The 121896-nt window shown below is 38.5% G+C and overlaps 10 protein-coding genes and 1 long non-coding RNA gene across 14 annotated transcripts; 10 read left to right on the forward strand and 1 right to left on the reverse strand.

Moving 5' to 3' along the window:
* The first annotated feature begins 3315 nt into the window (after positions 1–3315).
* LOC145553656 (polymeric immunoglobulin receptor-like) lies at positions 3316–14005 on the forward strand. The gene is made up of 8 exons (XM_081612460.1): positions 3316–3355; positions 3560–3877; positions 8918–9238; positions 9370–9663; positions 9877–9939; positions 10968–12121; positions 12202–12272; positions 12745–14005. The coding sequence occupies exons 1-6, from the start codon at positions 3316–3318 to the stop codon at positions 11108–11110; spliced, it is 1179 nt and encodes a 392-aa protein (XP_081468586.1). The 3' UTR covers positions 11111–12121; positions 12202–12272; positions 12745–14005.
* Positions 14006–24874: 10869 nt separating this feature from the next.
* On the forward strand, positions 24875–27956 carry LOC145553660 (polymeric immunoglobulin receptor-like). Its single transcript, XM_081612465.1, has 8 exons — positions 24875–25040; positions 25370–25693; positions 26141–26461; positions 26585–26863; positions 26961–27023; positions 27547–27648; positions 27723–27790; positions 27867–27956. The coding sequence occupies exons 1-8, from the start codon at positions 25004–25006 to the stop codon at positions 27954–27956; spliced, it is 1284 nt and encodes a 427-aa protein (XP_081468591.1). The 5' UTR covers positions 24875–25003.
* On the forward strand, positions 27873–34937 carry LOC145551307 (polymeric immunoglobulin receptor-like). Its single transcript, XM_081605809.1, has 8 exons — positions 27873–29741; positions 30440–30769; positions 31137–31457; positions 31588–31875; positions 31976–32056; positions 33201–33300; positions 33390–33448; positions 34407–34937. The coding sequence occupies exons 1-7, from the start codon at positions 29711–29713 to the stop codon at positions 33418–33420; spliced, it is 1182 nt and encodes a 393-aa protein (XP_081461935.1). The 5' UTR covers positions 27873–29710; the 3' UTR covers positions 33421–33448; positions 34407–34937.
* A 310-nt stretch (positions 34938–35247) lies between these two features.
* LOC145551315 (CMRF35-like molecule 5) lies at positions 35248–44056 on the forward strand. The gene is made up of 8 exons (XM_081605810.1): positions 35248–35384; positions 35722–36045; positions 36482–36802; positions 37160–37437; positions 37536–37598; positions 38760–38858; positions 38946–39004; positions 43949–44056. The coding sequence occupies exons 1-4, from the start codon at positions 35348–35350 to the stop codon at positions 37345–37347; spliced, it is 870 nt and encodes a 289-aa protein (XP_081461936.1). The 5' UTR covers positions 35248–35347; the 3' UTR covers positions 37348–37437; positions 37536–37598; positions 38760–38858; positions 38946–39004; positions 43949–44056.
* Positions 44057–46452: 2396 nt separating this feature from the next.
* On the forward strand, positions 46453–47641 carry LOC145551323 (uncharacterized). The gene is made up of 4 exons (XR_014087137.1): positions 46453–46719; positions 46817–46879; positions 47403–47504; positions 47577–47641. It is a non-coding gene; the product is annotated as an uncharacterized LOC145551323 (long non-coding RNA).
* A 1281-nt stretch (positions 47642–48922) lies between these two features.
* LOC145553665 (polymeric immunoglobulin receptor-like) lies at positions 48923–64097 on the forward strand. Its single transcript, XM_081612473.1, has 7 exons — positions 48923–48967; positions 50924–51260; positions 51391–51678; positions 51779–51859; positions 58397–58495; positions 58583–58641; positions 63627–64097. The coding sequence occupies exons 1-7, from the start codon at positions 48923–48925 to the stop codon at positions 63684–63686; spliced, it is 969 nt and encodes a 322-aa protein (XP_081468599.1). The 3' UTR covers positions 63687–64097.
* Positions 64098–65540: 1443 nt separating this feature from the next.
* On the forward strand, positions 65541–68802 carry LOC145551349 (polymeric immunoglobulin receptor-like). 2 transcript variants are annotated; one of them, XR_014087153.1, is made up of 7 exons: positions 65541–66005; positions 66144–66422; positions 66497–66559; positions 67084–67185; positions 67260–67327; positions 67404–67575; positions 68616–68802. XR_014087153.1 is itself a non-coding variant. In XM_081605847.1 (6 exons), the coding sequence occupies exons 1-6, from the start codon at positions 65615–65617 to the stop codon at positions 67497–67499; spliced, it is 999 nt and encodes a 332-aa protein (XP_081461973.1). In that variant the 5' UTR covers positions 65541–65614; the 3' UTR covers positions 67500–68491. The 2 variants fall into 2 exon arrangements, 1 of the variants encoding a protein (XP_081461973.1); XM_081605847.1 differs by lacking the exon at positions 68616–68802 and having other exon boundaries at positions 67404–68491.
* Positions 68803–69040: 238 nt separating this feature from the next.
* LOC108166258 (polymeric immunoglobulin receptor-like) lies at positions 69041–74087 on the forward strand. Of its 2 annotated transcripts, none has more exons than XM_081605829.1 (8): positions 69041–69294; positions 69980–70309; positions 70676–70996; positions 71127–71414; positions 71514–71621; positions 72808–72909; positions 72984–73051; positions 73128–74087. In XM_081605829.1, exons 1-8 carry the CDS (start codon positions 69264–69266, stop codon positions 73221–73223), a joined length of 1344 nt encoding a protein of 447 aa, XP_081461955.1. In that variant the 5' UTR covers positions 69041–69263; the 3' UTR covers positions 73224–74087. The 2 variants fall into 2 exon arrangements, with proteins under 2 accessions (XP_081461955.1, XP_081461960.1); XM_081605834.1 differs by having other exon boundaries at positions 69983–70309.
* Positions 74088–74304: 217 nt separating this feature from the next.
* Positions 74305–78137, reverse strand: LOC103464020 (uncharacterized). Of its 2 annotated transcripts, XM_081605821.1 has the most exons (4): positions 77727–77866; positions 77571–77659; positions 76427–76521; positions 74305–76296 (listed from the first exon to the last, which is right to left on the reverse strand). In XM_081605821.1, the coding sequence occupies exons 2-4, from the start codon at positions 77611–77613 to the stop codon at positions 75190–75192; spliced, it is 1245 nt and encodes a 414-aa protein (XP_081461947.1). In that variant the 5' UTR covers positions 77614–77659; positions 77727–77866; the 3' UTR covers positions 74305–75189. The 2 variants fall into 2 exon arrangements, with proteins under 2 accessions (XP_081461947.1, XP_081461944.1); XM_081605818.1 differs by lacking the exon at positions 77571–77659 and having other exon boundaries at positions 77727–78137.
* A 126-nt stretch (positions 78138–78263) lies between these two features.
* On the forward strand, positions 78264–81700 carry tekt4 (tektin 4). The gene is made up of 7 exons (XM_008406202.2): positions 78264–79098; positions 79933–80003; positions 80114–80257; positions 80332–80418; positions 80504–80639; positions 80712–80866; positions 80940–81700. The coding sequence occupies exons 1-7, from the start codon at positions 78571–78573 to the stop codon at positions 81151–81153; spliced, it is 1335 nt and encodes a 444-aa protein (XP_008404424.2). The 5' UTR covers positions 78264–78570; the 3' UTR covers positions 81154–81700.
* Positions 81701–84169: 2469 nt separating this feature from the next.
* Positions 84170–115955, forward strand: LOC103462103 (lysyl oxidase homolog 4-like). Its single transcript, XM_008405026.3, has 15 exons — positions 84170–84274; positions 84987–85259; positions 86937–87601; positions 88256–88467; positions 98292–98330; positions 98444–98651; positions 99916–100096; positions 105119–105273; positions 105368–105535; positions 106091–106253; positions 108284–108527; positions 109955–110070; positions 111451–111587; positions 114795–114906; positions 115020–115955. The coding sequence occupies exons 2-15, from the start codon at positions 84992–84994 to the stop codon at positions 115088–115090; spliced, it is 2739 nt and encodes a 912-aa protein (XP_008403248.1). The 5' UTR covers positions 84170–84274; positions 84987–84991; the 3' UTR covers positions 115091–115955.
* Positions 115956–121896: the final 5941 nt, after the last annotated feature.

A 121896-nucleotide genomic window follows, 5' to 3' on the forward strand; every position in this document is an offset into this window, starting at 1 on the left:
GATTGCATTTTCTCATAGCCACAGGCCGGCTTGGATCACATTTTTTCTTTAATTAAATTAAATCTTCACAATAAAAACTAATTTTCTATGTACTAAATTTTGTCCTTTATAATAAACTGGGTTTTCTGGGTTTTCTCCTCAGTTTTATGTCAAGCCAGAAGACTCTGTGTACGAGAACTCAAGTCACTTTGATAAAGCAGAAGATATCCAAGAACAACTTTATGAAAACCTCAAAGCAACAACAGACGCCTACTCTGTCTACATGTAAAATGGAGAACCCCACAGTTAATCGTCGCCTAATTTTTAACATTTTTATTTCTTACTGAATCTTTTTGCAACAGTATCCAGATCATCTTCTATTCTCAACTAAGCAATGCATATTTAACTCAGGTAAATGTTGTATAAATAGTACACATTATTGTAATTGTTCTCCAACAGTTTAAAGTTTATACTCTCAGATCAAAACATAAACACATGAGAGAACTTTATTAACAGTCTTGGAGGTTTACAAAAAGTGATGACACAAATACCAGTGTGACTCCAGAAACAGTAGATCAGTAGCAACAAATAATGCTACTATTGCAACTGAAAACATTGTTTGTACAGTCAGGAAGTAGTTGTGTTTCAGTTCAGCTGTTTAATCCATCTACCAGGGGAAGTGTAGACTACTGAACTAGAACTAAACTTACTCAAGGTTCTGGTTGTTGTCCATAGATTCGCCAAGTCAACAAGCCAATATGCTCCAGCACTCTTCCACCCCCAAAGAAATTGTTCACCCCATGATCCTTCCAGCAATAGCCACAAATAAATGTGGAATATGGAACATAACAGATTAGGGCCCTGGACACTTTGCTGTGACAAGTAAGAGCGATGCAACTACAGTCCAAATGATGTGTCAGGACAAAAAAGGGGGGAAAAAAAATGTTTTCCCTATTTGTGGGTAGAGTGATGTTTTCACAGTAAAAATTGTGAACAAATACAGAGAAATATAGTAATACAGTAGCAGTTAAAAAGTTAATTAATAACAATCTGAAGTTAAGAATGTGAGACTTATTGTAAGATAGCAAGATTCAAAAGGCTGGAGGATGAGTATGTATGTGTGTTATTGTTAAGGTGAACTGCTTCAGAGAATGATTCACTGTAGACCAGTGGTTCCCAAACTTTTTCTCCTGCACCCCCCCCCCAGTGGTTTAGAAACATTTTCTGGGCCCCCCCTATGGATTACAAATGGCTGTCTGGTTGAACGACGTGTGGGAGGGGGTGGGAGGGAGGAGAGAGGATTCTTAGAGACTCCCTGCCCCTGCCCCTGGAGGGTGGGGGGGATATTGACTTTGTTGGGAGCAAAATTAATGTACGTAGCTGAACATAGACAACAACATCGGTAGCCTACAGGCTACTTGTTAAGCTTAAGGTGCTGTATTGATATTAGCTAGTCATCCTTTAGCTAACTTTACCTGCATCCAGCAACTTTACTCAACTCAGTCGGTTAGTTTGGAGGGAAAACTGTGAAAAGTTCTTTGCGTTTTGCTGGTTTGCTGCCATTATTCTAACACACCTGCTCTCCACAGCAGCAGCAGGTCTCCTTCGCTAACGCACAGGTCTAAACCCAGCGCGTGTTGTAGTGTTCATGTTGCCCCCCCGGCCCCCTGCAATGGCACGCGCCCCAAAGTTTGGGAACCTCTCCTGTAGACCATTCTGTGTTGATAAAAAAAATAAAGTAGTGCTTTACTCGTGACACCACTAGGTGGTGGTCTTGTTGCTTCGATAACTTTCTCTGCATTCTGTAAATGTCTCTCATTGGTGACAAGTTTCATTGATAGTAGATTAAGGAAGATAGAGCACATCACCCATCTTCTAAAATCCTTACATTAGCTCCTGGTACTTCAGAGAGAAGACTTTAAAATACTTCTGTTAGTTTATAAATCACCGAATGCCTTAGAATTAAAACATATTTTTAATGCTCAAGACCCAAAAGTGAAATTAATATGAAGTAAATCTATTATAATTTAAGCTCTGACAGTATGACCCATGTTCTGGGAATCATTTTGTTAGAGGTCAAGCTGTTGTGTGTTGTCAGGATGATTTATCTTTAGTGTTTTTCATCAATTTAAATAATAATAAAAAAATAACAAGGGACCACCTGTAGCTTGAAGGGTATTGTACATATAATTTCAGTACATTTTAGTTAGTTTTATAAATGCATGATACAGTTTCAGTTAGTTATTAGCTTCTAGTGATGTCATGTTAGCAAAATTCTTAGATTTTTCTTAGAGGTAAGACAATTTTAAGAATCTAGATTTTTCTTAGATTCTTAGAAAAATCAAAGACTCTAGATTTTCTTCACTGTATTTATATTCTAAAATATGTATTCATACAGTAAAATTCATACAGTAAAATTCTCGAAACCACAACTGCCGGTATTTTTTATAAATTGGAGACTATTTTTTTTAAGTGTAGATAAGACACTTAAAAAAGAACAAAAGAGGAAGTAATGTGTTTTACAGGCTCACTTGAGGAACAGGCTGGGTCCTTTGAATGCTCATTGCGGTGCTGAGGTGTGAGGGCCATGCATCGCTCCTCTGTGAAAAGACTAATGAACTTTGATGTTGACAGATAACTGCAAGAAAAAGAACAAATGACAAGCGCTCAAAGCTTCTGACACAAGCATCTGTGAGGGTTATCACAACACAGTTTCTCAGCCGAGAATGCACCACATTGATGTTATGAAGCTTACCAAAAATGGCAACATTGAGATTACAGCTCAATGTTGCTGCAGTGTTGGGATTGGTGCTTTTTCGTAGTTATACGTGTGTTATTAGATTAAATAATTCTGGCAAACAAGCGTTTCTAATCGAGTTTTTACATTATTTCATAAAAAACAAAACTGGTAAACTACATACAGTCGAGTTATTCTACAAACCAAATTAAAATAGGTGATACACGGTCTGGTATATTTTAGAAGTAAGTTTTGTCAGTGTGTATTCTTCCTTTGCAGAGATCCTTTGTTTTTGTTTCAATGAGAACCACAATTTGATATTGTTTGTATAAATTTAATGTATAATGCTGCATGTATGAAAAAAGAAACATTTCAGAAAAGCTAGTTTCCGATTATAGTCGTGCTAATTTTCTCACAATGCGGCACATTGCCCAGACTTACCATTGCTGTAATGCTCAAAGTCAATGTAGCAGCTATACCATGTTTGACCGCAAACATGAACTCAGCAGCACTGTGGTGGAAACATAAACTCACTGGTTTCCTCTAAAGGCTTCCAAGAGCAGATTAACTTTACTTCTGCTTTAGTTGCCTTGAGGAGCATGAAGATGTGGAGCCTTTACAACTTGCTCCTCATGTGCAGTAAGTTAAATTATTTGATCTTGAATATTTAGCTTTTCTGTAGTAAGTTAATTTGTTGCCATAACAATGAAAAACACTGAGCATCTGAGCTAATAGTTAATGACATGCAGACTTTAGCAGCAAATATTTCAAGAAAATTAAAATAACTCCTTTTCAGCAGTTTAAACATGAAAAAACTAAATTAATACTATCTTCTCATTTTAGCTGCTGTGAGTTGTGTCACCTGTGATGTAATCCCTGTATTTGGATATGAGAGAGGTGATGCAAGGGTTTCCTGTCCATATCCTTCAGGATATGAGGATTATGAAAAGTACCTGTGTAAGAACGACTGCAACGACGATGACGTTCTTATTAAATCAAAAGGAAATAGCAACAAATATTCCATCTATGATGACCAAGAAGCACTAACCTTCACAGTGACCATCTCTCACCTTCAATTCGATGATGCTGGAAAATACTGGTGTGGAGTGACCAGAACAGGAAACGATATCTACACTGAAGTAAAGCTGGAAGTTAGAAATGGTAAATAACAAATATACATTTTATTTCATTAGGTTTTTTTTAGTCTGTTATGAATCAAATACAAATGTTCTTCACCTGAAAGATGTATGCTTTCATTTTAGTACTAATTAAGTTGTTGCTGTAATGATCACAGAGTTTCATTCAGTCATTAGAAACTATAGTATCAAGGTTTGACAAATGCAGAATCTGTCAGATCTGTTACTTAAAAACTTGTCGATGTGGGCCGTACGATAATAAATTATATTGTTGGTAATGAATTTAAATATAAAACTAGTGTAATTACACAAAGACAGCATAACAAAGGAAATTATTTAGGTATGACGAGAAGAAACTAATATTAAAGAGACAATGGGAAGAAAAATTAAAAATTTTCAGGAATGATCATGTCATGGTTTGATCAAAGAACAGATAATTCTAGGACTATGTTCACACTCCAACTCTTATCAATTATAATACTAATTTCTGATTTAAGCCTATGTTGCTCACTGATCCAGCATTTCATAAGCATGTAATACAGCAAATACTTTAATTTTTGAGACCAGTGCTAATAGACAGATAAATTATGCAACACTGTGGGAAACCTTTAGTGTGTACAACAAAGGTTAAATTACAAGACAAGGCAAAACAAACCAACAAGGCCGATTAGAGAAAATTGAAGAGGAACTAAAGTTTTCTGACCAAATTTATGAAAGCCCTCAGCTGCAGTTTGATTATATTCTCAGACTACAATATAAATACAACTCTATGCCGGCAGCATGCCTTGGCAAAAATAATTTAAAAATTAAAACAAACATTTCAAAATTAGCGAAAATTATGAGGTTTCCTTTAATTTGGCAAGACAATTAAAGGAAGAACAGAAAAGGAGAGAGAATGTGAAGCATTTAAGTGAAGAGTAAGACAGGAATGGATTTGCATAGCAAATATGGAAGTGTTCCATCAACTCCTAGAGTTAAATTCAACACTTTGAAAGTGTCTATATTGGTCCACTCTGGGTGGTGTAGAAGTTACTTTTGAAAGTGTTATTTGTGATAAGAGCTGAATCAACACTCACAGTAGTTGAAATCAAACACACTTCAGTGTTAATCTACCCAACACTAGTGTATATTGTCAAAAGTTAACACTATGAACGTGTTAATGTAACACAGAAGGGTAAAGGATATATTAACATAGAAATCTGAGTTTTAAAATACTACTGGCAGGGTGTGCTGTGGTGGCACAGGGGTTAAGCACAACCCACATATGGAGGCTCTAGTTTTCAAAGTGGCTGTCGTGGGCTTGCTTCCCAGTCTTCCCCTTCTCTCATTACTCACTTTTTTGTCAATTGACTACCAAATAAAAGCCACTAGAGCAATTAAAACCTTTTTTCCCCCAGAAACTATTGTCCATCAATAATCCCCAAATTAATTTTAAAAGACATTAGATGCTACAAAAACAGCACCAGTTGCAGTATGTAATCTACTTTTATTTCAAAACAACATCAAACAGCACTGGCACCAATATACAACAAAGGTCATTCATTCATGGTACTTTGCACTGAAGGTGAAGTCTGCTTTGAAAGTTCGTTGGAAGCGGCCATGGACGGTCTTGTGATCACTGATGGTGAAATGTCTTTGGTGCTGCTCTTGTTTTCGCCAACATGAAGGACTTCCAGTCTGGAAGGAAAAACAAGAAATGTAGCAGAAACATTAGGATGATAAATATTTTAAAAAGTAGTGTGAGCAAAACTAATCAGACTCACCTGTGTGTGTCATAGTCATATTCAAATTACTCTGCCCACCCGGTTTACAAGATAAAGCATAAAAAAAAGTCAGAAATAATTACTAAAGAAATTAGTCAGCTTATAGAAAAAATTTTGGACAGCATTAAAAGTTGTGCCAACCACTCTGAAGAAATGTGTTGGAGTCTTCATAACAGGTTTCAGTCAACAACATGACACACTAACAAAGAAAAAACATTTTGGCAGTTTTTAGATGTGCCAAAGGTACAAAACACCAGTCAAATGGCTCAACTGCCTCCTCACTGCGCAGATATGTTCTCCAGAGTCCTGCTAATCACCTAATTATTGTATTCAGGTGTGGCGCTGAATACAATCAGCGCCACACAATACTAATCAAGAAAATGGTTGACAAGTTTGATCGGACATTTGAAATACAAGAACCAGTAAAATGTGGTAATCACATTTTGCTGGTTACCACAAAAAAAAAACACCTTTTTCTTTTTTTTACTTTGGACTTCATTGCATTTTTTCGTACATCTAAATGTTGCAGGACAGAGGGCCTCCAGAACTGGAGTTTGACACCTGTGGCATAGATCAAGCCAATGGTCCAGCGCAGCCACTCACCCATTTTGCAGTCTACAGCCAAAATACAAAGAAAACCTCCGCAGCTAAATAATGTTAACTCACAGGGCCTCCAGATTTTCCTGACAGTTTCAATGTTCGGTTAAGATAAATAGTCGTATATACCGTGATATCCAAACAAATAAACCTACGTTAAGCAAACTATGTATGTGAATCGATACTCTTGTGTAAACGGAAAAATAATGCCTCCATAAAAAAAATAGTCAAAAACGTGATAATTTTAACATGGAACTTACCTTGTTATAATAAGCTCCAGACAATATGCCATACTGCTGCCTTCGCTCCTCAGGCAAACATGTGACGCAGTAGCGGAACAAGACGGCATCGGCCGGGGGGCGGGGCCAATGACCGGGGCCAAATAATAAAGCTCATGATAATTTAACTTTACAACATAGACATGCCCGCAACAGCGGAGCTAACAAGTTTCTTCACCAGAGAGAGCGACTATGTCATTTTGAAGTCCATCTGACATGAAGTACAACAAACCAAGAGAACAACAGAAACATCAGGCTACTGGTTACTAACGATGAAACAACACAAATTCAAAACATGTTAACGTAATCCCTAGAAATGCTCTAGCTAGTTTGCCATTTGTTGCCAAGTGACTCATAGACATTATATAAGAGTAGACCTCGCATTGGCTACTCCGGCGCAGGAAATACGGCGGCCATCTTGGAGCGGTAGTCCCTCCTATTTTGCTCAATCAAAACAGCAGAAGATGCCTCAGCACTGAGGGATATTGTTCGGATCTATGGATTATTGATGTGAGGGCTCCACAAACAACATTTCACAAGTAAGATGGACATATTATTGTGTATATATTGTCATTATAATATTACTTTATTGTATTTATGTCCACCGGCGAGAAACCAGCTAATATTAGCTACAGTGCTTGGTGTAATACGGGTTCAGCCCCGCTATGAAGGCTAACTGAGATTCTGTAAATCTAAAAAAATTAATTATTCTCTAACATTGACTTAGATTATCTGACACAAGAGCCTACATTAGAAATGAAACAATGTAACACATATTATAAAAATTTTATTATGTGTTATAACATTCACCAGCAAAGTTTCACAGGTAAAGACTATTATTTAAATGTAATTCTTTCACTAGTAAGATACATCCCAAATCTTCCGTTTTTGTTTTGAAAGTTTCATAAAGACACAATGTGAGGAAGAAGAGGGAGATATCAATAAAAAGAGACAGTTTCACTGCAGCACGGATGAATCTCACATAGGATTTTGGACTCAATCTGCTGCTGAATCTCTCTGAAGCTAGAACTCGTCGGCTGAAAAACATATCTATATACGTACTTACACAATGTACATACGTACGTGTACATACGTACACAATGTATGTATGTATGTATGTATGTATGTATGTATGTATGTATGTATGTATGTATGTATGTATGTATGTATGTATGTATGTATGTATGTATGTATGTATGTATGTATGTACAATATATATTATTCAGTATTAATCATTATTTATTTGTGTCTGTACAGTTATATAAATATATTGATATTACTAAATAATTTATTGAATAAATTATGAATGGCTGTGGGCTTAGTAATATGCTCATCATACATCGATATCAGAATATTCCATTCCTATTCTATTGTTATAGCCACTAAACATATTTAAATATGCTGAACTATGTATTAAAAACATACTTAAATAATACAACTGTTTATAAATGTAGCTTTGACATATGTTTGAATATGGTTTTCAGTAACAAAAAAGCGTGTTTTGATCGATTAAACGCGCTGATATGTCATTGTTCCTGCTAAACACATAAGGCTGAGTGGAGTGGTCTACCGCTCCAAGATGGCCGCCTAAATCTCGTCAGCGACAATAGGCGAGAGCGGTCCATGAGGCCTCTATCCTTATATTATGTCTATGAAGTGACTGATGATGACGTTGGTGCCAAGCTTTACCCAGAATGCACCTGGAGACAATAAGGACAATTAATTTGTAATTTTGTGTGTCATAAAGTTAAATATAAGAGTGAACATAAAGCCAGTCATGTGGCACAACATTTTATTCAATATTTTACACCCACTATGTCACTAAAATCAGTCAGTCTGGGAAGGTTTTTAGCAACCATGAGTCAACAATGGGGCACCCTACTATATAACCTATTGGGGTATCGTATACATTTTACACCAGGAAATGGGTCATATTTATACTTCTCATCAGATGTTATAAAGAAAATTTGGATCCCTGTAGGTATCTTTCTCCTCCCACGTGAGCCCCCTGTTGGTTCAAGCTGGGGGCCTGCTGCAACCCCCACCCTATCTGCTGCTCCTTCCCTGATGTGATGTCAGAAATATGTTACAATTGTGGGAGGAACTGTCTGTTGTTGATTTCTAAATCAACACCAGACTGAATGATGTACAAAAAAACCTTCCATTTTCCCTGCAGGGTGAAAACGGCCTTAATTAAGCAAAATATGAAATAGCCCAAGAACGTCTGTAAGGCAAAAATGGAAATTAATATAAAGAAACCAAACAAAAATACTGGAAAACCATTTTTTCATATATTAATAGGAAACCGTACGCCACAGCTCACTGAAGATATGATGCTCGGAAATATTGGACAGAATAGAAAAAAACTGAACTGTGAACTGAACATCTGAAAATGTGATTTTACAGTGTTGTTTATCTTACCCACAGACATATGGGGCGGAACGCCAACTAAAATCCAAGGTAATGAGGAAGGTTCGGTGTCCATCGACTGTCTTTATGAAACCGATGATGTCAACAACCTGAAGTACGTCTGCACAGGAAACCGGCGCTCTGTATGTTTACAGCAAGCAATAATCACCTCTAATAAAAGACAAAATGGACGATTCACACTCACTGATGACAAGAATGCGAGAATTTTCAGAGTCACCATTTCCAGGCTGAGCCTGAGGGATTCTGGGTCGTATCTTTTTGGTGTCCAGAGAAACGCAGGATGGGATGGTTTCTGTACTTTTGCCCTGGTGGTCAAAGGTGAGACGTTCAAACTTTACATCAACTCTATGAATTTATGAAGGGAAACAGCTTTTATGTTTATTTTCTGTGTTGAAAACATCTAAAATAAAAAAGACATACCTCAATGATTCTTCTTTTTTATAAATTAGACTGGTGCTGTGTGACATCCAAGAACATGAAAGGCATCGAGGGACGTCAGATAACATGGCAGTGTCCTTATCCACGTGAACATCGTAATAACAGGATGTTTATCTGCAAAGGAAACCAACGCAGTGACTGTACAGACATGATGGGTCAAACGAGGTTCGCAGTGCACAGCGTTTCTTCCAGCTCTTTCTCTGTTACCATCACTAACTTGGAAGCAAGGGATGCTGGGACGTACTGGTGTCGATCAAACTCAGAGTGGAGTGTTGGAAGCTACACTAAGGTTCATCTATCTGTAGGTAAGAGGAGCACAATGACACATTAATGAAATATTGAATAAAAATAGTTTTTAATTGTCAACTGTGTAGGGTAAGGAACTTGAAAACTAGTCGGTAGGATATCATGGTGGTAGACTGTTTAAAGTTCATGTGTTCAATGCTAACTGGTCTTGTACAATCTTGTCTCTGGAAAAATCTTATATTTATTTAAACTTGTTTCCTTATTTGTTGCAGAAAAAGAACAAATTACTGAAAATAAAGTGCTGAAGAATCTGCCAAAACAAAAACAGACGGAAGGTGAGACCTTAAATGACAGGAACATACCAAAGGCTAAAATGAGAAAACAAATCGTAAAACACCAACATTATTTTCTGTACATGCCATTTACTGCATGTTGGACACATGCAGCATTGATCTAATTTGAATAGCTGCTCCTCAGTGGAGATTTTATCACTCACAAGCCAGCTGTACCATGTGACTAATCAAGAAAATGGTTGACAAGTTTGATCGGACATTTGAAATAGAAGAAGTTCTTTAAGTGGCCTAAAAAACATCTATTTTTAATTTTTTTTACTTTGGACTTCATTGCATTTTTTTGTACAAACATCCAAAAGAAAGAAGACTTGCCTTTTTCAGGGAAACAATCTCATCTGACCTCTAACAATAAGTGAAACAGATAGTAGCGATATAATAATTAATTCATCAGAAAAAATTAGACTGTAGATACGGCAGGCAGGGGAACTGATAGGATTTAAACAACTGGGAGAGTTTCATCAGTCGGGGATTTGCAATGCAGCTGAAAGAAGCAGTTTTGGAAATAAGTGGAGAAGACAGAAAAGACAAGCAAAGATTTGACAGGGACTGACTTGACTGATGAATGTAAATTAAGAGGAAGTAATTAAATAGAATAAAAAAAGGAGAAGAGCTTGAATGTTGAGAAACAACTGAGGAGATAAAGACTGAGTGATGTGGAGAAGAGAGACTCATCACTGACTCCAAGTAAACAAAGGGATAAAGAATAAGTACATAAATAACCAGCACTGTTTGCTTATCTAACCTCTTGTGTGGCTCTAACAAAACGCAGTAGGCCACTTAAAGAACTGTGTTTCTACTTTCTTACAACTAAACTCGGCTGCAGTGAGGTGGCTGTGAGGAAGCAAACAGACGACCTACTCAAAAAACGAAGTGAAGCAAAAAGAGGATGTGACATTTCACATAGTGTCATACAATTAGAAATCCTGTGTGATCAAAAAATTTAAATCTTCTACTTCACAGTAAAAATAAAAGCAAGATGAAGTGAACTAATAGTATCTTTTCCGTTACAGCGTATCGGCTCCAGACCAGCACAGTCACTGCAAAGGTCACTACAGCTTCACCACAGACAACAACTAGCATCCCTGACGAATCTGATCAAGGTAGAGTGGAGAGACGGAGTCTGTCTATTAGATTATTTCTGTTTTACTCATAAACTACAACTTCAATCAAATTCAGGATGACCAAACAAAAACTTGACATTGAAAACAAGACTTCTAGTTTTCAATGTCTGTCTGGTGACAGGTTGCCCCTCTGGGGTGATGTTAGGAGTATATGGGGAGAGAGTGGTGTCCATTTTTGTGTTTTTTTACATGAGGTGAGTTGATGTGTGTGAGCAAGGACGAGGAAATGAGTGATTGTGTGTGTGTTGCTATTTATCTGTCAAGTTGACGTTTGGGCTGCCCCCTTGACTAGATCATCTTTGGCTCTCCACTAAATGTGGGGTCTGCTTCCCCCCATCACACTCCTCAACCCTGGTCACTGCTTTGTGGGGTCTGAGCGCCACCCTAAGCTGGGGCGTGTTGGGCCCTCAGTGGGTAGTTAAAACACCTGAACCCTCTGGACTCTGGTTCTTGTCTCCATGACCAGAAATGCAACCCTGGTGTCTGCAGCTCCTGCCTTCCTTGTGTTGTCCTCATGTCCTGGGGGACAACACAGGGTACAAAATGTTCACTATTGAACATTTTTGTGGAGAAACCTTACAGACACAAACACTCTCATGCACACATACACACAGGTCTTAATTCAGGTGTTCGTTAGAAACATTCATTTGGGCTGCGTTTGCCGCAAAATACATCATGTATTTACTTGTACCCAGTGCTTTCAGTGATGTTATAATTGTTATTATATATGTTTTTTGTTGTTGTGGTTGTCGGTATGTTTTTTCTCTTTCTGCAGGTTTAGAGACAGACTTCTAGGGTGTTGACTTCTGCTCTCTCTCTATGCTTGTAATCCAATATTGTTTCCCTTAAGCCTTTTCCTGCCTTTCTTCATTTCTTTTCTCATTTCTTTTTTTTGTCTCTGTGCTCATTACAATCTGTTTTCATCTTTATATGCACCGTAGGTGGAGCTCTCTATGGGCTTTTTGTTGCACCCTCTGTCCTACTAATGATAGTGATTATTATCATCCTGGTTGTGTGCAAGAAAAAATGTCACAAAGTAAAAGGTGAGTTGAGTTTTTCCACTGCCAACAACAGCAAACACTTCTGACAACTGATTTTGTTTTATTGTGCTTTTCTTCATCAGAAGCAGAAGTTGCTACAAACAGATGCCAACATGTGGCAGCAGACACAGAGGAAGTGACTGGAGGAGCAGATGTAAGAAAATGTAATGTTTACTTATGTGATGAAAGGAATAGTGTTGGTTTAGATAGATTTTAGTTTTATGCTTCAGTTTTAAGCTACAACTAGATAAAAATGTTACTGCTGCTCACTTACCTGCTTAAACATTGGATTTGATCTGGAAAATAATAATCTTGACTTTATAGGAGGGAAAATCAGTTATTTGATCTATAAATGCTTTTACATTTGGATAGAAAATTCCTTATGATTGCACTTATGATTCTCATTCTAGAACTTTATGCATGTTCCTACATTGTAAACACTCTTAAAGGGCTGAAAATGCTGTCGAGAGTGCATGTCAGCATGTAACTCAAGATACTTTCTCACCTAAAGTGGGCTCAGCTAAAATATCAGGCCGATGAAATTAATCAAAATGAAACATAATGTAATCTCAGCAGGGCCTTTCTTCCTGCATGGATTGATCTGTGATCTCTTCCTTCTTTTATAGTTTTATGAAAATCATGATGGTCTTGCATTGCGCTCACAGCAGAGGGCCTGCACCAGTTCCAGCTTTGAGGACCCGGATTATGAAGATGAAGCTCAATATGGAAACATTTCAAATCCTGAGGATATTTACTGTAATGAGTTCTTTTATAAAACACAGAAAAGATGAAGAGTGTGCCAAATATTGGGTCTTACATTATGTACGGACAATTGTATTTGTGTGAGGCGGAAATGCTTCATTGATTTCCTAAAAGCTTTTTCTTGCTAAATAATTATCATCTTAATGCTTCTGATAAACTACTTTCATGAGCTTTACAATTATGCTTTCACATTGCAATTTTTTACATTTATATCTATTAAGTTTTATATTAAGGCAAAAGAAATAAACTGTTATTGTCATGGTTTTGGAGTGTCGGTTCTCTGAGTTTATGTCTTTTTTCATGGAGCTGGGTGCCAAGTCAAGACCTTGAGAGCCACCATGCTGCAACTTTTAGATGTGTGCCTCCAGATCCAGATGTATCATCTGGTCAGAGCATGAAAAGGCAGATGCAGGCAGTGTGTTTTGGGCCTAAGAAATGGTTGCACGTTAAAATCCCAGTAGATTGGCGGTTTCTGAAATTTTGAGCTGATTGTCTACCACAAACAACCAGTTCAAAGTCTATTAAATACCTGTTTTTTCCCCCAATTCTGACGCTTGATTTAAACTCCAACAAGTTGTTTTTATGACATGTAGATGCATCAATGCATTCAGTAGCTGCCATTTGATTGTTTGCTTCACTACTTGTGTCAGCAGCAGTCGAACAGGTATAACTAATGACCAAGTGTATTTGTGTTCAAATGTAATGGGAGAAGAAACTGGCAGAGGAGGACATGGAACCATGGAGCCTCGTAGCAGAGTTGTAGTCTAGACCACCGAACCCAAGACCAAATCAAAACCAGCACCCCATGCTACATGACAATAACATTAAGTGCACCTATCAAAATTGCTTCTCAAATTGATCTGAAAGATTCACTTTCCCATAAAAACATCTAGATATTAAACACTTAGAGATTAAATAAATTTAACCAGTATCAATTCAAACTCTTCTTCATTCTGTTTTGCTTTCATCTCTGTGCCACAATACACAGAGGTCTCCTGCCATCCCTAAAAAAAATAACACCCTGGGCGGTTGCCCATATTGCCAATGTCAGAAATAATAATTGTCTGCATCATTAAACATAGCAATTAACAACGCTCAACTATGAATACTGTCCAAGGCCCAATAAGCAAGAAGTAACCAAGCAGGAGGAGCACCGTGACTGTTCTCATCCTCCCTCCTGCTGCAACGTCTGCCACCATGACAGGTGACGAAAACAAAGAGCAATGAGCATGCTCTGTGTTCTTACGTTCTTGTTTTATTTATTCGCCAATTAAATATAAAGATATTTTAATGAAATAAAATAGCTACTGCAGTGTACGCAGAGCATTACAAGAACAAAGAACGGCTCTCAGTGAGGCTTCAGCACTATAGGACTTAGTCAAGATCCGTCCAGAAGAATCGGATCGTCCAGGAATGTCATATTACTATATTGCACTTTGGTCACAGCGTTGTCCCATATATGCAACACCTCACTCAACACCTCCACACAGTAATTCAGCGCATGAGTGACAACTTTTTTTCATAGCAGATGCAACATGTGTTTCAGTCAATACAGCTAGCTTTGCTAGCATCACGTCCACGGAGCTTACCTTTCTTTAAGCTTTCCTTCCAAGTGACGTTAAAAATTGGACGAAGTCCCACTGTCTGTGAAAGCGAAGCGCTGCTGATTTTACATGTCGCCATATCTTATGATTTATGCAGCGCTGTTATATTACTGACGCTCAGAGGAAACCACTGCGCATGTCTTGGAGCTCCGCGTGCGAGTAAAGGTGGAGCCAATGGGTGACAACAGACACCAAGTCACGTTATTGCTTGCCACCGGCGCCACCAGGGACTTAAGGCGCCACCTTAAGTCCCTGAACTTCACATTTTAACGGAAAAAAAGAGCAACCCGACTTGGATGTAACGAGTAACGCGACAGTTTTGTAGAAATGTAGTGAAGTAGAAAGTACAGATACTTACTGTAAAATGTAGTGGAGTAAAAGTAGAAAGTATCCATTATTAAATCTACTTAAGTACAGATACACGAAAATTGTACTTAAGTACAGTAACGTTACTTCCCACCACTGCCTATTTTCATGGAGCTGGGTGCCAAGTCAAGACCTTGAGAGCCACCATGCTGCATCTTTTAGATGTGTGCCTCCAGATCCAGATGTATCATCTGGTCAGAGCATGAAAAGGCAGATGCAGGCAGTGTGTTTCAGGCCTAAGAAATGGTTACACATTAAAATCACAGTAGTTTGGCAGTTTCTGAAATTCTGAGCTCTGATTGTCTACCACAAACAACCAGTTCAAAGTCTATTAAATACCTGTTTTTTTTCCCTATTCTGACGCTTGATTTAAACTCCAAAGAGTTGTTTTTATGACATGTTGATGCATAAATGCATTCAGTAGCTGCCATTTGATTGTTTGCTTCACTACTTGTGTCAGCAGCAGTCGAACAGGTATAACTAACGACTAAGTGTATTTGTGTTAAAATGTAATGGGAGAAGAAAACTGCAGCAGTTTGAAAATGGAGTCCAACAGAACCTCCTTTGACAAAGAAATTAGTTTCTAAAAACACAACAGAAATGTATCTATATTTAGGTTTTTAATTGGAATAAAGTAGATTTAATGAAACACTCTTTATATATACTTTGCATAGTGTTTTGATATTAATAGAAAACGTCCAGATAACTCCACATGTACTTCTACGGCGGATACAATTAAATTCTCACCAGATGATCAGTTTTAGGGTCACATTATGCTGATCAGCTCACATGATGCCTGACTTTTTTCTATGTGAAACAAATGTCATATAGTATGGAATCATTTTATCTGATGATTAGACAGACAAGGTTGTCAGCTCCTCATTTTCAAAATGTTTTTTGATCCTTATTTCTGCTCCATTTATCAGTGACTTATAAAAAATTTATTTTAACATTGACAAAAAATCTCTAATTGAAACCTTTACATTAATTCACCACTTGGTGGCACCAAATGCTTGGTCATTACATTTCAAAAATGCTAAAAGCAGCAGCTACAAATAATATGACTCAGTGTTCAGACAGATAGGTGACTAGATAAAATCAGTAATAGTGGTGGAACAACAAAGATGACAGTTTCCTTAGTGATATAATCTTAAACTACATTAAACAAATATTTTACATGCAACCAAGAATTGAAAAAGCACATATACTTTCTCGTTGAGTGATGTGTAACTTTTCAGAACTTCATATTTGTTCACCTCATTTATTTGGATGAAATAGACAAAAGAGTTTTAGTTCTAAAAAAAAATACATATTCAGATTTAATCCAAGCTTTCATTTGATGGATTTCATGAATGGATGAATTTCTGCTGCCAACAAAAACCACTGCAGGAAGATGGTGCTGTTCTATGGTTACAGATGTTGCTGAGGAGATGCTTATCAGACAGATGCTGCGACACGGTGAATCAAACCCAAAGTACTGAGGAAGGTTCAGTGACCATCAGCTGTCTGTACGACTCTCAGTCTGTCGACAAGCTGAAGTTCTTCTGCAGAGGAAACCGGCCCTCCACATGTCTACAGCAGGCAGTGATCACCTCTAGCAACACACAAGATGGACGATTCAGACTCTCTGTTGACAGGAAGTCAGGAATATTCACAGTGACCATTTCCAGTCTGACCCTGTAGCTTCCAGTAACTCTGCAGTGTCCTAATTCAGGATAACAGGAAGTTCCTCTGTAAAGGAGACCAACACAACAACTGCACAGACATGATGGAGAACCAAACAAAGTTCAAGCTGCTCAATGTCTCCTCCTGCTGTTTCTCTGTGATCATCACGGAACTGGAAGCAGCTGATGCAGGAACATACTACTGTGGTTCAGACTCTCAGCTGAGATTCATAAAGATACAGCTGGCAGTCGGTGAAGAGAGAGATAAAACAGCAACCACCACCAACCAAGAAGTTAGACCAGCCAGAGTTATTAAAAAACAAATACCGCCATTAAGCTCATAACCATTTGTGGATCTCTGTTGATCCAGATGTGGCACCCGAGTGGTGTACCAAATAAATAACTGCAGGGGTTGTGGACAGTTTCACAACGAACCCATAAAAGTTACAATAATTTATTTAGAAGACAAATAATCATAAGAGAAGAAGGTGCAGGCAGTTCTTGACAAGTCAATAAGCAAGTCTGTAATTGTCTTAGCTGGGCAAGGAAGAAAGGGTGCGGTCCTCCACCACTCTCAACCCCTTCTTCGCTCAATCCGGTTAAATCTTCCAGTTCCTGGCGAACCTCGTCAATGATCCAGCCGCCCGCTCCTCAAAGGCGACCAGTCCCCTCGTCTAGTCCACCGGTCCGCATACACCGTCCTTCAGCTCCAACAACGCGCTCACCCCACGTCCGTCTGCTCCTTTTCTAGCCGCGTATTGCCTTCTTCTGTCCTTCCCAGTCTCCATGCTAGTTAAACAGATTCATAGCACCTGCGCCGGTGCAGTGGGCCTCTCCAGGTATCCGGGCACGTGACCTCAAAAATAACCAATCAGGAAAAAAAACGAATAAAACGTTCTAATCTCTTTTGTTAAAAACTATACAGTATAAATATTCCAAAATGTCATCAGTACCAGGTAAAATTGTTCTCCATCTTCAGCTAAAGGACTTTTAAAAAGCTAGAATCACGGCAATCAGATCCAGGAAGAGGAACACCTCTTCGTCTCAATATTGGCTCCGCCATGTCTTAAACCTACGGCTATCCACACCATGCGCCTCGCTCACACTTGGGCTCCGCTTTGCTGGAGCCATGCAAACACAGATAACCGCCGACCACAAAGCGTTGCACGTAAAACAACCAATCTCCTCTGGGACCCTCTCAAAGAGGCTGCCCCAACAGATGTCAATAGAAAACGATACTCTCTTACGATGGCAGGGTCTTTCCTTTCACCACATCTGGCTACAATGTGCTCCCTCGGTCTTCTGCAATCTGAGGCCCCCACCTTTCAGGTGTTATGCTAGCTTCTCTGGCAGGTCTGTAAAGACTGATGATAGGCACACCCACCACTACACAGCAGCTGACCAGTATCAACTACTTTGTCCTTCACAAAAAGTTAACAGTGGATCAAAACAATAACATGCAGCGACAGAATCAATACAAAATTCATGCACAAAATTAAACTACTTACAAAAATCACGCTTTAAAAATAAGAGCAAATTTCCACTGTGTGACAAGATTATGAACATTCATCCAGATAAGTTGGTCTGCTCAGTAATATAACTCTCATTTATCTGAATATTATAAATGATCATTTTTCAGACTTGTGAAAATCCAGAAGACAGCTCAACCTTCACATCAGAGAACCAATGAAGCTGCTGATTCTCAACATGTGAACCAAAGTCTCACCACAAATGAAGATCTCTATTCTGATTGTTGGAAAGCAAAATGATAAGATGCACTGCAAAGGAAATTATTATAAACATTTCAAACTAGTTTAAAGATTTCGTGATAATTGTTAAATGTTTAAATCAGTGGTGCCCAAAGTCGGTCCACAAAAGCCGGCATCCTGCATGTTTTAGTTCTCTCCCTGGTTTAATCGGGATTATTGGAACCCAATTACTGTATCCAATAATCGCTCATTAAAAGGCCTAAGAAGCAGGAGCAGCGATGAAGCTGCTGATTCTCAACAACATTCTGATTGTTGGAAAGAAAAGGGATGAAATGCTTTCAAACTAATTTTAAGATTTTATGCTGTTAAAGGTTTTAATGTATTAATGATGTAATTTGTTTTATATTATTAACTTTTGCCACACCATAATAAAGAAGACGTTTTTATTAAAACAGCCTTTGTTTCTTTTTAAATTAAGACTAAATCATGAAGGTGATCAGGTTTTCTGTAGAGGAAAACACTTGTTATATCTGCAATATTTTCATCCTCTTAAATTGTTCTGGTAATCTTTTTATGTTTCTATGATGTTTATCATTTGTCATTTTGACTTTAAAAGTAAATTTTTACTTTACCCTCATTTTGTGACAACTTATTTCTTTATGCTCATTTTATTCTCTGGATTCTGTTACTATAAACAGCTTTTGCAATGAGAAAAAGAACCTGGAGAACATTGATGAAAACAAATAAGCAAACTATAGACATAAAGTTCTGCTTTACTTTTATTTAAACAGGAAATATGTTTGAGATGATACAGCGCTAACCACTGCACCTCAGCCCTCCCACATTTCCTATGACCTTTTCCTCCAACTTTCTAAATACTTATTTTTATCTTACTAATTATAATCACGTCTTCTTAGTTTCCTGGTCGGTTTGACAGAGCTCAGTTTCAGCATTTGAAAAATAGAGAGATACATCATTTCACACCCCATTAATGAGGCTTGTTTTGTGCAGAGGGCTGAACTTAGCAGACCGATGTGGTTTCCTTAAAACACTTCATGCTTCACTTCAACATTATTTCTGGTTTAGTTTGTCGTTTTCAGTAATGCAAAGATGTGGAGCTTCCAGGTCATGTTGTTCATCTTGTCTGGTAAGTTTTAATATTCAAATATAAATCCAACATTTTCCAGTGGCTTAAAAAAGCAGGAGTAGATTTTGTCATCTTAACATTATAAAAAAAAAAAATCAAAAGACAAGATGGTGCCTTGTAACTGTCATACTACTTTGTTTTTCGAGTTGTTTTTAAATACATACATTTACAAGCTATCTGTTGTCTTTTATATATGGCCTTATCTTTTTATATATTTACTGAGGACTCAGGCTAAAAATTTTATGATATTTTTGTTCAAATGACAGTAATTGTGAATTAAAGTTAATTGCATTGAATTAAATGTTTATTCTCTCCTGCCTCCAGCTGCTGTGTGTTGTGTGAGCCGTGCTGCAGGTTTGATCCAAGTGTTTGGATACGAAGGAAGAGATGTGAATGTTTCTTGTCCATATGATGAAGGTTATGAAAGTTATGAGAAATATCTGTGTAACGACCCATGCAGAAACAGTGATGTTTTCACAAGATCACAAAATAATCAGAACAAATATTCCACCTATGATGACAAAACATCAAGAATCTTCACTGTGACCATCTATGATCTTCATTTGGATGATGCTGGAAAATACAAATGTGGAGTGAACAGAAAAGGACTAATAGATCTCTTCACTGAAGTAAAGCTGGAAGTAAGAAAAGGTAAATAGTTTTAACTAGAAGATTAAACATTTGAGTTAGTAAAATAGATTGAACTTTACAGACGACACCCAGAATAATGAATTGGCAGAAATGTTTCCGGCGTTAATCGACTCTGAGATGCAACACTTTGAACTTCCCTCTTTCTGTCTTAGTGCAATCAGACGATCAGAGCTAATTTATACTGACAGTAAATGTTGAACTACAGTGAGACTCTGAGGCCTTAGAGAGGCAAGAAAGAGAATTAAAACTGAGTGAGCACAGAATCATTACAGTTAAATTTGACTTGGTTTTAATTAATTATCACACTTCTATGTTAAAATCTCAAAATTAAATGATCATAAATATAACACTGAAATATTGTAAATGTGGACATAAATATATTTAGATGAGGATTTGTCCCTTAAAGTGGTCCCCAACCCCCGGTCCGTGGACCAATTGGTACCGGGCCACGCAAGAAATAGTGAAATATTTCCGTTTTATGTATTATTTGAGTCTGGTGGATCTTTTATTTTGAAAATCCTTTAACCGGATTCTCTCGGTTACTTGCGCGCCAACACTGAGGCCACAAAGCAGCAAAATGAGTAAGAAACAGATTATATGTCTTTGGAAAGTTTTTTTGCGAAGGGGAAAAGGCCCAGAGAAGAGACAGGAGCATGGATTTATCCCGGACCGGTAGGTGAGTCCCACATTACAATCCCGCTCTGCGTAACATGCGGCGACCGGCTGCTAATGAGGCAAGAAGCTTCAAGCTGCTTCGCACGTACAGACCGAGCAGGCTGTGGATATAAGCACCACCTCTGGGTGTCATTGTCTCTCATCACTCCCAGATGGGACCGTCTCGTTGCAGAGAAACAAGCTCAGGGCTCCGTTAGTCATTATCGTGAGTTAAAATTTTTATGAAAGTAAAATGTTCATTTTTGTGACGCTTCTGTATCTTATTTTGAAGGGATGTATAAACGTTACCATAGCGACCAGAGTCAGAGCGTTTGGGCTGCGGTCGTGAGTCTTAAGTCTGGTTTAGACGGAAAGATTTAGGAATTGTCGGCCGATTCTCCAAACCTCTGTGATCACAGAGCTGATAAAAGTCCAACAGGTTCGATCGGTTCGTGTGTCCAAGGCGGGAGCAACACGAACCGATTCCAGTCACGAACATCCCGATTCCAGAGGATAATCCAGTAAAACCCCCAACATAGCGGGAATTTAGAATAACCAAACACGGATGACAATGTAGAAGCCTGTGCTACCTGGATTTCTTGTGTTCTGTCAATAAAACTAAGGGATTAATATAAATGTGTATTCTTTACTAATTTAATATTGAATCTTACTAAGTGTACAAATGCAACAGTTATTAATATTTCCTTCTCTGGCAGAATTGTTCTGTCTGGAGTCGTACAACTTCAGTGGCATCGAGGGACGTCCAGTAACTCTGCAGTGTCCTAATTCAGGACAACAACATGATAACAGGAAGTTCCTCTGTAAAGGAGACCAACACAACAACTGCACAGACATGATGGAGAACCAAACAAAGTTCAAGCTGCTCAATGTCTCCTCCAGCTGTTTCTTTGTGATCATCACTGAACTGGAAGCAGCTGATGCAGGAACATACTACTGTGGTTCAGACTCTCAGCTGAGATTCATAAAGATACAGCTGGCAGTCGGTGAGATCAGCACAGAGAGAGAAAAAAAACAAAAAGCAACAAAAAAAATCCAGATTGAGTTTGGTTTTCACTACATTATGTTTCGTATTTCCTCTGACAGTCTCTCTTCATCAAACCAGCTCTTCTGAACAGGTTACATCACAGCCACCATCACATAAACCTGGTAAACTATTTACATTTTCTTTCTTTGTGCTTCCCCTGATATTCCTTCACTTGTTTTTCCACAAACAGCAGATATTCAAATACTCAAATATATTAATGGAGAATTAGAGAAGGTTGCTTTGTTGGCTTCTCCCCTCAGCCAAATGGACGCGCTGCAGATGTCCACCGTCTTCCAATAACAAAGTTCCTCTATGAAATGGTGTTCAACCCATTTCATATGATGTTAAACAGTCAATAGAATGTGACTCTTCAACGTGAGAGATAGAATAACAAAGCAACATAAAATCCAGGTTAAGTCAGTGAAAAATTTACATGAAAAGTTTGTGTATATTTCGAGACACAACAGGAGAAATCTTGCTTCTTTCAGGCACATTGTGGTTTCGTTCTCTGCAGAATATTTTATCAACTTGGCTTGGAGCTGAAGCGATCTGGTTGAGGGCCAGCTTCTTTACTATTTTTAATATTGAAATTATGTCAACCATCAAACCAAATACATTTTTTATATAGCACATTTCAGTTAGAACGTATAGTGAGTTTTTAGTCCAGATTTAAAGGAACTCAGTATTTTAGCTGTTGTGCAGTTTTCTGGAAGTTTGTTCCAGATCTGTGGGGCATAGAAGCTGAATGCTGCTTCTCCATGTTTGGTTCTGGAGATGCAGAACCAGAACGAGAAGCAGAAGACCTGAGAGGTCTGTAAGGTTGATACATTAGCAGCAGATCTTTAATGCATTGTGGTGCTAAACTGTTCAGTGATTTATAAACTAGCAGTAGCAGCTTGTTCTCTTTCTAGAAGTTTTATCATAGTGTGTCTAATCTCCCTTTAGAGCCAATTGAACCAACGCAGGTCAATCCTGGACCTACCAGCCCTTCCTGTTGCTTGTCCTTCATAAATGAAGTCTGAATGTTTTGTGTTGATTCTTCTAAACAAAGTTTCAAATTATTAATACCTGCTTTCATTCTCTGTGTCTGTTTCCAGGAAACTTTCTGTCCAGGCCTGTTAAATACTCAGTTCTCTTCTTTTCAGTCCTGACCTTATTTTACACCCTGCGTGTCGTCCTATTTCTGCTGTGGATCCTGCTTTTTGTCCTTCTGATGAAAAGAAAATTAAAGCAACAAGGTGAATTTACCCAGAACATCAACACACAATACTAAAAAACAAGAAAAAACCCAGAACAAACAGAGACCATGTTTTTTGTTGCTGTAGAAATCCAGATGAATGTACTGAACACTGCTGATGCTATTGAGGACCAGAGGATCAATGATGTAAGTCCACAAAGCTTCAGCTCTGAAAGATTTCTTCTTGTGAGGACATTATGTTTCCATTAACTATAAAATAAATTTGCTTCAAAGAAACACAACAATTTTGAACAAACGTAGAGTTTTCAAAAAAAAGTTGTTGCACTAGGATGAGGTGGTTCTTCAGTCTTATGGAAATAGATATATTTCACAAACTGCAATGGAAACATTTTCTTCACATCCCATAAGTCAAAGATCAACAGCCGGATGTTACTACTGGTGAAACGGTTGAATAAGGCGGTTAGAAGCAGTAGCAGGACGATGGTTTATTTGGGGGTTTAGTTACCCCCAAATAAACCACCATGGGTGGTTTGTTAATCTGCAGCTGGCTCCACCAGAGCTCTCACAGCATCACACAGTTCATAAAAAGCTCAGTGTCAATCAAATGTGTTTAATCTGCAGCTCTTCTGTGAAATCATGATTGCACTTTCCACAAAACACTGCAGACATAGCATCTCCTAAGTATGATGAGTTTATTGCTCCAAATCCTGAGGAAGACGCTAATGTCTCCTCAGATGGCTGATAGATGATGAATGCTGGAGCCAACGTTAGATTATGAATGTAACTCAATGTCAATGTTACTGTTTCTGCTCAGTTTCTGCACGTCTCTGTTGCATCTCAAAAGATGCTTAGGCAAAATATTAACAGATGGATTTAAGAAGTTTGTTTGTAAATGCAATCAAACTTCTATATATATAAATCACGCCAGTCAAAAAGGATTCTGTAATTTCTGTATACATTTCTCCTATATTAATATTTTTTCTTCCAGATTGGTTTTGTGCACAGTTGAATCTGACTTTTTCTTTGTATCCAGATCCTTCAGGTTTTGTCCTGTCAGATTATGAACATCCATCCAGATAAATTGGTCTGCTCAGGAATATAACTCATTTATCTGAATATCATAAATGATCATTTTTCAGGTTTGTGAAAATCCAGAAGACAGCTCAACCTTCACATCAGAGAACCAGGAGCAACGATGAAGCTGCTGATTCTCAACAACATGTGAACAAAGTTTCGCCACAAATTAAGATCTTTATTCTGATTGTCGGAAAGCAAAATGATGAAATGCTCTGCAAAGGAAATTATTATATACATTCCAAACTTGTTTTAAGATTTCATGCTAATTGCTAAATGTTTTAATGATGTAACTTGTTTTATTACATTAACTTTTGCCACACCATAATAAATAAGAGTTTTTATTAAACCAGCCTTTGTTTCTTTTTAAATTAAGACTAAATCATGAAGGTGATCAGGTTTTCTGTAGAGGAAAACACTTGTTATATCTGCAATATTTCCATCCTCTTAAATTGTTTTGGTAATCTTTTTATGTTTCTATGATGTTTATCATTTGTCATTTTGACTTTAAAAATAAATTTTAATTTTACCTTCAATTTGTGACAACTTATTTCTTTATGCTCATTTTATTCTCTGGATTCTGTTACTATAAACAGCTTTTGCAATGAGAAAAAGAACCTGGAGAACATCGATGAAAACAAATAAGCAAACTATAGACATAAAGTTCTGCTTTACTTTTATTTAAACAGGAAATATGTTTGATGAGATGATACAGCGCTAACCACTGCACCTCAGCCCTCCCACATTTCCTATGACCTTTTCCTCCAACTTTCTAAATACTTATTTTTATCTTTCTAATTATAATCACATCTTCTTAGTTTCCTGGTCGTTTTGACAGAGCTCAGTTTCAGCATTTGAAAAATAGAGAGATGCATCATTTCACACCCCATTTCTGAGGCTTGTTTTGTGCAGAGGGCTGAACTTAGCAGACCGATGTGGTTTCCTTAAAACACTTCATGCTTTACTTCAACATTATTTCTGGTTTAGTTTGTCGTTTTCAGTAATGCAAAGATGTGGAGCTTCCAGGTCGTGTTGTTCATCTTGTCTGGTAAGTTTTAATATCCAAATATAAATCCAACATTTTCCAGTGGCTTTTTAAAGCAGGAGTAGATTTTGTCATCTTAACATTATAAAAAAAAAATCAAAAAACAATATTGTGCCTCGTAACTGTCATACTACTTTGTTTTTCGAGTTGTTTTTAAATATGTACATTTACAAGCTATCTGTTGTCTTTTATATATGGCCTTATCTTTTTATATATTTACTATTTGCTGAGGATTCAGACTAAGAATTTTATGATATTTTTGTTCAAATGACAATAATTGTGAATTAAAGTTAATTGCATTGAATTAAATGTTTATTCTCTCCTGCCTCCAGCTGCTGTGTGTTGTGTGAGCCGTGCTGCAGGTTTGATCCAAGTGTTTGGATACGAAGGAAGAGATGTGAATGTTTCTTGTCCATATGATGAAGGTTATGAAAGTTATGAGAAATATCTGTGTAACGACCCATGCAGAAACAGTGATGTTTTCACAAGATCACAAAAACATCAGAACAAATATTCCACCTATGATGACAAAACATCAAGAATCTTCACTGTGACCATCTCTGATCTTCATTTGGATGATGCCCGAAATTACAAATGTGGAGTGTCCAAAATACTAAGAGATCTCTACACTGAAGTAAAGCTGGAAGTAAGAAAAGGTAAATAGTTTTAACTGGAAGATTAAACATTTGAGTTAGCAAAATATACGAAACTTTACAGATGATACAGAGAATAATGAATTGGCAGAAATGTTTCCGGCGTTAATCGACTCTGAGATGCAACACTTTGAGTTTCCCTCTTTCTGTCTTAGTGCAATCAGACGATCAGAGCTAATTTATACTGACAGTAAATGTTGAACTACAGTGAGACTCTGAGGCCTTAGAGAGGCAAGAAAGAGAATTAAAACTGAGGGAACACAGAACCATTACAGTTAAAATTAGCTTGGTTTTAATCAATTGACGTCAGTACTGTGTCATCTGAAACCCAGGAATTAGCAGATCGTGATCAACGTTTTATATTCTAATTTACTTAATTCATGTGTTTCTGGTTAACTGTACAGATATATATCTTTTACTATCTGACAGACTTTCTTATCTTCCTATCAGACAGATGCTGCGACACGGTGAATAAAACCCAAAGTACTGAGGAAGGTTCAGTGACCATCAGCTGTCCGTACGACTCTCAGTCTGTCCACAAGCTGAAGTTCTTCTGCAGAGGAAACCGGCCCTCCACATGTCTACAGCAGGCAGTGATCACCTCTAGCAACACACAAGATGGACGATTCAGACTCTCTGATGACAGGAAGTCAGGAATATTCACAGTGACCATTTCCAGTCTGACCCTGAAGGATTCTGGGTCGTATCTTTGTGGAGTCCAGAGAAACTCAGGATTTGATGCTTTCTCTGCTGTTGAGCTGGAGGTCAAAGGTCCTTCATATTCCCCCTGTTACCTCCATTCTTTAATCAGTAAAAGAGCACGTGTTTTATAAATTGATGCACATTTTATCAATAAATCTTATATAGTTTAATGTATTATAAAATCTCTGACAGAACTGGAGTTGTACAACATCAGTGGCATCGAGGGACGTCCAGTAACTCTGCAGTGTCCTAATTCAGGACAACAACATGATAACAGGAAGTTCCTCTGTAAAGGAGACCAACACAACAACTGCACAGACATGATGGAGAACCAAACAAAGTTCAAGCTGCTCAATGTCTCCTCCAGCTGTTTCTCTGTGATCATCACTGAACTGGAAGCAGCTGATGCAGGAACATACTACTGTGGTTCAGACTCTCAGCTGAGATTCATAAAGATACAGCTGGCAGTCGGTGAGATCAGCACAGAGAGAGATAGGATAATAAAATGCAACAAAAATTCCAGGTTAATGTTTTTTTACCACATTATATTATGTATTTTCTCTGACAGGCTCTCCACATGAAACCAGCTCTGCTGAACAGGTTACATCACAGCCACCATCACATAATCCTGGTAAGCTCTCTAGATTTGTTTCTACATCTATTTCTCTTGTTGTTTCTTCACTCTTCTCATTCCAGTTCAAATCTTCAGATGTTCAGATATTTTACCTGCTTCATAACATAAACTGGATTTTTTAACTGAATTTTCATGGATTTACACAACAATCCACACCTGACCATCCACACTCACAAAGCTTTCACATATTCAGACACTTCTTAGCAACCAACACTTCAGGGCACAAAGTAAAACAAAGTGTTGCTATGCATCCATTTTTGAAATAAGCCAGTCAAGTTTCTCTTTATAAAGAGTCATACCACTGAAGTTTTAACTTGAAGTGGGAGATATAATGACTTACCATACCTGACTTAAATGTATTAACAATAAAGAAAACCATCTAAATTTGGCGGAGACAGAACGAGAAAACAGGAACATGGCTATCAAGTCTGACTACAACAAGTAACTCATGTTGTCATTCTGTGGTGTTTCTGTGGAGGGCTCTGTGAACCAGCTAACTTCTCCATTTCCTTGTTTTCAGATGTTTCTTTATTCTACGTTCTGCCTGCGGTCTTCGCTCTGCTTCTGATCCTGACATTTGTCCTTTTGCTGGTTTTAAAGTACAAATCAAGAATCAAGCGAGGTACATTTATACAGATTATACACTAACACAGAAATCCCTCACAGAATCACATCATGTTTACTTTGTGTTTTCAGTGGATGGAATCAATGTGAATGTGTTGAACTCTGCTAACAGTAATAATGTAGAGATGAGAATCAATGATGTGAGTAAACAAAACTTCAACTATAAAATATTTTTTTCTGCCTGCAAGTAAAATATTATTTCTTTTATTTCTTTAGATCTACGAGTTACAAGAAGATGTTGCTTTCATGAACTCTTCCACTCCAAACACGTTGAGCCATGACAATGATCTCTACAACATCCTTTAAAGGAGACCTGCAGAAGTTAGGAAACATGTAACCAGTGTTTGTGACAGTAAAAGCTCAGTAAAGGAACCAAATGCTGGTGTGTTTTTATTTAGACATGTTTTTAATATTTAATAGTTTTTATGTGAAAATGTTATTGAAGTGTGTTAAAACTATATGTAGATAGAACAAGTCAATTTGACCTTCATTTTGACGTCAGCATGTGTGAAGGTCAGGCGATCTGTTCACTGTTTCACAATATGAGTCTTTTGTTCTTGTTGTGTTTCTGAAACCAAGAAGGAATTTCAAAAGAAGTGTCAAAGAATCTACACAAAGACAAAATTTATTCACACGTATGGCAGATTTAGAAGTAGAGTCCTATTTTAATTTCAGGATTTTCCTTTGCATCAAAGTAATCTTAACATTACAGAAGTTTCCCAATCTGAGTCCCAACCTAGGCCAGAGAGGGAGCCAAAGATTAGTCTGATGTTACGGCGCCTTCATACATTAAACACTTGCAGTAGATGAAGCATCTTCATAGAGCAGACATGCAAAAGTCAGAAGATTGTGATTGTTGCAATGTAAATAAAGATATTTAAGTTCTTTGTTGAGAAGGTTGTAAATAATTTTCACAATACAGTTTGAAAATGTAAATAAAATCAGATCAGTCAATATTTTTCCAACTGAAAATTCTTATCCAAAAGAAGAATCCAAAATAATATTTTTAGAAATATCTGCCTCACATCATGTTAAAACAAAACCTCTTACTTGTTTGAAAATAATTACAAATCTTAATCTGCTAGGGATGTGAATAATTTCAGACGTCACTAGCAGATTTTACAAAAAGTGTTTTTTTTCTAGACAGATTCTCAACAGGTCTATAATGAAATCAATTACCATCCAACATACTCACTAAATTATTATTATATATATATGCAAGGATAGCAGTTTCTTTACATTCCTTGAAAATACCAGCAAGTTCTTGAAATGCAGGCTATAAGACTCCTGGTAGGATATAAGTTATTAATGTTATTTTGCTTAAATAAAGTAGTTCAGTTTATTTTAGGTAAACATGAGGCTCATGGATGATCTACACCACTAACTGATATAAAATTTTCTTTGAACAAACAGAAACATTCAATGGAAAATGCAGATAAACCACCTGGAGCAGGCGGTGAAAGACAGGAAGCTGGTGCCGTCTCCATGGTTACAGGTGTTACTGATGCTCCAACTTAACATGCTGTAAACTTCCCTGTTAAACCAGAAGTTATATGCACATGAACAAATGAAAAAGAACCAATCAAGTTGGTTTTCCCTGAAAAATTATGTAATCTTGTTTTATTATTCTAAATCTTTTTTTAATAGCAAAAGCTAAAAAGAGCCTTTACGTTGGCTCATTTCTTGATGTGAAAACAAATCAAGTTCCTGAAGAAAACATTTAAGGAAAAGAACATCTTAAGTCCAAACATGAAGATCTACAAAGCTGAAATTAAAACCAGAACTCAAGAGTCTCTCAAAGCTCCACCCTCACTTTGATGTGGCAAAAAAAATCTATTTCCTGGTTTTGTGAGTAAAGCTTGTGAGCACCTCGGCTGCAGAGTTATCATTTGACCAATGCAGAAACAAGATGTTTCACACTTGTGAGTTTAGTCGACACGTTCAAAGGGTGTTAAAGCGTCTGAGTGTCAGGATCCTTAATAGATCTGATGGTTCCTCTAAATGTCTCAGTTTAAAATAACTTCTGCCTCAGTTCAGCTCTGGTCTCAAAGAACAGAGAGATGTGGAGCCATCGACACATCATCATCTGCAGTAAGATATAATATATGATCTACAACAGAAATTTCTACAGCAGTTTGCTTTAATGTTATGATGAAATGTATTTAATTAAAATAAAATGTGTTTTTAAAGTATATAACAATTACTTAAAGACTCAGTAGCACTTCCTGTTTGTGTTGACTGAAATGTGTTAGTCTTATTTATCTCATCTGATACAAACTGATTGTGCTTTTTATTTGAAAAAGTAGTTTTACAAAACTTGTAAAAAATATTGTATAGTTCATGTTACACGTCTCAGCTGGGTCAAAACAATTGCAACAATTGATGTTTATTGATGTCTTTGTTTCTCCTTTCGTCTGAGTTGAAAGCCTGTAAACATGAATAGCTTCAGTGAATGAAGGAACGACCGCCATCTTCTTCCCCATACTCTGTCTCTTTATTACAAATTCTTGAAATCATGACATCACTTTAGGGGCTCCTCACTTTAGGCATCCTAGTGAAACGCTGTCTGCATTTTGGTTCATTTTTTTTCCTTTTTGATTTAACATGGTATTTCGGTCAATTTCAGTCTAAAAAACACATATAATACACTGGAATGCTAATAATTTATGTGGTGGCTTATACTCTTAAGCAGATTTTCTTGACTATATAAACAAGTGATGACTAAAATCTTCCACTGCATTCACATGTTGAATCATAAAAACTAAACTGATGTTGTTTTCTGTCTGCAGCAGCTCTGAGTTTTGTGATCAGTGCTAAAGGTTTGATCCATGTGTTTGGATACGAGCGCAGAGATGTAACATTTTCCTGCTCATATGGGTGGAACTATGAGGAAAATGAAAAGTACTTTTGTAAGAATGACTGTGGCTCCAGTGATGTTCTCATTACAACAAAACAGAAAAATAAGGACAAATATTCCATCACTGATGATAAGAAGAACAGAGTCGTCACAGTGACCATCTCTGATCTTCGATCACATGATGCTGGGAAATACTGGTGTGGAGTCAGTAGGCAGTGGTATAAAGATCTCTACACTGAAGTAAAACTGCACATAAAAAAAGGTAAATAATAAGTTAATGTTTTTATATTTCACTAGAGATTCCACAGCAAATTAAAATGAATTAAATGAAGCATCAACATCTAACCATGTTGATATACAATTTTAGTCAATGTGTAGTCTTAAATTTAGCTATTATTAGAAGCAAAATGCATTTTCTAATTTTGATTTATCATGTATCTGCAAATCTGAATTAGCTTCAATGTGGAAAATAAATATGTTTACACATCGATGCAGACATATTAATACAAAAACACAACTTTACTGGTTTATGTTGAATATAAATCTCTATCAAAAAAGTATAACTTTGTTTTATGTGAACATTTTGTCTAGTATTTTTTGTTGGTTTATATAGATTATCTTCCTATCAGACAGATGCTGCGACACGGTGAGTAAAACCCAAAGTACTGAGGAAGGTTCAGTGACCATCAGCTGTCCGTACGACTCTCAGTCTGTCCACAAGCTGAAGTTCTTCTGCAGAGGAAACCGGCCCTCCACATGTCTACAGCAGGCAGTGATCACCTCTAGCAACACACAAGATGGACGATTCAGACTCTCTGATGACAGGAAGTCAGGAATATTCACAGTGACCATTTCCAGTCTGACCCTGAAGGATTCTGGGTCGTATCTTTGTGGAGTCCAGAGAAACTCAGGATTTGATGCTTTCACTGCTGTTGAGCTGGAGGTCAAAGGTGAGAGGTCAGTCTGCCTTATTAAGAAAAAACTAAGGGGTTAATATAAATGTGTATTCTTTATTAATTTAATATTGAATCTTACTAAGTGTACAAATGCAACAGTTATTAATATTTCCTTCTCTGGCAGAATTGTTCTGTCTGGAGTCGTACAACATCAGTGGCATCGAGGGACGTCCAGTAACTCTGCAGTGTCCTAATTCAGGACAACAACATGATAACAGGAAGTTCCTCTGTAAAGGAGACCAACACAACAACTGCACAGACATGATGGAGAACCAAACAAAGTTCAAGCTGCTCAATGTCTACTCCTGCTGTTTCTCTGTGATCATCACTGAACTGGAAGCAGCTGATGCAGGAACATACTACTGTGGTTCAGACTCTCAGCTGAGATTCATAAAGATACAGCTGGCAGTCGGTGAGATCAGCACAGAGAGAGAAAAAAAACAAAAAGCAACAAAAAAAATCCAGATTGAGTTTGGTTTTCACTACATTATGTTTCGTATTTCCTCTGACAGTCTCTCTTCATCAAACCAGCTCTGTGGCTCCAACCAGCTCTTCTGAACAGGTTACATTACAGCCACCATCACATAAACCTGGTAAACTATTTACATTTTCTTTCTCTGTGCTTCCCCTGATATTCCTTCACTTGTTTTTCCACAAACAGCAGATATTCAAATACTCAAATATATTAATGGAGAATTAGAGAAGGTTGCTTTGTTGGCTTCTCCCCTCAGCCAAATGGACGTGCTGCAGATGTCCACCGTCTTCCAATCCAAAGGTGTTCAACCCATTTCATATGATGTTAAACAGTCAATAGAATGTGATTCTTCCACGTGAGAGATAGAATAACAAAGCAACATAAAATGCAGGTTAAGTCAGTGAAAAATTTACATGAAAAGTTTGTGTATATTTCGAGACACAACAGGAGAAATCTTGCATCTTTCAGGCATATTGTGTGGTTTCTTTCTCTGCAGAATATTTTATCAACAGTCCAGACTGCAGGCAGCTAGTTTAGGATCCAGAGTCACTTGGCTTGGAGCTGAAGCGATCTGGTTGAGGGCCAGCTTCTTTACTATTTTTAATATTGAAATTAAGTCAACCATCAAACCAAATACATTTTTTTATATAGCACATTTCAGTTAGAAGGTATTTCTTAGAGCTTTACATCATTAAAAAAAACAAAAAAATATAAAGTCAACAATTGAAATGTTACATTCAGTCAAGTGTTGTTAAATTTCTAAACAAGTGAGTTTTTAGTCCAGATTTAAAGGAAATCAGTATTTTAGCTGTTGTGCAGTTTTCTGGAAGTTTGTTCCAGATCTGTGGGGCATAGAAGCTGAATGCTGCTTCTCCATGTTTGGTTCTGGAGATGCAGAACCAGAACGAGAAGCAGAAGACCTGAAATGTCTGTAAGGTTGATACATTAGCAGCAGATCTTTAATGCATTGTGGTGCTAAACTGTTCAGTGATTTATAAACTAGCAGTAGCAGCTTGTTCTCTTTCTAGAAGTTTTATCATAGTGTGTCTAATCTCCCTTTAGAGCCAATTGAACCAACGCAGGTCAATCCTGGACCTACCAGCCCTTCCTGTTGCTTGTCCTTCATAAATGAAGTCTGAATGTTTTGTGTTGATTCTTCTAAACAAAGTTTCAAATTATTAATACCTGCTTTCATTCTCTGTGTCTGTTTCCAGGAAACTTTCTGTCCAGGCCTGTTAAATACTCAGTTCTCTTCTTTTCAGACCTGACCTTATTTTACATCCTGCGTGTCGTCCTGTTTCTGCTGTGGATCCTGCCTTTTGTCCTTCTGATGATTCCTAAAAAGAAAATTAAAGCAACAAGGTGAATTTACCCAGAACATCAACACACAATACTAAAAAACAAGAAAAAAATCCCAGAACAAACAGAGATCATGTTTTTTGTTGCTGTAGAAATCCAGATGAATGTACTGAACACTGCTGATGCTATTGAGGACCAGAGGATCAATGATGTAAGTCCACAAAGCTTCAGCTCTGAAAGATTTCTTCTTGTGAGGACATTATGTTTCCATTAACTATAAAATAAATTTGCTTCATAGAAACACAACAATTTTGAACAAACGTAGAGTTTTCAAAAAAAAAGTTGTTGCACAAGGATGAGGTGGTTCTTCAGTCGTATGGAAATAGATATATTTCACAAACTGCAATGGAAACATTTTCTTCACATCCCATAAGTCAGAGATCAACAGCCGGATGTTACTACTGGTGAAACGGTTGAATAAGGCGGTTAGAAGCAGTAGCAGGACGATGGTTTATTTGGGGGTTTATTTACCCCCAAATAAACCACCATGGGTGGTTTGTTAATCTGCAGCTGGCTCCACCAGAGCTCTCACAGCATCACACAGTTCATAAAAAGCTCAGTGTCAATCAAATGTGTTTAATCTGCAGCTCTTCTGTGAAATCATGATTGCACTTTCCACAAAACACTGCAGACATAGCATCTCCTAAGTATGATGAGTTTATTGCTCCAAATCCTGAGGAAGACGCTAATGTCTCCTCAGATGGCTGATAGATGATGAATGCTGGAGCCAACGTTAGATTATGAATGTAACTCAATGTCAATGTTACTGTTTCTGCTCAGTTTCTGCACGTCTCTGTTGCATCTCAAAAGATGCTTAGGCAAAATATTAACAGATGGATTTAAGAAGTTTGTTTGTAAATGCAATCAAACTTCTATATATATATATAAATCACGCCAGTCAAAAAGGATTCTGTAATTTCTGTATACATTTCTCCTATATTAATATTTTTTCTTCCAGATTGGTTTTGTGCACAGTTGAATCTGACTTTTTCTTTGTATCCAGATCCTTCAGGTTTTGTCCTGTCAGATTATGAACATCCATCCAGATAAATTGGTCTGCTCAGGAATATAACTCATTTATCTGAATATCATAAATGATCATTTTTCAGGTTTGTGAAAATCCAGAAGACAGCTCAACCTTCACATCAGAGAACCAGGAGCAACGATGAAGCTGCTGATTCTCAACAACATGTGAACAAAGTTTCGCCACAAATGAAGATTTTTATTCTGATTGTCGGAAAGCAAAATGGTGAAATGCTCTGCAAAGGAAATTATTATATACATTTCAAACTAGTTTTAAGATTTCATGCTAATTGCTAAATGTTTTAATGATGTAACTTGTTTTATTACATTAACTTTTGCCACACCATAATAAATAAGAGTTTTTATTAAAACAGCCTTTGTTTCTTTTTAAATTAAGACTAAATTATGAAGGTGATCAGGTTTTCTGTAGAGGAAAACACTTGTTATATCTGCAATATTTCCATCCTCTTAAATTGTTTTGGTAATCTTTTTATGTTTCTATGATGTTTATCATTTGTCATTTTGACTTTAAAAATACATTTTAATTTTACCTTCAATTTGTGACAACTTATTTCTTTATGCTCATTTTATTCTCTGGATTCTGTCACTATAAACAGCTTTTGCAATGAGAAAAAGAACCTGGAGAACATCGATGAAAACAAATAAGCAAACTATAGACAAAGTTCTGCTTTACTTTTATTTAAACAGGAAATATGTTTGAGATGATACAGCGCTAACCACTGCACCTCAGCCCTCCCACATTTCCTATGACCTTTTCCTCCAACTTTCTAAATACTTATTTTTATCTTTCTAATTATAATCACGTCTTCTTAGTTTCCTGGTCGTTTTGACAGAGCTCAGTTTCAGCATTTGAAAAATAGAGAGATGCATCATTTCACACCCCATTTCTGAGGCTTGTTTTGTGCAGAGGGCTGAACTTAGCAGACCGATGTGGTTTCCTTAAAACACTTCATGCTTTACTTCAACATTATTTCTGGTTTAGTTTGTCGTTTTCAGTAATGCAAAGATGTGGAGCTTCCAGGTCGTGTTGTTCATCTTGTCTGGTAAGTTTTAATATCCAAATATAAATCCAACATTTTCCAGTGGCTTTTTAAAGCAGGAGTAGATTTTGTCATCTTAACATCATAAAAATTTAGAATAAAATCAAAAAACAAGATGGTGCCTCGTAACTGTCATACTACTTTTGTTTGTCTATTTGTTTTTAAATATGTACATTTACAAGCTATCTGTTGTCTTTTATATATGGCCTTATCTTTTTATATATTTACTATTTGCTGAGGATTCAGACTAAGAATTTTATGATATTTTTGTTCAAATGACAATAATTGTGAATTAAAGTTAATTGCATTGAATTAAATGTTTATTCTCTCCTGCCTCCAGCTGCTGTGTGTTGTGTGAGCCGTGCTGCAGGTTTGATCCAAGTGTTTGGATACGAAGGAAGAGATGTGAATGTTTCTTGTCCATATGATGAAGGTTATGAAAGTTATGAGAAATATCTGTGTAACGACCCATGCAGAAACAGTGATGTTTTCACAAGATCACAAAAACATCAGAACAAATATTCCACCTATGATGACAAAACATCAAGAATCTTCACTGTGACCATCTCTGATCTTCATTTGGATGATGCCCGAAATTACAAATGTGGAGTGTCCAAAATACTAAGAGATCTCTACACTGAAGTAAAGCTGGAAGTAAGAAAAGGTAAATAGTTTTAACTGGAAGATTAGCAAAATATACAAAACTTTACAGAGGATACAGAAAATAATGAATTGGCAGAAATGTTTCCGGCGTTAATCGACTCTGAGATGCAACACTTTGAACTTCCCTCTTTCTGTCTTAGTGCAATCAGACGGTCAGAACTAATTTATACTGACAGTAAATGTTGAACTACAGTGAGAGACTTTTGAGGGCTTAGAGAGGCAAGAAAGAGAATTAAAACTGAGGGAACACAGAACCATTACAGTTAAATTAGCTTGGTTTTAATCAATTGACGTCAGTACTGTGTCATCTGAAACCCAGGAATTAGCAGATCGTGATCAACGTTTTATATTCTAATTTACTTAATTCATGTGTTTCTGGTTAACTGTACAGATATATATCTTTTACTATCTGACAGACTTTCTTATCTTCCTATCAGACAGATGCTGCGACACGGTGAATAAAACCCAAAGTACTGAGGAAGGTTCAGTGACCATCAGCTGTCCGTACGACTCTCAGTCTGTCCACAAGCTGAAGTTCTTCTGCAGAGGAAACCGGCCCTCCACATGTCTACAGCAGGCAGTGATCACCTCTAGCAACACACAAGATGGACGATTCAGACTCTCTGATGACAGGAAGTCAGGAATATTCACAGTGACCATTTCCAGTCTGACCCTGAAGGATTCTGGGTCGTATCTTTGTGGAGTCCAGAGAAACTCAGAATTTGATGCTTTCACTGCTGTTGAGCTGGAGGTCAAAGGTGAGAGATCATTCTGCCTTATTAAGAAAAAACTAAGGGATCAATATAAATGTTTATTCTTTACTAATTTAATATATAATCTTACTAAGTGTACAAATACAACAGTTATTAATATTTCTTTCTCTGGCAGAATTGTTCTGCTTGGAGTCGTACAACATCAGTGGCATCGAGGGACATCCAGTAACTCTGCAGTGTCCTAATTCAGGACAACAACATGATAATAGAGATCATAGCATTTCTTCATTTTTTCCCCCATTTTTTAATCAGTAAAAGAGCACAGGTTTTATAAATTGATGCACAGATATTTTATCAGTAAATCTTATATACATTTATGTATGAATATAATCTCTCTGACAGAACTCGAGTTGTACAACATCAGTGGCATCGAGGGACGTCCAGTAACTCTGCAGTGTCCTAATTCAGGACAACAACATGATAACAGGAAGTTCCTCTGTAAAGGAGACCAACACAACAACTGCACAGACATGATGGAGAACCAACAAAGTTCAAGCTGCTCAATGTCTCCTCCTGCTGTTTCTCTGTGATCATCACTGAACTGGAAGCAGCTGATGCAGGAACATACTACTGTGGTTCAGACTCTCAGCTGAGATTCATAAAGATACAGCTGGCAGTCGGTGAGATCAGCACAGTGAGAGAAAAAAAACAAAAAGCAACAAAAAATCCAGATTGAGTTTTGTTTTCACTACATTATGTTTCATATTTCCTCTGACAGTCTCTCTACATCAAACCAGCTCGGCTGAACAGGTTACATCACAGCCACCATCACATAAACCTGGTAAAATCTTTACATTTTCTGTTTCTGTGTGCCACTTCTGATATTCCTTCACTTGTTTTTCCACAAACAGCAGATATTCAAATACTCAAATATATTAATGGAGAATTAGAGAAGGTTGTTTTGTTGGCTTCTCCCCTCAGCCAAATGGACGCGCTGCAGATGTCCACCGTCTTCCAATAACAAAGTTCCTCTATGAAATGGTGTTCAACCCATTTCATATGATGTTAAACAGTCAATAGAATGTGACTCTTCAACGTGAGAGATAGAATAACAAAGCAACATAAAATCCAGGTTAAGTCAGTGAAAAATTCAAATGAAAAGTTTGTGTATATTTCGAGACACAACAGGAGAAATCTTGCATCTTTCAGGCATATTGTGTGGTTTCTTTCTCTGCAGAATATTTGATCAACAGTCCAGACTGCAGGCAGCTAGTTTAGGATCCAGAGTCACTTGGCTTGGAGCTGAAGCGATCTGGTTGTGGGCCAGCTTCTTTACTATTTTTAATATTGAAATTAAATCAACCATCAAATCAAATGAAATATTTTATATAGCACATTTCAGTTAGAACGTATTTCTTAGAGCTTTACATCATTTAAAAAACTAAAATATATAAAGTCAACAATTGAAATGTTACATTCAGTCAAGTTTTGTTAAATTTCTAAATAAGTGAGTTTTTAGTCCAGATTTAAAGGAACTCAGTGTTTCAGCTGTTGTGCAGTTTTCTGGAAGTTTGTTCCAGATCTGTGGGGCATAGAAGCTGAATGCTGCTTCTCCATGTTTGATTCTGGAGATGCAGAAGCAGAAGCAGAAGCAGAAGACCTGAGAGGTCTGTAAGGTTGATACAACAGCAGCAGATCTTTAATGCATTGTGGCGCTAAACTGTTCAGTGATTTATAAACCAGCAATAGCAGCTTGTTCTCTTTCTAGAAGTTTTATCATAGTGTGTCTAATCTCCCTTTAGAGCCAATTGAACCAACGCAGGTCAATCCTGGACCTACCAGCCCTTCCTGTTGCTTGTCCTTCATAAATGAAGTCTGAATGTTTAGTGTTGATTCTTCTGAACAAAGTTTCAAATTATTAATACCTGCTTTCATTCTCTGTGTCTGTTTCCAGGAAACTTTCTGACCAGGCCTGTTAAATACTCAGTTCTCTTCTTTTCAGATCTGACCTTATTTCACATCCTGCGTGTCGTCCTGTTTCTGCTGTGGATCCTGCCTTTTGTCCTTCTGATGATTCCTAAAAGAAAATTAAAGCAACAAGGTGAATTTACCCAGAACATCAACACACAATACTAAAAAACAAGAAAAAACCCAGAACAAACAGAGACCATGTTTTTTGTTGCTGTAGAAATCCAGATGAATGTACTGAACACTGCTGATGCTATTGAGGACCAGAGGATCAATGATGTAAGTCCACAAAGCTTCAGCTCTGAAAGATTTCTTCTTGTGAGGACATTATGTTTCCATTAACTATAAAATAAATTTGCTTCATAGAAACACAACAATTTTGAAAAAACGTAGAGTTTTCAATAAAAAGTTGTTGCACTAGGATGAGGTGGTTCTTCAGTCGTATGGAAATAGATATATTTCACAAACTGCAATGGAAACATTTTCTTCATGTAGCAGGAAGAAGCCTGCCCCAATATTCAAAACACCTGGCCCCTAATCACCTCATGAGGGTGGAGAGTATAAAGGCAGACTCTCACCTGGTTGCTTATGAGGCGTGTTCACTGTCAACAAGAGACCCACCGGAGACCAGGTGAATACGAGCTGGGAGCTAGCGGTCGAAGAGGTGCTGACGCTCAGGGTCTTAGCCACGACATACGGGTTGCCGACCACGCTGAGAAACGGCAAGACGAGAGTCGTCTGGTGATAAATGCGATTTAAATTGGAACGTGACAACGTTGGATTTAGAAAGAAGTGACTGTAATAGTATGGGGTGTAGTGAAGAGGAAGGAAGGAGTGGGCAGAATGAAGATAAAGAGTGGTACTTGGTGGGAAAGGGTGGAAAGAAGCAGCTTGCTGCCGAAAGAGGAAATGAGGAAAGCACTGAAGACGCCGATAATGACGGTATTGAGGAAGGAAAAGAAGCACCAAAAAGATAAAACCTGAACATTATAATAAGATTTGATGAAGGAGAAGGAGTCAAGAAGATTGATCCAATTAAACTAACAAAAGCACTAAAAACACATGTTGGGGAAATTAAACATGCTAAAATACTGGATGTAATTCGGAAGGGCAAGTTGAAAAGGCAAAAAAGCTTGGATGGGTGTGTAAAGTTAAAGTCAGAGCAGTTGTTAAAGTGGGTGAAAAAAGAAATGATGAAAGCAAAGAATTATCACAGGAGTGCCGTTGAGTGTTAACATGAAGGACTTAGTTGAGAATTTGAAAGAAAGAAACAAGGAAATAAAGGGAGCTCGGAGAATGACAAGGGGTACAGAAAAGGTTGAAACAGAAACTGTGTTGTTGGAGTTTGAAACAGAAGAAATGCCAAAGGAGGTTTCCTTTGGTTTGATAAGATTTAGTGTCAGGGAATACGTGCCCAAACCAGTGAGGTGCTTCAACTGTCAGGAATTTGGCCATGTTGCAAAAATGTGTAAAGGGAAAAGGAGATGTGCCCGATGTTCTGGAGACCATGAATATGGTAAATGTGGAGTTGGAGTTAAACCAAAGTGCTGTAGTTGTGGAGGAGAGCATAGTGTTGCTTTTTGGGGATGCGAAGTAATGAAACGACAACTATACAGAAAACGAAAGTTACGCAGAAAGTAGCATATGCAGAAGCGTGTAAAGTAGTTGAGAAAGAGAAACAAAATGGGAAATCTCTAACAGGTGAAAGCAAATAATCTAAAAATTATGGAAATGATTGAAAAGAAAATAGAAGAGGAAAAAAGAAAATGGTGGCTTTTATTGCAGGAGTTATAAATGCAACATCGGACGTGAAATCAAAACGGAAAAGATTCAGATTATTGTGAAGGCAGCATGCCATAGCTTAGACTTAAAGAATATTCGGTGGGAAGACGTAAGGGGAGAGCTGTGTAGTCAAGGATAGTCTCAATCTTACAATGGAATGCGAGGAGTCTTTTGTCAAATGGGCAAGATTTTAAACAGTTTATTTATGAATTAAAAGAAACCTGATATAATTTGTATACAGGAAACTTGGTTGAGGCTTTGTTTGGATTTTAAAATAATGGATATATTGCAGTTGGATATGATAGAGAAGAAGGAAATGGGGGAGGATGTCTTTCTTTGATTAAGGAAGGTATTCCATATAAAATTATTGGAAGGAAAAGAGACTTGGAGTATGTTGCAATTGAAATATGGGTGGAAGAGAAGGTAATGTTGATTTTAAATTTTTACAATCCTTGTAAAAAGCTTGAGTTAAGCAAACTTGAAGAGATGGATATGAAAGGAAATGTTATTTGGTGTGGAGACTTTAATGCACATCATTCATTATGGGGTAGTGGAAAAGTAGATTATAATGGGGAAATTTTAGAAGAATTTCTAGATAGTAATCTGGTTTCCTTGAATAATGGTAAGAAGACAAGAATTGATATAAATTCAGGTAAGGAATCTGTATTAGATTTGACATTTGTTTCTAGCTGTTTAGCTCCATTATGTGTGTGGCAAGTTAAAAATAAGACATTTGGTAGTGATCACTACATTATAATCAGCAAAATAAGGTGCATAGACCTGAAATGATAGGAGGAAAGTGGATATTTGAGAAAGCAAATTGGGAGGAATTTTATAACTTATGCGATAGGAAAATTTTAAATATTAAAAATGATCACAGTATTGAAAGTATGAACCAAGAGATTAGTCAGAGTATTTTAACTGCTGCTGAGGAGTCTATTCCAAAAACATCAGGGAAAAATAGGAGAAAGTTAGTTCCATGATGGAATGAAGAGTGTAGAAAAGCAGTTAGAGAAAGAAATAAAGCATTTAAATTGGTTAAAAGGTCTCATAATTTTCAACATTTAATTGAATATAAAAGTCACAAGCAAAAGTAAGGAGAACAATAAGAAGGACAAAAAGAGAATTCTGGAGAGGTTTCTGTGACACAATTGGCAGTAGTACAAAACTAGGGAATGTTTGGGGATGATCAAAAAATGGGAGGAGATGGAAGGGAATGGAGTTATCCTATACTAAATAAAAATGATGTAGTTGCTGTAACTGACAAGGAAAGGCTGATATGTTAGTGAGAGCATTTGTAGAGATTCATAGTGGGAAAATTGATCAGTTAATGAAATAGAGGGAAGGGAGAAAACTAGAAAGGAAATGATGGAATCTTAAGAAGAAAGAGTAATAATGATCTGATGAATTATCCTTTCTCTATTGGAGAGCTGAAAAGAGCTTTGGATAGAACTAGGAATAGTGCTCCAGGTAAAGATGAAGTGTGTTATATTATGTTAAGACATGTAAGTGAGGAAGTTTTAAATAAATTAATTTTATACAATAAGATTTGGAAGGAGGGGAGACTGCCTTGGAAGTGGAAAGAAGCTATTGTTATTCCATTGAAGAACCTGGGAAAGATCATAGTAACCCTGGAAATTACAGACCAGTAGCTTTAACATCTAATTTGTGTAACTGATGAAAAGGATGGTGAATGAGAGATTGACACAATATTTGGAGTCAAAACATTTAATTGCTCCTTATCAGAGTGGCTTTCGTAGAGGAAGAGGAACAATAGATCCTATTTTGTTTAGAGGATGATATTAGAAAAGCTCAAATTAATAAGGAAACTGTTGTTGCTGTGTTTTTTGATGTGGAAAAGCATACGATATGCTATGGAGGGAAGGGTTAATGATTAAATTACATCAGATAAGTATAGGAGGTAATATGTTTAATTGGATATGGATTTTTTACGGGATAGAAATATTCAAGTTAAAATGAGATCTTGTTTCATTGGTTGATGTTGTTTCATTTTTGCAACTGCTTTGTTTAATCTGTTTTTTCGTTAAGTTTCTTTAGTTTTGGGTTTCCTTTGGTTTGAATTTGTTACTTTGGAACATTCTATTGTTTTGTGTAGCCTCAAACCTCACTGCAGGTAGCAGCCATGGATTGTTTTAGAATATTCTATTAAAGCATTGATGATTTTAATTGGTTATGTTGGAAGTAACCTCATTTTAGTCTTTGGCCAAGTTTAAATTGTAGTAATTGTGTTTGTTTTTGTATTTGCTTGTTTTACCCACCCTCTTGTCTCCAGGCTGAGAGCTGACGGGTCTCCTGGGAGACTGGAACTGTGTGTTGTGCGAGTGGCCGTGTTTCTTCACGATTGAATGCTTGTTCACAAGTGTTTGGGGTGATTTATTTTGGATTTATACATTTATTTTAGGAACCAGTTCCCATTTGGACTTCCCTCCCCCTGCTGGTAGGCCTCAGTACTGTACAATACCTTCCTATTGTGTTCCTTATGTTTGTCTATTTTTTTAACATGAAACAATAAATGTAATCCCTTTTTTTTTTGGAAAAGTCTTGTTCTCTCTGGTCACGAACCTCGAGCCTACTGGCAGTGTACTTCCTTGGGTGCAATTCCCAAGGTGGCGTTGTTGACAACTTCTGGTACCCTGCTGTGAGGAGCAGAGTACCAGACTCCTATCTTAGTGTTGCCACAATCACATCACATAAGTCAGAGATCAACAGCCAGATGTTACTTCTGGTGAAACGGTTGAATAAGGCGGTTAGAAGCAGTAGCAGGACGATGGTTTATTTGGGGGTTTATTACCCCAAATAAACCACCATGGGTGGTTTGTTAATCTGCAGCTGGCTCCACCAGAGCTCTCACAGCATCACACAGTTCATAAAAAGCTCAGTGTCAATCAAATGTGTTTAATCTGCAGCTCTTCTGTGAAATCATGATTGCACTTTTCACAAAACACTGCAGACATAGCAGCTCCTAAGTATGATGAGTTTATTGTTCCAATCCTGAAGAAGACGCTAATGTCTCCTCAGATGGCTGATAGATGATGAATGCTGGAGCCAACGTTAGATTATGAATGTAACTCAATGTCAATGTTACTGTTTCTGCTCAGTTTCTGCACGTCTCTGTTGCATCTCAAAAGATGCTTAGGCAAATATTAACAGATGGATTTAAGAAGTTGTTTGTAAATGCAATCAACTTCTATATATATATATATCACGCCAGTCAAAAAGGATTCTGTAATTTCTGTATACATTTCTCCTATATTAATATTTTCTTCCAGAATGGTTTTGTGCACAGTTGAATCTGACTTTTTCTTTGTATCCAGATCCTTCAGGTTTTGTCCTGTCAGATTATGAACATCCATCCAGATAAGTTGGTCTGCTCAGGAATATAACTCATTTATCTGAATATCATAAATGATCATTTTTCAGGTTTGTGAAAATCCAGAAGACAGCTCAACCTTCACATCAGAGAACCAGGAGCAACGATGAAGCTGCTGATTCTCAACAACATGTGAACAAAGTTTCGCCACAAATGAAGATCTTTATTCTGATGTCGGAAAGCAAAATGTGAAATGCTCTGCAAAGGAAATTATTATATACATTTCAAACTAGTTTTAAGATTTCATGCTAATTGCTAAATGTTTTAATGATGCAACTTGTTTTATTACATTAACTTTTGCCACACAATAATAAAAGTTTTTATTAAACCAGCCTTTGTTTCTTTTTAAGACTAAATCATGAGTGATCAGATTTTCTGTAGAGGAAAACACTTGTTATATCTAATATTTCCATCCTCTTAAATTGTTCTGGTAATCTTTTTATGTTTCTATGATGTTTATCATTGTCATTTTGACTTTAAAATAATTTTAATTTACCTTCAATTTGTGACAACTTATTTCTTTATGCTCATTTTATTCTCTGGATTCTGTTACTATAAACAGCTTTTGCAATGAGAAAAAGAACCTGGAGAATATCGATGAAACAAATAAGCAAACTATAGACATAAAGTTCTGTTTTACTTTTATTTAAACAGGAAATATGTTTGAGATGATACAGCGCTAACCACTGCACCTCAGCCCTCCCACATTTCCTATGACCATTTTCTCCAACTTTCTAAATACTTATTTTATCTTTCTAATTATAATCACTCTTCTTAGTTTCCTGGTCGTTTGACAGAGCTCAGTTTCAACATTTGAAAAATAGAGAGATACATCATTTCACACCCCATTAATGAGGCTTGTTTTGTGCAGAGGGCTGAACTTAGCAGACCGATGTGGTTTCCTTAAAACACTTCATGCTTTACTTCAACATTATTTCTGGTTTAGTTTGTCGTATTCAGTAATGCAAAGATGTGGAGCTTCCAGGTCGTGTTGTTCATCTTGTCTGGTAAGTTTTAATATTCATTCAAATATAAATCCAACATTTCCAGTGGCTTTAAAAAGCAGGAGTAGATTTTGTCATCTTAACATTATAAAAAAAAAATCAAAAGACAAGATGGTGCCTTGTAACTGTCATACTACTTTGTTTTTCGAGTTGTTTTTAAATATGTACATTTACAAGCTATCTGTTGTCTTTTATATATGGCCTTATCTTTTGATATATTACTATTTGCTGAGGATCAGACTAAGAATTTTATGATATTTTTGTTCAAATGACAGTAATTGTGAATTAAAGTTAATTGCATTGAATTAAATGTTTATTCTCTCCTGCCTCCAGCTGCTGTGTGTTGTGTGAGCCTGCTGCAGGTTTGATCCAAGTGTTTGGATACGAAGGAAGAGATGTGAATGTTTCTTGTCCATATGATAAAGGTTATGAAAGTTATGAGAAATATCTGTGTAACGACCCATGCAGAAACAGTGATGTTTTCACAAGATCACAAAATAATCAGAACAAATATTCCACCTATGATGACAAAACATCAAGAATCTTCACTGTGACCATCTCTGATCTTCGTTTGGATGATGCTGGAAAATACAAATGTGGAGTGTCCAAAATACTAATAGATCTCTACACTGAAGTAAAGCTGGAAGTAAGAAAAGGTAAATAGTTTTAACTAGAAGATTAAACTTAGCAAAAATATACGAAACTTTACAGATTACAGAGAATAATGAATTGGCAGGAAATGTTTCCGCCGTTAATCGACTCTAGATGCAACACTTTGAACTTCCCTCTTTCTGTCTTAGTGCCAATCAGACGATCAGAGCTAATTTATACTGACAGTAAATGTTGAACTACACTGAGACTTTGAGGCCTTAGAGAGGCAAGAAAGAGAATTAAAACTGAGGGAACACAGAACCATTACAGTTAAAATTAGCTTGGTTTTAATCAATTGACGTCAGTACTGTGTCATCTGAAACCCAGGAATTAGCAGATCGTGATCAACGTTTTATATTCTAATTTACTTAATTCATGTGTTTCTGGTTAACTGTACAGATATATATCTTTTACTATCTGACAGACTTTCTTATCTTCCTATCAGACAGATGCTGCGACACGGTGAATAAAACCCAAAGTACTGAGGAAGGTTCAGTGACCATCAGCTGTCCGTACGACTCTCAGTCTGTCCACAAGCTGAAGTTCTTCTGCAGAGGAAACCGGCCCTCCACATGTCTACAGCAGGCAGTGATCACCTCTAGCAACACACAAGATGGACGATTCAGACTCTCTGATGACAGGAAGTCAGGAATATTCACAGTGACCATTTCCAGTCTGACCCTGAAGGATTCTGGGTCGTATCTTTGTGGAGTCCAGAGAAACTCAGGATTTGATGATTTCTCTGCTGTTGAGCTGGAGGTCAAAGGTCCTTCATATTCCCCTGTTACCTCCATTCTTTAATCAGTAAAAAGCACGTGTTTTATAAATTGATGCACATTTTATTAATAAATCTTATATAGTTTAATGTATTATAAAATCTCTGACAGAACTGGAGTTGTACAACATCAGTGGCATCGAGGGACGTCCAGTAACTCTGCAGTGTCCTAATTCAGGACAACAACATGATAACAGGAAGTTCCTCTGTTAAGGAGACCAACACAACAACTGCACAGACATGATGGAGAACCAAACAAAGTTCAAGCTGCTCAATGTCTCCTCCAGCTGTTTCTCTGTGATCATCACTGAACTGGAAGCAGCTGATGCAGGAACATACTACTGTGGTTCAGACTCTCAGCTGAGATTCATAAAGATACAGCTGGCAGTCGGTGAGATCAGCACAGAGAGAGATAGGATAATAAAATGCAACAAAAATTCCAGGTTAATGTTTTTTTACCACATTATATTATGTATTTTCTCTGACAGGCTCTCCACATGAAACCAGCTCTGCTGAACAGGTTACATCACAGCCACCATCACATAATCCTGGTAAGCTCTCTAGATTTGTTTCTACATCTATTTCTCTTGTTGTTTCTTCACTCTTCTCATTCCAGTTCAAATCTTCAGATGTTCAGATATTTTACCTGCTTCATAACATAAACTGGATTTTTTAACTGAATTTTCATGGATTTACACAACAATCCACACCTGACCATCCACACTCACAAAGCTTTCACATATTCAGACACTTCTTAGCAACCAACACTTCAGGGCACAAAGTAAAACAAAGTGTTGCTATGCATCCATTTTTGAAATAAGCCAGTCAAGTTTCTCTTTATAAAGAGTCATACCACTGAAGTTTTAACTTGAAGTGGGAGATATAATGACTTACCATACCTGACTTAAATGTATTAACAATAAAGAAAACCATCTAAATTTGGCGGAGACAGAACGAGAAAACAGGAACATGGCTACCAAGTCTGACTACAATAAGTAACTCATGCTGTCATTCTGTGGTGTTTCTGTGGAGGGCTCTGTGAACCAGCTAACTTCTCCATTTCCCTGTTTTCAGATGTTTCTTTATTCTACGTTCTGCCTGCGGTCTTCGCTCTGCTTCTGATCCTGACATTTGTCCTTTTGCTGGTTTTAAAGTACAAATCAAGGATCAAGCGAGGTACATTTATACAGATTATACACTAAACAGAATCCCTCACAGAATCACATCATGTTTACTTTGTGTTTTCAGTGGATGGAATCAATGTGAATGTGTTGAACTCTGCTAACAGTAATAATGTGGAGATGAGAATCAATGATGTGAGTATATAGAACTTCAGCTCTAAAATATTTTTTTATGCCTGCAAATAAAATGTTATTTCTTTATTTCTTTAGATTATGAGTTACAAGAAGATGTTGCTTCATGAACTCTTCCACTCCAAACACGTTGAGTCATGATGACAATGATCTCTACAACATCCTTAAAGGAGACCTGCAGAAGTTAGGAAACACGTGACCAGTGTTTGTGACAGTAAAGCTCAGTAAAGAACCAAATGCTGGTGTGTTTTTTTTGTACATGTTTTTAATATTTAATAGTTTTTATGTGAAATATTATTGAAGTGTGTTAAAACTATATGTAGATAGAACAAGTTAAATTAACCTTCATTTTGACGTCAGCCTGTGTGAAGGTCAGGCGATTTGTTCTGTGTCACAATATGAGTCTTTTGTTCCTGCTGTGCTTCTGAAACTAAGAAGGAATTTCAAAAGAAGTTTCAAAGAATCTACACAAAGACAAAATTTATTCACACCTATGGCAGATTTAGGAGTAGAGTCCTATTTTAATTTCAGGATTTCCTTTGCATCAAAGTAATCTTAACATTACAGAAGTTTCCCAATCTGAGTCCCAACCTAGGCCAGAGAGGGAGCCAAAGATTAGTCTGATGTTAGGGCGCCTTCATACATAAAACACTTGGAGCTCAAAGCAGCAGAAGAAGCATCTCAATAGAGCAGACATGCAAAAGTCAGAAGATTGTGATTGTTGCAATGTAATAAAGATATTAAGTTCTTTGTTGAGAAGGTTGTAAATAATTTTCACAATACAGTTTGAAAATGTAAATAAAATCAATCAGTCAATATTTTTCCAACTGAAATTCTTATCCAAAAGAGAATCCAAAATATATTTTTAGAAATATCTGCCTCACATCATGTTAAACAAAACCTCTTACTTGTTTGAAAATAATTACAAATCTTAATCTTCTAGGGATGTGAATAATTTCAGACGTCACTTAGCAGATTTTACAAAAGTGGTTTTTTTCTAGACAGATTCTCAACAGGTCTATAATGAAATCAATTACCATCCAACATACTCACTAATTATTATTATATATATGCAAGGATAGCAGTTTCTTTACATTCCTTGAAATACCAGCAAGTTCTTGAAATGCAGGTTATAGACTCCTGTAGGATATAAGTTATTAATGTTATTTTGCTTAAATAAAGTAGTTCAGTTTATTTTAGGTAAACATGAGGCTCATTGATGATCTACACCACTAACTGATATAAAATTTTCTTTGAACAAACAGAAACATTCAATGGAAAATGCAGATAAACCACCTGGAGCAGGCAGTGAAAGACATGAAGCTGGTGCCGTTTCCATGGTTACAGGTGTTACTGATGCTCCAACTTAACATGCTGTAAACTTCCTGTTAAACCAGAAGTTATATGCACATGAACAGAATGGAAAAGAACCAATCAATTGGTTTTCCCTGAAAAATGATGTAATCTTGTTTTATTATTCTAAATCTTTTTTTAATAGCAAAGCTAAAAGAGCCTTTATATTGGCTCATTTCTTGATGTGAAAACAAATCAGTTCCAGAAGAAACATTTAAGGAAAAGAACATCATAAGTCCAACATGAAGATCTACAAAGCTGAAATTAAAACCAGAACTCAAGAGTCTCTCAATGCTCCACCCTCACTTTGATGTGGCAAAAAAAATCTATTTCCTGGTTTTGTGAGTAAGCTTGTGAGCACCTCGGCTGCAGAGTTATCATTTGACCAATGCGAAACAAGATGTTTCACACTTGTGAGTTTAGTCGACACGTTCAAAGGGTGTTAAAGCGTCTGAGTGTCAGGATCCTTAATAGATCTGATGGTTCCTCTAAAGGTCTCAGTTTAAAATAACTTCTGCCTCAGTTCAGCTCTGGTCTCAAAGAACAGAGAGATGTGGAGCCATCGACACATCATCATCTGCAGTAAGATATAATATATGATCTACAACAGAAATTTCTACAGCAGTTTGCTTTAATGTTATGATGAAATGTATTTAATTAAAATAAAATGTGTTTTTAAAGTATATAACAATTACTTAAAGACTCAGTAGCACTTCCTGTTTGTGTTGACTGAAATGTGTTAGTCTTATTTATCTCATCTGATACAAACTGATTGTGCTTTTATTTGAAAAAGTAGTTTTACAAAACTTGTAAAAAATATTGTATAGTTCATGTTACACGTCTCAGCTGGGTCAAAATATTTGCAACAATTGATGTTTATTGATGTCTTTGTTTCTCCTTTCGTCTGAGTTGAAAGCCTGTAAACATGAATAGCTTCAGTGAATGAAGGAACGACCGCCATCTTCTTCCCCATACTCTGTCTCTTTATTACAAATTCTTGAAATCATGACATCACTTTAGGGGCTCCTCACTTTAGGCATCCTAGTGAAACGCTGTCTGCATTTTGGTTCATTTTTTTTCCTTTTTGATTTAACATGGTATTTCGGTCAATTTCAGTCTAAAAACACATATAATACACTGGAATGCTAATAATTTATGTGGTGGCTTATACTCTTAAGCAGATTTTCTTGACTATATAAACAAGTGATGATTAAGATCTTCCACTGCATTCACATGTTGAATCATAAAAACTAAACTGATGTTGTTTTCTGTCTGCAGCAGCTCTGAGTTTTGTGATCAGTGCTAAAGGTTTGATCCATGTGTTTGGATACGAGGGCAGAAGTGTAAATGTTTCCTGCTCATATGATAGGAGCTATAAGGAAAATGAAAAGTACTTTTGCAAGAATGACTGTGGCTCCAGTGATGTTCAACAACAGAAAAATAGGGACAAATATTACATCACTGATGATAAGAAGAACAGAGTTGTCAAAGTGACCATCTCTGGTTTTCGATCACATGATGCTGGGAAATACTGTGTGGAGTCAGTAGGTGGAGAAATGATCTCTACACTGAAGTAAAACTGCACATAAAAAAGGTAAATAATAAGTTAATGTTTTTATATTTCACTAGAGATTCCACAGCAAATTAAATGAATTAAATGAAGCATCAACATCTAACCATGTTGATATACAATTTTAGTCAATGTGTAGCTATTATTAGAAGCAAAATGCATTTTCTAATTTGATTTATCATGTATCTGCAAATCTGAATTAGCTTCAATGTGGAAAATAAATATGTTTACACATCGATGCAGACATATTAATACAAAAATACAACTTTACTGGTTTACGTTGAATATAAATCTCTATCAAAAAAGTATAACTTTGTTTTATGTGAACATTTTGTCTAGTTTTTTGTTGGTTTATATAGATTATTTTCCTATCAGACAGATGCTGCGACACGGTGAAACAAACCCAAAGTACTGAGGAAGGTTCAGTGACCATCAGCTGTCCGTACGACTCTCAGTCTGTCGACAAGCTGAAGTTCTTCTGCAGAGGAAACCGGCCCTCCACATGTCTACAGCAGGCAGTGATCACCTCTAGCAACACACAAGATGGACGATTCAGACTCTCTGATGACAGGAAGTCAGGAATATTCACAGTGACCATTTCCAGTCTGACCCTGAAGGATTCTGGGTCGTATCTTTGTGGAGTCCAGAGAAACTCAGGATTTGATGCTTTCACTGCTGTTGAGCTGGAGGTCAAAGGTGAGAGGTCAGTCTGCCTTATTAAGAAAAAACTAAGGGGTTAATATAAATGTGTATTCTTTACTAATTTAATATTGAATCTTACTAAGTGTACAAATGCAACAGTTATTAATATTTCCTTCTCTGGCAGAATTGTTCTGTCTGGAGTCGTACAACTTCAGTGGCATCGAGGGACGTCCAGTAACTCTGCAGTGTCCTAATTCAGGACAACAACATGATAACAGGAAGTTCCTCTGTAAAGGAGACCAACACAACAACTGCACAGACATGATGGAGAACCAAACAAAGTTCAAGCTGCTCAATGTCTACTCCTGCTGTTTCTCTGTGATCATCACTGAACTGGAAGCAGCTGATGCAGGAACATACTACTGTGGTTCAGACTCTCAGCTGAGATTCATAAAGATACAGCTGGCAGTCGGTGAGATCAGCACAGAGAGAGAAAAAAAACAAAAAGCAACAAAAAAAATCCAGATTGAGTTTTGTTTTCAGTACATTATGTTTCGTATTTCCTCTGACAGTCTCTCTTCATCAAACCAGCTCTGTGGCTCCAACCAGCTCTTCTGAACAGGTTACATCACAGCCACCATCACATAAACCTGGTAAACTATTTACATTTTCTTTCTTTGTGCTTCCCCTGATATTCCTTCACTTGTTTTCCACAAACAGCAGATATTCAAATACTCAAATATATTAATGGAGAATTAGAGAAGGTTGCTTTGTTGGCTTCTCCCCTCAGCCAAATGGACGTGCTGCAGATGTCCACCGTCTTCCAATCCAAAGGTGTTCAACCCATTTCATATGATGTTAAACAGTCAATAGAATGTGATTCTTCCACGTGAGAGAATAACAAAGCAACATAAAATGCAGGTTAAGTCAGTGAAAAATTTACATGAAAAGTTTGTGTATATTTCGAGACACAACAGGAGAAATCTTGCATCTTTCAGGCATATTGTGTGGTTTCTTTCTCTGCAGAATATTTTATCAACAGTCCAGACTGCAGGCAGCTAGTTTGGGATCCAGAGTCACTTGGCTTGGAGCTGAAGCGATCTGGTTGAGGGCCAGCTTCTTTACTATTTTTAATATTGAAATTATGTCAACCATCAAACCAAATACATTTTTTATATAGCACATTTCAGTTAGAACGTATTTCTTAGAGCTTTACATCATTTAAAAAACTAAAATATATAAAGTCAACAATTGAAATGTTACATTCAGTCAAGTGTTGTTAAATTTCTAAACAAGTGAGTTTTTAGTCCAGATTTAAAGGAACTCAGTGTTTCAGCTGTTGTGCAGTTTTCTGGAAGTTTGATTCTCTGAATGCTGCTTCTCCATGTTTGGTTCTGGAGATGCAGAACCAGAACGAGAAGCAGAAGACCTGAGAGGTCTGTAAGGTTGATACAACAGCAGCAGATCTTTAATGCATTGTGGTGCTAAACTGTTCAGTGATTTATAAACTAGCAGTAGCAGCTTGTTTCTTTCTAGAAGTTTTATCATAGTGTGTCTAATCTCCCTTTAGAGCCAATTGAACCAACGCAGGTCAATCCTGGACCTACCAGCCCTTCCTGTTGCTTGTCCTTCATAAATGAAGTCTGAATGTTTTGTGTTGATTCTTCTAAACAAAGTTTCAAATTATTAATACCTGCTTTCATTCTCTGTGTCTTTTTCCAGGAAACTTTCTGTCCAGGCCTGTTAATACCAGTTCTCTTCTTTTCAGATCTGACCTTATTTACATCTGCGTGTCGTCCTGTTTCTGCTGTGGATCCTGCCTTTGTCCTTCTGATGATTCCTAAAAAGAAATTAAAGCAACAAGGTGAATTTACCCAGACATCAACCACATACAAAAACAAGAAAATCCCAGAACAACAGAGTCATGTTTTTTGTTGCTGTAGAAATCCAGATGAATGTACTGAACACTGCTGATGCTACTGAGGACCAGAGGATCAATGATGTAAGTCCACAAGCTCAGCTCTGAAAGATTTCTTCTTGTGAGGACATTATGTTCCATTACTATAAAATAAATTTGCTTCAAAGAACACAACAATTTTGAACAACGTAGAGTTTTCAAAAAAAAGTTGTTGCACTAGGATGAGGTGGTTCTTCAGTCTTATGGAAATAGATATATTTCACAAACTGCAATGGAACATTTCTTTCACATCCATAAGTCAAAGATCACAGCCGGATGTTTACTGGTGAAACGGTTGATAAGGCGGTTAGAGCAGTAGCAGGACGATGGTTTATTTGGGGTTATTTACCCCAAATAAACACCATGGGTGTTTGTTAATCTCAGCTGGCTCCACCAGAGCTCTCACAGCATCACACAGTTCATAAAGCTGAGTGTCATCAATGTGTTTAATCTGCAGCTCTTCTGTGAATCATGATTGCACTTTCCACAAAACACTGCAGACATAGCATCTCCTAAGTATGATGAGTTTATTGCTCCAAATCCTGAGGAAGACGCTAATGTCTCCTCAGATGGCTGATAGATGATGAATGCTGGAGCCAACGTTAGATTATGAATGTAACTCAATGTCAATGTTACTGTTTCTGCTCAGTTTCTGCACGTCTCTGTTGCATCTCAAAGATGCTTGGCAAAATATTAACAGATGGATTTAAGAAGTTGTTTGTAATGCATCAAACTTCTTATATATATATTATTCACGCCAGTCAAAGGATTCTGTAATTTCTGTATACATTCTCCTATATTATATTTTTCTCCAGAATGGTTTTGTGCACAGTTGAATCTGATTTTTCTTTGTATCCAGATCCTTCAGGTTTTGTCCTGTCAATATGAAATTCATCCAGATAAGTTGGTCTGCTCAGGAATATAACCATTATCTGAATATCATAATGATCATTTCAGGTTTGTGAAAATCCAGAAGACAGCTCAACCTTCACATCAGAGAACCAGGAGCAACGATGAGCTGCTGATCTCACAACATGTGAACAAGTTTCGCCCAAATGAAGATCTTTATTTTGATTGTCAGAAAGCAAATGGTGAAATGCTCTGCAAAGGAATTATTATATACATTTCAAACTAGTTTAAGATTCATGCTAATTGCTAATGTTTAATGATGTAACTTGTTTTTAATTAACTTTTGCAACACCATAAAATAAGAGTTTTTATTAAACAGCCTTTGTTTCTTTTAATTAAGACTAAATCATGAAGTTGATCAGGTTTTCTGTAGAGGAAAACACTTGTTATATCTGCATATTTCCATCCTCTTAAATTGTTCTGGTAATCTTTTATGTTCTATGATGTTTATCATTTGTCATTTTGACTTTAAAAATACATTTAATTTACCTTCAATTTGTGACACTTATTTCTTTATGCTCATTTTATTCACTGGATTCTGTACTATAACAGCTTTTGCAATGAGAAAAAGAACTGGAGAATATCGATGAAACAAATAAGCAACTATAGACAAGTTCTGCTTTACTTTTATTTAACAGGAAATGTTTGAGATGATACAGCGCTAACCACTGCACCTCAGCCCTCCCACATTTCCTATGACCTTTTCCTCCATCTTTCTAAATACTTATTTATCTTCTAATTAATCACGTCTTCTTAGTTTCCTGGTCGTTTTGACAGAGCTCGTTTCAGCATTGAAAAATAGAGAGATACATCATTTCACACCCATTCTGAGGCTGTTTTTGCAGAGGGCTGAACTTAGCAGACCGATGTGGTTCCTTAAAACACTTCATGCTTTACTTCAACATTATTCTGTTAGTTGTCGTTTCAGTAATGCAAGATGTGGAGCTTCCAGGTCGTGTTGTTCATCTTGTCTGGTAATTTTAATATTCAAATATAATCCAACATTTTCCAGTGGCTTTAAAAAGCAGGAGTAGATTTTGTCATCTAACATTATAAAAAAAAATCAAAGACAAGATATGGTGCCTCGAACTGTCATACTACTTTTGTTTGTCTATTTGTTTTTAATATGTACATTTACAAGCTATCTGTTGTCTTTTATATATGCCTTATCTTTTTATATATTTACTATTTGCTGAGGATTCAGACTAAGAATTTTATGATATTTTTGTTCAAATGACAATAATTGTGAATTAAGTTAATTTGCATTGAATTAAATGTTTATTCTCTCTGCCTCCAGCTGCTGTGGTTGTGTGAGCCGTGCTGCAGGTTTGATCCAAGTGTTTGGATACGAAGGAAGAGATGTGAATGTTTCTTGTCCATATGATGAAGGTTATGAAAGTTATGAGAAATATCTGTGTAACGACCCATGCAGAAACAGTGATGTTTTCACAGGATCACAAAACATCAGAACAAATATTCCACCTATGATGACAAAACATCAAGAATCTTCACTGTGACCATCTATGATCTTCATTTGGATGATGCTGGAAAATACAAATGTGGAGTGTCCAAAATACTAAGAGATCTCTCCACTGAAGTAAAGCTGGAAGTAAGAAAGGTAGATAGTTTTAACTGGAAGATAGCAAATATACAAACTTTACAGAGGATACAGAAAATAATGAATTGGCAGAAATGTTTCCGGCGTTAATCGACTCTGAGATGCAACACTTTGAACTTCCCTCTTCTGTCTTAGTGCAATCAGACGGTCAGAACTAATTTATACTGACAGTAATGTTGAACTACAGTGAGAGACTTTTGAGGGCTTAGAGAGGCAAGAAAGAGAATTAAAACTGAGGGAACACAGAACCAATACAGTTAAAATTAGCTTGGTTTTAATCAATTGACGTCAGTACTGTGTCATCTGAAACCCAGGAATTAGCAGATCGTGATCAACGTTTTATATTCTAATTTACTTAATTCATGTGTTTCTGGTTAACTGTACAGATATATATCTTTTACTATCTGACAGACTCTTATCTTCCTATCAGACAGATGCTGCGACACGGTGAATAAAACCCAAAGTACTGAGGAAGGTTCAGTGACCATCAGCTGTCCGTACGACTCTCAGTCTGTCCACAAGCTGAAGTTCTTCTGCAGAGGAAACCGGCCCTCCACATGTCTACAACAGGCAGTGATCACCTCTAGCAACACACAAGATGGACGATTCAGACTCTCTGATGACAGGAAGTCAGGAATATTCACAGTGACCATTTCCAGTCTGACCCTGAAGGATTCTGGGTCGTATCTTTGTGGAGTCCAGAGAAACTCAGAATTTGATGCTTTCACTGCTGTTGAGCTGGAGGTCAAAGGTGAGAGATCATTCTGCCTTATTAAGAAAAAACTAAGGGATCAATATAAATGTTTATTCTTTACTAATTTAATATAGATTCTTACTAAGTGTACAATACAACAGTTATTAATATTTCTTTCTCTGGCAGAATTGTTCTGTCTGGACTCGTACAACCTCAGTGGCATCGAGGGACATCCAGTAACTCTGCAGTGTCCTAATTCAGGACAACAACATGATAATAGAGATCATAGCATTTCTTCATTTTTCCCCCATTTTTTAATCAGTAAAAGAGCACAGGTTTTATAAATTGATGCACAGATATTTTATCAGTAAATCTTATATACATTTATGTATGAATAAAATCTCTCTGACAGAACTCGAGTTGTACAACATCAGTGGCATCGAGGGACGTCCAGTAACTCTGCAGTGTCCTAATTCAGGACAACAACATGATAACAGGAAGTTCCTCTGTAAAGGAGACCAACACAACAACTGCACAGACATGATGGAGAACCAAACAAAGTTCAAGCTGCTCAATGTCTCCTCCTGCTGTTTCTCTGTGATCATCACTGAACTGGAAGCAGCTGATGCAGGAACATACTACTGTGGTTCAGACTCTCAGCTGAGATTCATAAAGATACAGCTGGAAGTCGGTGAGATCAGCACAGAGAGAGAAAAAAAACAAAAAGCAACAAAAAAAATCCAGATTGAGTTTTGTTTTCAGTACATTATGTTTCGTATTTCCTCTGACAGTCTCTCTACATCAAACCAGCTCGGCTGAACAGGTTACATCACAGCCACCATCACATAAACCTGGTAAAATCTTTACATTTTCTGTTTCTGTGTGCCACTTCTGATATTCCTTCACTTGTTTTTCCACAAACAGCAGATATTCAAATAATCAAATATATTAATGGAGAATTAGAGAAGGTTGTTTTGTTGGCTTCTCCCCTCAGCCAAATGGACGCGCTGCAGATGTCCACCGTCTTCCAATAACAAAGTTCCTCTATGAAATGGTGTTCAACCCATTTCATATTATGTTAAACAGTCAATAGAATGTGACTCTTCAACGTGAGAGATAGAATAACAAAGCAACATAAAATCCAGGTTAAGTCAGTAAAAAATTTACATGAAAGTTTGTGTATATTTCGAGACACAACAGGAGAAATCTTGCATCTTTCAGGCACATTGTGTGGTTTCTTTCTCTGCAGAATATTTTATCAACAGTCCAGACTGCAGGCAGCTAGTTTGGGATCCAGAGTCACTTGGCTTGGAGCTGAAGTGATCTGGTTGAGGGCCAGCTTCTTTACTATTTTTAATATTGAAATTATGTCAACCATCAAACCAAATAATTTTTTTATATAGCACATTTCAGTTAGAACGTATTTCTTAGAGCTTTACATCATTAAAAAAACTAAAAATATAAAGTCAACAATTGAAATGTTACATTCAGTCAAGTGTTGTTAAATTTCTAAACAAGTGAGTTTTTAGTCCAGATTTAAAGGAACTCAGTGTTTCAGCTGTTGTGCAGTTTTCTGGAAGTTTGTTCCAGATCTGTGGGGCATAGAAGCTGAATGCTGCTTCTCCATGTTTGATTCTGGAGATGCAGAAGCAGAAGCAGAAGCAGAAGACCTGAGAGGTCTGTAAGGTTGATACAACAGCAGCAGATCTTTAATGCATTGTGGCGCTAAACTGTTCAGTGATTTATAAACCAGCAATAGCAGCTTGTTCTCTTTCTAGAAGTTTTATCATAGTGTGTCTAATCTCCCTTTAGAGCCAATTGAACCAACGCAGGTCAATCCTGGACCTACCAGCCCTTCCTGTTGCTTGTCCTTCATAAATGAAGTCTGAATGTTTAGTGTTGATTCTTCTGAACAAAGTTTCAAATTATTAATACCTGCTTTCATTCTCTGTGTCTGTTTCCAGGAAACTTTCTGACCAGGCCTGTTAAATACTCAGTTCTCTTCTTTTCAGATCTGACCTTATTTCACATCCTGCGTGTCGTCCTGTTTCTGCTGTGGATCCTGCCTTTTGTCCTTCTGATGATTCCTAAAAGAAAATTAAAGCAACAAGGTGAATTTACCCAGAACATCAACACACAATACTAAAAACTATAAAAAAACACAGACCAAAAAGAGACCATGTTTTTTGTTGCTGTAGAAATCCAGATGAATGTACTGAACACTGCTGATGCTACTGAGGACCAGAGGATCAATGATGTAAGTCCACAAAGCTTCAGCTCTGAAAGATGTCTTCTTGTGAGGACATTATGTTTCCATTAACTATAAAATAAATTTGCTTCATAGAAACACAACAATTTTGAAAAAACGTAGAGTTTTCAATAAAAAGTTGTTGCACTAGGATGAGGTGGTTCTTCAGTCGTATGGAAATAGATATATTTCACAAACTGCAATGGAAACATTTTCTTCATGTAGCAGGAAGAAGCCTGCCCCAATATTCAAAACACCTGGCCCCTAATCACCTCATGAGGGGTGGAGAGTATAAAGGCAGACTCTCACCTGGTTGCTTATGAGGCGTGTTCACTGTCAACAAGAGACCCACCGGAGACCAGGTGAATACGAGCTGGGAGCTAGCGGTCGAAGAGGTGCTGACGCTCAGGGTCTTAGCCACGACATACGGGTTGCCGACCACGCTGAGAAACGGCAAGACGAGAGTCGTCTGGTGATAAATGCGATTTAAATTGGAACGTGACAACGTTGGATTTAGAAAGAAGTGACTGTAATAGTATGGGGTGTAGTGAAGAGGAAGGAAGGAGTGGGCAGAATGAAGATAAAGAGTGGTACTTGGTGGGAAAGGGTGGAAAGAAGCAGCTTGCTGCCGAAAGAGGAAATGAGGAAAGCACTGAAGACGCCGATAATGACGGTATTGAGGAAGGAAAAGAAGCACCAAAAAGATAAAACCTGAACATTATAATAAGATTTGATGAAGGAGAAGGAGTCAAGAAGATTGATCCAATTAAACTAACAAAAGCACTAAAAACACATGTTGGGGAAATTAAACATGCTAAAATACTGGATGTAATTCGGAAGGGCAAGTTGAAAAGGCAAAAAAGCTTGGATGGGTGTGTAAAGTTAAAGTCAGAGCAGTTGTTAAAGTGGGTGAAAAAAGAAATGATGAAAGCAAAAGAATTATCACAGGAGTGCCGTTGAGTGTTAACATGAAGGACTTAGTTGAGAATTTGAAAGAAAGAAACAAGGAAATAAAGGGAGCTCGGAGAATGACAAGGGGTACAGAAAAGGTTGAAACAGAAACTGTGTTGTTGGAGTTTGAAACAAAATAAATGCCAAAGGAGGTTTTCTTTGGTTTGATAAGATTTAGTGTCAGGGAATACGTGCCCAAACCAGTGAGGTGCTTCAACTGTCAGGAATTTGGCCATGTTGCAAAAATGTGTAAAGGAAAAAGGAGATGTGCCCGATGTTCTGGAGACCATGAATATGGTAAATGTGGAGTTGGAGTTAAACCTAAGTGCTGTAGTTGTGGAGGAGAGCATAGTGTTGCTTTTTGGGGATGCGAAGTAATGAAACGACAACTATACAGAAAACGAAAGTTACGCAGAAAGTAGCATATGCAGAAGCGTGTAAAGTAGTTAAGAGAAACAAAATGGGAAATCTCTAACAGGTGAAAAGCAAATAATCTCAAAAATTCTGGAAATGATTGAAAAGAAGACAGAAGAGGAAAAAAAGAAAATGGTGACTTTATTGCAGGAGTTATAAATGCAACATCGGACGTGAAATCAAAAACGGAAAGGATTCAGATTATTGTGAAGGCAGCATGCCTTAGCTTAGACTTAAAGAATATTCAGTGGGAAGAAATAAGGGGAGAGCTATGTAGTCAAGAAGGATAGTCTCAATCTTACAATGGAATGCGAGGATGCTTTTGTCAATTCGGCAAGATTTTAAAGAGTTTATTTATGAATTAAAAGAAACCTGATATAATTTGTATACAGGAAACTTGGTTGAGGCTTTGTTTGGATTTTAAAATAATGGATATATTGCAGTTGGATATGATAGAGAAGAAGGAAATGGGGGAGGATGTCTTTCTTTGATTAAGGAAGGTATTCCATATAAAATTATTGGAAGGAAAAGAGACTTGGAGTATGTTGCAATTAAAATATGGGTGGAAGAGAAGGTAATGTTGTTTTTAAATTTTACAATCCTTGTAAAAAGCTTGAGTTAAGCAAACTTGAAGAGATGGATATGAAAGGAAATGTTATTTGGTGTGGAGACTTTAATGCACATCATTCATTATGGGGTAGTGGAAAAGTAGATTATAATGGGAAAATTTAGAGGAATTTCTAGATAGTAATAATCTGGTTTACTTGAATAATGGTAAGAAGACAAGAATTGATATAAATTCAGGTAAGGAATCTGTATTAGATTTGACATTTGTTTCTAGCTGTTTAGCTCCATTATGTGATTGGCAAGTTAAAAATAAGACATTTGGTAGTGATCACTACATTATAATCAGCAAAATAAGGATGGGCCAGGTGCATAGACCTGAAATGATAGGAGGAAAGTGGATATTTGAGAAAGCAAATTGGGAGGAATTTTATAACTTATGCGATAGGAAAATTTTAAATATTAAAAATGATCACAGTATTGAAAGTATGAACCAAGAGATTAGTCAGAGTATTTTAACTGCTGCTGAGGAGTCTATTCCAAAAACATCAGGGAAAAATAGGAGAAAGTTAGTTCCATGATGGAATGAAGAGTGTAGAAAAGCAGTTAGAGAAAGAAATAAAGCATTTAAATTGGTTAAAAGGTCTCATAATTTTCAACATTTAATTGAATATAAAAAGTCACAAGCAAAAGTAAGGAGAACAATAAGAAGGACAAAAAGAGAATTCTGGAGAGGTTTCTGTGACACAATTGGCAGTAGTACAAAACTAGGGAATGTTTGGGGATGATCAAAAAAATGGGAGGAGATGGAAGGGAATGGAGTTATCCTATACTAAATAAAAATGATGTAGTTGCTGTAACTGACAAGGAAAAGGCTGATATGTTAGTGAGAGCATTTGTAGAGATTCATAGTGGGAAAAATTGATCAGTTAATGAAATAGAGGGAAGGGAGAAAACTAGAAAGGAAAATGATGGAATCTTAAGAAGAAAGAGTAATAATGATCTGATGAATTATCCTTTCTCTATTGGAGAGCTGAAAAGAGCTTTGGATAGAACTAGGAATAGTGCTCCAGGTAAAGATGAAGTGTGTTATATTATGTTAAGACATGTAAGTGAGGAAGTTTTAAATAAATTAATTTTATACAATAAGATTTGGAAGGAGGGGAGACTGCCTTGGAAGTGGAAAGAAGCTATTGTTATTCCATTGAAGAAACCTGGGAAAGATCATAGTAACCCTGGAAATTACAGACCAGTAGCTTTAACATCTAATTTGTGTAAACTGATGAAAAGGATGGTGAATGAGAGATTGACACAATATTTGGAGTCAAAACATTTAATTGCTCCTTATCAGAGTGGCTTTCGTAGAGGAAGAGGAACAATAGATCCTATTTTGTTTAGAGGATGATATTAGAAAAGCTCAAATTAATAAGGAAACTATTGTTGCTTTGTTTTTTGATGTAAAAAAAAAAAAGCATACGATATGCTATGGAGAGAAGAGTTAATGACTAAATTACACCATGTAAGTATAGGAGGAAATATGTTTAATTGGTTATGGGACTTTTTATGTGATAGAACTATTCAAGTTAAAATGAGATCTTGTTTCATTGGTTGATGTTGTTTCATTTTTGCAACTGCCTTGTTTAATCTGTTTTGTTCGTTAAGTTTCTTTAGTTTTGGGTTTTCTTTGGTTTGAATTTGTTACTTTGGAACATTCTATTGTTTTGTGTAGCCTCCAACCTCACTGCAGGTAGCAGCCATGGATTGTTTTAGACTATTCTATTAAAGCATTGATGATTTTAATTGGTTATGTTGGAGATAACCTCATTTTAGTCTTTGGCCAAGTTTAAATTGTAGTAATTGTGTTTGTTTTTGTATTTGCTTGTTTTACCCCACCCTCTTGTCTCCAGGCTGAGAGCTGACGGGTCTCCTGGGAGACTGGAACTGTGTGTTGTGCGAGTGGCCGGTGTTTCTTCACGATTGAATGCTTGTTCACAAGTGTTTGGGGTGATTTATTTTGGATTTATACATTTATTTTAGGAACCAGTTCCCATTTGGACTTCCCTCCCCCTGCTGGTAGGCCTCAGTACTGTACAATACCTTCCTATTGTGTTCCTTATGTTTGTCTATTTTTTTAACATGAAACAATAAATGTAATCCCATTTTTTTTTTTGGAAAAGTCTTGTTCTCTCTGGTCACGAACCTCGAGCCTACTGGCAGTGTACTTCCTTGGGTGCAATTCCCAAGGTGGCGTTGTTGACAACTTCTGGTAACCCTGCTGTGAGGAGCAGAGTACCAGACTCCTATCTTAGTGTTGCCACAATCACATCACCTAAGTCAGTGATCAACAGCCGGATGTTACTACTGGTGAAACGGTTGAATAAGGCGGTTAGAAGCAGTAGCAGGACGATGGTTTATTTGGGGGTTTATTTACCCCCAAATAAACCACCATGGGTGGTTTGTTAATCTGCAGCTGGCTTCACCAGAGCTCTCACAGCATCACACAGTTCATAAAAAGCTCAGTGTCAATCAAATGTGTTTAATCTGCAGCTCTTCTGTGAAATCATGATTGCACTTTTCACAAAACACTGCAGACATAGCAGCTCCTAAGTATGATGAGTTTATTGTTCCAAATCCTGAGCAAGACGCTAATGTCTCCTCAGATGGCTGATAGATGATGAATGCTGGAGCCAACGTTAGATTATGAATGTAACTCAATGTCAATGTTACTGTTTCTGCTCAGTTTCTGCACGTCTCTGTTGCATCTCAAAAGATGCTTAGGCAAAATATTAACAGATGGATTTAAGAAGTTTGTTTGTAAATGCAATCAAACTTCTATATATATATATCACGCCAGTCAAAAAGGATTCTGTAATTTCTGTATACATTTCTCCTATATTAATATTTTTTCTTCCAGATTGGTTTTGTGCACAGTTGAATCTGACTTTTTCTTTGTATCTAGATCCTTCAGGTTTTGTCCTGTCAGATTATGAACATCCATCCAGATAAATTGGTCTGCTCAGGAATATAACTCATTTATCTGAATATCATAAATGATCATTTTTCAGGTTTGTGAAAATCCAGAAGACAGCTCAACCTTCACATCAGAGAACCAGGAGCAACGATGAAGCTGCTGATTCTCAACAACATGTGAACAAAGTTTCGCCACAAATGAAGATCTTTATTCTGATTGTCGGAAAGCAAAATGGTGAAATGCTCTGCAAAGGAAATTATTATATACATTTCAAACTTGTTTTAAGATTTCATGCTAATTGCTAAATGTTTTAATGATGTAACTTGTTTTATTACATTAACTTTTGCCACACAATAATAAATAAGAGTTTTTATTAAAACAGCCTTTGTTTCTTTTTAAATTAAGACTAAATCATGAAGGTGATCAGGTTTTCTGTAGAGGAAAACACTTGTTATATCTGCAATATTTCCATCCTCTTAAATTGTTTTGGTAATCTTTTTATGTTTCTATGATGTTTATCATTTGTCATTTTGACTTTAAAAATAAATTTTCATTTTACCTTCAATTTGTGACAACTTATTTCTTTATGCTCATTTTATTCTCCGGATTCTGTTAAACAGCTTTTGCAATGAGAAAAAGAACCTGGAGAATATCGATGAAAACAAATAAGCAAACTATAGACATAAAGTTCTGCTTTACTTTTATTTAAACAGGAAATATGTTTGAGATGATACAGCGCTAACCACTGCACCTCAGCCCTCCCACATTTCCTATGACCTTTTCCTCCAACTTTCTAAATACTTATTTTTATCTTTCTAATTATAATCACATCTTCTTAGTTTCCTGGTCGTTTTGACAGAGCTCAGTTTCAGCATTTGAAAAATAGAGAGATACATCATTTCACACCCCATTAATGAGGCTTGTTTTGTGCAGAGGGCTGAACTTAGCAGACCGATGTGGTTTCCTTAAAACACTTCATGCTTTACTTCAACATTATTTCTGGTTTAGTTTGTCGTTTTCAGTAATGCAAAGATGTGGAGCTTCCAGGTCGTGTTGTTCATCTTGTCTGGTAAGTTTTAATATTCAAATATAAATCCAATAGTTTCCAGAGGCTTTAAAAAGCAGGAGTAGATTTTGTCATCTTAACATTATAAAAAAAAAATCAAAAGACAAGATATGGTGCCTCGTAACTGTCATACTACTTTGTTTTTCGAGTTGTTTTTAAATACATACATTTACAAGCTATCTGTTGTCTTTTATATATGGCCTTATCTTTTGATATATTTACTGAGAACTCAGACTAAAAATTTTATGATATTTTTGTTCAAATGACAATAATTGTGAATTAAAGTTAATTTGCATTGAATTAAATGTTTATTCTCTCCTGCCTCCAGCTGCTGTGTGTTGTGTGAGCCGTGCTGCAGGTTTGATCCAAGTGTTTGGATGCGAAGGAAGAGATGTGAATGTTTCTTGTCCATATGATGAAGGTTATGAAAGTTATGAGAAATATCTGTGTAACGACCCATGCAGAAACAGTGATGTTCTCACAAGATCACAAAATAATCAGAACAAATATTCCACCTATGATGACAAAACATCAAGAATCTTCACTGTGACCATCTCTGATCTTCATTTGGATGATGCTGGAAAATACAAATGTGGAGTGTCCAAAATACTAAGAGATCTCTCCACTGAAGTAAAGCTGGATGTAAGAAAAGGTAGATAGTTTTAACTGGAAGATTAGCAAAATATACGAAACTTTTCAGACGGTACAGAGAATAATGAATTGGCAGAAATGTTTCCGGCGTTAATCGACTCTGAGATGCAACACTTTGAACTTCCCTCTTTCTGTCTTAGTGCAATCAGACGGTCAGAACTAATTTATACTGACAGTAAATGTTGAACTACAGTGAGACTCTGAGGCCTTAGAGAGGCAAGAAAGAGAATTAAAACTGAGGGAACACAGAACCATTACAGTTAAAATTAGCTTGGTTTTAATCAATTGACGTCAGTACTGTGTCATCTGAAACCCAGGAATTAGCAGATCGTGATCAACGTTTTATATTCTAATTTACTTAATTCATGTGTTTCTGGTTAACTGTACAGATATATATCTTTTACTATCTGACAGACTTTCTTATCTTCCCATCAGACAGATGCTGCGACACGGTGAATAAAACCCAAAGTACTGAGGAAGGTTCAGTGACCATCAGCTGTCCGTACGACTCTCAGTCTGTCCACAAGCTGAAGTTCTTCTGCAGAGGAAACCGGCCCTCCACATGTCTACAGCAGGCAGTGATCACCTCTAGCAACACACAAGATGGACGATTCAGACTCTCTGATGACAGGAAGTCAGGAATATTCACAGTGACCATTTCCAGTCTGACCCTGAAGGATTCTGGGTCGTATCTTTGTGGAGTCCAGAGAAACTCAGGATTTGATGTTTTCACTGCTGTTGAGCTGCAGGTCAAAGGTGAGAGATCATAGCATTTCTTCATTTTTTCCCCCATTTTTTAATCAGTAAAAGAGCACAGGTTTTATAAATTGATGCACAGATATTTTATCAGTAAATCTTATACAGATTTATGTATGAATAAAATCTCTCTGACAGAATTGGAGTCGTACAACATCAGTGGCATCGAGGGACGTCCAGTAACTCTGCAGTGTCCTAATTCAGGACAACAACATGATAACAGGAAGTTCCTCTGTAAAGGAGACCAACACAACAACTGCACAGACATGATGGAGAACCAAACAAAGTTCAAGCTGCTCAATGTCTCCTCCTGCTGTTTCTCTGTGATCATCACTGAACTGGAAGCAGCTGATGCAGGAACATACTACTGTGGTTCAGACTCTCAGCTGAGATTCATAAAGATACAGCTGGAAGTCGGTGAGATCAGCACAGAGAGAGACAGAATAATAAAATGCAACAAAAATTCCAGGTTAATGTATTTTCTCTGACAGGCTCTCCACATGAAACCAGCTCTGCTGAACAGGTTACATCACAGCCACCATCACATAATCCTGGTAAGCTCTCTAGATTTGTTTCTACATCTATTACTCCTGTTGTTTCTTCACTCTTCTCATTCCAGTTGTTCCAAATCTTCAGATGTTCAGATATTTGACCTGCTTCATAACATAAACTGGATTTTTTAACTGAATTTTCATGGATTTACACAACAATCCACACCTGACCATCCACACCCACAAAGCTTTCACATATTCAGACACTTCTTAACAACCAACACTTCAGGGCACAAAGTAAAACAAAGTGTTGCTATGCATCCATTTTTGAAATAAGCCAGTTAAGTTCCTCTTTTTAAAGAGCCAAGCCACTGAGATTTGGACTTGAAGTGGGAGATATAATTACTCACCATAATTGACTTAAATATATTAACAAGTTAAGAAAAACATCTAAATGTGGAGATAGAACAAGAAAACAGGAACATGGCTATCAGTGTGACTACAATAAGTAACTCATGTTGTCATTCTGTGGTGTTTCTGTGGAGGGCTCTGTGAACCAGCTAACTTCTCCATTTCCTTCTTTTCAGATGTTTCTTTATTCTACGTTCTGCCTGCGGTCTTCGCTCTGCTTCTGATCCTGACATTTGTCCTTTTGCTGGTTTTAAAGTACAAATCAAGAATCAAGCAAGGTACATTTATACAGATTATACACTAACACAGAAATCCCTCACAGAATCACATCATGTTTACTTTGTGTTTTCAGTGGATGGAATCAACGTGAATGTGTTGAACTCTGCTGATCGTAATAATGTGGAGATGAGAATCAATGATGTGAGTAAATGGAACTTCAGCTATAAAATATTTTTTTATGCCTGCAAATAAAATGTTATTTCTTTTATTTCTTTAGATCTATGAGTTACAAGAAGATGTTGCTTTCATGAACTCTTCCACTTCAAACACGTTGAGTCATGATGACAATGATCTCTACAACAACATCCTTTAAAGGAGACCTGCAGAAGTTAGGAAACACGTGACCAGTGTTTGTGACAGTAAAAGCTCAGTAAAGGAACCAAATGCTGGTGTGTTTTTATTTAGACATGTTTTTAATATTTAATAGTTTTTATGTGAAAATGTTATTGAAGTGTGTTAAAACTATATGTAGATAGAACAAGTCAATTTGACCTTCATTTTGACGTCAGCATGTGTGAAGGTCAGGCGATCTGTTCACTGTTTCACAATATGAGTCTTTTGTTCTTGTTGTGTTTCTGAAACTAAGAAGGAATTTCAAAAGAAGTGTCAAAGAATCTACACAAAGACAAAATTTATTCACACGTATGGCAGATTTAGAAGTAGAGTCCTATTTTAATTTCAGGATTTTCCTTTGCATCAAAGTAATCTTAACATTACAGAAGTTTCCCAATCTGAGTCCCAACTTGGACCAGTAGAGGGAGCTAAAGATTAGTCTGATGTTAGGGCGCCTTCATACATTAAACACTTGGAGCTCAAAGCAGAGGAAGAAGCATCTTCATAGAGCAGACATGCAAAAGTCAGAAGATCGTGATTGTTGCAATGTAAATAAAGATATTTAAGTTCTTTGTTGAGAAGATTGTAAATAATTTTCACAATACAGTTTGAAAATGTAAATAAAATCAGATCAGTCAATATTTTTCCAACTGAAAATTCTTATCCAAAAGAAGAATCCAAAATAATATTTTTAGAAATATCTGCCTCACATCATGTTAAAACAAAACCTCTTACTTGTTTGAAAATAATTACAAATCTTAATCTGCTAGGGATATGAATAATTTCAGACGTCACTAGCAGATTTTACAAAAAGTGTTTTTTTTCTAGACAGATTCTCAACAGGTCTATAATGAAATCAATTACCATCCAACATACTCACTAAATTATTATTATATATATGCAAGGATAGCAGTTTGTTTACATTTCTTGAAAATACCAGCAAGTTCTTGAAATGCAGGCTATAAGACTCCTGGTAGGATATAAGTTATTAATGTTATTTTTGCTTAAATAATGTAGCTCAGTTATTTTAGGTAAACATGAGGCTCATGGATGATCTACACCACTAACTGATATAAAACTTTCTTTGAACAAACAGACACATTCAATGGAAAATGCAGATAAACCACCTGGAGCAGGCGGTGAAAGACATGAAGCTGGTGTCGTTTCCATGGTTACAGGTGTTACTGATGCTCCAACTTAACATGCTGTAAACTTCCCTGTTAGACCAGAAGTTATATGCACATGAACAGAATGGAAAAGAACCAATCAAGTTGGTTTTCCCTGAAAAATGATGTAATCTTGTTTTATTATTCTAAATCTCTTCTTATTAACAAAAGCTAAAAAGAGCTTTTACGTTGGCTCGTTTCTTGATGTGAAAACAAATCAAGTTCCTGAAGAAAACATTTAAGGAAAAGAACATCTCAAGTCCAAACATGAAGATCTACAAAGCTGAGATTAAAACCAGAACCCAAGTGTTTCTCAATGCTCCACCCTCACTTTGATGTGGCAAAAAAAATCTATTTCCTGGTTTTGTGAGTAAAGCTTGTGAGCACCTCGGCTGCAGAGTTATCATTTGACCAATGCAGAAACAAGATGTTTCACACTTGTGAGTTTAGTCGACACGTTCAAAGGGTGTTAAAGCGTCTGAGTGTCAGGATCCTTAATAGATCTGATGGTTCCTCTAAATGTCTCAGTTTAAAATAACTTCTGCCTCAGTTCAGCTCTGATCTCAAAGAACAGAGAGATGTGGAGCCATCGACACATCATCATCTGCAGTAAGATATAATATATGATCTACAACAGAAATTTCTACAGCAGTCTGCTTTAATGTTATGATGAAATGTATTTAATTAAAATAAAATGTGTTTTTAAATTATATAACATCAGTAGCACTTCCTGTTTGTGTTGACTGAAATGTGTTAGTCTTATTTATCTCATCTGATACAAACTGATTGTGCTTTTTATTTGAAAAAGTAGTTTTACAAAACTTGTAAAAAATATTGTATAGTTCATGTTACACGTCTCAGCTGGGTCAAAACAATTGCAACAATTGATGTTTATTGATGTCTTTGTTTCTCCTTTCGTCTGAGTTGAAAGCCTGTAAACATGAATAGCGTCAGTGAATGAAGGAACAACCGCCATCTTCTTCCCCATACTCTGTCTCTTTATTACAAATTCTTGAAATCATGAAATCACTTTAGGGGCTCCTCACTTTAGGCATCCTAGTGAAACGCTGTCTGCATTTTGGTTCATTTTTTTTCCTTTTTGATTTAACATGGTATTTCGGTCAATTTCAGTCTAAAAAACACATATAATACACTGGAATGCTAATAATTTATGTGGTGGCTTATACTCTTAAGCAGATTTTCTTGACTATATAAACAAGTGATGACTAAAATCTTCCACTGCATTCACATGTTGAATCATAAAAACTAAACTGATGTTGTTTTCTGTCTGCAGCAGCTCTGAGTTTTGTGATCAGTGCTAAAGGTTTGATCCATGTGTTTGGATACGACGGCAGAAGTGTGAAGATTTCCTGCTCATATGATAGGAGCTATAAGGAAAATGAAAAGTACTTTTGCAAGAATGACTGTGGCTCCAGTGATGTTCTCATTACAACAAAACAGAAAAATAAGGACAAATATTCCATCACTGATGATAAGAAGAACAGAGTCGTCACAGTGACCATCTCTGATCTTCGATCACATGATGCTGGGAAATACTGGTGTGGAGTCAGTAGGCAGTGGTATAAAGATCTCTACACTGAAGTAAAACTGCACATAAAAAAAGGTAAATAATAAGTTAATGTTTTTATATTTCACTAGAGATTCCACAGCAAATTAAAATGAATTAAATGAAGCATCAACATCTAACCATGTTGATATACAATTTTAATCAATGTGTAGTCTTAAATGTAGCTATTATTAGAAGCAAAATGCATTTTCTAATTTTGATTTATCATGTATCTGCAAATCTGAATTAGCTTCAATGTGGAAAATAAATATGTTTACACATCAATGCAGACATATTAATACAATACACAACTGTACTGGTTTATGTTGAATATAAATCTCTATCAAAATAGTATAACTTTGTTTTATGTGAACATTTTGTCTAGTATTTTTTGTTGGTTTATATAGATTATTTTCCTATCAGACAGATGCTGCGACACGGTGAGTAAAACCCAAAGTACTGAGGAAGGTTCAGTGACCATCAGCTGTCCGTACGACTCTCAGTCTGTCGACAAGCTGAAGTTCTTCTGCAGAGGAAACCGGCCCTCCACATGTCTACAGCAGGCAGTGATCACCTCTAGCAACACACAAGATGGACGATTCAGACTCTCTGATGACAGGAAGTCAGGAATATTCACAGTGACCATTTCCAGTCTGACCCTGAAGGATTCTGGGTCGTATCTTTGTGGAGTCCAGAGAAACTCAGGATTTGATGCTTTCACTGCTGTTGAGCTGGAGGTCAAAGGTGAGAGGTCATTCTGCCTTATTAAGAAAAAACTAAGGGATTAATATAAATGTTTATTCTTTACTAATTTAATATTGAATCTTACTAAGTGTACAAATACAACAGTTATTAATATTTCCTTCTCTGGCAGAATTGTTCTGTCTGGAGTCGTACAACATCAGTGGCATCGAGGGACGTCCAGTAACTCTGCAGTGTCCTAATTCAGGACAACAACATGATAACAGGAAGTTCCTCTGTAAAGGAGACCAACACAACAACTGCACAGACATGATGGAGAACCAAACAAAGTTCAAGCTGCTCAATGTCTCCTCCAGCTGTTTCTCTGTGATCATCACTGAACTGGAAGCAGCTGATGCAGGAACATACTACTGTGGTTCAGACTCTCAGCTGAGATTCATAAAGATACAGCTGGCAGTCGGTGAGTCCAGCACAGAGAGAGATAGAATAATATAAAGTAACAAAAAATCTAGGTTAAGGTTGTTTTTTACCACATTGTGTTTTGTATTTTCTCTGACAGTCTCTCTAAATCAAACCAGCTCTGTGGCTCCAACCAGCTCTGCTGAACAGGTTACATCACAGCCACCATCACAGCCACCATCACTGTCTCCATCATCACATAATTCTGGTAAACTCTTGGTTTCTTTCTGTTTATTACTATTTTTATCTCTCTTTTCATTCCAGTTGTTCCAAATCTCCATATGTTCTTGTCTAACTGCTCAAAGCTGCTCTTATGACATAAAGTTTATCCCTTTATTATTAAACTAAAGGTCATTTCAGCTCCTCATTGTAGGATTTAGTTTTATCAGTAGTGAATAGTCTGAAATGATGTAGCTATTTAAATGCTCACCTAAACATCCACACTCACTGAGCATCAACACATTCATGCACTTCACACATTCAGAGTACATCAGTATTACAGAAAGTTATGCCACCATCTTTATTCATTTTGCCCAAGGTCACCTCAAGATGGGGGAAAAAAATCAAGTTCCTCTTTCATTAGATTGAGTCATGCTACTGACTTTTGCGGTGTGGACATTTTCCGGTTTCTGAGTTTTTAGTAGGAGTCAAAAAAGACAACATTCACATCACAGTTCCTGATGATTAATTCCAATTTTTCCCTGAAGTCCAATCTTTAGTTTTTTTGCCTGGTTGTTCATCCTGCTAATTAAATCGGACAGCAATCAGACTTCTGCATGAACGGTTTGCGACCCAAAAGCAACACACAATCACAGAAAAACAGTGACTCAGCAGTTCACTGTTTATGGAAGTGGGACTGTGATGTGATGTACCTCAGTGACACAGACTTCATTCATATTTTTATAATTATAATGTTCAACCATTGTTCAAGTCCAGTTTTACCTTCTTCTGGTGCATATCTCACATCAGTGGCGTAAAAGTTGGATAAAAAAGCCACATGATGGTTCAGACTGCAAACCTTCGAAAACTATCAGATACATATTTGATTTAGCGGCACAGACTGGATTTTTTTGGAAGATGAAAACGATCAAAATAGGGCCATTCAGACTGCCATTGAAAAGTCAGAAATAAGTCACATGTGGGCAAAAAGTGAGGCTTTGGGTTGCATCTGCTCGTTCTGTGAATGTATCCTTAAATGACACTGAGAATTAGTGGGTTGAACTCAAATAAGTTTATTATAAATAAGAGTTAAGAAAACAATTTAAATCGAGTTTAACTTTTAGTGATCACAGTTTATTCACCACATTTAAAATAAGAAACTCATGTTGTCATTCTGTGGTGTTTCTGTGGAGGGCTCTGTGAACCGGCTAACTTCTCCATTTCCTTGTTTTCAGATGTTTCTTTATTCTACGTTCTGCCTGCGGTCTTCGCTCTGCTTCTGATCCTGACATTTGTCCTTTTGCTGGTTTTAAAGTACAAATCAAGAATCAAGCGAGGTACATTTATACAGATTATACACTAACACAGAAATCCCTCACAGAATCACATCATGTTTACTTTGTGTTTTCAGTGGATGGAATCAATGTGAATGTGTTGAACTCTGCTAACAGTAATAATGTGGAGATGAGAATCAATGATGTGAGTAAACAAAACTTCAGCTATAAAATATTTTTTTATGCCTGAAAATAAAATCTTATTTCTTTTACTTCTTTAGATCTATGAGTTACAAGAGGATGTTGTGTACATGAACTCTTCCACTCCAAACATGTTGAGTCATGATGACAATGATCTCTACAACAACATCCTTTAAAGGAGACCTGCAGAAGTTAGGAAACACGTGACCAGTGTTTGTGACAGTAACAGCTCAGTAAAGGAACCAAATGCTGGTGTGTTTTTATTTAGACATGTTTTTAATATTTACGTATTAGTTTTTATGTCAAATGTGACTAAGTGAAGACACACAGACAGAACAAGTCAAACTGATTTGCATTTTGATGTCAACCTGTGTGAAGATCAGGCGATTTGTTCACTGTGTCACAATATGCATGTTTTGGTCCTGTTGTGTTTCTGAAAACAAGAAGGAATTTCAAAAGAAGTTTCAAATAATCATCATAGACAAAACTTATTCACACCTTTTACAGATTTCAATTTTAAATGATCTTAACTTCTGAATGAAAGTAATGTTAACTTTGTGGAGTTTCCCTATGAGTCTCATCTAGGACCAGTAGATGGAGCTAAAGGTTAGTCTCATGTTAGGGCGGCCTTCAAACATGAAACACTGGAGTTCAGTGCAGAAGACAAAGCATCTTCATATCAGAGCAGACATGCAAAAAGTTGATCAGCAATACAAATAAAGATTTTTTTTTCCATTGATTGTTAAGGGTATAAATTATTTTCAGGATGCAGTTTGTAAATGTAAATCAAAAGTGATCAACCAGATTTTCCCAAACTGATTTCTCCCTTTCCTACTAAATTTTAGTAAGTGCTTAAAATGAAGAATATTAAACTCCTTGTTGGATTTTTTTTCCCTTACTTTACTTAAGTGAGGAAGCTCAGTGTTTTTTTTAGGTCAAAGGATAGGCTCATTCTGTGCTGACTTGAAATTTTCTCAGGACTAACAAGCATTCAGTAAAAGATGTACACATGTAAATAAATCAAAATGACAACTACTTAAGATCTGAGTCTCAGCAGTTTTAAATTACTTATTTTGTCCTTTGTCATTCGCTGCCTTCTTGTATTTTTTTTCTGTGTCTTGATTTGCCAGTTTGCTGCCAATCTTCAATTGGCAGCATATGATCGATATTTTCCATCGATCATATGGAAAATATTAGCTTTCATGAGTCAACTTGCAGTTTTATTTATTAGTATAAGAAAGTCATTTCTAACCCCAAAACTTTCATCCACTAACTTTATTTCAACAAAAAACATTCACAGCCAATGTAAGCCACTATAGGTGTACATTCACTTACAAGTGCATCAAGCAAATATCTTATTGGCATGCAAAGTCTAAACGGACAACACTTGGCATCTGTAAGCAAATAGTTGTTACAATTTAAACACTAACATAGTGTACACTAATTCCAACATACAAACATAATTTGAACTGAAACTCTAATATAAAAAGTTCTAAACATTCTAAGAAAAAAAGGGACTGTACAACTGAAGAATGTAAATTCATTTTAAAAGTAGTTAAAATTGTTTAAAATAACCGAGTATTAGATGAATTTTTAAAAATACATTTAAAAAAAAGTATTAAACTATAACCTGGTTATCGTTAACTCAGTTTTTGAATGTTTATGGGGGCTTTTTTTTTGCTCAAATGTGGTATAACATGGTCTTCTCATTAAATATTTGTCCACAAACATCACGACAAAATGGTTAACTGATGTGCGATATATGATTGTTCAAAAATACTTTAGAAGTAAATTGTTTATTCCAAAGATCACAACAAAAGAGTTTCCAACCTGCTGAATTCTCATGTGATTCTTCAACTTTGTCTTTGGAGTAAAGTGTTGTCAAAGAGAACACAGGAAGGTTTCCCTCTTGTATAAACTCTCACATGTGTTTTTAAAGTTTACAGCTTGACTAAATTGTTTCCCAGACATGGCAGCAGAAAGGTTTCTCTTCTGTGTGAACTCTCTTGCATTTTAAGAACAGATTTTTTATTAAATATTTGTCCACAAAGATTACAAAAGAATGGTTTGTCATCAATGTGGATTCTTATGGGGTTGTTTAAATGAACCTTTTCTCTAAAGCTTTGTCCACAAAGATTTCATCTAAAAATGTTGTCCTGTGTGTATCAAAATATGTTTGCCTAGAGATCCACTCTGTGTAAATTGTTTCCCACACATTCCACAAGAGTAACGTTTCTCCCCAGTGTGAACCATCTTATGTTTATATAAAACGGAATTGTCACGAAACCTTCGTCCACATACATCACAACTGAAGGGTTTCTGTCCTTTGTGGGCTCTAATGTGCAAGTTTAAATTTTCTCTTCGAGTAAATCTTTGTCCACAAATGTCACAAGAAAATTTTTTTTCACCTGTGTGGGCTCTCTTGTGGGCATTTAAACTTCCTTTTTGGCAAAAGGCTTGTCCACAGAGATCACAAACGAAAGGTTTTTCTCCAGTGTGGGTTCTTCTGTGAGCTTTTAAAGCACCTTTTTGATGAAAACTTTGTGCACAAAGATCACAAGAGAAAGGTCTCTCTCCAGTATGGATTGTGAGGTGTCTTTTTAAAGTTGTCCTTTGGCTAAAACTTTTCCCACAAATTTCACACGAGAAAGGTTTTTCACCTGTGTGGACTCTCCTGTGTATGTCTAGATCAGATTTATAACTCCATCTATGTCCACAAATATCACAACAGAAAGGTTTCTTCCCTGAGTGGACTCTCTTGTGATTGTCTAAGGAGGTCTTTACCCTAAAGCTTTTCCCACAATCATCACAGAAGTATGGTTTCTGTCCTGTGTGGATTCTCGTGTGCTTCATTAAATTTGATTTCTGGCTAAATGATTTTTCACAAAACTCACAGCCAAAGGGTTTCTCACCAGTATGGGTTCTCAAGTGAACTTGTAAAACTGACTTCCCACTAAATTTTTTATCACAAACATCACAACAAAAAGGCTTCTGTCCTGTGTGGATTCTCAAGTGTTGGTTCAAAGCTGCTTTTAGGCGAAATCCTGTACCACAATGCTCACAAAATAATTTTTTCTGGCCTCTGTGGATTGTCTTGTGTGTGTTTTTGGAGTCAGGATGCTTTACATCAGCATCAGTGAATTCAGTCCCCATGTTGGAATCATCTCCATGACTTTGATTCCTGATAGATTCGTCTTCTCTATAGTCTTCCTCTGCAAATTTGTTGCTTTCTTTTTGGTGTTGATGTATCTGTGAAAATAAAAGGAAAATCTTTATCATCTTTGCAGTTCATGAGAAGTTCCACGACTGCAAACATGGCAAGGTACACCTTCCCACTGAGCAGCTCTGTCCTTATATTGATACAACCTTACTCCAGTACCTTCATGACATGATTGGGCTTCGGGTCCTTCAAGTCAATGCTGAGACTGTGGTTTTCAGCAGCGCCTTTTTTGACCCGCAGTATCTGACGAACATCTGTAACAACCATGGAGATATTATGCAGATAAACTGTAACATTGAATTCAAATTAGGGCTGAAACAATTAATCATATGATTCGAGTACCTCGATTATTAAAATTCCTCGAGGAATATTTATCTGCCTCGAAGCTTTGTTAAATTATGTTTTATTATTTAACGGGTCGTTATTTGCGTTGCGCAGTGCTCTCACTTCCGCCTGAGTTGTTGACGAAATTTGAGTGTTGGCAGCATAACGTCCAATTTTTAAGTTCGGCCTGGGAGGATTTTATTGATTGATGACAATGTCTGAGTTTTTGTCATTTTTCTGGGGACCAACAAGAATTTGTTCTGACACTGTGTAAGTGTAAGAGCACTTGTAACTACGAGTTTAATTCTAGTAATGGGGAACTGAACTAGAGGTTTCTGATAAGACTCTTTGTCAGCTCTCATTTTCTGCTATTCATGTTCAGCTGTGGGTTTTTTTCAACAAAAGCCCAACTGACCTTACCAAGTCAATAAAAATTAAGGTCCTGGCATATCTCAATCAAAGGTATAATGACCCCCAGCATCCAGGAGCGTTGCATCCTTCCTGTACCCAGAACATCCTAGTCCCAGATAACATTCCTGCCTTTAAAAGCTGACTTTAGATCAAAATGATGGAATCAACATATAACCAGGTTAGTAATAATTATCTGATATCACAACATACTTTATATTTATTTATTTGCAGTCTAAGTACTGACTGTTGGCACAACACCTAAAGGAGTCCGTTTGTTCTAAAAGGGAGAGGTATGCAAAAACATAGGATGAGAAGCAATTTCAAAACTTGGTGAACATAAACCAAACTTTCATGTATTGAATAGGTTCCCCTTTAATACAACACCCAGCAAAAGTTTTAAAGAATATCACAGGGACTGAGAATACAAACATCACACCGACTTTCCAACACTTTGTAGAAGGACGCATTTAGAATCTCATTTTAATACCTCAATATGGTTACAGAAATCAACTTCCTTCACAGAAACACAATTATTGTTTTGATAATTATGCCTTTTATCTCATCGTACCTCTGTTTTGACCTGCAGGGGCTCCCGTACATCCATCTCCCATTTTATGCTAATATTTTTCAACAGCAAGAGGCCTGGTCTGAGGACTCCTGCTATGTACAACAGACTGTTTTTCACAACTTCTTCTAAGTCAAGTCGATATAAAAAAATACAAACCTAATCGGTGCAACACAACTTTAGAGTTGAAAACAGACTCCAGTGTTTTGGGTCGTCCATAATCGTCATGTAAAGGCCAGTGGTCTTTGTTATCTGCTCCAGGAATCTGTCCCACAGCCGCCGCCTGCTGCTGCTGCTGCTGCTGCTTCGCTTTGTCCTGCTGTCTCCGCATATCTGTTGTTTAAAAGTGTTTCTTTAAAACTTCCCTAAGCTGTTAGAGCTAAGCTTTGGTCTAAAAACTGACTCGCTGTAGCGCTCAATTACTGGGGGTTTTCTATGAACAGCCTAACACAGACAAAGAAGTCTGATAAGAGACACCGCGCTCCTCGCTTTAAACCCAACTCGTGGATCAGTTCCATAGACACGTAATTTCCTTCCAGTTTAAACGGCAGCGCCCCCTACTGGAAGAAATGAGACGTCACTGTTTGAACGGGATGCAACTTTTAGCTTTCCCAAGAGTTATTGGCTATCTCACTTATCTTATTAGCACTAATTATACAAGTCTGTCAATAACATCGCGGAAAAATACAGAAGTCAGTATTTACTGTATATAAGTTTTGATAACAAAAAAATAACAGGAATATTAATAAGACGTCATTTTAAATAAAAACTGTGTGAAATTGTGGATTTTTCCAAAGGTGTAAATTCAAATTGTTTCATCCTTTTGTTGTAATGCCTGTGGAAGTTGCCATCCGCTCCTCTCGTCTTATCTGTCACTCGATCTCCTCCTGCAAACGTGTAACTAAGCAACAGCAAACAAATTCTCTGGTTTCTCAAGGAGTGCTTCCACTCCTGCACCGATTGTCCTGTTGGTTGATTTTTCTTTTAACTGTACTGTCAGAAAATGAGTTCAGAAATCATTGTGTCTCGGCCGCATTATGACAGCAGAGCTGCAGCTCAAGGAGTCCACCAGAAAAGTCCGTCTTTGGAGCAGGAAGTGCCGCAGCCGTCCTCGGGCTCAGCCACTGCTGGGTATCGCTCTGCTAAATACACACCTGCTGAATGGTTCTCCAATTACCAAACCATCCTTGTACAGGCCGGTACCAACCGCAGAGACGCCCAGAACATCCAGCAGGAGTCCAGAACCTTGAGCCAGGACACCGAGGCTGCAGCTCTGAAGACCCAGGCCACAGGAACGCGTCTTCTTGGAGAGAGACTCCAGGAGATCCACTCCTGGAAGTCTGAGCTGCAGCGGCACATCGAGCTGCTGCAGGCCGACACAGAGTCGCTGCTGATGGTGAAGAAGCGACTGGAGAGGGCGCTGGATGCCACAGAGCATCCTTATGCCATCGCCACCGATAATTTGACCTGCAGAGCAAGAAGACTGGGAGCAGAGCTGGTCAGAGACACTGTGGAGGAGGAACTGCTGAAGGTCAGCAATGCATTCTTACATTACTGTTTGGGTTTCTCTTTAACAGTTTGCCTAGTTAACAGTAATGAGATCATGGTTTATGATACTTTCTTAAATAATAAACAGATGAAATCTACATCAAGGAATATCAGTCATTTGGGCTCCATGGAAATAAGAGAAACTATCTTAAAAGTACTTAATCAAGCATATAACTGCAATTAAAAAGAAATCTACGAATAAATATTTGCCATTTTATGTTGTCCTAAGATTGCTTAATGAGTTATTTTTCATACTCCAGTTTTTCCCAAGTTTACTATGAATATTGACCCTTTGCAATATAGATGGCGAGGTGGTGTCATGGTGGATGCTGGAAGTGAGGGATGGGAGACTGAGGTTGTTTTCCCAAATTGTTTTACCAATATAGCATGGATTCTACCTGTTCAAGTCAAGCTAATTTGTCTGTGAAAGTAACTCAGACTTGGAGCTCGTAGACAGCCGACTGGCCGTCTGGCATACAGGCACCTCACACTGGGCCAATGTGGGTGAGGGGTTTTTTCTAGTCATGATATTATTGGTAGACAAAACTGATAGATCGGCCCAATAGTCATTAATGATTCTGGCCTAGACCAATTACAGCAGCTGACAATCAAGAAATCAATCAATTAGAGAGCTGAGAACATGGAACAACATGGACAGTGGCAAAAATGAAAAGGAGGCACAGAAAGAAACATCTAGAAAGTGGAAAGTTCTTCAGGCAGACTGTGCAAAGGGTTAATAGATAATCTGAAAATCTCCACATGATGAATCTCACAGTAAGATAAGCAGGTTGAATATGTGGCTCTCTGTGTTTTGTAGGAGGTGGACTTGATCAGGAGCATTCAGGCTCTTCTAAAGACAACTGCAGCTCAGGTTGTCGCTCAGATCAAGTAAGTGTAAAACTGGTAACTGTTTCCCTTATGAGCACGGATCCAGTTGGCTTGAAGCCTCTCACTTTAGAAAACAGCATTCCTATGAGTTGATGGTTTCTGTGGGTCAGGAGGAACCGAAGCGCCCAGCAATCATTAGAGATGGACTGGTCTGATAAGTGTCAGGCCTACAGCTTTGACGACACCTGTGGAAGAAACAATAACATGAGTCCAGACACACAGCAGCATCCCAGTTCTGCCACCATGCAGGAGCAGTGAGTTTGACTCTTTAGAAACACCAGAGCTGTGTTCAACTTTTACACACAAGGTTCCCTCTTGTTTACCGCAGCGTTTCTACCCCCTCATCATGGACAAAGTTTACTCAAGACAACCTGTCCATGGCCCTGCAGGAGGATCATGCCACCAAGACTCTCAGGTTAGAGTCACAATGGTTCACTTTGCTGCCAGAGGGATTTTCTTAGACCGCTGAGAACTCAGGGGCTGATGTTTTTGTTTGTCAGAATGCTTGTGGAGCAAATGCTGCAGGACACCACTGAGGATCTGAGGGTCCAATGCGCCAGTGTGGACCGAGCCTTCAGCCTGCGCTGTGAGGACCTTATTGAGGCCAAGACCCAGCTAGAGATGAAGCTGGCTCAGGTGGACGAGCAGACAGACAGAAGAAACAGACTGACAGGTGAAACGTGATTGACTGTTTTAATGTTCCTGTAGACTCTGGAGCAAATTGGTGCCCAGGAGAAGAACATTGAGGTCCTACAGCGGGACGTCCACAACAAGGAGGCTCCACTGAGGGTGGCTCAGTCCAGACTCTACCTTCGCTCTCTCAGACCAAACATGGAGCTCTGCAGGGACCAACCCCAGCTCAGGTAGATGCACACAAGCAGAAACGTCAGCATCATGTCACGTGTCCATGTCCTCATGTATGAACTGTGTCTGCAGTTTGGAGGGAGAAGTGAGGCAGATTGATGCCTCCTTAGAGTCTCTGAAGCAGAAGCTGAGTGAAGCCAGGAGCTCCCTGTCCCGTCTGGAGGAGTCAAGGATGGCTCTAGAGAAGGACATAAGCTGTAAAACCAATTCGCTGTTTATTGAGAGGGAAAAGTGCATGATTCACCGTAAACGATACCCAACCGTCTCAGTACTCTCTGGATACTGAACTTGACTACATAACTTGGGATTGTTCTGCTTGACAGTTTGAACAGTATCATGTGAAAAGTTAAAATCTTGGAACATTGTTTTGTAACCCAAGTCTTATATCTCCACAACTTTATTCTTAACCTGTTTGTTGTTTTCCTAGTGGTTCCCACATATATTGTGTCGCCGTGACTCCATGAACAATGTCTGTAGAGAGTTGACATTTCATAATCAAGGGTATCAATTTACTAAATTTCTCTCAACAAATTCCTTCATTTCCCACAATTTAAGACATGGCATCAACAAATGAGGAGGATATGTGACACAGAGGATGGGTACGAAGTTGTAAAAATTTACCTTTGTCCGCTTTGATTATGCAGGGGTTTCAACAGAGTGAAGTGTGTCTGAGTGTCTGAGAGCCTTTAGTCTTCTTGATGCTGTTTGTTCATTATTGCTATATGACAAATAGCTAAAGTCTTCAAATATTTTTTTTCTTCCACTTCATTACTTTGAACTGTTCTATGAAATAAAATCACATTGCAATAAAATTTTGTTTGTTTGTAACTTGACACTTTGTGAAAAGGTTGATTTGGAGTGAGTACCTTTGCAAGGTGCTTTATTGAACCAGTCACTTTTTCATAGGTTAGAAAGGTAGCTGTAAGACAATAATTTCAAAGCTTCCAGTTAGAAAGCTGCATCTGTCAGTTACCTAAACTTTTCCTAAACTGTAATTAACAAGAAAACACGTAAACATAATCTGTGCAGCAGAACTTTGAGGTTGTAAACAGCCTCCAGGATTTAGTTTTTTACTTCAGCATCTTCAGCCAAAATCTCTCAGGCTGCTGCTTCCTGCTGCTGTCTCCTCATCTCTCTGAGTAGCTTCTCACCTTCAAAGTTAAATTTTGTTAGTTAAATGTCAAAAGAGCTTGTAGTTTGCAACCTACTGACAAATAATCTTCCTTACAGTACTGGTGTTAATCCAAGCGGATCCATCCATAGCATCCAAATGCTATAAATGCACAGCATTTCAGATTCTAGGGAATATGAAACCTATCTCGATTCAAAATAGAAAAACATACAAAAAAAAAAATATATATATATATATATATATATATATATATAAAAATTCCCTTCTCACCCTCCGCGGGTGGTCTGTTTCATCCTCTGAGCTCGGGTCCTCTACCAGAGGCCTGGGAGCTTGAGGGTTCTGCACAGTATCTTGGCTGTGCCTAGAACTGCACATTTCTGGACTGAGATGTCTGATGTTGTTCCTGGGATCTGTTTGAGCCACTGCTCCAGTTTGGGGGTGACTGCCCGAGGGCCCCGATGACCACAGGCACCACTGTGGTCTTCACCTTCGAGGCCTTTTCCAGTTCCTCGCTGAGGCCCTGGTATTTCTCCAGTTTCTTGTGCTCCTTTTTCCTGATGTTGCAATCACTGATGTTGGTATTGCTACATCCACCACAACGGCTTTCCTCTGTTGTTTATCCACCACCACAATGTCCGGTTGGTTCGCCATTACCATCTTGTCTGTCTGGATCTGGAAGTCCCACAGGATCTTAGCTCGGTCATTCTCCACCACTTTTGGGGGTGTTCCCCACTTTGATCTTGGGGCTTCCAGTCCATATTCTGCACAGATGTTCCTGTACACTATGCCCGCCACTTGGTTATGTCGTTCCATGTACGCTTTCCCTGCCAGCATCTTGCACCCTGCTATTATGTGCTGGACTGTCTCAGGGGCCTCCTTGCACAACCTACACCTTGGGTCTTGTCTGGTGTGGTAGATCTGAGCCTCTATTGCTCTGGTGTTTAGGGCCTGTTCCTGGGCGGCCAGGATGAGAGCCTCTGTGCTCTCATCCTGATTCTTGATTCCTGATTCCTGATTCTATATATATATATATATATATATATATATATATATATAAAAACCCTGAGAACTCAGTCAATCTTTAAGGAAGTTTAAACTTCTGTGTTGTGCAGTTTGACAAACTTGAACAAAATGAGTAAATCCCATGTTTAAATCCAGCTGCGCTTGAAGTCTTCTGAAGACTGCGCCATAAATATTTCTCTCCACTAGAGGGAGCTGTCTAGCTTCAATGTGCTTTCTGCTTTTCCTGGACGTCTTCAACTTGTCTTTGTCTTTAGAAGCAGCATTGAAGTATGCAACACAAACACAACTATAAGATGTGGAAAAAGAGAGGAGTTTACATCTGATCACAGTGACGTGTAAGTTTTACAGTGAGCTTGACGTTAATCACTACATTAAATACAACTAATTTGCAGTTTTGGGCTACAAAATGTATTAGATTTAATGTGCCAGGTTTCACCTGTAGATTAAAGTCTACAGGTGAAACCTGGCACATTAAAAGCACATTAACTGATGGAGGATCTTCTTTTTCCAAGAAGTCTCTGAGAAATAATTTGTCTCTATTCTTAGAAAGGTTCTGCAGTAACTGAGGAGGTGCCACGACTGAGGATGTTATGAAACTCAGCCTCAGCCGCACAGTGTAGTTATCAGTGCAGGTTGCTGCTGAGCACATCTTATGCCACCCCTAAATGTTAGTAAGATGCATTGCCATGGATATACATGCAATAGTTTGTAAGTAATTAAAAGGTTAAGAAACTCAAGGGTGAAATTTCACATTTTATTGAGACTCAGGGGCTTTGTAAAAGTCTGTACAAGTAAATAAAGGGACAAAAGCCAAATTTGCAATCTTTTATAATTTAGGCTCATATGTTGCACACGTGGCCGGCCCATTAGTGGTTGGTGTAAAACTTTATGCAGATAAGGTTTCACAGGGGGTGCTCTAGTTATTCTACTCATAATAACAACAAAAAGCAAGCCAGTCTATTTTGCTTGCAGCTTTTTAACATTTAGATTTCACGGTTCAGTTTCCGTTTTGCTGATTTTCTTTTAAAGAGCAGCCTGGAAGGGAAAGCAGAAACGTGCAACTAAGATGAGAGGGACAGAAGTGCTTAAGTGAATAAAAATGGGAGGGATTGATGAAGTTGCAAAATTTGAGGGAGTGACAGAAAAAGAAAGAGGGAGGGAAAAGAGAAGAACAGAAAGACGAGCAGGACCAAAGTCCCACTTTCCTCTCCCTTCTTTCTCCCAGTGACTCCAAGGTGAGATCAGCAGATTGGTGAGTTCCACCTCAGCACTTTGCTGTCTGCTTTCTTTTCTTCAACTTTTCTCAAAATGGTAGGAAGAATCATGCAGAGCACTACATAAATAATATTTAAAATTATGCTTTTAATCAGCTTAATTTATCACTTCTTACTGACCAGAGCATTTCTTTACATCTCGAATGTTTTATCACTTCTCACTGACCAAAGCATTTCTTTACGGTTCGAATGTTTTGTTGTTTTTTTTTGGGGGGGAGGGGGGTTTATGTGTGAGAAAAAAGAATTTTATGACAGTGTTTATTTGCTTTTGTCTCTGTTGGCTAAATGCGAGCAGCTAAACTTGAGGGTTTGTGGGAAGCCAGAGTTTCCGCTGGCTGGATGAAGAGACTACTTTTAGCTTCGGTTATTACACCCTGCGCCCTGACTGGTCCAGAGTACCTCTAAGGCATCTTATTGTCCTTTATTTGACCGATTATTTTTAAAATAAAATAATTTAAAAAAAGCACAAACCATAAATCTCTCAACTTATTGTAGAGTGCCCATTAAGACTTTAAGGGAAAAAAATTCTAATTATATGTTTGTCAGGGTGTGGAATGTCAGCTTCATGTCTGTGCGTGATTTTGAGGAGTTTTGTGGTGAAATTTATTTGGGGTCTCAACCTTTTTTTTTTTTCTGTCACATTTTCATCATCCCTCCTTCTCTCCCCCATCTGCGTCTCTGTCCCCACAGCAAGCATGCTGTCCCTGAGCTCCCTGTCCATCCTCCTCGTCCTGCTTCTCCTCCACCCCTCACAGCTGTCTGCGCAGGAAGTGCAGATACGTCTCGCGGGCGTGGGTCGACGGAACGCAAACGAGGGACGTGTGGAGGTGCTCTACAACGGATCCTGGGGCACAGTGTGCGACGACGAGGTGGATATTAAACTTGCCAACGTGCTGTGCCGGCAGCTGGGCTTCCAGCGCAGCTTCACCTGGGCTCACAGTGCCAAGTTTGGCCAAGGACAAGGTAAGGGCAAACAGAAGCAAGTAAGCTCCTCATCCAGCACTGCCTTTAAAAAGCGTCCACATGCAAACTTTCCAGATTTGTCACGTGATAACCACAGGTTTTAATGAGTTTTATTACTTTATGCATGACAAGGTTGGGCAGATTTGTCAGGTAGAAGAGAAATGATGCATGGTTTTAAAAATTTCTGTGCAGCTTTTGCTCATCTAGACGTCCGCTCTTCTGTGAGCACTAAAGTCTTGCCGTGACTGCTTGCCAACTCGCCAGTTGGATTTGGAGCTGGACTTTAACTTGGCTGTTCTAAAACTTTAATGTGCTTTGATCTAAACCACTCCATTGTATCCACTGTGGCTGTATGTTTATAGTCGCTGCTGGATCATGAGCCACTGGTTTATTCTAGGGGCTTTTGCAGCAGTCCTCTTCCACCATATTTCTGCCTTTCACTTTTCCATTGTAAATTTCTACCAGTTTCCTTTTACCTGCTGAAGATTGCCATAGCCCCCAAAATTATGATGTTACCCCTGCCGTGTTTTACAGGGTTGGTGTTGAGATCAGGCTGAAGAACTGTTATCATTTCTCCCACACGTAGCATCTTGCTGCTTTGGCCAAGACATTCAATTTTGGTTTTAGCCAACCAGAGCCCTTCCTTCTGCATATTTGCCATGTCCTCCTCATGGTCCGTGGTTAACTCTTACCAGGATTTAGTGATTTCTTTTGTCAATGGCTTTATTCTTCTTCCCACTCGCTTATTAAGATCTGATTGGTGGAATGGAGTGGATTTTTTTGTCTGCTTCTCCTTACCTAGCCTGTCACTTTAGGGCGGCCATGTCTTGGTAGGTTGGCACTTTGTCCCATAAAATGTCTGCTTTCATGTTATTTGTTGAGCAGAACTCACCGAGATGTACAAAGCTGAAGGAATTGTTTCATAACCTAACCCTGCTCTAAAACTGTCCTCATGGACCCATTGTGACGTTTTGGCGGTGATGGTTAAGAGGACAGGCTTCTCCACAGCTTCCCAAAAGAAAATCTTCTGTGTTCCTTGGTCTTCACTATGCCAATTGTTCTCGGACAAGACATTTGAATTAAAATTGAGATTAACCTCTTATCCCCTTAGCTGTCAGCGGTCAGCACTTACATTCAAGTCAATGGGTCCATATGTACACCGGTCTCATCTTCATGTCATGTTTTGAAGGTGACCGTGAAATAACACAGAGTATATTATAGTTGACATGAACCCCTTAACTGTTACTTTCAAAATGCTAACATGTTCAGGCTCCAACATACTTTGCCCAAAGCCAAACAGTTGATGCGCAGTCACATGGTTTCGGACCATTCACATTAGCACACACCTTTCATGCAATAGCGCAGGCACCTCTTCCGCTTCAGTATTTGTCCTGCTGCTACTACTCGATGGGGTCGAGTAGTAGCATCTTCTCTTTTGCTTTTACAAAACGGCCATGGAGCTAGCACCATTTCTGCAGACAGCCTCCTCCGTGAACAACAGCGACAGTAAAGGGGTTAAAAATGTTCTGAAAAACTTTAGTTGCCTTTCATGCATTTTACAACTATATAAATCACATACCGTCCTAATAAAACAGTGTTATAAACTGTGAAGAGGTATGAATGTTTTAACATTGCACTTTATTAAATTTTTTTATGAATAACTGTTTTATCTCATAGGTCATATCTGGTTAGACACTGTGCGCTGTCAGGGCTCAGAGACCTCTGTTGCACAGTGTCAGTTCAGTGGTTGGGGAATCAATGACTGCACCCACACTGAAGACTTGGGCGTCATTTGCAGCCCAGAAAGAAGACCTGGTTTCCCCCCTGCCATTTTAGAAGAGACAGCTTCATCTTCAGGTCAAGGGCCAAGCCAGCAGAGGCAAAGAAACTCGCCGCCACCGCCGGTGCAACCTGCGACCCCGGCAAACTCCTACTCAGCAAGAGGCCACGAGATTGCCCTTCATCGCAGCACGTCCTCCGCCCGTCGCAGCAGCGTCTCGCCCCGGGAAAACGGCCACGAGATTCAGATCTCGAGGCGAAATCGAGACGGCTCGAGAGCAAGCCAGCAGGTCAGCCCACCGCTGCCGCGAGGCCACCAGCTGCCCTCGCGCCTCGCAAACAGCGACGCCTACAGGCAGAGGCAAGAGGCGGCGAGGGCAAGTTCTCAGACCGTAAGGCGCGAGCCTGGAGTGCAGGCGAACAGGCAGCCACAACCTCAACCTCCCGCCCAGATCCACTCTGACCGGAGGAACGACAGGGATCAGCAGCTGAGCGGAAACCATGTGGAACCAGACCCAGTTTATCCAGACGTGGATTTGGAGACCGATGTTCAATACACACAGGTGAAGACACACACTCGCAGCCATGTAACACACCCAGTCTGGTTTGGTACCAATTTCAACTGAAATGTCATTTGCGGTGCTGCAGCCCAGCAAGCATATATATAATTAGAGACATACCTAAAACCTCAAGCTTCTCCAGATACACTTCTCGGGCACCGAGATGTTCTGAAGTTTAGCCTAACCACCGGTGGCTCGTCTTCTGAAGGAAACATCTCGGATTAGAGGAAATTGAGCCGTTTGTCATTCACGCTCGCATTTCCCCCTCCCCGCCCTGTCTTCCACTTGCGGGCATGACATTTTCTCACCAGTTTGTAAGCATCCTGACACATTTCACAAACTATGCGTTCACTGTTAGTTTCCTTCCTGCTGCCCAGAGCACGGCATGTGCCTGATTAGAGAAGGTGATGACTAAGGCAAGTTATCTTTTTTGTTGTTTTTGTCGTGATTGCGTGCCGTCCGCTGCTGTTTGTTCAAACAAAGCAACAACGGCTCGCGTGAGAGGGAGTTTTTATTGCCTCACTGGTTCCTCACTGAAAAAGTTGAGGTCAGAGTCCTAAAAGATATATATATATATATAGAGAGAGAGAGAGAGAGAGACAAAGTTATATAGTACGATAAAAAAATATCTACTTATTTGCTTAAACCCCCCCACAGGGATCTGAAAGGATTTACCTGGAGGAGGCTCGTCTTCGGCCCGTGCTGTCCGGCAACCATGGTGGTCTGGTGACAGAAGGAGTCCTGGAAGTGAAGCATGCTGGGAAGTGGCGTCATGTGTGCAACAAGGGATGGGACCTGAGCAGCAGCCGTGTCGTGTGCGGCATGCTGGGGTTTCCGGCAGCTGAGTCGTTTGACCAAAATCCTTACAGGTAAGTATGTGAGAGTGGGCGGCACAGACGAGGTCGTGGAAAGGAGGCATCGGCAGAAACTTTTATTTGCTAAAGGTCTATTTTATGAAGAAGGGATGGGAGGTTACAGTTCGTGTCCTGTTTGCTGGTTCAGTGTAGTAGAGGTCAACCGAAGCAGCTGTCATTTGTCCAACCGCACTTGGCATGTCATGTCCACGGTGACATTACTAAGGTCCCTTGGTCCGCCAGGTCTGCCTCCCTCATCAACCTCATCTCAGACCTTTAAAATAGCTCTTCAAAGCATATAATTAATGTCAGAGTCAGACAGTAAAATTATCATCCGTCTCGTGATGTCTTTGCATATGCAGTGCTGCAAAAAAACCTCTTGGTTTTTACATGTTTCAGATCATCAAACAAGCTTTCTTATAAGACACACGTAATACATTTCATTTATTAAATAAATATTCAACTCAAACCAGCCCTGTGTGGAAGGGTAATTGCCTCTAAAACCTAATTACTGGTTAAGTGCCCCTGGGCTGCAGCAACTACCATTTCTGAGGCTTTTAAATCACTGTGGATGAATTTAGACCCACTCTTCTATGCAGAGTTGTTTTATTTTACATATTTAGGTATTTATGGTCTACTTAAGGTGGCCTAGTCAATAGATTTTGACTAGGCCTCTGCAAAACCTTCGATTGTTTTGTTATTGATCCATTCAGAGCTGAATTTGTAGGCGTGCTTCTGCCGCTGCATCTCCCAAATATGCTTAAGCTTAAGGTCACAAGCAGATAGCAAGACTTCATCTTCAGGGTTTTTTGCTATAGAGCAGAATTTATTGCTTTAATGATGATAAGTCAAAGACATCCTGAAGAAGCAAAGCAGCCCCAGACCCTCACAATACCACCATCATATTTAAATGTAGATATGATGTTCTTTTTCATGGAAAGCACGTTATAAAAAGCTCTGCTTTTGTCTCATTATTCAATAAAATCAGTTTTTGAAAGTCTTGGGGGTCATCTAGCCTGGTTAAAAAAATAAATAAAAATAAAAGCAGCCCCTTGTTTTACACTTTGCTTTGCTATTCAATATTTGGAAGCGTGGTCAACACAGAGCAGACCATATAATGAATATAATTCTAGAACAGCACAGAAAATTGCTGGCCAAGTTGAAATTCTACCAAAGGAATCCAAGTCAATGGGAGAAAGCCCACCCTGAGCCCATGAAGCGAGATTAGAATCGGGCAGAATAACGCATGAAGCCAATGGCCAGGCTAGATCTCATTGTGGGTTTTGGCAAATGTGAGACGAGCCTTTGTGTTCTTTTGGGTCATCTTCACCTTGATCTCTCCCCTGGATGCCGTTTTTTCCCACTATGTCTTAAGCTGGGGTATGTAATTTTATTAAAAATATATATATTTTTACATATTTGTTAAAACTCTCACTATGTTGTGACAGTATGAGATGTGGAAAAAAAATCCAGCTCCTCTGCCTTCTCTCAGTGATAACAACAAAAACACACAGAGTTGGGAGGAGTGCTGTCAATTATCCTTATGTAAGTGCTGCTCACTCCCACCAATTGGCGTCTGCTGAGCTACAGTAGATGCCTGTCATGAATGCTAAGGCTAGTTAGTATGGCCTCTGATGGTGGAGGGTAAACAGTTTTCCTGCAACAGTAAGTTGTTTCGCCGCCTTTAGCACATTGAGCAGTGTGTACATGAGGGTGATTGACAGCACTAAGACCCTCCTCCCGGCTCTTATTAATTGTTTTTGGTGCATTTCTTCAGACAGAAACAGTAGTACTTCTATCCTTCTAAATATTATCTGTATAATATTATACTGTCAATACATAGCGACACTTTGAAAAAATATGTAAAAAGCTTTTTTTTATAAAAAAAAAGTCACATACCACAGCTTTGATCTTGAACAATGACTTTTTACTTAGGCATGTGAAGTAGGCAAGTATTTAAAAGTTGTCCCCATGATCACTTTGAAGCAGCTACAGAGAACAACAGCTTAGGTGAAAAGAATGTGTTGTCAGGGCAACGATTAGTCATCCGCTGAAAAACTTCAACTTGCAGTTCATCACAAGTCACGTTTGTGAAACAGCTAACAGAAGAGGCGCTCGGATCAGATTAAGCCTTCAATGGGCAAAAGGTGATTTACTGGATTCAAAAGTATACCACGTTTATAGATTTTTATTTTTTACGTAATAAGCAAATAAAATTTTCTATTTTTTTTCCTTCTGTTTCACTACTCCAATATCCAAAGTTGTGCATGAGCATGTGACTAAACCATGAGTGTGCACCGAGAGCCGTGACGAGATTTTTCTGCTCATAACCCTCCTGTTATCCGTCAAACCACAATCATTTGCTCCGCTAACGGCACCAAGTGGGTTTGTCAATATTTTTATGTGCATAACCCTTTTTTAATCTGTCTGCTTTCAAGCTCGAATACCCAATGAGCACCTACACAAACGTTCAAAGCCCTTAAAAACATACCATCGACAACCCTGACACCTCACTTACGCCCACATGTTAATACATCCCCAACTATTTCCAAAACCGTGCCCCGAGTACACATACAAATTTGCATGCAAACACACACAGAAGCAAACACAGCCCTCCATGAGTCTGTCTGCCCACAGATGTCTTTTTAGGGCTTGGCTAACAGGAGGACTTCACTGACCGCCGGTCTGCAAAGTACCATATGTCTCTCCGTGTGAGAGGCCAATAATTACCCCTTGTGTCCTGAGGAGCAGAAAACAAGCAGCTTCTCCTCAGCTGCCCCATGAAAACACACCATAAAGTGTCTCATAAAACTATTTGTTTGGATCCGTGCGGCCATCTTGATCAGGATTCTCTGGAAGAAGATCCCAATGGATCTTTTCTGGTTTAAAAAAAAAAGCTAAGCAAACAAACAGACGAGGATGTTGGTTGGATGGTGAAAGAAAATATATCTGGATTTATTAAGCTTGTCGGTCTACTTGTGTTGCCCAGCAGTCCTTTTAGGAATAGTAAATAGTAAAGTAAATAGTAGGAATATCAGTTGTGACCTAGTTGAGTTTTGTAGTAAAATAAATGTAATGCCTGCATAACGAACACATTCCACAAATGCCTCAGAATCACCCAGAGAAACATCACAGATTGTGCCAAAAACCAATCTAGCAGCTTGTATAAAAACTGAGTAAGGGAACAAATTGTGTTTGTTTTTTTGTCAACCTCCACCCCATCTGGGAAATGACTGGAGCAAATATTTTTTTTCCCCAACAGTAAACATGTGAAGGGGGTTAAAAAGATTTTTTATTTTTTTTACCAGAGAAGGATCAGAAGCATCAGGCTAATCAGATACTTGGACTGGACGTAGGAGCAATGTAGCTCGTCTCTTTCTTCCAGTCTGGAGTAATTCATGTTTCCTTGCTAATTTTTCTTCCACAACAACAACTTTCTTAAATGAACAAAACCCAAAAGTCATTACAAATGACAGAATCTTAAAATCTCGCTGCTGTGCTGTAATCTTGCATCAGTCTGAAAGTGACCTGGATTTCAGGCACTTTAAGAGAGCGCCCTCAAGTGGCAGCATGTGAAATACGTAAGTACAGTTGAAACCAAATATTTACATACACTGAATAAAAAGACACAAAAACTAATTTTTTTCTCACTGTCTGAAGTTAAATCAGATCAAATCTTTCTTGTTTTAGCTTAGTTAGAATTACCAAAATTATTTATATTTGCTATATGTATGCCAGAAAACTTATCGAGAACATTTTTTTTTTTTGTAGTTTTCCTCAAATTCAAAAGTCTGCATACATTTGGTTGGATAATTGTTTCTTAAAATGTATGATTGGATCAAAACTTTTGGTTTTCCTTCCACATAGACGAACTGGCACAGTTGAGTTAACACACCTGTGAATGTATTTTAAGGCCACACCTGAAACACACTGCTATACTGTGTGACACGATGGGAAAGTGAAAAGAAATCGCAGAGAGTCTGGCTCATGCTTGGGAACAATTCCCTGTATAGACATAATGAGAACGTCCAACCAAAACGGAGGCAGGTTTGACCGTCTTTTGGTCTGAAATGTGCAGCTTGACCCCAAAACAAAAGCCAAAGACCTGGACTAGATGCTGGTTGAAGCTGGTAAAGCAGTTCTTTACCAAAAAGATCATTGCTTTTTGAGACATGTCCCATGGTCTGCTGAAACTAAAGTGGAACTGTTTGGACATAATTATCATCATTTGGAGGAAGAACCGGAATGACAATTAGAATGGTGTGGCAAGTTAGGATGAGGGTGGCAGCATCACGTTGTGGTGCTGCAGGAGGAACTGATGCACTTCACAAAATAGATGGCATCATGAGGAAAGAACCTTATGTGGAAATATTGAAGCAACATCTAAAGATATCAACCAGAAAGTAAAAGTTTGAGCATAGATCAATCCTCCAAATGGACAACAACCCTGAGCATCCAGCCAAACCGCTTACCAAGTGGCTTAAGGACAACAAAGTCAATGTTTTGGTGTGGCCATCACAAAGCCCCAATCTCAGTCCTGTGGAGATGTTGTGGGAAGGTCTAAAAAGGTGTGTGTGTGTGTGTGTGTGTGTGTGTGTGTGTGTGTGTGTGCGAGGTTCTGTCAGGAGAAATGGTCCAGAAGCTTGTGGAAGGAAACCCAAAAGGGTTAACCCAAGTCAAACAGTTTAAAAGACCAAATGTTGGTAAACTTCTGAATTCAAGAAAAGTTGCAACAACAACAAAAAATTTAAATGTTTCCGCCAAATTTTCTGGCTTTTAGCAAATAGAAATAATTTTTCTAATTCTAACTAAGCTAAATCTGATTTAACAACAGACTGAGAAAAAACAATTTAAAAAATTTGTCTTTTTATTCAGTGTACGTAAATATTTGGTTTCAACTGCAGATAAAGCAAAATAATAGTATATTTAAATGTAACATAGTTTGCATTTGTAAAGAAATCAAAATCCATTTTCTTTAGCTTCAAAATTGTGCGCTGCTTTATGTTGCTGTAATTCACTGAATCTGAATAAAATACGTAGACGTTTGTGGCCTTACCTTGACAACGTGAAAGAGTTCAAAAGGTACGAGATGACTTGTAAGGAGTCGTTACAAGTCAGGACAAGAACCTTGAAGCCAATTATGGTTAAGCTTTATGGTGAGCGTGTGGGTTAGCTGAACAGCAATTTACCAAATTTAGTTTTCAAAAGGTGGGGAAGCAGCTTTGTTGTTTATCACCTTTATCTGACCTGCAGTCACAGACAATAATGCAGTCAATATGTTTACAATGCACAACAACAAAAAAAAAGGTCAGAAAAATACCGCCAGTTCATTTGAAATCAGAATGTTTCAGATCAGTGCATATTATCACGTCTTCCTTCCCTCTGGCCAAGTGCTTAGTGCAACAAACAGCTTTAATTCTGCCAGATGAATCTATTGGACACTCTGTACTGTCAGCATTTCCCTCTCTGCCTCTCTCTTTTCTGGTGTAATGGATCCCTTTGTCTTTGACTGCTAACTCCTCTCATTTTTACAGATGTTTTACTGTCCTGCTTTCTGCTGCACACACACAAAAAAACCCACTAAATTCATTTCCCAGTTCCATTGTTTCGTAACTTTCATGATCTCTTTGAAGCTTACAGTAACTTCATCAGCTTCTCCCAATCCAGTTCCACTTCACCCTGATTAAAACCACTTCTTTGCCGCCTTTTCTGTATTTTACTAAACTCTCTTTCTTATGGAAAGAGCGACATTGGGACCCCTTTCAGTTTCTGCCGCTCTAGAGAGGGTGGGAATGGATGAAGGGTTCTGGTGGAGCGAGAATGGAAATCTCCCATGAGCCGATTGTCCCTGAATTTGTGCAGAGGTTTGTAATAACAGGTTATCTTCAGCTTCTTGTGAGTCAGCGTCTCGTTCCACTGTGGCTTCTCGTATTGTGTTGTTAGAATTTCATTAAAACCCAATCGAGCTGATGATCCCATGAAACAAGAGTCTTCCCCAGACAGCTCTGTTCCCAACCTTTATACAGCTCTTTATTGTTCTCCAATAAAACTGCCAGATCAAGTCAGTTTCAATCTGTTCCCAACCCGTCAAGAGAGCGTCCCACAGTTGTTTGGTTCTCAGAAGCCGAAAGACAGCTGCAAACCAACAGCGCTTACTTACTTCTCCTTTTTACAAAAAAGATGGACTATTCCAATAAAAGCTGGAGGCATCGGTCTTACATCACATGCGCCGTGTTTCCCAGCGTGCTTTCATGGCGTTTGGTTACAGCCTTGACTTTAAAGAGCTTTGTTTACAAGGAGAGAAGTCAGGGGGAGTAGATATGTACGTGCATATTTCCCTGTCTGCTGTGTGTGAACCAACATGCTACTGCTGGACCACAAGGCAGACACTGCCAAGCAGAGCAGGCAATTATATGGGTAGCACTCTCACCCCTCTTCCCCTGCCTCCAAACCATGAACCAACACCCCCACACAGTCTGTCTCTCTTACTTTGATTTATCGCCATGTTGTGCACGGCTTTAAATGGTGCAAACACGCACGCACACATGCACGCACGCAGAGAAATATGGCTCTCTCACATAATCACATGCAAACAGATGCTGAAACGTACCACTTGCATACAGCTTTGACTCAGCGGATTTCATGTGGCACCTTCCGAGATCCACCCACAACGCTTTTTGCTTTTACTGAGGAAAAAGCAAAAAATAGAAACAACCCCCCTCCCCACCGCCATAAAATTAATAGGCTAAACTGCAGTACTAATATCCTAAAATACTGTATCTCAAAAGCCCTTTTCTGACCTAATTTTACTCTTGAACTAGAAATAGATGGAAGCGTCTTATCTAGCGCCTGCAGCTGCACGGCTGTGCGTGTCTGTGGGGGAGGGCACGTGTACGTCCTAAACCTAAAGGTTATTGGTCTGTTTACTGTTGTTAATTTGGCAGCTTGGCACTCTTTCTGTTAGCTAAATGTTACAATGTAGTGAAGCTAGCTAAAAATGAATAGGCAAAGTTTTAATCCTCCCGTAGTTCCTGTAGTCTACCCCGCCTGAGCTTTTTACCGGGTGCACTGTTCTGGCGGAGTTGCCGGTTTAACAACTTTTTGTTTTGTTTTTGTGGTTTTGCAAACTGAAGAGCTGACGAGTCACCTGCTTGGCCGACCGTGACATCTGCCGCGCTCTTCCTGAGTGTCACACTAAGACTGCGGCAGGGTTAAATAAGTTAATCTAGTTGAAACTTTGCCAGAAGTATAGAAATCTAGCAAACTTGTTGCTTCAAATTTTACTCCTCTGGAAGTCAGAAACACACCACCTGAACCTGGGAATCTCCATCCTGCCGTGGATTACAGGCTGTTTTTATTATTTAGTATAATTTGTAAAAAAAATTATAATATTTTTTTAAAAGCCTGTTAGAGCCGATGTTTTTGTGGGCCATGCGCATTATGCACATGTGGCCTATATTTGTGTGGTTTAGGGTTGTGGGTCAGGTGCAGTGTTAGTACTGTGTGTACCCTCCGATAATATCCTGCAGGCGCCCCTAGTCTGGACCATATCTGTATATCTCTGTTTCCAACAACTATACTAAAATACAATGTTGAAACAGCATCACCTGAAATTAGTCTGTTTGTTGGGTTTTTCTTAAAAAGACAAAAAATATAGAAATATAACTTTCTTAAGTAGTTTCTAGTTTCCTAGACGTGGCCCTGGCGTGACGCTAAGAAGGACAGCAGAAAATGCCTGAAACCACATGAAGAAATTAGTAAAGGTGCACATGGGGTCAGTGCAACACCACTAGACCCCAAAACTTGTGAGGTGCAAATGACTCCATGACTTAAGACCACAGAGGGGTTAATTTTACATTAAATTTTTCCTCAGAAGTCAAAATCTCTGAAGTTCAATTTTAAAAAAACTTCATACGAAGTTCCATGAAAATTAAATGAAAAGATCTGATCTCAAAATCCAACATAACTGGATGTGGTATTTAGATAGTGACCGTCATACAGTAAATCTCTTCAAGCTTTCATATACCCAATGCTATTTGACATCTGTAAATGTATTCCTGTAGCGTTTGAATACTTAAAATAAAAATAAATAAGATGTTGCTAGTTTTTGTGGCATGCTAAAAAATTAGCAAGTCAGTGACCACAACAATTATCTTACCAATTTTCTGACTGGAAAGTGGCTATAATGAGATTTGTCAGCATCAACAGTTTCTAACCATCTCCCAGCTCAAAATCCAATATGGCTGCCACATGTTAACATGATAGCAAATCTACAAACTTTTATTTGCACATTTGATGAGATGAATCTCACAAAATCTTTCACGCAGATAATGCTGTTTAGCCTACTAACCTCTCATTAGCATGTATTGCTAATAGCAATTAGCTTGTCTTTGAGCACAGTTAGCTAATTATCTGACTTGCAACCAGAACATGATCTTTTCCATGTATACGCGCTGATGTTAGAGCTAGTCACATCATTCTGAAGTGCCTAAAATATGAAAATAAATGTTATTTTTACTCATATTTTAAGTTCAGGTGCGATCCTCAGAAAACCAAAAGTTTGTTTTTTTTCTGATTCTGCTATAGATATAGTATGTTTCTGTGTTTTCTTCTTTATATCTTTTAGCTGCTTTCATGCACACACACACTCACACACATGCTAAGTAAAGGAAATGACTTCACTTCAGGGCGTAGCTTAGATGAGTAAAAGCAGTAGAAAGCTGTTGTCCGGGGTCACACTGTGATGTCCCTTGACTATGTGTGGTAGAGCTGCAACTGTAAACTATATCTCTGTTGTCCTGGACAATGTTATCACTTATTTGGCTTTAATAAACTGGACTGATGATTTTAACTCTGTTTTCTGGGTTAACTGAAACTAAAAAAAAAAAAAAAGAGCCTGGGTGAAACAATTCTTAATCTGTTTTCTTCATAAAACCATCCAGCCTCAGACATGTGCAAAATAACTAGGGAAACACTGGAACGCTTGGATTTTCCTGGAGAGGAAATGTCTCCTTTTTTTAGGCTGCTAAATATTTAATTGCATCATGAATCATGAACCAGAATCATCTGGTTGTTCAGTACAGTCTAAATTCGGCTCTCTGACTGACTTTGTTCATTCATGAAGAGTCAGTCACATGGCACCTGTCTGTGGCCGCGCAGACTGACCCGCGCGGTCAGCTACAATGTTTCTCTGCACGGGAGCGCGTCCAAACGTACGGGGCCTCGTTTTGTTTAAACACTGCGGCCCCTGTTGGGCGAGACCCCTGCTGAAGGGAATACCAATGAAACTAGACACAAGTTTAAAGATTCCTGTTGAGTTTGGCAGGCATCTGCAAAAAAACTCTGCACAGATTGACATGCAGCGGTTGGAGTCAGACAATTTTTATTAGCCCCTGTTGGCGACTCGTTTTGCTCTATTCATAACTTCTGTTTTCGTTGCATGGTTTTCTCAAATCAGAAACTCACTGCGGACATATGGACAAACAGTGAGGCAGGACGACAAATAAACCCCAGAACTAGTAGGTCCAACAAAATGAAAAGGAATGAAAGGAAATTTTTTTTTTTTAAAAGTCTTAACGGTTCAACTAAATCAAAATCGTTTCTAATATTAGGTATTTCACAGAGGTGCTCGTTGATCATGCTTTGCCTCCTTCTTGTTTGTAATTTCACCTTGTTTATTCAAAATTTAATGGACCACGTTGCACAAAAGGACTGGAGACAAGGATGCCTGAGAAAGAGGCACCGTGGGAACATATTGGACTGTGGGATTGCTCAGTATGTTTAACGTAAAGCCACATTGTTGCTCCGACTAATAAAAAATACCCTTCTCTGTCCTTCAGGAAACTATGGGACTCTAAGATCGCAGATCCCTCATCGAGGTAAGATCAAAGTTTACTCCTTGAAATAAGTTAGTACATTTCAACTTAAACTAGAGATTTAATTTAAACCCAGTTATCGATGCATTTCATACATCGCTTCGTCTCTTTCCCAGGCTGAGATCCCAGATCACCAAGAAGGCTTACTGGGTGGAGAAGGTGCAGTGTCAGGGTCTGGAGGTGTCCTTAGCACAGTGTCCCGCGCAGCTGTCCCTCCCCAGGAGTGACGTCCCGTGCAGGGGGGGCATGCACGCGGTGGTCCGCTGCGTCCCCGGATTCCCGTTCGAGCGTTACGGCAGAGCTCCCGCTCCACCGCCTGTCGCGGTTAGTGTGGAAAACTGAAGCAAATGTATGAAGGGTTGAACTTAAACATCACAGCGAGACGGCTTGGCCATCTGCGAAGCTCGTCGGTTTAATAAACATTCGGAAACAAGTAAAATTGAGGAAATTCCAGTATTTAAACTTGTTGTAATTTTTTAATAGGTTTAGCTAATTGAAATGATTTTCCAGCTTCCTTTCTTCTGCAAAAGTTATGGTTTTAAAGAATAAGCTGAGAGCGGTGTTAATCAATTTTCCGCTTTATGTTGAAACAATAATAGGGCACCTACCGCTTTAAAGATATGCTTCACTCACCACTACGGGTTCGTCAGTTTTTAAATAATATTAACGAGGAGAATCCACTTTAAATGAACTCAAACAGCGATGTCTGAGCTTGTTGCCTTTTCCTCAAAAGATAATACAGTTTACACTTTTCGGTGGGACGGGTTAACTTTTATCAACTGTGTCCTGTTTAGAAAATGTTTCATGCTGCTTTTTATGTTTGTTTTTTAAGATAATTGATGATTTATGATCCAAGATTAATATCTTATATGCTGTAAATCACTCTGTGCCCTCAATTAGTATAAATCTAGATCAATTGGTCCCAGAGACAAAAGCTGAAGTCCAGTTAAAGTCAAATTGGACTTAAAATGCAGCACCTGCACACACTGTTTTATGAACCTGTACTCCATTGTCATGCCAGCAATGAGCAGATGATTCATCTGTATGTTAGTTTTTAATTATGAATTAGTGAAGATATTGTAGTTGTTTATAGGTGTAACCAGGTAGCGACTCTGACAGTCAACAACTTGCTTGGTTGGTTTGATTCTCAAGTCGTTTTTCAAACAGGAAGATTGCTGGCGTATCGCCTCCCTCCTCCGTTTAGCATGTAAATATCCACATTTTTGTAAAAGCAAAGCAAGCATGACGCTACCTAAAAGGTTAAAGAATGTGCATTTGCATCAACCACTTTGCCGATATTGAAGATGGTAAAGGTCCACCTTGGTTTTGTCTTCTCTTGGTGTTGCATTCAGCTTGTGGGACAAACTAATATGGATTTATACAAAATGAATAAATTGTAAGAGTTATCTCTGGCTGGTAAGATATTATCTGCTCAGAATATTTTGACAGAACCCCAGGTCAGAAACTCTGACCTATCCCCTTTTACTGAAACCTTTTAAAACGGCACAGTAGCTTGTGAAAAAGAAAATACGACAACCGAAATCTAGTTTGTCATTCGGTTTAATGATCTGAAAATGATTCCTTCCAGCCTCTGGTCCGTCTGAAGGCCGGGCCCCGCATCGGAGAGGGCCGTGTCGAGGTCATGAAAGAGGGGAAGTGGGGCACGGTGTGTGACCACCTGTGGGACCTGAACGCAGCCAGCGTGGTCTGCAGAGAACTGGGCTTTGGCTCGGCTAAGGAGGCGCTCACCAGGGCTCAACTCGGACAGGGTAAGCAATAACAAGAGACGCTTTAACCTGTGCATTCAAAATGCTGTTTGAGGTTTTTCTGATGCTTTCAGAGATACATTTCACTCTCAGTTATTTCTCAAATGGCAAAACTGACCTACATTCCTTCTGCATCTGCAGCAGGAAGAGAGTAACTGAGTGATTTAGACTAAACACCTCACAGTGCAACTGAGCGTTCCTTAAGTTCGCTCCTCCATCTCCACGCACTTCTGAAGACAAACAAACGCGGTGGGAATGATTACAGCTTGATGTCTGCTGATTGTTGAGGAACTCTCCCCATGACCAATTATATAAAATGTAAACTAAGCTAGGAGGGTCAGGGCAGCAAAAGAACGGCATGCGTTGTTGTCAAAATAAACTCGTCGGTTGAGAAAAAGCTTGCGCCGCTTTGAAACCGGGACGTCAGGCAATCAGTGGCGAGCAGGAGCAAACATTCGGACGTAATTTGTTTTGGGTTGAGCTTTTGTTGTGGGTGAGAAAATGCATCCTCCGAGCCGGCTGTCGTGGAGTGGAGCTTTTTTTTCCTCCCAGCAGTGAGACCCCACTTTCTCACACTCGTTTCCAGCGGTTCTTCTCGCAGTCAGTCTGTAATCACGTTCATTTCCTCCCATTATCTTTCTGCCCAAACGAGCACTCAGCATGTCCTTTAATAGTCTGGGTGAATTTCCTTCTCTCTACTTTCCTTAATGAAATAATTCTTGGAAAGCATGCGCGTGCTGCTTTAAATGCTGTATTATAAAACTAGGTGGCATGGTCAGGGTGTCGGAACGGAGCAACTTGGCTTCAAGCGTCTCGAGCTTTTTTTTTTTTTTATCTATAAGAGTTAACGTAAAGACGGGGCTGCACAGTCAGCGGAGACAACCTGACGCTATACACTTGATGACATCATCAGCTTTTTAAAACCTAATTACAGGGCTTTAAGGGGCTCCTGCCTGGGCTTTGCACACCTACACAAACATAGACTTGCTAACAGATTTTGCTTTTTTTTTTTTTTTTTGCAATTTGGGATTTATTTTGGTTCTAAGAAGCAGAGCGTTCTAAGACTGAGAGCCACATCAGACATTCATTTGTGTTTGCAGAACCATTTCAGGGTCTTTCATGTTCGCTCCAAATGGGGCAAGTCCAGGGTTTTCTGAAGCACTGAAGAGAGTTTGACTTGAGGACCTTTTTGACTCCTACTGACCACGTTTGCCCTGATATTCCCTCTATTTCATTATTTGATCATTTGTAGGTGGTGCATCACACATAACCACTGACGTAGCTTGCAATATAGATAACAGAGTTTCCCTGTTCTATCCAGCAAATCATGCAGCTTTCATTTTTACTTTACCCTAAAACCAAACACAATTTTTGACAAGACCTCTTCCAGTTTGACAAAGTTAGTACCTTCCACAAAAACACTGCTTCATTGAAAGAGTTGCTACATATATTTTATAGCAGCAGTGTTCAAAGTGTGGCCCAGGGGCCATTTGTGGCCCTCGGGAGGATTTTGTTGACCCCCCCGCCAACCACAATTCAGGAATGAAGAGAATTTTCCTGCAGGCTCAGCCGCTTGAGGCAACTTTTTGATTTTCACAGACAAAAAAAAAAAATTCTGAAAATATTTTCTCATGGTACAACACAAAGTATTTAGCTTTAATTTTTCCATTTAAATTGATCAAACTTGGCTAAATACAGCAAATGCTGACCCATGTCAGACAAAGGACAAAAACAAGCATAAAGGAGAAGACTGGAGGTGAAACATGCTGGGAAATTATTTGCCCGTCTTTTGATTGATGTTTTTCATCAATAATAATCATTGGAGAGATAGAAATAGCAAACAGTTTAAGAAGAAATGCATTCTTCCCCATTTTATTAAAATATATGTATTATGTCCCTTAATGATTTATGGCCCTCATAGCAGAAGTTTGCAAAGAATACAATACAGTTTTAGAAATAATACAGTTGCTTAAGGTCTTCTGGTTTTTTTGTTTTGTTTTTTTTTTAAGTCAAACAAAATGCATCTGTTTTGCTTATTAAAGGTTTTTGACCATAAGCAGTTGTGATACAAAATAAAATGCAGTAGATGTAAGCAATTCGAAGCAACATATTTTTTTCTTGTATTAGGCATTAATGTTCGCCTGCCAGGACCTCAAACACCTTCGCAAACTTAGACGTGCTAACAGACAGACCTTCCTTCATTCTGCAATTTGGCATCTGTTTGGCTTCTAGAAAGCAGAGTCCCGAGTTCCAGAACCACATCAGAAGTCCAGAAGGCATTTGAGCTTTTAATGGACATTGTGTTTGCAAAGCCAATTTGGAGTCTTTGATGTGTGTGCTAGTGCAGGACCAAGTCTGCATGAGGTGAAGAAGAGAGTTTGATTTGGAGACGTTTCACCTGCCACTGACTGACCCCTTCACACTCGCGTCTCTTTTTCCATCATCAGCGTTCCATTGTTTGAGTGTTTTGCATCACATACAATTAAAATCTGCAGATAATTTCTCACTTTACTTGAGTTTATAACCAAATGCATGACACTTAGGAGGAAGTGTGCTTTGTTGAAATGCTTAAAATAGTATAAGTTTAGTTTTTTTGAGAAGCTGATACTGGCTGAGTAGAGGATAGGAGTTATTTAAATGAATACCTTTGAATCTCCTGCTTCTTAAATAAATAAAAAAGTTAAAGACAATAATTATTGTCGGTATAAGTTATTTTGCGCTTAATTTGGAGCGTGGATAAAATACTAAATGTGTTACTTAGAGGAAATAGAGTGGATACAAGAAAGTGTGCACACAATGCCAAGATAAATAATGTCATAACTTTCTCCAGTTTTTATTTGACCCCCCCCCCCCCCCCATAACTTGTAACAACTTTACTGAACACTAAACTGAAATCTCTTTGAACCAAAGTAAAATAACTAAAATAATCTGGACGCATAAGCAAACAAACGCTCTTAAAAACCTACAATGTGGCTTTTTTCAGTATTGCCCGTATTCAAGTTGGTGTTAAGTAGAAGTCAGCATGTACTTACCATCAGTTAAAATGCCTCTAAATACTTACAAATGAAATTCAGCTTTTTGAGTTAAGCTTTTTCCTACAACGCCTCTCACAGCAAAACAATAGTTTTTACGGAGACGTCCAGAGCATCAAAGGGATTTCTTTCTGAAAAGCATGAGTCAGCTAGAAGAGCACAAAGGACATTTTAGCTGCATTATATACACCGAGGACTTGGTGAAGTGTCATCATCAATTTGAGAAAACATTGTTGCAACACAGACATTACAAAAAAACTGCAGCAACATTAAAGGATCTGCGGGAACGTTTGCCAAGTTCTGAGTCAAGAGGTTGGGTGGCAAAACATAAACCTTTTCTTACAAAGAAATATGGTTAGAGCTTGGTTTAAAAAAAAACAACAAAAAAAACAAATTTGCAAAAGCAAGTGAAAAGTCTACCAAAGGCTTGCTGGAAAATGTATTATGGTTTGGAGAAAACAAAGTCGAGCTTTTTGGCAATAATTTCTCGAGGTTTGATGGATACAGGGGCGGGTTGGGGTTGAAATTCAGCCCAGGAGTTTGGTTTGGAGAGGCCTTTTATCCGATTGCACAATGGATGAAAGTGGAACCATAATTTTAAAACAGCTTAATTTTAAAATAACTTTATTATAGTAACACTAAGTTGTTGTTGTTGTTGTTGTTTTCAAAAATCATCAAGCTACTGTGTGTGTGTATTTAATAATAAAATAATAATAATAATAAAAAAATCAGTCAACAAAAATGGATTACATAAGCAGCTTATAAAAATCAAAGCAAATGGCAGGGAACAAAAAGACAAAGCTATACAGACCTATTCAATTATGAAGAAAAAAATTATTTTTTTTAGATTGTTTGGAAAGCTGTGGGTTTTGGACCACAACCCTTTGATCTTAAAGAGTTTAATATAATCCCAAGGAAAGACGTAAGGCCAGCCCAGTCCTGCACCTCCACCTGGTTCTTCTTTTGATCAATTATGACCCACTTTCTTTCATAGTGTTGGAACACAAATACAGTCAACTAAACACACAGGAAGTGAATTACTGACTATATTTATGTTGAGCTTGTAAAAAAAAAAAGCTTTATATTAACGAGGGGAAAAAAACATCCAAACAACTTGATATGTAGTCTGTATATTAAGATATTATCCTTATTACTTTGAACTCAGACTTTTTCTTTAAATGTTTGCATTAAAGCAAAGTGTGTTTTTTTTAATAAGTTACCCTTGAATTTTAGACAGGCCTCCTCTTGTTCTGTTTTATTTTGAAATGTCTGGAAAACTACATTTTTATGCATTGGCACCTTACACCTGCCATGTTCTTTTAGTACGTTTGTCTGTTCTTTTTGGGGGGTTTTTTGTTTTTTTTACATATTTCTGCTTTATTGTACCCTAGTGCCCAAGTGGTTTTAACAAATGTGCTATAGAAATTCAGAGCACATGAAGTTTAAAGACATTTTAAATTTGAGGACAAAGTTAAGCATCAGAAAAACAAATTTTCTCATCTCAGGCATGACTTTCTCATTTATTATTGGTCATTATTTCAAGTTGTGGTCACTGTCATTTTTCATCCCCATTATGGACACTATTCTCCATGAATACGATTATAAAGTGTATTTCTAAAGAGACCACTGCACTGAACACCATTGAAAACCTCACGATTATCCCACCAAATATTGACTTCTGAACTCTCCCTGAGTTCATTAGTTTTATTGTTTCTACATGAATATGAACTTGTTTTCTTTGCATTATTTGAGGTCTGAAAGCACTGTGTCTTTTGACCATTTCTCATTTTCTGCCAGTAAATGTTTTTTTGGTTTTTTTTCGGAGACAATGTTCATTTTACTCAAACATTTACCTACGAAGAGTAAAATCAGAAACTGATCATTTCAAGTGATCTCTTCATTTGTTTTCCAGAGCTGTGTGTTTGCTCTACCCTAAGCAGCTTTGCAGTTTGCATGTGAACTCTGTCTTGTCCCTTCCTCCGCTCCTCCTCAGGTACCGGTCCCATCCACATGAACAGCGTCCAGTGCACAGGCAGAGAGAGGTCTATCCTGGATTGTGTCTACAAACAAGTGCCACTTTACACCTGCAAACACACCCAAGACGTAGCCGTCCGCTGCAACGTCCCCAACACCGGCATCCAGACAACCGTGAGTTGAGCGCACAAAGACGCGTTTCTATGTTCAAAGTGCGTAAGTGTCTCTGCTCTGAAACTGCGACGCTCGCTCCTCTCTGTGGACCCAGATTCGTCTGGCGGGCGGGAGGGACCGCGGAGAGGGCCGTGTGGAGGTGCTGATGGAGGTCGGAGGAGCGATGCGCTGGGGCTCGATCTGCAGCGAGAACTTTGGCCTCAACGAGGCCATGGTGGTCTGCCGACAGCTCGGCTTGGGATTCGCCTCCAGAGCTCATGAGGTGAATTCTAGTCGTTTTCTTTTTCTGTCTGTGAACTTTAGTTCTTTGTGTGTTCCTTCTCTCTCTCTCTTTCTCTTTCTCTCCATTCTGCTGTTTGTATGACTGTGCTGTGTTATTACTGAGGCCTGCAGTAATTACAGGCTTCTCAAACGTCCACTTCCAGTGCGCTGAAAATAAAAGAGGGAAAGTGAAGTGAAGAGAGATCGGAAGGGTGGGGGAGAGGGGGAAGAGGGGAATTCACAGAGCAAACAAACCGAAAATAGAGCGGTGCATGGAAACGGCAGACCGAGTGTGTTTTGGGGGGAGGAAGGGGACGGATGGGGTGCTGCTTGGAACATTTAACAAGCAGTTTTCAAATTGTGAATAAGAGTGGAAAATGTGATAATGTGTACTGATAGTGCCCATAAAAAAATGTGTTCTGGTGTTTATAGTAGAGCCTACTGTGTGCGTCTCTGCACCAAATTCTTCCTAATTGTCCCGCGTTGTTTTTCCAGAAGGGCTTAAGCGTCTAATTATATTTGTGCTTGAACGTGCTCTACTTTCCTGTGTTTTCAGGAGACCTGGTTCTGGCCGGGATCCTCCGACGCCAGGGACGTGCTGCTGAGTGGGACTCACTGCACGGGCACCGAGATGTCCGTCCAGCAGTGTCGCCGGAATGGTCAGGTCTACTGTCCCCGAGGGGGAGATGGCAGGGCCGCCGGAGTGACATGCGTGGAGAGTGAGTCCAAACCCAGCGACTTAATCCGTAGCAAAGAGACTGTTAAATAAAATTCTAGCAAATGCTATACTGCGTAGTTTATTTACAGGCTTTGTGGGGAACTAGTATTACATGAGACTGGTACTTCTGCTTCGCAGCTGTTTGTCTCCACTTGCTGGTAAAGTGTTCATTTAAAACCACACTATAAATCTATCCCATAAGTCTGGCACTTTTCTCATTCTTTGATCTTGAAAGGAGATGCACCGATCAGAATTTCGGGGCTGATTTCCGTTCTTGTGCCGATACCAATTTCGGCCGTTATGCACAGTGGGAACACAAGCAATGGAGCGAGATGTGCGTGATGGACACAAAGCAGGGAGTAAAACAAAGTCAAAATCACATTTTAATCTCTCACTAGCAACTTATTTGATCACCTAGCTTAGCATGGCTAGCATTACCAAAAGTGTCCATGTGTGTGCTGTAGAAAACGTCTCCCTACATTAACTCTTGGATTTCCAAAAGGCTCCCAATGTCTAGGACAGCTCTGGAAAGACAGAGAAACATTGCTGTACTCCATTTATATCTGCTGAAAGTCTGGCTCTCTCCCTCAGTCTTTTGCCGCCGTGTTTCAACACGTCTTAAAAAACATAATTTCCTTTTTAATTGCGACTTTCTCGTCTGTGCTTCGTCTGACTTCAGCAGCGCCTCGATGATTCAAAGTTGCAAACTGAGCCTGTTAGAGCTTAGTTTGGTGCATTCACTGACCTGCAGTGCTGCCTACTGCTCTATATAAAGAGCAGTTATTAGAGGTCCAAAGAGTGTGTGGTCAGTTAAACTTTCATGTTTAAAGTTTTCTTACGTCTGGTTTGATTTTTTTTTTACTTTTTGGTTGACTTTGGACCCTATACACAGCAAAACATCAACATATAATACCATTATTTCTATAAAATCGACATCAACAATAAAAAAAGACAAATTGTTCAGTGGTATTAGGTACGGTATCGAGTCTTCTCCTGGTGCTGGTCTGATTGCTGCTGGGAGGAACTGGTGAATGATGACTGGGTTTGCCTGTCAGCTCCTTTTAAGTGGCCGAGGTGATAAGCTAATTGTACCGCCAGAATTTTAAGAACGATGCATCTTTTAATTTTATTATTTTATTTTGGGCCGCCGTAAAGCTTTTACTGGTCTGGTCTGGCTCCCCCTTTAAAGATTTTCTGGGGGCGCTACCAGTCGGAGCCTCCAAAACTCTCCACTAACGCCAGAAAAAGTCACTAATTGTGTGTTAGAAGCTATTCAAATATAGCGACAATCTCGCTGAGATGACCACACTATGCACTCTGTTAATCCTGCTGAAAGGCTATCCCTCTTGCAGTTTGAATGAACTGCAACCAGTTTTAACATGTCTTAGAAAGCATAGTTTTCTTTGACAGCTTTTTCAACATATCTGCTTCCTGTGGCGTCACCTTAAACACCGAAAACGGCCAACTTTGTTTTCCTCTGATTGCAACAGCTTGGACTTTGAGCGTTGATGTCACCACAATCTGGTAGCCTTATTATTGTGCATATACTGAAATTGACTTTTTTTTGTTGTTGTTTATTTTCAACCCGCTGTCAACACTTCAGGGTCAGTCAGGCTGAAAATCCTCCATCCTAACACCAGCGGATTCCCAGAAGCTGGGAATTTTATTCCATTTTACTTCAGCAGGTGGTGGATATTATATTCACAACAGCTGGATAAAAATGGAAACTTTTCTTCAAATTTTGACCAAATTTTAACCTCTTGAATTTGTTGAGGTTGTTCACAGGCAGAAAATCAGACAGCGGAGTCTTTCAACACATGAATGAACTTCAACTCTGATGTATCATCTGGTGTTGTGTGTCAGTGTGGCAAACTAGAACATGGGGGGGAGGGGATTGTGGATGTGGAAACTGGTTATTTTAGCTTTAGAAACAAACATAAGGATCAGATTACATACATAGAGAAACTTTTTTAAGCAGCAAAGCACAAGATTGAATATCTTCTCATTTTGAACCTGAACGATTTCCTGCAGCTGCTCCCGACCTTGTGGTGGACGCCCAGCTCGTCCAGGAGTCGGCCTACCTGGAGGACCGGCCTCTTCACCTGCTGACCTGCGCCAACGAGGAGAACTGCCTGTCGTCCTCCGCCGCCAGGATGAACTGGCCCTACGGACATCGCAGACTGTTGCGCTTCTCCTCCCGCATCATGAACATGGGACTGGCCGACTTCAGACCGCGAGCCACCAGGGAGAGTTGGGTCTGGCACCAGTGTCACAGGTGAGGACGGGGCGGAGGCTCCTAGAGCTCGTGTTTTAAGAGGTGCTTCGATTCTCCGACGGATATTTAGATTTGAATTTAAAACAAAGGTACCGTTTAATGTGAAGTCGTGCCTTTGCATTCAGCCCCCCCTTTTCTCTTTTCTTGCCACGTGTCTCTGAAACATGTGGCAACTCTGGAGCAGCTGCAGAGACCAGCAGCTCAGGTGGGGGGGCAGAGAGGAAGGGAAGGTTTGTTGACAGGACAATCTCAAGTTGTGCATGCCACAAATCTGGTCCTTAAACTAAAGTGGCAAGAAAACAAAAAGCTATTGTTGGAAGAAACTTTATGAAAGAACATAACGTCTGGTCGGACAAGACCAAAATGTCACCACGGTGGCCTGGTTTTGTGTGGCTGAAAACATGGTGAAACATGGTGGTGGTGGCGGCATCATGGGGGCAGGTAAACGGGTCAGAGTTGATGGGAAGATGAACGGAGCTAAAAACATGTCAATCCTGTTAGAGGGCTTGAGTGAAAGGCTTAGATCAATACACATTCATATGTTAGAATGGCCCAGTCAAAGTCCAGACCTCAACCCAACTGAGAATCTGTGGCAGAGAGTTCACAATTACCATTCTACAAAGTAAATACAAATTCACACCACATTGTTCAGATTTGTATTTATTAAAAATTCAAAGTCATTCATCCTTTTCTGTCTCTTTCGCGCCCGACATATGAAATTCTACTTAAATACGTTAAAGTTTGTGGTCTTAACCTTCCAGCTCTGCTCTGAGGCTTCGCCAGCTCCATGTAATTCTGGACAGCTGTAAACTAAACCTCTGCCGTCTTACATGGATGGCGACACAAGATCTAGAAAGTGAAATGAGATCCTTGGGTGCAGCATAAAATAGACTACTACTGTCTATAAATAGTAATCACCCTCTAAACGTCTGTCATTTAACAAACACAGATAAAGTTTACAATGAACATCCTCGTTACTGGCTAACCCAGTTGTTACACTCGTGACCAGGACCTACGTCACAGACGCCCGGGTTCTTATCTCTGCAGCTGTGGTTCTGTGTCCTAGAACAAGGAGGACGACCACAACCCAATTGCTACCTTCTCCACCAGCAAACACAGGGTTTCACTCGCAGTTTTGGTAACTTTTTTGCTTCGGGTATTGCTCTGCGAGGCAAAGAAACGCAACTGGAAAGTGAAATCTTCCCCTTTTTCCCAGGAGCCTGTTCCCAGCTGTTCATCACGCCCGTCTGACACCTCCAGGGAACCGCAGCCGCATTTATGGCCGTCATATTTCAAACTAATATAAAATCAAAAGACTGAAAAAGAAAGATGCGGATTTTTTTCACGAAGGCTGTTCTGAGTTCCTTTTCATAACTGTGATTTATTTATTTATTTTTTTCGTGTTTTTTTCCATGCACTGCTTCCAGACACTACCACAGTATCGAGGTTTTCACCCACTACGATCTGCTCACCCTCAACGGGACGAAGGTGGCTGAAGGTCACAAGGCCAGCTTCTGCCTGGAGGACACCTACTGCCCCGATGGTGAGCCATGACCAGACGCAAAAAAAAAAAAAAATCTGCCCTCTCAGAAACACTTTGGTTCTGTGACCGGTGGTTCAGATTAAGAGTTCTTTGGTCTTTTTTTAACCCTTTCATGCATGAATCATGATCCATTGTGTCGAGATTTTTTTTTCCCAATTTTTCTTTTTTCATTTTCTTAAGGCATTAAAAAGGTAGGGAAAAATTTTTGTAAAAATTTTTTTTTTTTAGTTGATCAATTGTAATTTTCTCAAACTACAAAGTTGTTATTTGAAAAACACATCAGTAGTATTGTTCTTTAGGGGTTTTCTGATGTCACAATATTTTTTTTACCGTCTACAGTAGACGGAGGGACCGGGTTGGTCGGTATGCTTTTTTGTCTGTCGGCCATATTGGATTTAACAAAAATAATTTCTTGCATTTGCAGCTGATGGCCAGTAGTTGATGGAGTATTTTATGATGCATTAGTGTCCAGTTCAGTTGTCTGCGTGCATTTATAACATAAAAATGGCTTTCAAATAGCTGTCCACTGTAGTGACCACTATGCATGAAAGGATTAAGCTCTTTCCGTTATTTCCGGCTTTCGTCTTTTTCATTCTCTCTCTCTCCAGTCCTTGTAGTTGATCATTATTACATATCTTGGCACTGAGAGAGGACAAGTAAAGAAAAACTGCACAGCAGATGAACAGTGAGGTCAAAAACCCAGCAAAGCTCTGACGTCCACATCGTCCTCCAGGTGGTCCTCCTCTTTGTGCCAAGTTTGGAGCAAAAAGCTCTTTGGGAATCTCCTATTTTCTTCTGTGTTTGTCAAACTCGCAGGCTGTCTAAATATGACAAAGGTATTTAGATAGAAAATGAAACAAAATACGTAATTGTGACAAATGGGTCATTACAAGGTGCCCAAATATGTGCTTTAAAAACTATTCTTTGCAAAGCCGTCTGGTATTTGATGCCAAATCACTGGTTTATCCCTCGAGGCTAAAAGCTTTTTATGTGTGAAATAATTACATGTCAGAGTTAGGGAAACAGAAAAGAAAAAAAAACATCAAAAGAAGATCTTAAAAGTAAAGTTGTCTCGAAAACTATTGTTCAAAGCCACTTCAAAAGATAAAGAAGGTTTTGGGGAAAAAACTGATTAAACACAAGTGAGCTTATATAAATCATCTATACAGTAAAGACTAAGTTGCTATAACGGGGAAAAAGAAACAGCATTATACTCACTATGTAAATCTTTCATTGACTGCAGGTTGTTCTTATTCTTTAAAAATGTACACCAGTTGTTTCCAGTATTTTTAACCCACAGTGACTGCCATGAGAAACGCTGCACCGCATAGACGTAACGTATATTATGTCCCATATTTTTTGTATTTTCTACCCCTTCAGGTATCCATAAGCGATACGCTTGCTACAACTGGGGCCAGCAGGGCATCTCCGTGGGCTGCTGGGACACGTACCGCCACGATATCGACTGCCAGTGGGTGGACATCACAGATGTTCGACCTGGTGAATACATCTTCCAGGTCAGTCCAGTTCGAATAGTACACAGAACAACATCCTGGGAACGACCAGTTTGGGGGGGGGGAAACTGGAGTTTTATTTTGGTACAAAAGAGTAGAGCATAAAGGAAGTCTGTATTTTCCTTCATTTCCTGTTCCTTTCTCCATCCATCCATCCTCTCTTTGCGTGTTTACACGTTCAAAATAGGCGGCAAAAACAACGGGTGTACCGTCAAAAACCTTATTTTAATCTTCTTCTTGCTGAAACGTCATCAGTGATTTCGGCAGCGAGGTCCCGCGTCGGGCAGGAAAGTGGAGGGGAGGGGTAGCGAAAAAGTAAAACGAGCATTTTGTGTTTCGACATCTGAAGGCACACGTGAGATAAAAGCTGCGATAAAAGGCTGTAATTTTCGCTAAATGGCTCTTGGCTGGCCCTCCAGTCAGTCAGGTGTACAGCAGCAACGCAGCCGTAAGGGTGTGTGCGTGTTTAAGAAAAGTAAATTTAGTCTAGATTTATATAGAAAGCAGACCTACTGTTAGTCCGCCCTTTATAGAGAGAACAAACCTAGTGGCGGTGGAAAAGCTCAGTCAGCACATTACAGGTTGAAACGTGAGCTCGTCCACATCTGCGCCATCTCTCTCTCTCTCTCTCTCTCTCTCTCTCTCTCTCTCTCTCTCTCTCTCTCTCTCTCTCTCTCTACCGAGACATCCGATCTGCTGCGGTGACCTACTCATCCCTCCTGCATCTCTATCATTTAGTCTATTTATTCTCAGCAGCATCACCAGGACTGTGTTTACAGTTTTTCTTTTCTTTCTTTTTTATTCTGGTTGTTTGTGCTGAATTCAGATCGTTTACGTCTTACATGTGTGAGATCTACTGCGCTTGGCAAAGCTCGACCCGGCAGAACCATTTTGTGGTCGCGAACGCAGATAAGCTCCTCGTAACTTTGCGAGCGCGCGAAGGAGGGGGCCGTAGATCCTCGTTCGTCTTTCACGCAGCTGGGTGTTTCCGCGTCTTTACCTGCAGCGTAACATTTACGCTGATGAGTCACGTCCACCTCAGCCCCCCGGTTTGTTTGCACTCGCATCTGAAAGATCAGCAGCACAAACTTCTCAGGCTTTTTTTTTTTTAAACGCAACAGCGACGTGACTTTCATTGTCCCGTAAAACGGCTTGTGGCCCCTTTGTTTCACATTATTACAAGAGCTTTTAAGAAAGCGTTAACTGTCGCGAAGCTGAAGCGTTTTACACCCAGGGCTGTAAACGCGCGATCCGAAATCACCCTCCGGTCTCCGCTCGCGCACGTTAGCAGATCCGGTTCACGCGTCCCAAAAAAAAAAAAAGACGTTGCTTGAAAGTTGACGAAAAGAATAAGAGTTACGAATATTTTCAACCCTGAATCCTGAAGCTGTAAATATAAATAAGACCGCACAATTTAAACGGTACATAAAAAAAAAAAATTAAAAAAACTGGGCCGCTTTAATGAATATGTGGTCAGGTTATCTGTTTGATGTGTGCATGAGGAAAGTTCATTTTCTTATATATGGGAGGCAGACAGAGTGGAAAACAAGCCGCCATGGCAACCAACCATGACTGCAGTCTAATGATAGGCTGCAAACTCCAAACCATCATCTGCATCTCTGGGCTTTTTTTTTCTGCAACCCCCTTTCCCTCTGCAGAGATAACAGTGGAAAGTGATGTCATCCGTCGTCTGAGTTTACACATTCGATTCCATATAGAAAAGCAGAAAACAATAATCCTGTGGTTTCTCGGTCCGGCGAGCTGTTGTTCCATGACCGTCCAGAGAACTGACTTTTTTTTTCTCCCCACCCCCCAAGTTTTTTCCCTTCGTTTTTTTTAAAGGACAAAATGTACAGTTTCGTTTTGTCCAGAACAAAACATGTTTTCCCATGCGACCCGGGGAGCCTAGAGGAAGCCGCTGATCTCAGAGCAGAGACGAATTCGCCAATCCATCAACCTTAGACTCCTCGGTAACATTTTCTCACGTTACAGCCACGAACTTCAATGTGTTAGTACGGATTGTACGTGTAAAACCAAATCATAAAAGGGTGACATGTTCTTGTCCACGTCATCTTTTAATCTTTTAATCCAGCGCTGTCGACCCCTTCCAGAAGTCACCTAATTGGTAATATAATCTTACTATAAATCCAGCTATTGTGCGAAGACCAAGGCGCACAGAGAGAAAGTTGTGGTTAGCTTACAGAACAATACTCTGAAGTTTGAACATCTCAAAGAGACGCTGTTAATCCCATCTTCTGAAAACTGCCAAATCATGGCAGCATTAATTGAAGAAGCAGCCATGCGGTTTCTCCGGAGAGAAGAAAGTGGGGGAATCTGTTTACAAGACAACCATTTGGTCGCGCACTCTACAAATCAGTCATTTATGTGCGAGTGGGAAAGAAGGAAGTCAATGTTGAAAGAGAGCCATAATAACTCCTGTTAGGGCTTGCCACAGCAAACATCTGGAAGAAGGTTCCTCTCATCTAAAGGAGAATAAGTCTGAATGCTAAACAGTATGGAGTGGAAGACTAATTTCGTGCAACACACCATCCCCACGAAGAAGCGCGGTAATGGTGGCATCGTTCTGTCGGGACTAATTCTTTAGCAGCGACAGGAAAGCTGACAAGAGTTGATGGAAAGATGGATGGAGGGAAAGCCTGTTGGAGGGCTGCAAATACACACCTCAGTGCTCCTGAGAAATCGTGGCAAAATTGACATTCATGGGTGATCACGATCGCAATTTCTTTCAAGAATATTGGGCAAAATCTTCAGTTTCTAAATTCTCGCAGGTGTAAATGCAACAAAAGCTGGGAGCACTATACTGATTCAGGGGGGAAATCAGTAAAACACTTTAAAAACGTCAACAACTGTTTGTTGGCGTCGTTTTTTAGTCCAAGGTAGTATTCCTAAATTATATAAGTGTCCCACGTTTTTGTAACGTTTCAAGCTTGTTAGCATATGGCTTATGATTGGCATTAGATACATGTACAAACAGTCTCACGCCACTCAGACAGCTGAGGTGTCCTTTTTTTCCCACTTTGCCCCCAAAATGTCTGCGTACGCCACTGACTGCAACGCACCACTTTGTGTTAGTTTATCAGATAAATGATAACAGACAAAATGTAAAAAAATAAATAAAAAAAAAAAGTTAAAAGTTTAATGAATGCTCTCTGAATATTTATCTCTACTCTGGTTTCTCTTCACGCGCAGGTTGAAGTGAACCCCAGCCTGGACATGGCTGAGTCTGATTTCCAAAACAATGTGATGCGCTGCCGGTGCAAGTACGACGGAGCACGAATTTACCTCTTCCGCTGCCACGCAGGTAACGCAGCATGCTGCACATGAAAACCCCTCACCTGTTGAAGAATTTGTGCTGCTTATTTGCTTTTTATTCTTTTTTTAAAAAAATCTCTCGGTTTATCCGTTTCTCATCAGCTGACGCGTACAGCCCCGAAGAGGAGGACTTGTTTGACCACCAGCGTCAACTTTCCAACAACTTCTTGTGAATTGGGGAACATGTACATTTAAGAACTGTACGACTCTTTCCCAGACCTCAGAAGTCAGGCGGCGAAGAGTAAACAACAGTAAATCGGAAGAGCTGAGGCAGAGGGGGAGAAAGTGAACGGAAGGAAAGGACAGAAATGGCTTTTTTTGTTTGTGTGTTTGTTTGTAGGGTCCTGTGATAGATCGTTGTGAGAAGATTTTGGTTTTTGTTTGAACATTAAATAGGAATAAAGAATACATGTAGAAAGAGAAAGGGGATGCAAAGGAAGACAAAAGCCGGACCATGATTTGTGATAAAACAGTTTACAGATTCAAAAAACATGCCTTTTTTTAATGAAATGTTAACACCTTGTTTAAATCATAACCACAGCTATGAGTAGTGAGACCAAGGCACACGAGGAGAACCTGCATCGTGCATCACTCAATTGTCCACCTATTTATGCAAGTAAACGAAACGGGCTCCCAGTACGTTCACCGTCCACGTAACAACATCCAGGATTTACTGTCAGAGCTGTGTGTTTTTCTTTATTTTAGTTTTCATTTAGATTTTATTTCATCTCATGGTGCTATTTTGCTTCTGTTTTAAATAAATACTGTAATGTATTGCAAATGTATTGTCATGTACAGTCTTATATTACCTCTCTCAACTATTGTTCTTCAGGTTCTTTAATTTATGCAGAATTTTAATGTGCTTTGAAGTTGAAACTTGATTGTATTGTTAATTTTATTATGACAAATACTTCCACTTTGTTTGATCTTTCCTTGTCAAACACGAGGGACCAACATGAGATCTGGTTGTACCATTGCATCGAGCTTCAGAGTACTTGGTAACAGTAGCGAAAGAATAAAAGTCAGATTTACAAAATGTCTGATCATTTCAGTACTGGTTATTTGTGGGCAGGGCCCGAGACTGCCAGCTAAAACGAAAGAGAAATAAGAATAAAGTTAAAAGTTTTCACTCAGGATATAGAAATTCTGCAAGCTGCCTCCAAAGAAGTGTTGATTATTGTTGGTTTTTTTTTTTTCTTCTTCACTTTTTAACCAGTCACAACCTAAATCTATAAAACTGTGCTTACTTGGGCCGATACATGTGTCTTTTCCTTTACTTTATTAACTTTCGCCACAGATTGGGCATGACTCAGACAGTCAGAGGTGCAACATGGTGTCTGTCTCATTCCTCGCACCATTTTTTTTATCGTCACTGACTCAGCTCTTCGAACCACAAGCAACTCAAAAGAGTTTTTGGTACGTCTACGTCAGATTACTATGGGGAAAAACAGAGCTGGAAACGTAGAGTTAAAACCGAGTAGAGAATAAAACATTGTTATTGTACTTTCTCTTGAAGAATCTGCAGGGCCGACCCAAGACTTTTTGGGGTACAAGGCAGAATTTTTATTTGGGGGGGGGGCCTTCATACCAACATGTCCTCCACACCAGATGCTTTATTGTTCCTAAGCTACTCTACTAGATTGTGTTTAACATATGTAACATCATTAGCATCGTTTGTAATTAGCTCACATCATACCAGTGTTATTATGGTTACTGATTTTAATCTTGTAGGAGTAACAGACTAAAAAAAACGTATTTCTACTAAAATTAAAATTGGTTAAGCTAAATGAAAAATAAATACTTTATAGTACAAAATACAGGGTGAAAATATCAATATAAATTATCAATATTATTCTTCCATGCTGCCTTTATATATATATATATATATATATATATATATATATATATATATATATATATATATATATATGTGAGATAGGTCTGAAGAACAATAGATGACCTTTTCCCGGTCATCATGGAAAAATAATATTGATAAAATAATTTATATTGCTTGTTTCACCCTGTGGTTTGTTCTAAATATTTATTTTTCATTCAGCTTAACCAATTTTGATTATTTTTTCTTCAGAATTGCTGAATTTGTGGATTTTCCCATTCAAATGCTCGGAAGCGAAGCTGGTGAGGCAGCAGTGAACTGGGATTGCGCAACATCTGGCTAACTGCGCTGCCTGCCATTTTATGGGAGCATGTTCCTCTTGTCTGTACGTCACCAATAAAATGGTTAAAAATATTTAACATATAAACTGATTTTTCATAATTTATCTTATGTACAGTGCTTTTTGTCACCAACTGTGCGTGTTTCGTGTGCGGAGGAGCGATCAGAAAGAGAGAACAGATTCGAGGTGAGGCAGGCAGTTCTCTTGCCTCATGGCAGGGGGCGCTCAGGATCCCAGACATTTGTCTTATGACTCCACGTCTGCAGAGGAAGAGGCAGCGCGTTAACCATAAAATAAATAAGTCAAGTGCAGCGATATATTTAATATTTTCTCCTTTCTTCCGACCTCAAAATGGTATGACTACATTTCTGCACTTAAACATTTTTCTAAACTGGATTTTCAGTCGAAGCAGGAAATAACTAAAGTAACATCGGAGCCAAAAGGTTTGCTTCAAACTAGGAGACAGAAGGGTACCGCTCGTTTCAAACGGAAAGAAAAGACAGGCTTTGTGGATATCCTGCAAGAAACTGCCTTTTCTGCTTTTCTTGCCTCCTTGTCTCAACTTACGTCGAGGGTAGACAGATATGTCTGTGCAGAATGAGTGGCGCATGTACTTCATTTATCAATAAAGGTAAGACGGCAATTAATTTTTTTTGTTTGTTTAGTTTATTAATGAAATGTGCGTTTTGTGAGCTATAGTTTGTATGTGTAAATAATGCAGAAAAGAAACATAACCCGCAAACTTCTGTGTTAGATTAGCTAATCGCAAAATAACACCCGTGTCATACGCACAATGAGCGTACGCATAATGCGTACGCCACTCGCGCGGTACACATAATATCCGCTTGACCTGCATTGCCTTGGGCCAGTCCAGGGGATTACACAACTAAATAAACCTACAGAGCAACCACATTTATACCAACATTAAATATTAAATTACACATAAGTGTTATTTGTTATTTTAATGGTCCCAGTTTATTCGTAATTCAAGGTCTGAGATCTGCGCTGAATTTTCTGAGCAAAAGGGGAATAAGGCTGTGAGAGGTTTAAACGTCACAAACAAACCAAGGTTTTAAGATCTTTTAAACCTTACCGACAGCATTTTATGAGAACAACTGCATAATTATTGGAGAATTGTTTAATTAAAAGACAATTGGATCAGTTTGAAGGAACCATGTTCAAAGTCAGTTTATAGTGCTGCAGTTGGAATGAGGTTATTTTCCTGCAATGCTAAATTTTCTGTAAACATGTCCTCATGCTGACCAAATAACCCAGTTATAGACTTATTCCTTACAGGAAGGGAGTGTGATTTGTGTTTCCCTCCACTGAGAAGGAGGATGACCGTTCAGCTCCTTCTAATTAGGAGAGAACGTATTGAGGGATGTTCTCCGTGTTCAGAGGAGGCATTTGTTGTGACCTCTCATTTAGCAAAAAGTCCTTTCTGGTCAAGATTTGTCACTGTCATCTCTCACTTAGAATAAGTTTCCCTGATATTTCTTTCAGGGGGCTCAAGACACATTAATACTTACTTGATCAATAAACTATTAATTTGCTGCATTGTGTCCGCCTTGTTATTCATCCCAGAACATCATTTATTGCTACATTCCTCTGTTTACACCATCTGGGGGGGATGCAGCTGTGCTATAAAGGTGAACTTAGCTTGGTTCTGTGGCGAGATCTGAAAAGCTGCTGTTCACAAACACTCCATTTAATCTGACTGGAGCTTGAGCTGTTTTGCAAAGAAGAACGGGCAAAAATTTCAGCCACTAAATGTGCAAAGCGGGTAGAGACAAACAAGATCAACAGCAAAAGGTGGCTCCACAAAGCATTGACTCACGGGAGCCAAATGCATTTTCACTCCCCATCTTCTGTTTTTTTTATTCGTAAAAATTTTTTTTGAACCATGTGTATTTTTTTTTCTGCTTCTTCGCAGCTGAATACCACTTTGTGTTGGTGTTTCACATTAAATTCTAATAAAATATGTTTGTTTTTTGGTTGTAATGTGACAAAATATAGACAAATCAAAGGGGTTATGAATACTTCTGCAAGCCTCTGTAATTGTATTTGAAGTGGCAGAGCCCCTAAAACAGCTCCTTCTGAAAGGAGCTCAAAATAGACTAAAATCTCATTATCTAAGAATGTAATGAACATGTTTTGTATAGACCAAAGACCTACCATAACCTGCTCAAGCAAGCATAATAAAGTCCTGCTTTTGTGCACTCGCGCTAAAAACGGAGGACAAAGAAACACAAAATGTAAAATAAACGTCTCCGCTAAAAATGTCTGTTTGACAATTTGAAAAGGGAATCAGATGACGTAAGATAAACTTTCTGAGTGTTTGCTGCTAGGATACACAACACCCTCCTCCCCCAGGGGTCATTTACTGTTCCGGCACATGAGATTACTCCTTTATTTAGACCCTGCCTCATTTCATTTGCTTTATGAAACACGTTTGTACTCATTGAGCAGAGCTTGCACTTGTGCTCACCACTTGCTCAGTAGTGGTTTGTGTTGTTAATCTAATGATTGTGTATGAGTCTCCCAGTACGCTGCTCTGCGGTACTTCCTCGTGAAGCCACAATAAAAAGCATGACATTGTGGGCAGGGCTTGGATCTCACACGATGTTGGTTAACAAAAAAAAAAAAAACTAAAAAAAAACACCGCTTCTTGCTCTCTGTATGTCGCTAAGCCACAGGGACAACAAACAGGGCGGTCGGCTGAAAATTTGTGCAGAAATTGAGCAAATTCTACTGTGCACTTGAGGACGACCCAAACTCTTGTGTGTCGTTCTTGAAGGTGGAGCCTGGTTCTGCCAGAACCGTGTCTGTTTTCCAGAAACTTTTTGAAGATCTAACTCTTTGTGCTTTCTTTTAAGTAGCTTACTGTTAGTGTTGGTATTGCGTGCATTACTTTCCCTGCCAAATGGACTCACACCCTCTGAACCTTTTCACTGATATTTTTAGCAAAGGTTCACACATAGAATTGGAAAAGTGCAAACAAGCTAACACAGGATTTAACTACGAATAAAAGTGTGAACAGCTTGTGGGCCAGGTTTGTAGTCTGGCCCAAGATTTTTAATTGGTTTTAGGTGTTAGCCAGATTTAAACCGTTTCCTTAAAGCTGATGTATATTTAGGATGGTGCTCATTCTGGAAACTGTACATATTTCCCACTTTCCTCCAACAGGTTTTCCATCTGTATTGAACTCCATTTTGATGCTTCCACCACCCTGTTTTACTGTGGCAGATGGTTTTAGTTTTCTGCCATACATAATATATATTCACAGACCAATATTTGGTCTAATATAGTTTGGTCTCACCTTACCAAAGTCTTGCAAACAGAACTTTTTTCTTGCCACTCTCCTAAAACGATTTTATTTTTGCACACCTAAAATGTGCCCTTGGTTTCTATTGTACTTCTGTGCAGGGATCAGATTTCAGGACTGAGTTGCTCCCACAGATTTTCTATTTCTGTGTAAAGAAGTTGAATTCACTTCCTGCTTTTTTTTAATATCAATATCCTCCTGGAAGTTATTTTGTGTTTCTGAATTTGCCTGAAAAACTCTTTGGGTTTGTCACAGTGGATGTCTGTGACAAACTCACAATAGTGAAGCAATATGGTTTCACTATTGCACTTCTTTTATGAAACATATTATATGCAAACTCATTAAAAAAAAGAACTTAATTGAACTTTTTTTACACATCTGAATACGTTTTTTTTTTTTACTCCAGTTTGTCTACAATGTTTAATTTAGAAAGCTGCATCTGTTCATTAATGTCATAATGGAGTAATTATGAGTGCAGGCAATTGATTTTTTCCATTGCTGTGTCTTATTCAGGTAGCACAATGTAAGTTTTTATTAATATTAATCCCTAAAACCTACTTATAATTAGGGGTGTAGTGATACAATAATTTCACGATACGATATACGATATTCTGGTCACGATACGATATGTATCACGATATTTGTCGAGCAATACAATTCGATACGGTTTAGTGCATTTTTATGATTTTCTTAAATAGTTTAGAAGGACAGAGTGATTTTAGTGACATTTTGTGTTCCATAGACTTGAATTTAGTTAACTGAAAACTTATTAAAAGCACCAACTACACAATACCTGACTCTGATTGGACAGTTTAACAGTCTGCATCTGGACAAAATTAGTTTCTGTCATTTAATTCATGTGGATTTGACATAAAACTCAAAAGTTTAAACGGTAATCCAGGAGCAGAGTGGGGAGATTATGAGCCTCTGTAGACTCTCAATATGCAAATGATTGCACTTATGTTTTTTCTTTTGGACACTGTGGCTGCATTTTGGAGTAAAAATGCAGCCACAAATGCAGTCTTTTGGACTAGGGGGAAGAAGGCTTTTCTACCTTGGCTCCCGGAGTTAGCCGTGGCTGTAAGCTGCTTTCTTCTAACTGCTAAAGTTGTGGCTCCGCCTCACCCCGTAGTGATCGACTCCCTGCAGCTACGCAGCGCCGCTATTCCCCTGCTTGGATCTCTGAGTAGCTGCCTCTCATACTGCCAGGATCTCATAGTTCTCTCAGTCTCTGATACTCTTTGTCTGTTGCTAATAAGAATGATCGATCAGCCATTGATATCATGGAAATCCTCACTGCGCCGCGGATTCCGGCTGGGGGTTTTTCCTCTTCGTCTTCCTGCTCAAAACACAGCGCCGCTGCGCGCCCGCTTCGGATGTTAACAACCCATGTTCATTCTTCTGGTAATTCTTTATATACAAAAGAGAAACCGCCAAGCTAAAAAAAAACTAATTACGAAGTGAATGCTACCAGTCAAAA

Source organism: Poecilia reticulata, chromosome 1, assembly GCF_904066995.2.
Source record: "Poecilia reticulata chromosome 1, P_reticulata-male-v2, whole genome shotgun sequence".
NCBI classification, from domain to species: domain Eukaryota; kingdom Metazoa; phylum Chordata; class Actinopteri; order Cyprinodontiformes; family Poeciliidae; genus Poecilia; species Poecilia reticulata.

Excerpts from the sequence above, each read along its gene's own strand:
- LOC145551349 (XM_081605847.1), top strand. The coding sequence starts at position 65,615 with ATGTGTTTCTGGTTAACTGTACAGATATATATCTTTTACTATCTGACA. Across the intron at positions 66,006-66,143 it reads TGTTGAGCTGCAGGTCAAAG|AATTGGAGTCGTACAACATC; the intron begins GTGAGAGATCAT and ends TCTCTCTGACAG. Across the intron at positions 67,186-67,259 it reads CAAATCAAGAATCAAGCAAG|TGGATGGAATCAACGTGAAT; the intron begins GTACATTTATAC and ends TTGTGTTTTCAG.
- LOC145551315 (XM_081605810.1), top strand. The coding sequence starts at position 35,348 with ATGTGGAGCTTCCAGGTCGTGTTGTTCATCTTGTCTG. Across the intron at positions 35,385-35,721 it reads CGTGTTGTTCATCTTGTCTG|CTGCTGTGTGTTGTGTGAGC; the intron begins GTAAGTTTTAAT and ends TCCTGCCTCCAG. Across the intron at positions 36,803-37,159 it reads TGTTGAGCTGGAGGTCAAAG|AACTCGAGTTGTACAACATC; the intron begins GTGAGAGATCAT and ends TCTCTCTGACAG.
- LOC103462103 (XM_008405026.3), top strand. The coding sequence starts at position 84,992 with ATGCTGTCCCTGAGCTCCCTGTCCATCCTCCTCGTCCTGCTTCTCCTC. Across the intron at positions 105,536-106,090 it reads TCGCCTCCAGAGCTCATGAG|GAGACCTGGTTCTGGCCGGG; the intron begins GTGAATTCTAGT and ends CTGTGTTTTCAG. Across the intron at positions 106,254-108,283 it reads CGGAGTGACATGCGTGGAGA|CTGCTCCCGACCTTGTGGTG; the intron begins GTGAGTCCAAAC and ends GATTTCCTGCAG.
- LOC145553660 (XM_081612465.1), top strand. The coding sequence starts at position 25,004 with ATGTGGAGCTTCCAGGTCGTGTTGTTCATCTTGTCTG. Across the intron at positions 25,041-25,369 it reads CGTGTTGTTCATCTTGTCTG|CTGCTGTGTGTTGTGTGAGC; the intron begins GTAAGTTTTAAT and ends TCCTGCCTCCAG. Across the intron at positions 27,791-27,866 it reads TAGAGATGAGAATCAATGAT|ATCTACGAGTTACAAGAAGA; the intron begins GTGAGTAAACAA and ends TTATTTCTTTAG.
- tekt4 (XM_008406202.2), top strand. The coding sequence starts at position 78,571 with ATGAGTTCAGAAATCATTGTGTCTCGGCCGCATTATGACAGCAGAGCT. Across the intron at positions 80,004-80,113 it reads CAGGTTGTCGCTCAGATCAA|GAGGAACCGAAGCGCCCAGC; the intron begins GTAAGTGTAAAA and ends TCTGTGGGTCAG. Across the intron at positions 80,640-80,711 it reads TAGAGATGAAGCTGGCTCAG|ACTCTGGAGCAAATTGGTGC; the intron begins GTGGACGAGCAG and ends ATGTTCCTGTAG.
- LOC108166258 (XM_081605829.1), top strand. The coding sequence starts at position 69,264 with ATGTGGAGCCATCGACACATCATCATCTGCA. Across the intron at positions 70,997-71,126 it reads TGTTGAGCTGGAGGTCAAAG|AATTGTTCTGTCTGGAGTCG; the intron begins GTGAGAGGTCAT and ends CTTCTCTGGCAG. Across the intron at positions 73,052-73,127 it reads TGGAGATGAGAATCAATGAT|ATCTATGAGTTACAAGAGGA; the intron begins GTGAGTAAACAA and ends TTACTTCTTTAG.
- LOC145551307 (XM_081605809.1), top strand. The coding sequence starts at position 29,711 with ATGTGGAGCCATCGACACATCATCATCTGCA. Across the intron at positions 30,770-31,136 it reads AAAACTGCACATAAAAAAAG|ACAGATGCTGCGACACGGTG; the intron begins GTAAATAATAAG and ends TCTTCCTATCAG. Across the intron at positions 31,876-31,975 it reads AAAGATACAGCTGGCAGTCG|TCTCTCTTCATCAAACCAGC; the intron begins GTGAGATCAGCA and ends TTCCTCTGACAG.
- LOC103464020 (XM_081605818.1), bottom strand. The coding sequence starts at position 77,898 with ATGCGGAGACAGCAGGACAAAGCGAAGCAGCAGCAGCAGCAGCAGCAG. Across the intron at positions 76,522-77,726 it reads AGTTGTGTTGCACCGATTAG|ATGTTCGTCAGATACTGCGG; the intron begins GTTTGTATTTTT and ends TGGTTGTTACAG. Across the intron at positions 76,297-76,426 it reads AGCCCAATCATGTCATGAAG|ATACATCAACACCAAAAAGA; the intron begins GTACTGGAGTAA and ends TTATTTTCACAG.
- LOC145553665 (XM_081612473.1), top strand. The coding sequence starts at position 48,923 with ATGCAGATAAACCACCTGGAGCAGGCAGTGAAAGACATGAAGCTG. Across the intron at positions 48,968-50,923 it reads CAGTGAAAGACATGAAGCTG|ATTATTTTCCTATCAGACAG; the intron begins GTGCCGTTTCCA and ends TGGTTTATATAG. Across the intron at positions 58,642-63,626 it reads AGGACCAGAGGATCAATGAT|GTTTGTGAAAATCCAGAAGA; the intron begins GTAAGTCCACAA and ends ATCATTTTTCAG.
- LOC145553656 (XM_081612460.1), top strand. The coding sequence starts at position 3,316 with ATGAAGATGTGGAGCCTTTACAACTTGCTCCTCATGTGCA. Across the intron at positions 3,356-3,559 it reads CAACTTGCTCCTCATGTGCA|CTGCTGTGAGTTGTGTCACC; the intron begins GTAAGTTAAATT and ends TTCTCATTTTAG. Across the intron at positions 9,940-10,967 it reads AAAACAAAAACAGACGGAAG|CGTATCGGCTCCAGACCAGC; the intron begins GTGAGACCTTAA and ends TTTCCGTTACAG.